Genomic DNA, 112,543 nt, shown 5'->3' on the forward strand with positions numbered 1-112,543 from the left:
CAAAAGCCCAACTTCAAGGGCATTTCTGCGAAGCCCAACCCAGCGCAAAATTAAATACGGTGGTAAATGCTATGCCGTCAGTAGGGGTGTAAATGGATATTCGGAAATTTGATTACCGTTCGCATCCGAATCCGTTTAAAGCGAATATTATCCGAATCCGTTTCAAGCGGATATTATCCGAATCCGTTTATGAGATATCCGGATTTAGGAAAAAGTGAATATTCTTTTTAGAAAAAATAAAATAAAAACAAAAATAGCCCAAACCCATTCTATCAAAATAACCAAAACCCATTCCATCATATACAAAAAAAAGAAGAAAAAACCCAAAGACCACTATCAACACTATCATCCATCCCCATCGCCTCCCCTCTCTCTCTCTTTGCCTTTGTTTTAAAAGGAAGAAGACGATCTCATATATTTTAGGGTTTGAGAGTTAATTTTGTGAAGAGAATGTAGAGTCCTAGTTTTAGGGTTTGAAAAATTCATTCGAGTAAGTAGGAGAAAAAAGATAAAGTGCTGCAATAAAATGTTCGAATTTACCGAATAAACAGATACGGATAATATCCGAATTCGAACAATATCCGACGGATACGAATTCGGTAATAGATATTAAATATCCGTCGAATCCGAATCCGAATCCGAATTCGGATAGTTTATACTGTAATCGAATTCAGATATAGCCATATCCGCTCCGAATTCGATCCGTTTACACCCCTAGCCGTCAGTGACATAGACCCAATGAGGCATCCTTGCAGCTAGTTTTTGGAAGAGACACCTTCACTTTAGCATTCAACTTAATCTTCAATTTGATGCGTACGGACAAATGGTGAGCCCAAAAATATACAAAGTGATTCTATCTTGTGTGACTGAGATGATCTACCCTCTATGAGGGTGATTGATATTAAATAGACCCGATGGATGGTTAAGCAAAGATCCACAGCGGCCTAGCTAAAAAATCAATGGCCCCGATCATCCAACGCCTCACCAAAAGCCTAAGTGGTTTTCTTTCGAGAAAGATCTGGAAAAATTATATGGTAACTAGAAGATTGTCCTAATTGAGTGGCCCGTGGCCTTCACAAATGTCGACCGCCAGCACGGCACCCGCGGCTTTATCGCTCCCTTCGTCTCTCTTGGCTTTCTCCACCAAACGCATAGTTCGGACCCCCTATTTCTTCCAAAATTCGCCCCCTTTCCGTCGCCTAAGCCATTTTGGACGCTCGAAAAATCGCCTTGTGACAATGGCGGCAATCTCCGACCCCCTCGAGTTATGCGTTAAAGAGTCCGTCACAACTCCCAATAGGCTTGGCGACTGTAAGCTTTATTTTTCCTGAACCCTAAACCCTAACTCTCTCTCTCTCTCTCTCTCTCTCTCTCTCTCTGAACTCTCTACTACCAAATTGAATGGTGAGGAAAATTGATTTTACAGCTTTAATTTATTTGAGTTTTCCCTTTTAGGGTTTTCTATATTTGTGGTATTTGTGATATGTGTTCATTTGAGGCGGTTTTCTTGCAAACCAACACCACAATTCACTTCTCTCTCTCTCTCTCTCTCTCTCTCTCTCAAGATATGATATGTTATTTTTTCCCCTGTTTTATTTTCATTTCTATGAGGATTGGATTTGGTTTCTTCAGGAGTGTCTTTGTGAAGATTAATACAGGGCTACTGATATTGGCACGGCTATTTTTTATTAATTGCAATAACTCTCCTTGTCTTTTACTATTTAACCATCTGCAAAAGGTCATCACAATTCCCAAAAAATAAGACTCACAGAAAAGACAAGGTGAGTTAGTGCAATTAATAAAACATGGTAGTGCCAGTATCAGTAGCCTATATTTAATGGGTAGATGCATAATTTAGTGTTGGATGAAGAATTAGATGTATTGAGAACCAGATTGGGTGTTTGGATGAATGGCAGAGAGAAGGACACCAGGGTTGTGTTTCAGGGTCTGTATTAACCTGCCTTACACTCTCACAATCAATAAAAGAAACAATGGCTCTGCATAGAAGAGCAACCTCAACACAATTGTGGTGCTTCTCGGAAAAATGGGGACTAAACTTTGTAATTAAGAGAAACCTGTTTGGTTAACATATTGGTTGTGTTTGGTCCTTTGATACGCTCATTCGTATATGACATCAGTTGCAGTCTTCAAATTTTTGTATTCAGGATAGAATGGAACAACAATTGCTAGTCATAATTATTCTAGATGAGCCATGACAAAACATGTGAAGGATGAGCTGGATGACGTGTGTAATGCTATGATATTATTTCCTGATTGCTGGTTATGGCGCTTTTGTCCTCCAGTCATGAAACTTAAATTCATGAGACCTAGAGTAGGGTGAATGAGATGAAGGGGCAAAAGGGATGAAAAACATTGACACGTATTGAACTCTGAAGAGGCTACTTAATTGTATTTAGTTGTCTTTAGCATCGTACTATGGTGTAACTGACCTACTACTTCCGTGCGGCTCTTGTTCTGAGATCCCCAAGTGCTTGATGTTTTGGGTCATAAATTGGCATTTTCTGCCTTCTATTGATGCTCCCAGTCTTGCTTTTGTGCTACTTCTATTAACTAATCTATTGAATATCATATGCTACCTTTGAGTTACCCAAAACTGAACGGAACTAACTCCCAAGGCTAGCTGAAACATGCCATCGTATAACCTATACAAGAAGCAATACAGTTTTCTTTAACATACCAAAAAACTTTTTCAACTTATTACAACTCTAGGGCAGTGATAAATAAGTAGCGGCGAGCATCTCCTTCCCGTCACCCATACAAGAAGCTGTAAAATCTAATATTTGATTAACCAATTCAAACCCGCGAATGACACTCTTTCCAAATTCATTCGCGCACTGCCTTGGAAAGATGAATCTTAATTCTCAATTTTGACTTGAGCAAGAAAACCATCACAAAAGACCACTCCATCATTGGCAAATGGTAGATGAGAGCTTATATTCCATCATTAGCAAATGGTAGATGAGAGCTTAGATTCCCTGAATCAGGGCTCCTAAATCCCACCAAATGTTATAATTATAATATTTCTAAAGTAAATGGCTTATATTTTCAAATACTGTTTGTGTGTGCATGCATGTCTCTTCCTGTTATAGTGCAAATCTTTTCAGCCTAAATGCTCATTTACAGCTTATTAATGGCCATAAAATCTAAGATAGTGTTTTTGCATCCGTGTAAAAGAAAATGATGTTAGACTCTGCATTCTCTCTATTTTCAGGCCCCTTCACACAAAGGGTTTTGCTAACTCTAGAGGAAAAACACCTCCCTTATGACGTTAAGTTGGTGAATCTGGCAAATAAACCAGAATGGTAAACATTTGGACCTAATCATTCTGACTTGAAATGTTATTTTTATTAGCAAACTTGTCCTTACAGTCATTTTCTGATTGCTGTGGTTAGGTTCCTAAAAATCAATCCAGAAGGTAAAGTTCCTATAATCAAACTAGATGAGAAGTGGATTGCAGATTCAGATGTTATCACCCAAACATTGGAAGAAAAGTTCCCTGATCCACAGTTGTCTGTTCCACCTGAAAAGGCCTCGGTGTAAGCATATTAAACACATTTTGTATCTTAGTGCCCATTAGATTACTGCCCTTTCCAGGGAAATAAGGATGAGAGACAACAGTGGTCGGCATTTTTTATGTTTGATCCATGATTATTAGGAGTGCAACTCGGGTCGGTTCAACCCGAAAAAAAGTCGGGTCGGGTTTGGGTTGAGTTTTCCTAACCTGGTTTGAGGTCGGGTTCAGGTTGAGGGCTCGGGCAACCACCCCAGTGAAACCCGAGATTTTTTATCATTTTTTTTTTAGTTTTTTAGTTTGTACATTTAAAGCTTAAAAACTCGGGTTGGGTTGGGTTTGGGTTGGAAAAAAGGGTTTCTCAAGTTGGGTTCGGGTTGAGTAAATGGTTCCTCGGGTCTGGTTCGAGTTGGCCTCAACCCAACCCGAGTTGCACCCCTACTGATTATAGCATTTCTTCTAAATGAGTATTGCAATTCAATGCTTTCCATAATTGTTCCCACTTGCTGCTTCATATTGCCTCTTTTTCCTATTCGAACTCGTGAAAATTATCACACTATTGTACCATTATTATGGTCATGGGAAAAAATTTCAGTGAAAGCATATCTTGCATTGTTTCTTAAGGCATTTTATTCATATCATCTTCTATACATAGCATGCAATTCAAGTATAATTTTGGCTATATAGTGTGGATGCTTTGAATATAAATTTGGCGTTCTGAAGAGTATTTTTTTATTTTTATATCATTTATAGGATGTTTTCCTTTTTATTCTCTGTCTGTACTACGACTATTAAATGTGTTGGAAAGGGAAATTCTATTACAGATCTTACCTCGATTGGATTTTTTTAATTGAGATCTCAAATTGCTATGCCGAATTTTGCTATGTAGGATATATTGGATTCATTTTTCAGTACTAATTTTTTTGTTGTTTCCAATTGCAGTGGGTCAAAGATATTTCCCACTTTTATCGGTTTCCTCAAAAGCAAAGATCCTAATGATGGAACAGAGCAGGCGTTGCTGAATGAGCTGTCTTCCTTTAATGATTATATCAAAGAAAATGTGAGTCTTGATCCATTCTGCTGTTTCTGCCATCTCTGTGGTGTGGGAAAATATCTTTATATATGCATATAATTATCTTTTTTCCTTCTTCAGTAAGAATTCATTTGATGCATATAAAACATTTAGAAAAAGCATATCTGCACAATCAGGGACTGTTAACCTTATGCTTTTGTTTATCTGTTACCAATTTTGCTACTTATCCATCTGTGTAAATTATATCTTGGACACACCATCATAAACACTCTTCCTTATCATTATCAATAATATTTCCTTGGAAAGAATAGCACTCTTTCTGTTCTCCTTGCAGACCTTATCCTTGACAGCTTTCACTCTGTCAGCAAGATGATCAATTCCTTGCAAAGGATCAAAGTTTCTGAAGTCCCAGCATTGTTCCCTTGCTTCAGATATCAATCTTCACAAACCTTTAGTTCCTTAACTAGTATCCTTGCATTTAGATGTATGTTCATCTTGTAAATATCTTTTATAAAATGGGACCATAGTTTCCAAACTCCCCCGTGTCATCGTGGACTCCCCCGAGTCGACTCCCTTTTACTTTGGCCTCGTTCTGCGTTCCGCATTATGTCCTACAAAGTCAATAAAAACTACTCTCGAGTTATGACCGCATCAACTGAGTACTCAGCCACGTCAACCGAGTACTTGACCGCGTCATGCCGAGTCGGCTAGGATTTTCTTCTGCCACGTTTTGACCCGCATCCACATTTTGAGGACAATCAAAGTATCCTCTTCCACCATATTATTGTTTTTCATTATTGCATCATTTGAGTAAGAAATATCAACCACGACAATGCCAGTTTCCACGACTTCACTGCTAATAGGCAAAACCACATTATCCAAGACTGCAGCAGCCTTGGGCTGGGAAGGTTTTCTCCACCTACTTTCTAGTGGTATCATGGCTATCACAGTCATTTTCAATCACCACAACACTTTCTTCCTCTTGCTGAATCAAACTACCACCATTAGTATTCATTCCTTCTATAGCAATCAACCCAGTTATGGTGTTACTACCATTATTCTTCACCCTGGCAGACTTGATTGCCTATGTTTGTAACGGCATCTTGAATTACAAGATTATCATTCAATCAAGAAATAGAATTAATATTGACAGTTCCAACAATCTTATCATTAATGATATTTTTTCCTTTAAATTTTTTTGGGAAAGATGCTATAGTAAAAATTGGACTCAACTTTTTTTTTTGAATGGTAACTAACAACTTAATTTAGAAAACAAATTCTCCAGTTTTGTTTCTAATATGATTATGACACCAAGCTTTCTTCTTTTGACAAGTTCTTCCACGGCTCTTCTCTTGTCCTTTGTTCTCAGCATCCAAACATTCCATTCTATGACTTTCATGCCTAAACATCTTTATACCCCCAATGCAATTCTCAGTGCCACATTCCCTGCTATTATAATTGATATCACTATCTCTTCACCGCATCAGCCAAGTTCCTTACATCCTCCACCCCATGCTGAATACTCTCAACTTCCTCTTTGCTAGTTTGGATCTTCCATTTGCCTACCCATTGTTCATTTGGTGCAGATCTAATCTGTAATATGTCCAGGTGGAAGGGGATTGGGTTGATTTGACGATCTCTCCATCCAGGTTGCTCACATCCTTCACTCTCTGCTTTAAATTATTGGCTTCTTCTTTAATATGTTGAATCTTTATATGCCTATCCAACTCTCCATTGGCAGGAAGTGAAGAATTGCAGAATGAATTCAAAAAAAAAGAGCCAGTATTAGGGGTACATTGTGTACTCATGATCTGCACTTCTGTATCTCGTCCCGCCCCAACAACCCGATAATACTTCCCAACTCATCACCTTATTGTGCTTCTGGATGCTTCAACTGCCCCATCATCCCTATCTGGAGTTCTGAACGCTGTTCTTTTCCATGGCCTTCCTCTTAAAAATGTTGTATCTGGATCTTAAGAGTTGACTTGTTCAATCATTGCCTCTTCATCGCTCCTAGGGATTTCTTCATCCATCTGATTCAGTCCAATTGATTCACCTGATGTCCTGCTGTTGCACCCACTACATTCACGGGTTTTCCCTCTGCTGAACTGCCTGTTCATTTGGACAGAGCCATCGATTCAGACCAATTTTCCATGCCTTTTTAAGTTTTAACCAGATTTTTTCATTACATTTACTGGTTTATCCCTGCCAACTCTTGTAATCCTTCTTTTATCCATTCTGCTGTTTCATTTCCTTGTTTTGTCCCTGAGGAACTCAAGAACCCCTGACTTTTTCCAAAATTAAAGGCATGTCCATACTCCATACTCCACTCCATACACTTCTTACTACTCGAAAGCTTCTGCTCTTCTTCGCCTCACCAGACTTTACTCTTTGTCACCAACTTATTCTCGGGTTGCCCTGAGCCCAGGCCATTTAATTTTATCTGCTTTCTGCCCCATAGATGTTCCAAATTGCCATTTAACTCTTCATTAGACACCTTGTATGCACTCAGTTACTCACCCATAGACATAATTACAATTGTACCCACTGTCTTATCCTTTGTAGTGTAGGGACAATATGTGGTTGGTATGGATTGACCTTGCGCCAATTCTTATCTCTCCCCTATGGATTGACCTTCACCCTCAACTTTCTTCCAATCTTGACAACATGGTTTCAAAGGCTATTGTTTTTGGTCTCCTCCCATTTTCGTTGCTGCAATCTGCCCTATCTGGTCCCAGGTACCTTCACTTCAAACCACCGATACATTACATCTCTCCACAACTATCAACCTCAGTGATGCATGGAGACAGGTCATTAGTGAGCACCCTTGCTCAGGTGTGCTCCATATCCATAGTCTCCTTGTCTTCACAAACATCTCTACATCTCTAATTTCACCAAAATAGAATCGCAAGCCTTCACAGTTGATATATCTCAAGCATGTGGAGGATCCTAATAAACTGAATCCTTGTCTCTCTACATCCATTTAATGACCCCAGAGACAGCGGGGATAATAAAGACAACTATTATCCTAAAGATGCAAGTCCTACAGTTTGGATCTCATAGAACTCTTCTTCATTCTTAGCTAGAACAAAGCCTCGTTGTTTAGATTTTGACATGAATAGGGGATGATAGATTCCACATCCTGGTCACCCATCTCTGTCTCTCGATGACTTTCCAATTATAAATTCCAGCCTTCCCAATCAAGCAGCTCCTGAGCCTTTTAGTTCTTTAGTCAGCCTCTCTCCATGCCAGCTCCATAGGCAAACTATATCTTTAGAGGACTGCTCCATCTTTTCCCTTCCCACAGACCACAGTTTTCATTTCCCTGGGCTCTTCATCCCTACAGCTATCTCAACTCAACTCAACAAAGCCTTTGTCCCAAACTATTTGGGGTCGGCTAAATGAATCCTTTAGTAAAATTCATGAAAGAAAAAAATTCATGAAAGAAAAAATCCCTGGGCTCTTCATCCCTACAGGTATGCATACCAGTATATCACTCTTGAGAATTTATATGATGGGTGGCCGTGAAAACACATGAAGTCTAAAAAAGTAGGTACGACCCACTCGATATGATGATCCAAACCGTTCATCTGTTTGGGCACAACGTAAATAGGTTGTGCCCCAAAAATCATTTCCATAGGATGATCCTAACCCTCTGACCTGAACTGATCTGAATATGGAGTGCCCCAACAATCATTTATGGAATGTTCTACAGATCGGAGGGTTAGGATCATCCTATGGAAATGATTTTTGGGGCACAACCTATTTACGTTGTGCCCAAACAGATGAACGGTTTGGATCATCATATGGAGTGGGCCGTACATACTTTTTTAGACTTCATGTGTTTTCACGGCCACCCATCATATAAATTCTCATCACTCTTTCCCATATTCCTTCCTCTTCTAACTTCCTTGATATTGCCTCAGTATTTTGAGGTTTTTCCTGAGTTTGGTCCCCGGCACCTCCTATAGTCTGCCCAAAAGCCATATTTAGGGTGTCCACACACAACAGGTCGAACCTCCTTCCCTGTGGTTGATAAAATCAATATGTGGGCTTAAAGTCCATCCTCCGTACTTCACCACCTTCCAAAACATTCTGCTTATTGATACTGTTTTCCAGGTGTCCATCATATCTCTGATCTCCAACCCAGTGAGTGAACAGATCACTCCTCGCTATCAGACAAAGTGAGCCAAGAGTTCTCTCCAGGATGTTTCTGTAGTGGTAGAAGTGGTGGGAATGTGGGACTAATGCTCGTATCCCAAAAATGCATACTCAGTGTTTGTGCTTAACCAAGGAAGTGATTGGACTCAATGTCACGACATCCTATTATTAAACCCTGAATAGTGAGAGTAAACTGATCTTAGAGCACCACTTCCGACACGGCAGGTCTACCTAGATAAACCCATAAACTAGTTCTAAAGCTTGAATGCCTCCATGAAAAATAAAATCTGCAAAGCTTCAAATAGTAGTTCGTATAATCATTGAACTTATAAAACTTGTGGTAACTTTCAAATCTTTCTATCCTTAAAATTTTAGATTTTAGTGAACTATAATTGGCCTTTTACTAGTAAGATTTGATGTTAATAAATAATGGGTGAGGGTCACTCAGTTTCCAACTTATTCATCACCATAATACTCTAGAGTTGTGTGCATAGTATTGGTGGAATGTCAATATGATTTAAAAGCCGTTGGGTTCCTCCAGAAGGTTTTCTCAATAGGAAATCTTTATATGTGTATTTCCTATTTCGCTATGTTTGTCCGGAAGTACAGGCTATTGCATATGCAATGGTGAAGAAATTATACTGTACAAAGGTCTGATATCTGGTATTTTTGAACATTTATATATGCCTAAGTATCTTTTGTTTCTTCCTTAAGGGTCCTTTTGTCAATGGGAAAGAGATTTCTGCTGTGGATCTGTCTCTTGGACCTAAGCTTTACCATATGGAGATTGCTTTAGGTCACTATAAGAAGTGGGCAGTTCCAGATTCTCTTCCTTATGTATGGTCTTACATGAAGGTATGCCCAAATGTCTGGTATATTGTAAACTTTCATCACATCAATGCATGCACTAGAACTCATTTCGTGCCATTTTTTGTGGATTGAGTTTTTTCATCACCAAATTCTCACACAAAAGAATATGATTTAAGCTTCAGTTGTTTCTTCCCGATTATTACTGTGAAAGTTCAAAAGCTTGAAAATACTCTTGAAAGAGGCCTGAGCTTGAGTCAACTCAAAACTCAATTGATACTTGGCCAAGTCAATGAATTTTCAGGCTTTTAGTCTAAAATTGTAATACATCCAGAGAACTAATAATTGGATAAGAGTAGACGATCCAACCATATGAAAACCCAATTTACATTATGAAAACCTAATTTATGATGTGTTTCTTCCCGATTATTAGGAAAAGGTTTCTGAGCTCGAGCTCAGCCTGAACTAGAGCTCAAAAACACCATCTCCCATAGTTGTTTCACTCATCCAACCCATTCATTCTATAGGTTATGATTAGGATTATGATTTCTGGTTATGGTTAGGATTATAGATTATGGTTAGGGTTGTGATTTATGGAGGTTTAAAATGGATGGCTAGAAGATATGCTTCTATAGATCGAATGGTTAGGATTATGGTATGAAGATGGTATGTTAGGAACAACCTATCTATGTGAGCTGCTATAGAATGAATGGATTGGATGAGTCAAACAACATGGAGATGGTGTATTTATAGTGCTCTAGCTCAGGCTGAGCTAGAGCTCAGAAACCTCGCCCTCTCTCTCTCTCTCTCTATATATATATATATATATATATATATATATATATATATATATATATATATATGAGAAAACGGTTCCTACACATATGTGTAGAGAGTTCTCTACACACTAGCTTAAAATACAGTGGGGGCCCACATTGTTTGGGTGATCCAAGCCATCCATTTTAAAGGCCCTCACATAGATAGGGTGTCTACAAAAAATCAGATCCATAGGATCATCCCAACCCTACGATTTGTGGAGGTAAAATGGATGTCTTTAGACCTTCACAAATTAGTCCATTTTTTGCCTCCACAGTTCGATTGGTTAGGATGATCCTATGGATCTGATTTTTTGTGGACACCCTATCTGTGTGAGGGCCTTAAAAATGAATGGTTTGGATCACCCGAATAATGTGGCCCCCACTGTATTTTAAGCTAGTGTGTAGATAACTTATCTACACGTGTGTAGGAACCGTTCTCTCTCTCTCTCTCTCTCTCTCTCTCTCTATATATATATATATATATATATATATATATATATATATATAAAACAGTTCCTGCGCTCGAGCGCAGATAAGCTTATCTACGCTCGAGTGCAGAAAACATGGTCGGCCCACATTTTTTGTGTGATCCTAAGCAGTCATTTGAAAGGCCCCATCATGGATGGGGTGTGTACCAAAAATCAGCTCCATTTGATCATCCTAACCCTTCCATTTGTGGGGTGAAAAAATGGGCAGATTTGTAGGCAACAGTAAGATGATCCAATGGAGCTGATTTTTGGTACACACCCCATGATGGGGCTTTTCAAATGAATGCTTAGGATAACCCAAAAAATGTGGGCCCACCCTTGTTTTCTGCACTCTAGCATAGACAAGCTATCTGCGCTCGAGCACAGGAACTGTTTTCTTATATATATATATATATATATATATATATATATATATAGAGAGAGAGAGAGAGAGAGAGAGAGAGAGAGTGATTGCGCTCGAGCGCATATAAGCTTATATGCGCTCGAGGGCCAAAGACATGGGTCCCACATTTTTTGTGGTGATCCAAACCATTCATTTGCAAGGCCCCATCATAGAGAGGGTGTGTACTAAAAATCAGCTCCATTGGATCATCCTAACCCCTCCAAAAGTGGAGGGGAAAAATGTGCAGATTTGTGGCAAATGGTGTCTGACCATTTTGCCCTCCACTTTTGGATGGGTTTGGATGATCCTATGGAGTTGATTTTTTGTACACACCATATCTTTGTAAGGGCCTTTCAAATGAATGCTTTGGATCATCCTAACAATCTGGGCCCACATGAGTTTTGCGCCCTCGAGCGCATATAAGCTATATGCGCTCAAGCACACAATCATTTTCCTCATATATATATATATATATATATATATATATATATAAATATCTATATATATATATATATATATATATATAGAGAGAGAGAGAGAGAGAGAGAGAGAGAGAGAGAGAGAGCGTTCATCTGAGCTATAGCTCAGATAAGCTTATCTGAGCTATAGCTCACAAACACATGTGGCCCCACATTTTTGGGGGATCCAAAGCATTCATTTGGAAGGCCCTTCCACGGATACGGTGTGTACCAAAAATCAGCCCTGTATGATCATCCTATTCCTAACCCAATCAAAAGTGATCAACAGTGGAGGGGAAAATGGACAGACAATGTGTGTCCATGTTTTTGCCCATTTTTTCCCTCCACAAATGGCAGGGTTAGGATGATCATAGAGGGCTGATTTTTGGTACACACCCTATCCGTGGAAGGGCCTTCCAAATGAATGCTTTGGATCCCCCAAAAAATATGGGGCCACGTGTTTTTGAGCTATAGCTCAGACAAGCTTATCTGAGCTATAATAGCTCAGGAACACTTTCCTCATATATATATATATATGGAAATGATAAATTCGCCTCCTTTTTTCACACGGGACAGCCAACTCCAGTCTACGTGGCAATTAGGGCTGTTGAATCCGTCCCATGTGAAGTAAATCAGCCCCTCTGCAGCCATAGATATACCAGATGTGGCTGTCCTGAGTAAAAAAAGAGGCGGATATATCGCTTCCCTATATATAATAGTATGAAATTGTAGTGCCACATTTTATTATTTTTAAATTTGTTACCTTTAGTTTGACAAAAGTCTCATAAACCATGGTATAGATACCCGAACGCCCACATTTTTGTAATTCCCAAATAATGTGGGGGCCAACAAGGAAAAATGACTTTTGAGGCAACAATTGTACAGTTTATTAGCTGTGACTTGTGAGTATTCTACACGCTTGTAATTCACAATTGCACGAGTTTGGGAATTACAAACATGTCCACAATTCTACAGTATATATTTTATTTCCCCCTTTTGTGTAGGCTTGTTTATGGTGCTGAATGTTCTTTAATCTTTACTATCAATTTCTTCATGTTTCAGTCAATTTTCTCCAAGGATTCGTTCATTAAAACACAGGCTCACCCTGAAGATGTCGTAGCGGGTTGGCGTCCGAAAGTTGAAGGTTAAACTTCACTCAACAGCCGAACTTATTTCCAAAGCATGGAGCGATATGTTTTGTGGCCAGAATGGTGTATTGATGCGAATGACTAGTGCTTACAGATTGTCTGTTTGGTATGTGCCATTATATTGTTTACCATATAATATAAATTGTTTACTTCATTAGCAGTCATTCTTTTTCTTTAGGCTCTGTTTTTTCAACGTAAAATAGGTGTAAAACAAATTTTATGCACATTTTAAGTGGAAAAAATGGACATAAAATTAAAATGGACATAAAATTTGTTTTATGCCCATTTTTTATGTCGAAAGAAACGGAGCCTTAGTGAAGATTTGGGTCTTGTCATGCAATTCTATTGCTAATTCCGCTTTTACCGTTGGTCTATATTTTTTATTTGATTGGCGTTAGTTTTTTTCTTTAATCCAAAATCCTACTTTTTAACCTCATTCTTTGATCTTAACTTTAAAAGATAGTTGTTACCCAAAATCGATCTAGACCATCATTTTCAACCTTGGAGCAAGTTGTAGCATGAATCCAACCTCTTAAAATTTTAGTCCCACATTAGAAAAACTTATCTTCATCCTAAGAATCTTAAATTTATATAAAGAAGACCATCTCTAGGCGCTAAGGATATACCCGGATGAGCAATAAGTTTGGAAGTCAATTGAAAACATGAATTTGAAGGGCTTGGGCCTGTAGCTCAATGGTTGAGGCTTTGTATGTCAACCTTGAGGTTGCAGGTTCGATCCTAGCTTACCTACGAAAAAAACATGAATTTGAAGAATACAAAAATTTTCCTTCTAAAAGCCTCCTGAGAACAGATTTGATCAGTCAAGCTTACCCAAGAATGCACGTTCAATATTTTGATGATATCAAAAGAAAAGGCCAAAGGAACCTCCACTTCAACTTAACATTGAGAAGTGTGTCTTTTAGATTTCTTTTAGTGCTTTGTAGAAGTACTTTTTGTCCGATTTTAATTATGCATGCTTTTTTGTTAAATGGAAATGCTTTATTAATGAGAAAAAAAGGCTCACAACTGAGGGGGATGAGAGAGAGAGGAGAACATAAAGGAAGCAAAAAAAAAAAAAAAAAAAAAAACCAAAGTCAAGGAGGCAAGAAGTCGAATTTCTCCGATGCCGGGCGATCGACTCCTGCCTGGGCGATCGATTCCTGCCTGAGCGAGCCTATCCGCTTCCCTATTGTCTCCGACCTCTAGTTGTGCTGAAACCTAACCAAGTGACCCTCCATAGTATCCAATCTCTCGTCTGGTATCTCTAGGGACCTTCAAGGGGATGTGTGACTTCTATCTAGCCACCTAATTATGTTAAGAGTCTCCCTCCACAATAGTCTTATCAAAGTCTCGTATGGCCAATATTTTGATGGCTTGGAGAGCAACCCTCACTTCCGCATCTCCACCCTCCAAACCAACAGGCCCAGAGAAGGCCCACTGGGTATTCCCATTCTTGTCTCTAAGAAGGCCCGTAATAATGGCTGGGCCCGGTTTGCCGAGACCCATCAGCATTTAGCTTCACCCAGCCATGTTCAGGAAGACTCCATCTGGGATCTATCACTACCTCTTGATCCCTAGCATATCTCTTCCAACATCGCTTGATATCCGTAGTTGAGTATAATCTTGAGTATAATCTGAAGCAAGGGAGAATTCTAGCCCAAGAAATAGCTAGTGCTATAATCTTCTCTAAGGAATAAGAGGCGCTTCTGACTCTATTTTTGAACGTGCGAGCATTCCGTTCTTTCCATAAGACCCGAGTTGTTGCCAATAGGGCAAGCTTCCATAATATTAAGCCTTTTCTAGGCCGGGGCGCAAAAAACCAAGAGTCCAAGAGATCGACATTATGCGTTGGGGACACCCAAGAGATTCTAAACGTGTCAAATATTTTAGCCCAAACAGATCTAGAATACTTACAGTAGAGAAACACGTAGTTTCACCCGCCTCCACGCCGAGGGCATAGTGATCTATAATAAAGCATTTGTCTGCAACGAAGATGGTCGATAGTCTAGATCTTTTCTTGGAAGTCTGTCCATCCCCAAAGCACGGATTGGCACTTCTTTTCTTGATGCCACTCTAAAGAGATCCGGAAACTTTTCCACAATTTTGTTCTTTGCATCAATTGGAGGAACCTCCTCTCTCCTTTCTTTTCACCAATCTAGGTGAAGCTCTGGTTGTCCAATTGGGGCAGTATTAGACTAATCAGTCACTTCAACTGACCAATTGAGTAATCCTCTGATCGGTTGGGCAGAGAAAGAAAACTTTAATTTGCCTGTAATTTGTCTTTATTTTCATGCAAACTCTTTTTTATTTTCTTTGTATAAGAAGAAACTATGGTCTAGGCGAGGGTGCTCCTCTTTGGATCATGGTACTTCTTTCCCATTGTATGGCTTTCAATTCGTTCAATTTAAGACATGTTAGAATGGTAAAAATAAATTCTTTTAATATAGTGCATCATCAGTCAATGTTTTGATTTGGAGTGCATTTTCTCTCTGATCATCTTCAATCAATGAGAGTTTCAGATAACGTGGCAGGATATCCAAAGAACATTCATAGTTGATTTATGTTAGAATATTGTTTGCATATTAAGATTATTGTGATGGGATTTTTTATGCTAATAGAGATTGACCTTTGAACGGGCGGGCGGAATTGGTGTCTAATCCCTTCCAATCTCGTGACCTAAGAAAGAACCTCTATGGGAGCTATGCCCTGTGTCCTACAGAGTTAAGCACGGGTTCTAGACCCTAATTTAGGTGTTAACTCTTCTTTAAATGGATTGGGTCTTTAGCTACATTTGGGTAGCCCCCTTGAGGGAAGATTTTTTGATCGTGATGCCTACTTCTGATAATCTTATTCAGATTTGGCCATTTGGGCTATGAACTTTTCGCCCATTTACAACCCTAATGTTAAGCAAGATCCAAAATTTACTTCTAATCAAATGGTTAAAGAGACATCAGTCGGTGATTTTTTAAAAATTTAAAAATATATATTTACTTTTTTTTACAATTTGTTAATTCTTATTTATACAAGCACTATCGAACAATAAACTTGTAGATTTACTTGTTGACTTGTAGGATAAGCTAACATCGGTGTAAAATATAGTGCTAGTAATTGGAAAATGAAATCTTTCGTAGTTTTCTTTATGCTCCCTCTTTTACAAACAAAACATTAGTCTTTCTTGACCAACCTCGAACACAGACTAAAGTTTTTGACTAATAGGGATGGGAGATCTTTTATTAATTTTTTTTTTTACCATGTGTTTCATCCTTTCATGAGTTTGTTCATTATGAGTTGAAAAACTCCTTCAAATAAACATGATTCGAAACCATGTGATGCTATAAATAGGGTGTTGAATGTGAGCGGTGTGGACAAATGCCGGTCGTAGATTCGCAATCTAAAGCCGGTTTGTTTTGGATTTTGGGAATCGACTTGCATCCCGAACTGATTATTGGACTCAATTGAACAAAATAATCAGTTTGGGTAAACAGACAATGATTGAGTATAGGGCTGCAACAGGGTCGGGTTTTTCAAAACCCTAGCCCAACCCTGGACCCCATTATCTCGGCCTTGACCCGCCTTGATCCTAAGTCAGGGCCGAAAAACCTCAACCCATTGCCCGCCCTACAGGCTCAGTGCTGGCCCTGGCCCGCCCTGATTGGAATTGACCCTAGTGCAAATACCTGTTAAGAGTGCCAAAAATAAAGCAACCACTTATCATATAGAACAAAATGATCAATAAACAGAGAAAGAGAACAAAATAAGACAATATGAATTCAACAACAGGACGGGCAACAGAGACAATTAATAATAATAATCTAAAGAAACATCAATCCAAGATAATAGAAAACATTAGCAAAAGAAACATGCACAGATGGTTCAATTCTATAATAGAAAACTTAGGGTCGGGCCGGGTCCGGATACCCGAAGCATTAACCCAGAACCCGACCTGACTCACCCGACCCAACTTGAGTCAGGGTCTAAAAAAATGAACCCTGACCCGCCCTCAGGGTTGGAAAATCCAGCCCTGAGCTCGGGTCAAGGCTGACAAGGACAAACTTGCACCCCTAATTGAGTAGATGGCATGGAAAAGCAAAAGTGTATAAACTTGCACCCCTAATTGAGTAGATGGCATGGAAAAGCAAAAGTGTATTTCTGATTATGCATTTCATTTTAGATTGGAAAATTTTCTTCAGTGCATCTAAGCCACTCAACTCAACTCAACAAAGCCTTTGTCCCAAACTAGTTGGGGTCGGCTAAATGTATTCTTTAGAAAAAAATCATGAAGAAGATAAAAGGAATCTAGCCAACTCTAATCCTGGTTTTAGTTGGGTTCTTCTACGTGGATCATTTTCTTCAATTCTATCATATCCAAGGTCATGTTCTCTGTTATGTTCTTAGCTATCAAGTCTTTCCTCAATGTTTCTTCCCAAGTTGTTTTCGGTCTGGCCCTACCTCTTTTTACTTCATCAATTTGGCATGAGTCGCCTCTTCTCACCGGAGCATCCAAAGGCCTACGTTGGATATGTCCAAACCATCTTAAGCGGTGCTCTCTCATCTTCTCCTCAATTGGAGCCACCCCACCTTTTTACGAATGTCTTCATTTTTAATTCTATCTAGCCTTGTGTGGCCGCACATCCATCTAAGCATTCGCATTTCCGCTACACTCATCTTATGCACATGCTGCTTCTTGGTGGCCCAACATTCAGAGCCGTACAGCATGGCTGCCCTCACAGCTGTCTTATAAAACTTTCCCTTCACATGGTTTTAAATTTCGTCGATCAACACCAAAACTGAAACTGCCAATACCTGAAACCGTACCTGATTTCGTCTGAAATTTCGAGAAATTCAACCCAAAAATCTCAATTTTTTAAAATTATATAGCCATTTTACCAAAATTTCTGAAATTTTAACTGAAATTTGGTATTAAATAAAATATTATTTTTTTAATTGTGTACTCGATTTCGGCTGAAATTTCGGTTTCGGTGAGGGCCAAAATGCATACCTAAACTGAAATTTAAAACCATGCTAAGACGCCAGATGATTGCACTTTCACTAGCTTAGCTGGTCGATGAATGATGCAGTATTATAATAAGAAGCAGCAGCAGATGATTGGGCTTTTAATAACTTAGCAAATTGATGACCTTCTCGGTCCGGAGCTTTCTTTCTTTAACAAAATTCCATCATTTAAAAAAATTGAGGGAGATCAAGATCATGGTCAAGTTTTGTCTCAAAGAATTAAGTCCGGATGTCTTGATAGAGCCACAGAAAGATGAAACATTTATGGAGTTTGAAAAGATGATGTGCAAGATAAGTTTAAATAACTTTGTTTAAGGGTGATAAATAGAACATAGAAACTACTTTTAAACCAAGCCTTCTTTGTTTGTGAGATTCTTTTCCTTTATTTATTTTAAATTTAGAATGTTGTTTTTTTTTTTTTTTTAAATCATCAAAACCATTGATCTGTTTGCTCGTGGTTCACCCATCCTAGATCCTAGGCGACTATTTGAAGCAATCTCGACAGTTCAAATGCCTGTTGTGAGATCAGCTTTTTGTTAATCATTTCTTAATTACAACCTTTGGGTTAGTTGGCCTATGACCCTTCCTCATAATGCCCACTAACTCAATGGTTCAGAACATGCTACGTGCCACATGTAAAGTGTTGATTAAAGGGAATAGTAACCTAGTATTCTCCGGTAAAATGCTAGCCAAATCCCGTTCTCTTCTACTATTCATCTCTGTTGGGACCTCAATGTTAAAAAAAAAAAAGAGAGGATGGTCCCATCTTGCAACATATATTTAGGAATTCAGAAAATGCCCCAGCATATCGGCATAGAACAGGTCATGCTGTTTTTATTTTTTTTTATTTTTTTTTTCATTTGTTTTGTAGTGAGAAAGCTACATCCAACTCTCACTGTCATAAGATAGCGTTCATGCTTGTGACATTAGATGATATTAAATAGAATTAATGGCAAAGACAAAGAGGATCTAATCTACCGATTAGAAAAGTAAAATAGAGTTATCATATCATATTTCTAGTCCGGAAATCGTACTAAAAAAGCAAAGCAAATAAATCGAATCAAGGGTATAATGGTTTAGAATAGTGGAGACTCAAGCACGCGTGCACTTATTATATTATATGAGAGAGAGAGAGGTGGATGTCTGTGAGCGTGTGAGATTAGGTGTGCAATTTGGGTCGGGCTCAACCCGAACCCGATAGGTTTAACTCGATTTTGGCTCAGGTTGGGTTGGCCATCCCTTGCATTTGGTCTAGTTAGGGTTGGAAAAAGCCAACTGTCTTTATTTCCAGGTTGGGCTAGGGTTGAGGCGGGCAACCCGAACCGGACCCAACTTGACCTGAAGGTCCCAAACCCAATATGTATATTTTTGTTTTGTTTTTAATCTCTTTTTGCCCAGGACCAATCTTAATTCACATCTTTTTGTTGAAAAAATTTCTTTTGTAATTCTTTACATAAGGACTCAGAAAATACCGGATCCACCAGATTTGATAAATCATGTTGGACGGGTTCGGTTATGATTTAGAAATTCAAAGGTGGGTTGGGTTAGGGTTGGCCTTCTATGAAGGGAAGTCTCCCTCATTCTTGGCGGTTTGCACATTGATTGGATGGGATTTCGGATTGAGTAGAGGGATCTCCATCTCTTTCCAACACAATAAGAAGGCCGGCTCGACCAGCTTACGAGTGATGGAGCTTCTAGGACGACCATGGAAATGTTTAATTTCATCCCCCTTGAGAGGTGTATAATCTTCTATTCCTTGTTTTTCTTTTCCATTTATTTATTGGGTGTAGCTTGATCATCTTAATTGCCAGGTGTCTGCTTAAAGTTAAGCTGTTGCTACCTTGGTTGGGTTAGGGTTGGCCCACCCCAACCTAACCCAGCCCCAGAGAGAGAGAGAGAGAGAGGGGGGTCACGGTTGTGTTTGTTTTGATGCATAGAAAGTCGAGTTATGTACAGTGGGTAATGTCTGCCACTAGGAAATGTTGGGTCGGCCGCTGCACAGACAAACCTTTGTGGCTTTGTCTCGTCGTCTTCTCATTCTCTCTTCCTCCTAAGGGAGGCATGCGTGTGTGTTTGTATCATTCCTCGTCTCCATTCAAATTACAATTGCACCGATGTGGTAAAATCCAGACCGACTATCAAGGTGGAGACTTGGCATCCACTGGGCTCCATCTAAGTTGTTAGCATACGAATTTTCCAATTAGACATGCCTAAGCATCTTACAATTAGTGTCTTACGAAATATTTAGGAAAGTGACTGATATATTCACCCCTTTTTCTTCCCCGGGCTAGCCAACTTTAGTGTATTTATGACTACTTTTCTACACAAGTAGGGGTGGCCTAGGTAAGAAAAGGGGCCGAATATATCATTTCCCAATAATTATAGAGAAAAAGCCCATTTACTAATTGGATTCTTTGACATGAGTAATCAACAAATATTAGTGCTTCTAAATGCATTCCATAATTTTTGTATGTAACAAATGATGAATTTCTACGTAAAGTTCTCCTAAATGCTGAGTTGTGAATTTCGTTTCATTTGCCTTTTCGTTTTGGTAAATTTCGTTGTAGTATTTCGGTAATTTCGTTCGAAACTTTTTCTTCAGCTATGACGACCGAATTTTTTTAATAACTAAAAATATGAAAAAAAATCAAAAAAATAAAAAGTTGTTAAAAAAAATATAAGAGACGAAATGCTTGTGTTAACTAGTGCCTAACAAGATAAAAAGAATTTAGAGACGAAATAATGAGATTTTTTTATCGGCCTTGGGATTTAATAATGTTTGGACATAATAGAATTTATAAATTTTTAAAATTTGAAAAATACCCATCGTTTGGAAGTTAAGATACCCGATCCGATTTTTTCAAAATTTTTATTAGAATTGGAAAGTTAACTTTTTATCCTTTTAAAATTGGGTCTTGAAACTATTTTTAATAAATCCAAATGGGAGGTATTCCCTTATTTACTCGTAAATCTTAACTAAATGGACACTTATAATAGTAAAGACATTTACTTAAATGACTAAAATTCAGGACAAAATAGAATATACGGCATTCCGTTCTAGATTGCGGTCCGGAACGAAATTTTTCGTCCATTTCAGACGAAACAAAACAAAAATGATAACTTAGCCTAAGAGTGAATTTAACTATGCCATGGTGACTATTAAGCAACGCAATAAGGGCACAAAAATGGATTTAGGATATTTTAAAGAAATAATTGGGGCATAACAACTTAACCGCGAATATATCTGAGTAATTTAATGCTATCTTAATGGATACAAGATTATTGCCTATAATTACTTTATTGATTGAACACACTTGGCTGAGACATTTGACTACGCATCTAGAAAAATACTTGGTGTGTTATTGTTGGGGTTTTCTCATTACATTTGATGTGTTTTAGTTGACAAAAATAAAGTAATATAAATCCCTTAAAGGTGATTTAAGGCTTCAACCTTTTATGTTTTTTCTATTTATATTATTTATATATCATTATTTACTAATATTCTTATGTCATGCAAAAGCTCTGAGTGGAGAAGGCTGCCATTCAAAGTCAATTGAGAATGTGAAGAAAGCATCTTCGTTGCAGCTAAAATATTTATTTTAGTTAATCCATTGCCTCTGTCATTCTGTTGCATTGAGATCCAATCCAATTTATTGGGAAACTTGCATTGTTTCCCACAACTTAATTTCCTAGTTCTTGTAGGTAGTCAAAATAGAAATGGGACGGTTTAGGTTTTTGGAAAACCTAAGTATAAAAGGGAAAACACATGTGCAAGCATGGTGGCTAAAGAAGAGCTTGTGTGTGTGTGTGTGTGTGTGTGTGTGTGTGTGTGAGAGAGAGAGAGAGAGAGAGAGAGAGAGAGATTCTTCTCAGGATTTCCCCTTGGTTTTTCTAGGGTTTTCTCGGGTTTCTCTTGTGTATGATCTTGGTTGAAGAAGCAAGAAAAGGGTTTTAGGTTTGTGGGTTCTGGGTTAAATCCATTGTAATCCTTATAGTGGAAGATCGTGTTCTCACCCATGGACATAGGCGTCTTAGCCAAACCACGTAAAATCACATTGTTTATCTTGTTGTTTGCTTTTATTTCTACTTTTCTGCTTATTTGTGCACGATTGAATTTGCTGGGTGGATTTTCTCAACACAATTTATGATAGTTTAGCAAATAACATTCACCTCAGATAAAATAAAAGAAAAGACACATAACGAAAATTTTTTACTTGAATAATTCGTAAAGATAACTAATTAAAAACAATATCTAATTTCAAAACCTCACTAAACCAATTCTAATTTCCAAGTAAATAAAATCCATGTTTTCCTAATCACATTGTGCTCAAACGAGTACTAGCTAGTTAATATGTAAAATAAACATGGAATCAAATAAAGAAAGAGATAAAAACGGAGACTTAAATCATCTTTACCTTAGATATCTTTTAAGAGGCTTCTCCTCCTATTATGAGGCTTTCCTCTAAAAGAAAAGACATTGTAGGTAAACGAGGGCCAATAGTCGACCTCCACCCATCCCCCCTCTTAGCTGACATCAGTGTGAACAATTGCAAAACGTACATGGGCACATCCTATTATTTCAATGGTGGGTCCGACTGTTTTCCTCCAATAGAGAAAAGGAGAAGCACTAGGAGAGCAGTGGTTCGTGGATTACCTTCCTTTTCCCCATTTAAAATCGAATCTTCTAGTGTTATTTGTAGGGACACTCTTTTGGTTCTCTCTTTTGGCTTTGTAGGAACTCTTGTCTGTCTACTAATGTTTCTGGGAACTCTTGTTTGTCTACTAATGTTTCCCAACTGAATCTCATAGTGCTTGGGCTCTCTCTCTCTCTCTCTCTCAATAATGTCATCCGAATTCAAGATATCAATCAAGTGGAGTGGGAAAGTGAGGTGTTTTTTTTCTCTCTCTCTCTCCCTGTTAGGAATGTTTGGGAGAGCTCGCTCGAACTACAGTTGTGATGACCCCTTGGGTTCCACATGCTTGTCCCCATGTCCTTGTTTTGGTTCCTAAAGATAAGAACATGTCCACTTCTCGTGAAGTCTACAACAAGTAGAGGTCACCATAAGTAGCTGAGTTGGCATATGGATGCTACCACAGTCATGCTCTGTGACGACTACATGATAGGACATAACATTCTATCTTTTCATCTATTATTCCTCCTCTCATTTAGTGGATCCAACGAACTCACTCTCTCTCTCTCTCTCTCTCTCTCTCTCTCTCCTAGGAATTGTATCCCTTTCGTCCTTAATCTTATTCTTGTCACCCATAAAAAAAAAAAATCTTATTCTTTTGTCGATATTTAATTGAAAGGGGAGAGTGTTATAAGACTAGGAGAGATTATAACTTTATTAAACCGTTCCATGTCCATGTCCATCGTGACTAAGTGCATCGCCCAGAACTCAGCCTTTCACTTTCTTGTGAAGGGATGAGGTTAATCTGACTTTCAGCCCTCCACAATAAAGCCAAACAAAATAATGTATTTGTTTCTGTATTATCGTTTCATTCTCTTCACAGAGAAGAATAAGTATACAAAGCTTTACAAAAATTGGGGGCATAAAATCCCTTGATACAGGAATGATATCTCTAGACTTTAGGCAAGTGTAAATTACACTTTCCTAATATACAAGACATTGATTAATATGGCAACAGTGCAACATGTACCCAACTCAAACTTTCCAATCTAAAATTGTGCAATGTGTAATTCCTTATATTTTGGGATACCCAACACAAAGTTTCTATTACTCCCCCTCAAGTTGGCGCATGGAGATCCGAAATGCCCAACTTGCTCAATAGGGATTGAAAATGGTTACCACCTAGAGCCTTTGTAAAGATATCTGCAAGTTGATTTGATACTTTAACACTCCCCTGCACGTGTGACCCACTTGGCAAACACGTGGCACATGTGGTCCCACTTTGGGCCAACCATCGCACGTGGATTTTTGCTATCCGGGAGGTTTGAACTTGAGACCTTTGACTCTGATACCATATTAGCTTACCAACTTCTCCAACAACAACATAAGCTGTTGGAGAAAGGCGTTATTTATCTTTTACACTTTAATACTCCCCCGCACGTGTGGCCCACTTGGCAAACACGTAACACATGTGGTCCCACTTTGGCCAACCATCGCATGTGGATTTTTGCTATCCGGGAGGTTTGAACTTGAGACCTTTGGCTCTGATACCATGTTTAACTTACCAACTTCTCCAAAAGCTTAAGCTGTTGGAGAAAGGCGTTATTTATCTTTTATACTTCTAATAGAGGGCAACCCACCTGGTCGCGACAGAGGTGAAACAATCAGATAGCCTCTAACTTAATTATGTTCATACCCTCTTTATTTTTGCAAACGATCTTTCCTTAATATTACTTTCCAAAATAATAAGCTAATTAGGAGGCCAGTTATTTTAAATCCCTCATGAAATGTCCTGATTGGATTCAACTAGCAACTCTTGAGCGACTTACCTCCTATTGAAATGAATCATTCTCTTTGCCGCTATCTACCTCTTTTGGCAGGCCTCCTAGTTCTTTCTTCTTGTTATGATCAACCGTCTTGTCTTTTTGTTTGCTAAATTGGAATATCACTTTTAAACTTTCTAACTGATTGCTAGCTGCTTCATTAGATGCCTTTATTGTCAACTCTTTTTCGTCTAATTTTGGGCTGGTGCCCTGATGCCCTTCCCATCAACCTTCAATACTCACTATATTTCATCCCTTTCGTATAGTTCTCTGTGGATTTTCCCTTGGTCTAGAGTGGGGTCCAACACAATGAGGGACCCATTGATACTGTTCGGATAGACTAAACACAATCCTTTGGGTTGTGGAGGAAAAACAAGAAGTAGACTTCTTGCTCACTGACAAGTTTAGGGACTCAAACACATTGACTAGTCAAAGAGCTAACAGACATGGTCTACTAAATTGACTATAACTCACTAACTACTTGGCCAAATTGAGTGTGTAAATACAAGTTGGAAACATCTTTCAAAGAGCTACAACTTTTTAGTTTATGACTTTTCCATATTCTTCTATCTAATAGTCTAAAAAAGAGCTTGAAAATCGGGCATAAACATTTTGGCGGGAATGCACCTGCATCACCCATTGTTATGATTGATCTATGTGGAATATGTACATACATGACTATTGATCTTAACCGTCCAATTGATGGGCCATAGCTTAAAAATTACAATGATCCTGACCTATACAATCACCGAAAGTGAGTATAGAGTTGAAATGATTTCATGTGATCACACAAAAGGTGGGTTTCGATTGCCATAATCAGGTGATGGAATTAGTATCTGATTCCGATTCGCCTGATTTCGTAGGGGTGCAACTTGGGTCGGGCTCAACCCGAACCCAACGGGTTCAACCCGATTTTGGCTCGGGTTGGGTTGGCATTTTCTCTAGTTGGGTTGGGAAAAGCCAACCCGATTTAAATTCGGGTTGGGTTAGGGTTGAGGCCTTGGCAACCCGACCCGACCCGAACCCGACCTCAATCTTCTAATTTCATAATGATTTTCTCAGGATTATGTTTTTCTTCCTTTTATTTTGTTTTTCTTCCTTGTATTTTCCTATTTGGCTGTAGATGAACCCGATTCCAACCTGACTCAACCCGACCTGATTTGGAGGCGGGTTGGGTTAGGGTTGACCATCCTCAACCCGAGGCTAGGGTTGGGTCAGGTTAGGGTTGAGGGGATGCTATCTTGGATTGGGTTAGGGTTGGAACTGACACTCTGACGGAATTAAAGGGGGGAAAGATTATGGAATCTGTTTTCCGCCCCAAGTAGTGGTATTATAATTCCACCATAGATGGCATGGAATTTTATTAGATTTTTTAAATCAAAATTTTATTTTTATTTTTTTCTCATTCTATTTAAAGGAGATTTAGAATAGGAATCAGAATATGATGTCGATTTCGATTCCTGATTCCGGCAATCCAATTGCAGGTCGAATTCAAAAACCAAGAGAGTAGTAACGTTAAGTAACAAACGGATATATTAGCAGTTAATCAGACTTCTTATCACTTATAAAATGGCCAACAATGAGGAGAAAAAGGAAGATAGCCCTTTGGGCCAATCTAACCCACATCTGCTCTAAGGCTGGAAGTATCTTAGCTTGGGTCTTGGTGGAAATAACACTAGAAACCATCTAAGACACATGCCGTGTGACTAGACTTGTTAGCGTACCCACTTCTCATCCGATCCACCAATATCTTGGCCACGAGATACTTTCGGATCTGATCCTTAATCACTCGGATCCTTTTCATAGTGCTTTTAGGATCCTACTTTGGGCCACTGTCGATTTCGAATTAAACTGTCAATCAGATTGTCCTAGGTCTTACTCAGGGCTTAGTATTAGGGGAGGGAAGAGAGAAGAAACTCTTGAGAGAATGTCATTTTGAGTAATGAGTAAGGTTGGTAAGAAAATATTCCTCATGAATATATACATAAATGAACGAAAATGTAGGATATTTTCGTACATTGGTGCCCTCCATTTGGATCTAGGATGATCCTTCGGATTTTGTTGCTACGTATGGGTCATGATCCAAAATAAATTCAGACCTTAGGATACGGATCCAAATGGCACGGTTTGAATCTCGCTGTCATGTCCAAATCGGCAAATCCTACCCATTTACATTCTCGTCGGACCGTCTGGACCCATGACACCCCTATATGTAATTGATGCCCCCGCCGTTGGTCCCACCTGACTGCTACCAATGCCATATCCAAATGTGGGTGGGCCCGTTTTATGAGGCGAATCAGATGGGTATTAGGACCACTCCTAACACCCTCATGGTTCCCTTCACCTGGGGTAATCACAATCAAGCTGGCACAGTTCAATCGATGAAAGCCATGTGTGGCCCTAGCATTTACTATGAAAATGACTTCATTCTTAGGAAATGACAAACAAAAGATGGTGAAAGCAGATAATTTTTTTGGGAAAGACAAATACAAAGGGTAAAAAATGCTGAAGAGGGAGGGGGGGGTGGAAATATCACTTCCCATTGAGATATTCTATAAAAGCTTTAAACGGAAGTTGTAGCTATTGTTGTACTGGCAAGGAAAGTTGACAATTTGACATTCCAAGTTTTACAAAATTGCAGGATTCCCATTGCACCCAAAAGGCAATAATGTCACGTGAATATGCACTTTTTGTTATTAAAAAAAAAAAAAGGGGGTCTTAAAGAAAACAAAGAATTTTATGAATTATGAAACACATATAAATTGATTATATATTAAATTCGAAAATTGTTCTTGAGAAAAAAAATTCCTCATGAAAATGATGACCAATGTAGAAAAAGTAGCACGTGGATCACCTTCCCTATAAAAAGGGATCTACACACTCAAGCAAAAGCATTCAGTCACATCTCCTTCTCCCCTTTAGGTCTGGTAACTTGATTTGGCCTTTCTCCATTCATCATTCATTGTCTGTAATTGCCTATTTCTGACTTGAGTGTCGAAGTGGCCGTCCGGAGCCACAATTCCGTGCTCACTGACGCTTTTTCTCTTAGCGCACGACTCTAGATTCTGCCAAGCCAGTTCGTGCAGTCAGATTTCGGGCGTCATCAATATTAAATTCGAAAATTGTTCTTGAGAAAAAAAAAAATTCCTCATGAAAATGATGACCGGTGTAGAAAAAGTAAGCACGTGTAGCTTCTAATAGTGATGTAAAATTTGTCGGGGAAATGAAAATGACCCCTTGATATTTATATGCAAGGATATGGGGATTCTTCCTTTCTGGAATAATATCTGCAGCTTCTATTCTTCTTTATGGCACCCAACTTGCATTTGGGTGTGTACAGAACAAAAGGCAAGTGGGTTGAAAATTAAAGCCGAGGCTGTGGAAAATTTCAGACATCCTTTGTAAAACCATCGCATACTGAATGGATATCACAAAGCATTTGGATTAAATTGAGGTAAAAATAGAGCCCATCTTCGACGTGTAATCGTTGAGAAACCTATCATAAAATAATGTGTCAATTCAGTTGGGTTTTTTTTCTTCAAAATCTTATGCCCTGCTAGGATTGCAGGAATTTTCTTGAAAAGTTCGGAATATTTTTTCCAGAATTTCCCGCTTTTCCATTGTTTGGTTACTCATGAAAAAAAGGAAATGAAACCGCAGCATTTCGCATTTTTGTTAGGGATCTTCAATTCATAATAAGACCCCTCTAAGTATGCCATAACCATGTCATTTTCTTCTAAACAACCCTCTAATATGCCCTAACCAAGTCATTTTCTTCTGAATTGTGGAAGCAGAAAGAAATCCTAAGAAAAAAAATTTCCACTAAAAATATTATTTCAATCCAATATATCCTTCGTGAGAAATTGAAATTGATTCTCCTACTTATCATTGGACACTTTTTTGGGGTAAATGTGTAATAAAATCCACGACTTCACATTGTTCATTTTCCACAGTTGGGTCATAACTAATAATTAAAAAAGGAGCAAGATTCAGTAGGGGTGCAATTTGGGAAAAATGAATTGAAATCAGCCGAACCCGACCCAATTTTATGGTAAAAAGGCGAAAAGCTCAATCAAACTTGCCAAAAATCGACCCAAGTTGGACCCCTAAGATTCGGGGAGGGATGCTTTATTGCTATGAGGTCATGCCACCATGGCCTTGGAGGCCTTAGCTTTTTTTTTTGGTGGGTAAGCTGGGGTTAGGCAGGACCGCTACCAGATATCATTAAAAGAGAAAAAATACAATCAGAGGGGCTCAAAGGCTTTGGATTCCCATTAAAAAATATATCTAAGTCGAACATCTGACTATAACATCTAATAATGTTTATTATTGTTCTTAAACATGAATATTCAAAAACTGTCTTTAGCCAACGGTTCACATTCAACAGAAAATAATATTCACGTGATTTTTAGGGCCTAGAATATCAGATGGACGGTTCGGATCATTCAAAGGTGGGACTCGGTGGATGGTTACCTTAGTTTCAAGTGTAATTTTCAAGTCCCTTTTGCCAACAATGACCATGAAATCAGCAGCAGAATCTCTTAACCATGTAGGTGTACATTCCTACTTGTTAATTCTTTCAAATTCTATTTATTTTGATACCTAAGATTTAGCCTAGCACGCATTGCCTAATCTCTTGTTACTTTGTCATGCAAGAGAGGACCGGCCGGTTGGCAGAGGTGCTTTAAGCCAAATGGTGATGCATCATGAGAGCCAAATCAGATCAGATCGATTATGGGTCCCTTATCGGCTGGATCTTTTTCAGAATGTTCTTTGGATCCTTTTTTTGGAGTCAGGTCAGGGTCATGATTCATTTTGGATCCTCCATCCGGTGAAACTGAACTAGTGTTGAGTAGCATTTACATATATCTGTGCCCTGTATTCGTGTATTCTTTTAGAGGACGCTAGCTCCATTGACAGCCCCACACAGTTCAAATGCTACAATTAAAGATAATCACACTTTATTGACAGCTAAAACACTCACAAAAAGGTAGTGGGAAAGCACTAAAGTAAGAATGTAACAGTTATCTTTGCCTCCCTCCCTTTTAATTGAGACCAAAGTTTCTGCAGATTCCCATTATTACTATGGCATAAGTTTGACTGCCTCGGGCAAGCCTAACATAATCCTTCTCCAATAAATGTTGGTTGGCCCCTCTATTTATCCCTATCAGACACGACAAGATCAAGGGAGATTATAAATTAAAACCCTTTTATTCCTTATACTTATTTTTTTTACTAGGGACACACCTCAATCAATGCAAAATGGTTGATAGTCGTAAAAACACCAGAGGGGGGCACATTTATTGTTATAGCCCTAAACTAGCCCGAAAGAAAATAAAAGCCTTGCAAAATTTTTGTAGATCAACTAGGAAGACACTTCTTGATAAATAAAAACGACCTTAGTCTTAAGGGCAGTGATAAATCGACCCCCCAAAATGATAAATCAACTCCACATGTGTCTATCTCTCCTAAGGGCAGTGATAAACGACCTCAATCTTAGAGAGAGAAAGACACGTGGGGAGTCGATTTATTATATTTGGAAGTCGATTTATCACTCTCCTAATCTTAATGCACACGTCGCATGTGTCACACAAGTTTTTTTTTTTTCTAAGTGCCAACTGCCAAGCCGAAAGAAGTTTTGATTGGGTGGCATGTGCCACGTGTTAAAGCACCGTGCATATCACATGCGAAGCTATACCATTTTCAAGTTTTCATGGGGTGATGGAATGTTTTTTGAGAAGATAAAAATCCAGCCGTCCATCTCCATCCAAGGTTAAAAAAAAAATTAAAAAGTTACAATAGTATAGAAATGAGGGCATTTAACTTTAAGAAAAGCATAGAAAAAAGGAGCGATAAGGGGATGAAATATGCATGTAAAATATGACTGCGAGGAAAGAAGAATAGCTGTCGTTTAATATGCGAAAGGAGTCCACATCAAAATCAAACACTGTCTAATGGAGGGACCCTTTCTTCACTCATCAGCAAAGTTTCCCTTTTTACCTTTGGCAGAGACGACAAAAACTCATTACATAAAAAACTCTCTTCCAAACAAACACTAGCCATTAAATCAAACAAATGCCATTCCATTCCTCACTCTACTGTAAAAGCTATGCTCCAAGTAAACAGATATTGTAAACAAACTATCAAAGAGCTTAATTCACTGCTAACACATAATTTTACAATTTTCTAAGACAGCCCAATTCGGAGGCCAACATCCAAAGATCCGAATCGAATTCATCCCTCTATGATCTCCTCCTTCAGGGTTTCATAGCCCAAGTAAAATGTAGTAAACGAGAGTTATGGGCAATGCAATCAACATTCCGAAAATAACCCTGCAATTCAGAAAACAAAAGAAAAGGCTTCAGGCCTTTAGATAGCTTGGGATTTAATGCTAAAAGGATGAGAAAAAAGAGGTGTAGGAGATTTACTCACGCCGTGCTGAGAATATCTGGATGTACGTTGTATTCCTTTGCAAAAACAAAGGGGACAATGCCTTGAGGTAGTGCAGCCTGTTTTTCATCCAAACCAAACCAAACCAAACATCAGAAAGGAAAAAAAAAAAAAAGTTAAAACAAAGGTCAACTTTTATATTGCCTTTAAACCCATTCTTTTGTTTTTGAATAAAAAAAGGGTTTGCTTCTTGGATTCTTTCTGTCAGAAAAGAAGAGAGGGAGTAGTGATGGTGGTGACCTGTACAATAGCTATGTGTAAGAGATCTCCTCGCAATCCAACAGCAATGGAAGCTGCTGCCATTACAGCTGGTCCTGTAAGGAATCTCACGGCCATTGCAAAAGTGGCTATCGAATTCCCACATGCTATGATCCTCGGCTGCAATGCCATGAACAGTCCTGAAAACACATAAAAAAGAATGACCATTTCATAAGAACTAGAATGTTAAAAAGTATAACTCATTAGATAACACCAACTCTAACATCTTAAGCTTTTGGAGCAATTGGTTGTTTGACATGGTATAGAGCTATCAGAGTGGCTAATAACCCAAAAGGAGAGGAGTGTTGAAGTATAAATGATTAAATAACACCAACTCTAACAAGGAAGGAGATGAAATGACGCAAACAACCAAATCAAGATATATTCATATGCTTCTTTACATCTGGGTTTCTTACAACTCACCCAAGCTGAACATTGCCATTCCAAGTCCGGCATCCGACAGTATGGCGATAGACTTGGCTACAATTGCAGGCATATTAACATGCCACCTGTAACAAACCCAAGATATGTAAGTCCAAAGTTTTATGGATACTAAACACTCAATTAAAGAAAGATGTTTATATTTTAGCATAATAACAATACCTAAAAGAGACTAAAGACCAGGTGAGACCGATTAGGCTGGAATAAGTGTTAGGATTTCGAATAAGTTTCCTCCAAACCATGATCAGAATAAGCCTCGTCATGACACTAGCCGGGGGCATGGCTTTACCCTTTCCATCACTCATCTTACTTCCGTTCATTTCAGCTTCTTGCAACTCTCTATTCCCAAAGCTGAATTCCTCTCTCTCTAGATACTCTTTTGGGGTCTCTCGTTGAGCCTCTCCTGTCAAATCCCAGGCAGAATATCAATTCTATCAAGCAGTTACTAGAAAGAATGTGTGAAAAAAAAAAAAAACTAGATTCGGACATGAAAGGACAAATCGTATATTAGTACTTAACCGATCGACCTGAAATTTTAAACCCATAAAAAATACTTATAGATCGAAAACATGTCAAAATTTTAGCTCATTCTAAGGGTTAGATCTTGATATCTAACTGGTTTAACAAACGTACCATTTCCTGGAGAAACTGCCATACGAACTTCTTTAACAGAAGGATCACCACCTCCATATTCCTGACTACCAAACACATCAGAAACAGGAGAAGCACTCGAACTCCACACGAACATATGAAGATCTTTCCCCCCTTCTTCCTTTTTCCCCAGAACTTGACCATTAGGCTTCTTAGTACCCATTACAGTATTCGGACCAGAAACGGACTTAGACCCAGTAGGAGAAAACATGCCCGGATTCGGCCCAGGATAATGAGCATTATTATGACTATGAAATCTTGACTTAGGGTTACCACTCTCTTCTTCAAAATTCGAATGCCTTGGTGTCGGGCCTCGGGCCTCCGATGGGCCGAAATTGGAGTTCCTACCTCCGGCCACCATGGAATAAAAATCAGTATGATTAAAGCTCGAACCCCTCGGAGTTGGATTCCTTGAAGACTGCAATGAATATATCTCGGCGTTGGTCAGATTAGACGGCCGAGGAGTAGTCCCCGACAGTCCCTGAGACCGCCGAGAAAAGATCTCCGACCGCGAAGCGTTGGATTTTCGAACAGTTATATGAAGCTTCCCATCTTCTTTAATCTCAGCTTCAGTTTCAAGAGGTTCCCGGCCGTCGAGCGACATAACGTCAGAGTCCACGGCAATTGAGACTATGCTCCCAGCGGTGGCCGGAAACTGCTCGGTGATTAGAATTCTTGCACCTCTATACTCAAACAAGAAGAGCATAAGGGTGTACCAAATGATGCACTGTAAAACAACTATTTGTACCATGAGACTACCTGAATATTCTCCATACATTCCTTTTAAAAGAGGAATGCCCATAACTAGAGTGTTAGGGAGAGTGGAAAGAGAGAAGAGAGTTATAGTCCATTCCAAACACCCTTTTTTGCTAACTTTATTCCAGATAGCTAGAACAGCTAAGACTACGAGTTTTTGAAGGGTATCAGCAGATATGAAACGGAGATTCATGGTGTAAGGGTTGTTGGTAGATATGAAGTGGAAAGAGAGGAGAGGGACTGCGAAAAGAGCGACGAATCGGTTTATGCCTGAGCACTGATCGGGGGTAAAAATTTTCCACCATTTTACGGAGCCATAAGCTAAGATCATGGCCACGTAGAGGGGGACTACGGCGGTCATAACATGGTAGAAATCTGATATGTTTATCATCTTTTGTTAGGAAAGATGAAGGAGAGAAAGGAGAAGAGAGAAAGGAAGATGAAGAGGTAAAAGGAGGAGGAAAAAGAGATGGGTTTAGGGCATCTAGGAGCATGTGTTTTGGTTTTGTTTTGTGTAGTGGATTGTAGTAAGCAGAATACAAAGTATTAGTATTAGACTAGTGAGAGAGAGAGAGAGAGAGAGAGAGAGAGAGAGAGAGAGAGAGAGAGAGAGAGAGAGCTCAGTCTCCAAAGCTAGATGGGTTATTTTATTTTTGGGTTTTTTTCTTGTCTTTTGGGGGAGATGGTTAATGGTTTTGCTTTGTGTTGATTCTTTGTGGGTTCAATGAAAGGAAGGAGAGGAAGAGATGAATATAAGAAGGGATAAAAGGATCTGATTCTTGTAGTACTAGTTTTTTTGTTTTTTTGTTTTGTTGGAAACTGACTGAAAAGAATGGGGAGAGTGCAGAGGGAGAGATGATTAAAGATGGAGGAGAGTGTTGGGTTTTGTTATATAGAGGGAGTATATGATGCGTCAGTCACTAACGCCCATTTCGAAGCACAGGGTTTTCTGTATTGTATTCTGTTTGTTCTTTTCGATGAAAAAGAAACCGGTAAAATCCACCGTTTTTTGTGATTTTTATACAGACTAGAGGTTGGGAAGAAAAGGATTGAACATAGGAAAATACAAACATGTTACAGTGTTTTTTTTTTTTTTTCAGATCATCATTTCATTTGCTCATATTCGCTTTTGCGGGAATAAACGATATTCCTTGCGCGTGCATAAACACCATCGATTGTAGCAAATCGTGTACGGCTTGTAAAACAAAGTCGTGTCGTCCGATTATACAGACAGGTTCGTGCGGATATCAGTCCCTATAAATTTTTATTTTATTACATCATCTTTGGCCGTAAAAAAATTAGAAGGGGGTGTTCTTTGTAAATAAGGGGGGGTATTTAAGATCTCCCAATTAAACGGGAGATGGACTAGCAGGAGGACCATCTTATCTTGTTGAACGAAAACGAGCATGATCTAATATGCACTCATTGAAGTGCTTGGTGATCACGGCTGTTGATCTGACGGGCCATGATCTTACTTTCAACACGTCGTGTGGCAGCCAAATCCCCAGTTTCAAGGGTAGAACCCTGACCTGTTGGACCCCCCCCTATTGGCAAAAAAAAACACGCATTTAATAAGTGTTAAACGTGTTTTGAACATTTTCCTATTTGTCTTAAAAACTTGTAAACGAAGTAATAAACGGGGAGCCGAAGAAGTTTTGCTACGTATGATCTCAACAGCAAGGTCCACGGTGTCGGGACCATGGTTCAGTAAACATATGGACTGCAAAATCCTAGTTATCTTATCCCCTGCTGCAATGCAAATAATTCTTTCGGCTGTACACCCAGCGCCCGAAATTTGTTCCTCTGATTTTATGGGTTAGTTGCCATGAATATGGACGTCAGAGTTACTGTCCAGCTGTTGTAACTTGCGAAGCTATTGGTTTCCAGACCTACATGGCATAATGTCATTCTCTGGATCAATGGTAGACCTTTTGGCAAACTTTTTGGCTTCATGTATGTTAAATCAAGACCGTCGATCTTGTAGAACATCAGGATGCCACTTGATCTTGGTCCCATCTCGAACATGCTGCGTATATGATAAAGGACAACAAAAATCAATGGTTTAGCTTTGTCTTAGGCGTTTTTTCTTTTTCTTTTTTTTTTTGGATTTTGAGAATTGACTGTGAATCCAAAGCTGATTATTGGACGCAAATTTACGTTTTGCATTTTCAAAATTGATTGTGAGTCCAAAGCTCATGATTGGACCCAAATTTACGTTAATTTGGAGTCCAATAATCAGTTTTGGACTCTGGATCAGTTCTCAAAATTCAAAAGAAATAGGACCTTGTGACGCAGGGATGGCGTACGATCGATAACAGCGATTACGATCAGATCAAAAGTTACATAGGATAATCGTGGTGCTTAAAAAACTAACCGTGGGGGAGGGGGGCTCCAAAAAAGAAATGCAAAAGCACCTTTCTCCAAAACAACACTTTTACTCAATCTTTTAATAGTCCAAAAAGTTGCTCCTTACCATTCGTTCTCCTCAATATTGTTGAAAAAACAAGGTGGAGATTTGTAGAATAGAGATACTTCAAGGCGCACAATCGCTTTCCTTAAGACGATAATTCAACCCCACCAATAGTGTGCAAAGAGGACCTCAAACTCATTTCCAATATACAATGAAGCCTGGATCCTAACCAATTGCTTGATGACGTTTCGCACTAAAAGGCACCAAACACGAATCACCCTTAAATTTTACAAGCATGTGAGACTCAAGTGTCTGCTTCTGCAAGGTTTTAAATTTTGACCGAAATCCGAAATTTCAGGTTTCGGTCAACCCCGAAACCGAAATTGTAGATACCCGAAACGTTATAATATTTTGATCGAAATTTCATTTTCCCTGAAATTTCGGCCGAAATTTCAGGAATTTCACTCAAAAATCTAGATTTTTGTAATTATTTAATACTTTCCCAAAATTTCAACCGAAATTATGAAATAAAGTATTATTTTATTTGGTTTTGTGTATTTTGCTCAAAATTTTGAAATTTCGGACTAAAATTTTGGTTTCGGTGAGGTCCGAAACGCTTTTCGAAACTGAAATTTGAAACCATTGTTTCTGCAGAATAACAATACGCTTCAAAAAAAACTTTAAAAAGACAGTAAACAACAAAGTTATAGCGATTTAAGGGAGTGAGAAATGTCTTTAGGATGACTAAATTCGAATTCTTGTGGTAATGGACATTTTTCTGTTGTATTTATAGAGTCTCGGGTGACTTTTCTGTTTGAATTACACCCATATAGGACACCTTTTCATAGCGGGTTGAATCCTGACCGTTAGATCGTGCCCATCCGTGATGCTATGGTCGAGATCAATCCTAGAGTGGTTATTGGTTTGTGTAAAACCTCCACCCTTCCCCTATAGCCTCTAGATCACGACCGATCATCAACCCAAGGCTTAGATCGCACCCGATTGGCTTCTGAATGTTGGGACATGAATGGAAACGATCAAATGGTCAAGATTGTACCCGATCAGACACTAGCCATTGGACATGATTCAACGCACCAGATCGAGGCCGATCCAGCACTAGTCGTTAGACTTATCCAACGCGATACTACGATCCGGATCTCACTTTTGATCCAACGACTAAGATCAAATCTAAAAAATTTAAGCGCTCCAATTGCGACGATGTGTGTGTGCAAAGTGCACCAAAAAGTGCCCTACAGCGAATGCCATGCGCGCGTGCGGGGTTCCGCGGCTCTAACCATAGGCTAAAACCCAATTTGCAATAAAGAAAAGAAGAGGTGTGTGAAGCTTTATATACCCATCGCTTTCTTCCGACGTGGGACTATTTTTCCCACCACACTTCTAGTCTCTTATAAAAAGTAACTTTTACCAAACTCTCCCAGATTTGTAACTTGAGCGTCGGAGTGGTCTCCCAGATTCCAAACTCTAAGACCCCTAACGCCGTAACATGTGTTCTTTAAGCGCAGGACGAGCAAGTATCAAGCCTCTACCCAAGCCATGTTGGAAATGTAAGCTTGCCCACGAAGAGGATTTCGGCACCATTTTGCTAATTATGGTGTCATCAACTCAAAGAGGACTTTGGAAGCTCAGAGGATGAATGCTTTAGAAGAGCCCCTTCAATATAAATTTGTGATTACATACAATGAGGAACACCCAAGGGGTAATGGATCCTACCTTTGAATGACCTGAACAATCAAAACCCACATCTAGGCAATGTTTCACGTTTTGAAAAAAAAGGATTACATTGAAGAGTACGGCTAGGGAAACCGAGAGTACCACCGAAAAGGGGACCTAACTGTTGGTTTCATTCCAACTAAGGGTGTCAATTTTGGCTCGGCTCGAAAAAAGCTCGGCTCGAATCCTTAACGAGCCGAGCCCGGGTTAGGCCAGGCTCGGCTCGTTAAGGCTCGTTAAGAATTTAATATATTTAAATATATATATATTATATATTAATATATACATTAAAAGGGTTGTCCATGAAGTGAAAAGGGGGGGCAAAATAAGTCACTTCATTTTTGGAACCCCATTTGTTACTAGGACCACCCCCCATAGTGTAAAAAAAGTAGTCAAATTACACTAGTAGGGCTGTCCAGGGAAGATGAGGGGTGTGAACATAATATAACCCGAGCTCGGTAAGGCTCGCGAGCCTGAGCGAGCCCGAGCCGAGCCGAGCTTGTGAGCTTAACGAGCCGAGCCGAGCCTGGCCAAGCTCGGCTCGGCTCGGCTCGTTTACACCCCTAATTCCAACACTAACAAATTGATTATGGCCACGTACTCAGAAGTGACCTGAGCAATCTCTAAATAAAAGAACGGAATTTTTTTTTTTGGCACACGTGGCGCATTCTAATTCCAGGTCATATGCTTGGTGGTACTCTCGGTCTCCACATCATTTTCCAATTTTGAATTGCATAGGATCCAAAACAAGACATAAAATCAGCCATCCTATAGGGCTGGCTGATTTTTGGTACACACCCTATCTATAGAAGAGCCTTCCAAATAAATGCTTTGGATCCCCCAAAACATGTGGGGCCACATGTGTTTTTAAGCCTAGAGGATCATCCTAACCCTGCCATCTGTTGAGGGAGAAAATGGGAAGAAACATGGACACACAGTGTCTGTTCATTTTCCACTCCATCTTTGAATGGGTTAGGATGATCCTATAGGGCTGATTTTTGGTACACACCCTATCCATGGAAGGGCCTTCCAAATGAATGCTTTGGATCTCCGAAAAATGTGGGGCCACATGTGTTTTTGAGCTAAAGCTTAAATAAGCTATAGCTTAGGAACGGTTTTTTTTTAGAGGAAAGTGTTCCTAAACTATAGCTTAGATAAGGGGGCTATTTAACATCTCCCAAATAAATGGGAAATGGACTAGCAGGACCATCTCATCTTGTTGAATGAAAACGACCATGATCTAATATGCACTCATTGAAGTGCTTGGTGATCACAGCTGTTGATCTGACGGGCCATGATCGGGTGACCCAATGGACCTAGATCTGATGCAGAATGGAGATCTCATTAACAAGATTGAGGCTTAAATAATTAAACGGCTTAAAATCATATTTCGGACATCTTTTTCTTCACCTTGATCAGTGATGTAGAATCATCTGCAACAAGCGGGATGCGCAATAGGGCTCAATTTTGATGGCCAACAATATCGACAGACCCAATCTCTAAAATGTTGATTTTTGTATGACTCAATCGTGCAAATGAAATCTCAATTCGGCATTGGACGTAGACCCATGTGGGTTATGTTCTTTAACCTAGCTCCCACAGCAATCCAATCAACCCCAGCAACCGTACTTTCAACACGTCCTGTGGCAGCCAAATCCCCAGTTCGGAGGGTAGAACCCTGACCTGTTGGAGCCCCTATTGGCTCAAGAGAACGTAGTGATTAAAAAGTGTTAGATAAACGAAAAACACGAAAATACATGCTTAATAGGTTTAAAATTTTAGTAAGTGTTAAACGTGTTTTGAACATTTTCCTATTTGTCTTAGAAACTTGTAAACGAAGTAATAAACGGGGAGCCTACGAAATGCGTTTTTTTTCCAAAGAAGTTTTGCTACCTATGATCTCAACAGCAAGGTCCACGGTGTCTGGACCATGGTGCAGTAAACTTATGGACTGCAAAATCCTAGTTATCTTATCCCCTGCTGCAATGCAAATAATGCACTGCAGCAGGGGACACGATTCAACGCACCAGATCGAGGCCGATCCAGTACTAGCCGTTAGACTTATCCGGCGCGATACACCGATAGAGATAGTCCGCTCTAGGTAATCCAAGTCCAAGTTTCTGTGCAAGCTCTTCTTGTCAACATCATCCAGGCCAAAGCCCAACTTACAGTATGATCTTTATAATAAAAAGTAAGATTTCTATCAATCCTGGATGTGTTCATATAGAGAACCTTTGTGATAACGGCTATAGATAATAGATAAGATTTAATTAAGAAGATAATAACAATCTAATCTAGTTGCCTAAGCAAGCATTCCTACTTAATCTACCACCTAATCAAATCTATAAGATCTTATTATATCTCATATATTTTTACACTTGAAGCCTTTTCATAGTAAGAGAGTTCAATATATAACTATAGAACAAATCAAATATATGATCACAACTATTTCTTAAGCTTCCACAATCAATTCATTGCAATTTGGGGTGAAGAAATGGCCAAACATACTACGGTAAATACAGAAATGGTATGTAGCCAAGACTAGATATCGTATTGCGACATGGAGAGATTGTCCAATCTCTCAAGATTTTCTATTTTTAATGAATTGTCATTTAGAGAGATTTCTCAAGATTTTACATTTTTAATGAATTGTCATTTAGAGAGATTTGGATAACTAACGAGCACTCATCTATACTGTATTCCCATTGAAGTTGGCCCTTTGCTCGTGCTCGAAAAAGCACTATAAAAGGAACCCTCCTTGTTAGAGCTTTCTCATAGCTTGCCACCCTATGAGTCTTGTTCCTGTTTTCTTTCTTCTATTGTGTTAATTTGGTATCATAACATGGCTCAGGGAAGAGGAAGTGCACACCCAGCCACGGCAGTCCTCGCTGCCTTGCTACTTTTCGTCATGGTTCATTCTGAGATGGCTCAAGCTGCCACTTACACTGTTGGAGATGCCAGTGGGTGGACATTTAACACCGTCAATTGGCCCAATGGCAAGAGATTCGTAGGAGGAGATGTACTTGGTATTTCCCAAATCTCCATCTTTCGTTATAGCTAATGCACTGGCTCTCATCGAACTAAAAATAATCAATTATGCACAATAACTTAGCACTAAGATATCATTATCCTTATGTGTTCCCAAGACATTGTATGATGAAAGGCCGTACAAACACGTACCCATCATCCCAACCTTGATATTTGATCCAACAGTGACTCACATTTTGAGGAACCGGTGTTGGATCAAATATCAAGGGTGGTACTTCTGCCGCACCACGTTACGGTGTTTATACGAGGCCTTTCATCGTATAATTTCTCAAGTTTTCCCTTCTATCCTTGAAGAATTTTAGAGAATTTATATTATTCTTGAATAAATTACAAAGAGTAGGTTAGTGCTTATATAGAGCACTTACATGATAAGGATGGAAGGGAAATCAAGATAACTATGGAAGAAAGAATCCTAATCAAATCTACCTAATTAAATCTACTTTCCTAATATTTCTCGCTTGCCTCTTCATATCCACTTGCCTAATTTATCTAGTCTCCTCATTTAGCCAACATACCCAATCTACCTCCAAGATGATCCAACGGTGAGATCTTAACATAATCCAACTGTTGGATCCCACAAATTCTAACATGCCCCCTCAAACGCATATGGATTGAAAATCGATATACCATGAAGAATTTTGGAGATATTCACTAATCTTGGATGATTTACAATAGAGCTCAAGGTGTGCTTATATTGAGCACATACATGATAAACATAGAAAGAGATCAAGCAGACTATGGACAGAGATAATGATGGAATATTCTAATCTAATCTACTTACTAATTAAATTTAGCTGCCTATTCTAGTGGGTTGCCTCATTAACCAACTTGCCTAATCTCTCGCAAGAAGATCTAACGGTGAGATCTTAACACAATCCAACTGTTGGATCCCACATATTCTAACAATCCTTTACTTTTTGACCAAGATAAACTAGTGTTAAAAGAGGGAAATTATATGATGAGAAGCCGTTGGATCAAATATCCGGGGTGGTACATCCATTGTACAAAATGTTCATTTATTGGGCCACAAATGAGTCACTAAACACATGCCAGATTGATGTATACCCCGAAGATCATCTCCATAAGATGAACCTAACACTCCGACGTGTAGAGGGACTGCACAAAATTTATTATTATTATTTTTTTTTGAATGGCAAATATTTATATTAATGAAATGAAAAGTACATGACAATACCAAAAACAAGAATACACCACCCCGAAAATCCACTCAAGGGGGAAGGAAATCACACAGTTCCAACTTTGGCCTAGAGCACCCTTCCCTTGCTAACCTATCTTGACGGACTGCACATTATAAAAGCAATGAACCCAATTACTGTACTTTCTAAAAAATACATAACTACTTCAAGCGCATCAACCATACATACAAGGGATCCCGAAAGGCCCCTGATTTTCACTTCTATGCTTTACAAAAAAAATAAAAAATACTAGTGATGCTTCTTTTGATAATCTTGTGCTTTCTATGGTCCAGTTTTCAAGTACAACCCAGCAGCACACAATTTGGTTGTGGTGGACAGCAATGGCTACGATAGTTGCACCGCTCCCGCTGGATCTAAAGTCTTTACGAGCGGAAATGATCAGATCACGCTTGAAAAGGGAATGAACTACTTCATCTGCAGCTTCCCGGGTCACTGTGAGGCCGCGATGAAGATCAAGATCGCAGTTCAGGCACATTAATTAGAGCTTTAATCTGGGTTTTCATCTAGGATAAACAAAAAGACATTTGCTAATAGATGATTACTCTGAGAGCAGTTCCAAATGTTTGGGCTTTATGTAATTTGATTTAGTACTAAATAAAGGATAATGGTTGTTCTTGAGCCTTTGTTCTATTTTACTCTATTTGTTTGTCGCGATATCAGCATTTCTGTTCTTCTCTATTTGTTGATAAAGGCATTTAATTAGTTAGCGTAGTGATATATTTGCTCCCTTTTCTTCCTGGGCCCACCCCCTTGTAGTGTTAAAAGAATAGTCATAAATACAATAGTGGGAAAATATATCCATCATTTCCCATGGGAAATGTTATAAGCACTAGTGTATTTTGATGAGGTCACTCCTCACTTTATCAAAAGTACAGTATGGCCTGCACCATAAGATGATCCAAACCGTCCATGAGATGGGCCACGGCCTAAATAGGTTGTGCCCCAAAAAATATTTCCATAAGTTGATCCTAACCCTCCAATCTATATAGGGTTAGGATCGACCATCTAACATTCAGATCAGAGGGTTAGGATCAACCTATGGAAATGATTTTTAGGGCACAACCTATTGAGGCTGTGGCCTGTCAAATGGATGGTTTGGATCATCCTATGGTGCGGGCCATACCGTACTTTTAATAAAGTGAGGAGTGCCCTCATCAAAATACAGCACTGCCGATAACATTTCCCTTTCCCATAGAGGTAGAGTTGGAAGGAGATTTTATATTATATGTGGCAGTGAAGTCTAGTATTTTTCAAAAAAGTATAGTGGGGCCCACTTCATAGGTTGATCCAAACTGTTCATTTGTCAGACCACAATGTAAATAAGTTGTACCCTGAAATCCATTTCCAAAGGATGATCCTAACCCTCGAATCTATAGAGGTTTCTATAATGTGCAGTCCCTCTACAGATGAGAGGGTCAAGATCATCCTATGGAAATGATATACTGATGATACGAAAGCATGACTATGTACATACATGTACTCGTTTTAATAAATCCATTTTTTCAAAAAACCCAAACATATTAAACACGCTCTATTCATTGCTTTTTAACTAATTAGTTTGCTAATTATTGTGTCATCAACTCAAACAGGACTTTGGAAGCTCCAGAGGATGAATGCTTTAGAAGAGCCCCTTCAATATAAATTTGTGATTACATACAATGAGGAACACCCAAGGAGTAATGGATCCTACCTTTGAATGACCTGAACAATCAAAACCCACATCTAGGCAATGTTTCACGTTCAGAAATTTTTTTTAAAAATGGATTACATTGAAGAGTAATGCTAGGGAAACCGAGAGCACCACCGAAAAGGGGACCTAACAAATTGATTATGGCCACGTACTCACAAATGACCTGAGCAAATCCTTAAGTTTAGGAAAATTAAAAAAAAAAACGGAATTTCTTTTGCGCACATGGCGCATTCTAATTGCAGGTCCCGTGCTCGGTGGTACTCTCGGTCTCCATATCATTTTCCAATTTTGAATTGCACAGGATCCAAAACAAGACATAAAATGAATGGTTCAGATCATCCAAAAGTGGGATACAATCTCATTGTGATACGTACAGTGAGGCATAGCAATATTGCATATATGGGCCTCTGCTTTAGTTGATCTGAGCCGTGCATAAGATAAAATTTATCTTGGATCACCAATATATGGCGGCCCCATCCCTGTGGTTTAGGATGAAGGGCTAGGCTTAATCAGCACAGAGATTAGGTTATTAGTATGCTAAGCATGGGTCAAATTTTTTTTAAATTTTTTATATATGTTTGAAGAGTTATGGGCATATTTGGCGAATGAAAAGAATGGATGTACCCTTGAGTCCTTGACTGTGAGGGTGGGGATATTTATAAGTGTCAGGATATTTCTCATATTAAAATTGAAGATATGGGGTAGGCACTACTTGATTAGACAAGAAGATGGGTGTCGGTTATTTTATCAGGTAACCTTGATCTAGGTTTAGCTTGGGTTCAGCATGGGGTGTACTAAAGCCATGGGTTGCCTTGACTCAATCATGCTTGTCACGGTTGCCTATTTTGGACTCGCAATCGCTTCTTAAAATCCAAGAGACATTAGGGATTTTATTTTATTAGTTGTCTTTTATCATTTTTGAAGAAGGATAAAAAGAGGAATGGGCTCTTAGATTGTAAGAGTGGTAGTGACAAAATTGTCATTTCTTAGTTCCTCTCTCGATTAGCTTTGTGTTTATATATGCTTGATTGGTAGCTTGATCGGCTCCGATTGCTCTTGATATACAATTATGCATGATGTAGGCATTTTGATCCTTTATGGCGCTCTAATTATGTGTTGGGGGATGAAATCGGTTTATACGGTACCGACCCTAATACCAACTCCAAATACAAGCAAAGGAACTATCAATACCGACCCAACTCTCCCGCCAGATTCGTGCCACACACCACACCGAAGCTACTTCCCTCAGCATCGGTACCGACTCTCAAGAAAATGAGGCACGACCACGGAAATCCCACCACCAAGCAAGAAATCCGGGTGACCATTACACAAAACCCGCCTCACACGTCAGAGAAAAGATTCAAAGGTTCCTACCAAGACCGACATCCCCCATCTCCACCTAGGAATTCAGGGAACCACGCCCCCACGATTGTAACCGCCGCCCATTACGCCCTATGTGGGAAAAATTAAGGGCATGACCGGCGCCATGGACATCGTGGATCTCCTCCCCTATAAAAGGGCATCCACACACCCAACCTGAGGTAGCATTACCTCAACCCTAACCCAATCAATCTAACCCGACCTAGGGTGGATTAGAGTTGGCCGAGGGCAAGAATGCCTAAAAAAATCACAATCCTAAGATTTTGAATATCGCGAAAATTAGGGAGACAAGGATGGGGTTAGGTCGAGTCAGGTTGCCCTAGGCGTCAACCCTAATGCAAAATGAAATCAAATTGGGTTGGCTTTTCCCAAACCTAATCAAACCCAACCTGAGCCAAAATTGGGTTGAACAGGTCTGGTTCGGTTTCAGTCCTTGCACCCCTAACATACATGCGCTCATTGCAACTTGGGTCGATTTTTGGGAATTAGGCTTCAGATTTCACCATAAAATCAGGTCAGGTTCGGGTTGATTCCAATTCATTTTTTCCCAAAAGCTCAACCCGACCCGACCCAAGTTTCACCCCTTCATGTCCAAGGACACAAGCATTGTGGCGTGACTGCACCTTGGGTGTGGTGAGAGAGAGAGAGACCTAGTTATTGAGAAAATCAGCCGGGCCAATCCAATCCGATCCGATGATGAACACAGAGATTTTATACGTGCCAAGATGCCTACAACCTTTTTTTTATGACATAAGTTATCCCCACCCCATTTTAGGGCGGGACTAATCCCCATAAATGCACGCAATCACCCTTAAACCCACACCCAACGGGTTTACGACTGGGGATTTGAACTCTCGTCGCTGGGAGCATACCCATGACTTTAAGCCAAAGAGCCACACCCGTCCAGGTTAAGATGCTTACAAACAAGGCAACTTGTCCAACACTAGTCATCCTCTCAAGACTCTTCACCACCATAGGCTTGATACTGTGACTAAGCGGCGTCACGGTTACGTTGTATGTGGCGTACCTACCCGGAAGAAGATAAATAAACGTGGGTGGGTGGAACAAGGAATCCCAACCCCACTACCCTGTTAGAGCTCTGTGCGTGTGAAATGGATGAGGGCCAGCCTCATCTCACGGGCTGAACATGCGCTTCATCTCTCGGTGGGTAGTTAGCTTTCCAATATATCCTTCTTTTTAATTCCCACCATAGTCTCAAATCTCCTCAATTTTCTCCTTTCCTTTCTTTGCATAGAGAAACTGAAGTCCAGATAAGAAATCTGTCAATATCCCACCAATTCAAAAATGGGTAACCCAGATGAGAAGATTAGAGAATCGTCAGATATTGCAGATTTGACCCAATGAAAATATCATATTTTAGCCAAACCAGGAGCTTCTAGCAGATCACTTTATATGGGCCAATCCTGACCCCTGAAGTGCACTTGTAAATTCTAATCCAAAGTTATTTTATAAAAAAACAATGGAAATAATAAAATCAACCGACCAAGATTCCATCAAATATGCTAATTCATGGTGGGTCCACCTTAATGGAGAGGATCACACCATCCATCGCATCGTGTGGATTGGATTGTTACTCTATAAATGATATTTAAACTAGGCTTACTGATATTTGCACTACCATGTTTTGATATTAAGACAAACTCACCTTTTCCTTTTTAATTGGCTGTTGAGAGCTTTTTGGGAATTGCAAGAGCTTTTGACAGCTCATTAAATAATAAAAGACCAGGTGAGTTCGTCTCACTATCAAAATATGGTAGTGGGAATATCAGGACCCTTAAAATTGTGATTGGTGCAACATGATAAGAAGTCTAGAAACCCCTTTTCCACAGTAACATATCACTGTGGAACGAGAAATGCACCGGAAATGACTGTTTTATCATTCACCTTGTGTGTGGGCGTATGGAAGTAATGACATAGACAACTCTTTCCTACTTTCATTTAAAGTTACTTTGATTAAAGGGGACCTGAGTAGAAAATTCTGCCATCCACAGTGAATCTGGCCAGAAAAAAGGTCTGTAAAGTCCATCTTAACGGCCTTTGTTGGGTGGTTAGCTATTTTCAATGACCTTTAACTAGCGGAAGACCTGCAAGAAGTCCTTCCTTGGACTCCCAATGGCGTAGAGGCTCAAATTCCAAGTTTTCATCATTATTTTACCATAGTCTTCTTTTTTTATTTTCATTGAATGGGACCCTTCATACATGCCCAAAAAGCCCTATAAAAGGAGCACTCCTAATTAGAGATTTCTCACAGCTTGCCACCCTTGAGTCTTCTTCCTTTCTTCCTTCTCTTTTTTGGGGTTAATTTGTTTGCATAAAATGGCTCAGGGAAGGGGCAGTGCACACGTAGCCATGGCTGTCGTGCTACTTTGCCTTCTGGTTCATTGTGAAATTGCTCAGGCCGCCACTTACACAGTCGGTGATAGCGGTGGGTGGACATTTAACGTCGTCAATTGGCCCAACGGCAAGCGTTTTAGCGCCGGTGATGTACTTGGTAAGTCCCAATTTCTCATAATTTCAAGTCCCAATGTACTTGGTAACTCCCAATTTCCCATAATTTCAAGTCCCAAATGCCCATTTCGCTACATCAAATGCATTGGACCTCATTAGAACTCAAATAACTAGCACTAATTCACAAGATCTTATAGTACTAGGTTCCCAATTAATTGCCCATAATTTCGTTACAACAAATGCACCGGATCTCATCAAAACTCAAAGAATTGGTACTAATTCACAAGATCTTAGTACTAAGATAGGTGATCCTTCTCTTGTTCCTTTCATGCTTTACAAAGAAAATTATAAGTGATGCTTCTTTAATCTTGTTTTATTCAAACTCAGTTGACAATCTTGTGCCTCCTATGGTTCAGTTTTCAAGTACAGCCCAGCAATCCACAACGTGGTCGCGGTGACCAGGAATGGCTACAGTGGGTGCACCACTCCGAGAGGATCGAAAGTCTTCAAGAGCGGAAATGATCGAATCACGCTAGCAAGGGGGCAGAACTTCTTCATCTGCAACTTCGTGGGTCATTGTCAAGGCGGGATGAAGATCGCAGTTAATGCAGCATAATCGGAGCTTTAATATGGGTTTTCTTCTAGGATAAGAAGACATATATTTACTAATAGATGACTAGTACGAGTGGTCCTAAATGCTTGAGCTTTTTGTGACTAATTTAGCACTAAATAAAGGACAGTGGTTGTTTCTTGAACCTTATTCATTTTTTCTCAATTTGTTTGCCATGCTATCATCAAATTAATTAATTAGGTAGTGTTGAAGGATAATGCCAAAGAAAACACTGTGTTTTTTTACCAAACTTTTGTAACACTGCCATCTTGGTTTTCTTCCCTCTTTCTCATTCCGACAATAGGGAAAGAGGGGTAGGTGAGAAAGAGATGGTTAGGTAGCAGTACAAAGAAGGAGTCAACCATGGTAACTGTTGCGGTCACAAGTTTTCTCTTGGGAGATGATACAACGTGACCCACATGTGAAATGGCGGGACCAACTATGTGAGAGTATATTCAAGACCCAGGTGGGTCCCATCATTTTGACCAATGAGATGGGGAGATTTTATACGGTGGCCGACCTTTATATGTAGAGGTCGGTGAGAGAAAACTCTCTTACCCTTGATTTTGATCCAACAAAGGCTCCTTTTTTTTACTTATTGTCGGATAAAAATCAAGCGTGGGGAGTTCTCTCTCCACCCTTGTTTCCACATTGTCGGCCACCATATAGTTTATCTGAGATAAGTAGCCTAAGTGACTGTTACCCTTGTGAACAACCAAAACAGGAATTCTTCAAAGGAAGAAGAGAAGATCCATACAATACTACAGAAATGTGCTTCACAAAGAAAGCTCATTGTTGCTGAAACCTGCCTCTCAACAAGATTAGGTGGTGTTGGGACGTGGTCCCCACTTTATCTTACCACTTGTTGCAATGTCAATCAAAGTAAATGTGACCCACTTCCCACCACTAGGTGGGTTTTACAACAATATCAAACTTTCCGTGTGGGATCTCAAACTCAAACCATTCCCAATATGGCAGGAAGTGCTGTTGGTATATGCTGCGATCAGTCCTATTGCTGCATTTCCTCCCACCAACTGAAATGAAGGCACCATAGTTTGTGCGTAATAGACTTTTATTTTGAAAGTTAATGAGTATACAACTGCCCATAAAGCTCATGTTGGATATTTCAAGACATAAAATAAAAGGGAGTCTTGATTATTCAAAAGGCATTTGTTTTGGAGTTTGGTTTGGGTAAAGAGGAAGTAATTTCCAAAGTACATGATCACATGTTGTGAAGGGTAAATATATAAATTAATTTACTCAACCATCCATATGTCACCAAACATATTAGAGGGCCGGGTTATCATCCCGAGAAGATTTTTTTTCTATCACAACCTATTATAAGGTAAAGACCACTAATTAATTGAATGGTTTAGATCATCGAAATAAGTGAGCCCCAGTAATTGAATAGTTTGGATCATCGAAATAAATGGGCTCCACAGTTCCACTAGTCCATTTCAATATTTCATAGTAGTATTTATGACAAAAAAATGAATGGTTTTTTTTTTTTTTATCAAAATAAAAAAATTAGAACATCAAAAAAAAAATCTTAAGAATAAAAAAAAACATGGGAAATGGTAATTTTGCCTGAAAATACCCAGACTGCCCATATTTCATAGAAATGGTCAAATGCCTTTTTCATAAAATAAGAAAAATACGCCAACCTTATATAAAATGACTAAAATATCTACTTGATAAAATAACAAAAATACTCATTTCTCATAAAAACTAGGGAAAATGACAAAAAATTAACTTTTTTTTCCCGAGATATCTCGTGTTAGATGGGGTATTGTCTAAATCTTCAACGGATATTTCACTTTTGCTTTACATTTTACACAGGAAGTGATATACCCTCACCCTTTTTAACTTGGGACGGCCCCCCTCTAGTCTATTTATGTTTTCTCTTTTACACTATAGAGGGTTGTCCCAAGTAAAATATAGGGAGCGAATATATCATTTCACTTTTTCTTTATGTTTACACTGGAACCTTAAGTCCATAAAACCCTTACCATAAACCCTAAATCCCTAACCTAGCCCAACCCTAAACCCTAAATCGGTGAAACCCTTACCCTGCCCTATTTTTTTTATCCAAAAACCTAACCCTTGATTCTCCCCATGTGATTTTCGCATAACCCTACCCTAGACAAATTATTCCCAAACACTACAACCTCTATTTGTGTTACCATCCTATTTCCAATCCAAATTTATTTCAAATCAGTCCCTAATCAACCTTTATTTATGATCTAAACAAGTTTCTTCTTCCCTGTTTCTCTTGTTGTTGGTTTTGGGATATATTCGCCCCTTTTTTGCTTGGACAACTTCATCTAGTGTATTTGTGAATTCTTTTTTTACATTACGGGGGATTGTTCCAAGTAAAAAATAAGGAGAATATATCATTTCACTTTTATTTTATGTTTTACACTGGGAAATGATATATTCGCTCCCTCTTTTATTTATGAATTCTCTTTTACATTGATGGTGGTTGTCCCTCTGACTGAACCACTATTCGGTAAGTTTCAACAACTATTTAGACAGTTGAACCATTATTTTGACACTCTAAACCACTATTAGACCTATCAGACAGTTTGATCCACTATTTTTTACAGTTGAAACAATATTTAGATAGTTGAACCACTATTTTTAACCTCTGAACCACTATTAGACCTATTCAAACAATATGAATCACTATTTAGACAGTTGAACCACTATTTGAAGCCTCTGAACCACTATTAGATCTATTCAAATAGTTTGAACCACTATTTAGACAGTTTGAACCAACATTTAGACAGTTGAACCACTTTCTTGGGCCTCTTAACCACTATTAGACCTATTCAGATAGTTGAACCACTATAGTTAGTTTGAACCAAGGTTTTAAATTTAGGTTTCGGGGTTAATTTCGATCCCCACCGAAATCGAAATTTCGTAAAGGGACACGAAATTAATACTTTTTGAGAAATTTCGGCTAAATTGGAGAAATTTTCAATTTTGGCCGAAATTTAAAACCTTAGTTTGAACCACTAATTGGAGCCTCTGAACCACTATTTAGTTAGTTTGAACCATTGTCTAAATAGGTCTAATAGTGGTTCGGAGGCTCCAAATTAAATATTAGTTCGAACTAATTAAATAGTGGTTCAAATTGGCTGAATATGTCTAATAGTGGTTCAAAGGGTGTAAATATTTGTTCAATTGTCTTAATAGTAGCTCAAACTGTTTGAATAGGTCCAATAGTAGTTCAGAGGCTCCAAGCAGTGGTTCAACCGTCTAAATATTGGTTCAAACTGTCTAAAATAGTGGTTCAAATTGTCTAAATAGGTCTAATAGTAGTTCAGAGGCTTCAAATAGTGGTTCAACTCTCTAAGTATTGGTTCAACTATCTAAATAGTGGTTCAAATTGTTTGATGCAAGAGAATAATAGTTCAGAGGGTCCAATAGTGTTTCAAACTGGCACAAAACGATAAATTAGTGATTCTAAGGGTCCAATAGTGGTTCGAAGTGGCACAAAACGAAAAATATACTAGGGGGGTGTTCCAAGCAAGGTTTCAAATTTTGGTTTCGTAATGCGTTTCGGTCCTCACCGAAATTTCGATCAAAATCCAACGAAATCTATTCCACAGCTATTTTTTCTCCAACTTTATTTCGATCAAAATTTCCAAATTTTGGGTAATTTTGGGATAATGCTAAATAATTGTAAAAAAATCAGATTTTTGGGTGAAATCCCTAAAATTTCGGACGACATTTCGGCCGAAAAAATCTCCTATTTCGGGTTTAGTCGATTTCGATTTCGTTATTGACCAAAACCCTAAATTTAAAACATTGGTTCCAAGTAAGAAAGGGGGCGAAGATATCACTTCCACTGTAAAAACAGAAAATGATATATTTGTCCCTTGTTTTTACTTGGAACAACACCCTATAGTGTAAAAGGGTTGTCCCGAGTAAAAAAAGGGGTCAAATATATCACTGCACAGTGCGAAACACAAATTAAAGTGAAATGATATATTCACCCTGCCAATTTTTACTTGGGACAGGCCCTATAGTGTGAAAGAGAATTCATAATATACTAGAGGGGTTGTCCCGAGCAAAAAAAGGGTGAATATATCACTTCCCAGTGTAAAGCGTAAAGAAAAAGTGAAATGATATATTTGCACCCTATTTTTACTTGGGACAGCCACATATAGTGTAAAAGAGAAATCATAAATACACAAGAGGGGGCTATCCCAAGTAAAAACAGGGGAAAACATATCACTTCATTTTGTAAAATGTAAAGAAAAAGTGAAATGATGGTTGAAGATGACTTAATAAGCCATAAGGGTATTTAGGTCCTCAGGTGGCAAATGTCGGTACGATTTACCTTTCCTTGGTCATTTCGAAAACACCCTGTCTGACACGATATTTCAGGAAGAATATCCAATTTTTGGTCATTTTTCCTAAAAGCTATTAACATATACCTATCACAAAAAATGACCAAAATATTGTACCCATATAATGCGGATATTTAGGTTACTTTCTATGAGATGTCATTTTGGTTGTTTTTTATGAGATAAGGGTGTTTGTCATTTTCTATTAGACAGAGGTACTTTCTATGAGACAGGGTGTTTGTCAAATCTTTAAGTATACTACCATATTTAGAACTCTCCATACGCTGCATGGTGAAGGTGAAATGAATAATAGAAACATTCTTCTCCCAACTTGGAAAAAAATTTAAGACGACCTTCCATTTTCATGCAGAACAGCTCACCCTTGTAAATCATCTCTGTTACTCTGTAGGACGAGCTATACGTGAGGCCCCCCCTCCTCCTTTTCCCAGGCCACCCCAACCACTTTATAGTGTAAAAGAAGCAGTAATAAATACACCAGAGGTGGTGGCCCGAAGAAGAAAAGGGGACGAATATATATCACTTGCCTTGTATAAATCTGTAAGTATATTACCATATTTAGAACTCTCCATACGCTGCATGTTGAATTAATGAATAATAGAAACATTCTTCTCCCAACTTGGAAAAAAACTTAACACAACATTCTATCTTCACCAAGAACAGCTCACCCTTCACCCTCCCTATGTTATTTCCTTCTTTCTTCTCTCTCTATTTATAGACCCAAAGACCATTGCCATTTGTACCAAATGGCTCCATCTAAAATGACCTGGTTATTTCTCCTCTGCCTTCTTTTCCATTCCAAGCTTGCTCTCTCCGCCACCTACGTAGTGGGAGAAGGAGACAAAGGTTGGGACATCGATGTCTCGCCGTGGCCTCTTGGCAAGACCTTCAGAGCAGGAGATATCCTTGGTACGTAATTTTTTTTCTCCGGGCACCCCCCTTTCTTGGAGTTTTCTTCCATGTTTGCATATCATTGTCTTGATTTTCCATAGACCCTCTTCTATATATTTCTCTGCATTAACTTTTTTTTTTTCATGTGGGTCAGTTTTTAACTACAAACCAGAATTTCACAACGTTGTGGTGGTGAACGAAGCTAGTTACTACAACTGTGTTGCTCCAAAAGGTTCCAAGACTTACATAACGGGGCATGATTCGATCCCACTGGCCAAGGGTTACAACTTTTTTATTAGCACTTTTCCAAATGATTGTTCTTGGGGCACGCAGATGCTTGTTTATGCCGATTAATATTGGAAAGCGTTTTCTTATCCCATCATGTTTGTGTTAAAAGGCCCATCAGGTTTATGCTAAATAGAAAAGGCCCATCAGTTTTATATTAAATAAAAGAGGATTTTTCTTTCTTACGTGGTTGTTTTGGGCCTTTTTGCTTTGTCAATACTTTCTGTTGTTCAATGGGAGACAGGAAGAAATTCCACATTGTTATTCATTTTCAATCTGAAACTAGATGGATGGTATGGATCAACTGCACTTAATCTAAAATCTTACATGTTGTACACATATGCTTTCTACAATCAAGACCGTTCATCTAGAAGACTGATAGAACACAGTTCTATTAAAACAAAAAAAAGAGAAGAACTGTGAGTTAATTCGAGGAAACTCTGGCCTCGGATTAGTTAATTCAAGAAAACTCGGCCTCAAATGCACTATTTGCCCTAATAGTGCTTATTGCTTGCCCCAAAAGCTATTAAGGTATCTACATCTTATAGAAAATAGGGAGAGCAAAATAGGAAATATGAATCGGCAAAATAGGAAAAGGAAATTAAGGACACTGGTAGAATCTGGACATAACATAAATAAGAAGAAAACAATCTGAATAAGGAAAACTGCTTCTAATAAACATGGACCCTACCATCTGCATTCCCTTTTTCTTTTGTTGGTAATTTAGGGTTAGGCAGACCCCGGCCAGACTTCATTAAAAAAAAAAAAAAAAGGCCCTGATATCTCCCCCCCCCCCCCCGCGCGACGGCTGGCAAACTATAAACGTTAGGATTTAACGTATATGTCACTTTCCCACCATTTGACCGGTCTCTCTCTCTCTCTCTCTTTCCACACACACAACAGGAACAGTTGGTGGGCCCAACAGAAACCGTTGGTGGAATGGTGGGCCCATCTTTGAACAATGTAGGCCCCTCCCATACCACACCATAGGATAATCCAAACCGTCCATTTGATGGGCCATAAACGTAAATAGGTTGCGTCCCAAAATATCATTTCCATAGGCTGATCCTAGCCCTCCGATCTAAATAGAAACTACATCTTATGCAACTTCTATAGATTGTAGGGTTGTGATCATCCTATGGAAATGATTTTTGGGGCACAACCTATTTACATTGTGGCCCATCAAATGAATGGTTTCGATCATTCTATGGAGTTGGTTGTAAAGTAACATTAAGGCCCGTCCACAAGATAGGACGATCCAAGCCGTCCATGGTTTGGATAATCCTATGGAGTTGGTCGTACAGTAACGTTAAGGCCCAATCGTAGGCCCCACCAATATTTTTTCAAATTGAAGCGTACCATCCACAACATAGGATGATCCAAGCCGTCCATGGTTTGGATCATCCTATGGTGTGGTTCGTACAGTAACATTAAGGCCCAATTTAGGCCCCACCCATTTTTGAAAATGAAGTGTACTGTCCAGACCATAGGATGATCCGAGCCGTCCATTTGATGGGCCATAACGTAAATGTGTTGTGCCCCCAAAAGAGTTGACCCATCAAATGAATGGTTTGGATCATCCTGTGGTCGTACAGTAACATTAAGGCCCGTCCACAACATAGGATGATCCAAGCCATCCATAGTTTGGATAATCCTATGGAGTTGGTCGTACACTAACATTAAGGCCCAATCGTAGGCCCCATCGATATTTTTCAAATTGAAGCGTACCGTCCACAACATAGGATGATCCAAGCCGTCCATGGTTTGGATCATCATTCGTACCAATTTAGGCCCCACCCATATTTTTGAAAATGAAGTGTACCGTCCAGACCATAGGATGATCCGAGCCGTCCATTTGATGGGCCACAATGTAAATAGGTTGTGCCCCAAAAATCATTTCCGTAGGATGATCACAACCCTACAATCTATAGAGGTTGCATAAGATATAGTTTCTATTTAGATCGGAGGGCTAGATTCAGCCTATGGAAATAATATTTTGAGACGCAACCTATTTACGTTTATGGCCCATCAAATGGACGGATTGGATTATCCTATGGTGTGATATGGGCGGGGCCTACGTTGTTCAAAGATGGGCCCACCATTCACCAACGGTTTCTGTTGGGCGCACCAACTATTCCTGTTGTGTGTGTGTGTGTGGAGAGAGAGAGAGAGAGAGAGAGAGAGAGAGGTCAAATGGTGGGAAAACGTTAGCCAGCCGTCAAGGGGAGGGGGGAGAAGCGCCCTTAAAAAAAGAAAGAAAAGAACTACAAAAGAAAGGGCTACTCAGAAGCATCTTCAGATACAATGGAGAGGAGTTGGGTGGGGATAGAAAATAAAGATATGCTTCTTCTTTACACGGGCAATTGGGTTTAGATAGGATCAGATTAATGTTGTGAATAAGCATCAAAGATTTCCAGGGGCAATGGGTATCGCCATTTATGATTTTCACCACCAATTGGGAATCTGACTCAATCCACAAAAAGTTCACACATGAAGAAATAGCAAGAGTAGCACCATGGAGAATAGCTTTTAGCTCTGGCTCAAGGATAGTTGCAGGTTCTGCATCAACAGAGAACAAAGCAACGATGTTTCCATCAGAATTCATTTTGAACCAGTTAGTGGATGGGCGGATCCAATAGCAGAATTTTTCACTCTTTGGTTGATGAAGGACAGTGAAGAGGATTTGGCTGAAAGGATCAGATTTGTACCTAGGATTTTCGCCATGAAGACGGTTATTTCTCTCAATCCAAATATAATATATTGAAGCCCCAAACGCGAGCCTAATAGCTGTCGAGGCTTGTCCAGGTCCCTTGAAATGTTCAAGAAGCCATGCTTCCTACCATCCATATTCAATACCCCTAAAAATTGCTCGATAAATCAATCATTATTGTTTAATCAAACAAAAGGCTCTTTTGAGTGTTTTGCATTTCTATTGTCCACGAGCCCACCTTAGTAGTCTTAGAACTACCAAAGTTGGTAGCACCACACAATCTCCACCGATTCAATCCTAGTCATTCTGTCAAAGCCAATGGTTCACTTTCATGGGGCAAAAGGTTAATGATTGAATGCTTTATGTGTTGGTCGGTTCGAGTAGGTGACCCAGTGGGGTCAAACGGTGAGTAAAGTAAATAAGTTTTAATTATTTTTTTATTACACAAAATTAAAGTATAAAGATTTAATAAAAAAACTAGAAAGAGAAAATTCCAAAAGCTAAAAAGAAAGTCACTTTTACGTTCCTTCCTAAATGATAGTTATTGGGACCCACTTCTCCCTCTTTATGGGATCAGAACCATTGATCCAGACAACAACCATAAGTTTGGCTAAATGCCGTTGAGGACAACTTGATCAGATGAAACCTTGTGGGTTGATTTATGATGGATTGACGTCCTTGATTTTACATACATACACCCCTATGTCTCATTGTAGGACCCAAATATTGTCTTATATGGGGGGCGGATATCTCACTTTAAAAATTCTTTTGAACAACTTTGTTCATCTCGGACCTTTAGATTTAAGAGCATTAGGGATTAGCCCTGTATTTATCTATGAGGGATCCAAGCCGTTCATAAAAATTGCAATGATCAGACAATCCTAACCATCATTGGAGGAATTTTTGCCAGTTGAATGCAATATTAAAGCATTTTGCTTTTAACTTTAACAATAAATTCTGGAAAGTTTTCATCCTGTGAACTAAATAGGAATCTTTGTCACTGGCATTTTTACAAGAGAAAGAAGGGGTGCAGATAATAAAAGATATTCAAACCAGCTGTGACTACAGTTGTCCTACGTTTTCCATTCAATGCTCTTTTATTTTCCTTCAACCCAAAACTATCCTTTCCTTTTCAATCGTCTTTTGCACGCTCCTTGTTTGATATTGGCAGCTGCCAAGAAAAGCTAAATATTGATTTTTGTTTGGGGGGTGATAAATTCACCCCCTTTTAGGATGGATTTTTCAAAATGGACTGTACCTAGCACTCCCATCTGTAGAGAAATTCCATAATCAAACCTCTATAGATCAAACGGTTGGGATCATATTATGGAAATATTTTTTGGGACACTGATACATACCTAGATAGATAGGTCCCACTTAGGATTTAGCAATATCTAAATTAACTTTTGATATTAATGTGGTTGTTGACAATATTTTTAGTAGTTATCGTAATCTTTTATTTTATCAATGAAGAAATTATTCTAGAAATTGTGTCTTTTGCACAAAGGATGACTGATCCTTCCCTCGAAGTGGATCAAGAGGCTGATCTTCCCTCTAAGAAGATCAATCACGTTACGAACCGATCCGGGTTCGTAACAGACACAGCCTATTTACGTTGTGGCCCATCGACTGGACGGTTTGGGTCATCCTATGGTGTGGAGGGATTTGCTGGAGTCCATCACAAAAGGCATTTCGCTGATGAGTTGTTGCATGTGAGAGCACCCACACAGACTCGCTTTCAGATTTTGTCTTCATTCACGAGGTGACTGCTCACATGTTACAGGTTATCCGCAAAATGCCTTTTGCGATGGACGCTAGCAAATCCCAAACAAAAATGCTTTCATTAGGTTTACTATTTTTTATATGCAATTTCCTTTGAATAGCCGAATAATTTTTTATTTCTCGTAGAATTAAAGTGATTTAAAATATCTATTAAATTATCTGCTTGATTATTCTATTCATGGTTTTCATAGATTTTTAAAATAAAGGTGCAAAGAAAATTAATGTTCAGGGTTTACGTACCAGTGGCTCAAGTATTTTGCCTCCTCTTGATTCATACCCTGTCTTTTGAGCTCTTCATCTTATAAATGCGCTTACAAAAATTTTAAGAGATGGTGACATTCCTTGTAAGAGTTCATGAGCTCCAAAGTTTCTCGTGCACTTAATTGTTGAAATCAGGCAGTGGAATCGGTATCCTATTCCAATTCCAGTTTTTGGTTCAAAAAATGAAGGGAATCAAGGGGAAGAAGTGACACCAGGTCAAAACTATAGGGGAAAAATGGCCAGAATTTTTTTCTTGCCCAAGAGTTGGTATTCTAATTTGCCTCAATCAGAATGAAATTTTTACTGAATTGAATTAAGTTTTTTTATTTTAATTTCCATTCTGTTTCCAAGGTAATCGAAATTGGATACCGATTTTGATTCCTGATTCCGACAATCAAAAACACAACCTTATTTGATATCCACACTCCCTGACTTGATAATGCTTACTTTATTAAGACTTTTGATTGGTTTTTTATTACCTTTTTAAGTGATTATTAGCCTAAATAACAAATTAGAAAAGTGTAAATAAGGAATGGAGTACCTATAGTTATGAAAGGGATACCATTTTTATAAATATATACCCTAACAGTACTCCTCCTGCATATACTCTATTTCTCTAAAGCAAAAGTGATACATACAACCCTTGTTTACCTTTAAACTAAACTGTCATTAGCCTGTTGGGTTCTTATAGCAAGGATGTGATAGCTTTATTCAAACTTAATGCTGAAATCGAATCATACCCGCTATGATGATCAGAGAGTTGCAATGCGTGCAATCCGACCGCTGAAGACGCTCTCAATGAACACCATATGTCGATCACTGAAGATGTCTTCCAATCTATCCAAGTCCTGATTGTCAGATCACTGGAATCTAGGGCCTTGCCTGGGTAGATCAGGGGCCACCGAGAGAAGAACCCTATAAACTACTCCTTGTTTCTTGATGTGGGTTGCTCTTATTAGGCAACCATTTAATATATATTTAAGGATTAGGGTCGGTTTCCATTCACACATGCACCATAATCTTTTTAATCTAGGACTCAGAGATTAGCCTTAGTTGCCCTAACTTTATAGCTAGAAATCCCTAAATCTAATTAGGCTAAGTTGTAAAATGTAGGCCATCCTAATTGAAAGTGTCTCCAACGTGATGCACATATTTTTCAAATAAAAAATATGATCAGGGAAAAGTACAAGGGAAGGCCACTTGCTTTCCTGATCCAAACCATTTATTTCCTAGGCCTTTGTCATGGATGTGCCATGGTACAAAATCTATTCCCCTTGGACAATTCTAGCCCTCAATTTTAATCGAGATGATCAGGCTGCATTTGGTTGCCCCTACATAGGTGGATCATGATACCACAGCAACAAAGCAATCCTAACCATCTGATCAATGCTAACAAATGAACCAACCACCATCTCAGATAGATAGAAAGAGACAAAACAAGACAAAGATTACTTTGGTCATTCACTCATTCCCCAAAGATTACAAGGCTGATGGCAATATCTGTGGCCAGAGATTACAATTGAGTAAAAAAATGTAAGATAAAATAACCACTGCCACAAGCAAAGGTACGATTCCAAGCACCCCTTCCAACTCATATTTCATGAAAATTTGAATATTCCGGAGACAACGGCTATAAATACTGAGTCCCATCTACTTAAGCAACAAGAGAAGGGAAAAAAAGAAAACAAAGCACCAGAAAAGGTCCGAAGTTCAAAACCAACAAAAAATAAAAACATAAGAAGGTTCCTGGAATCAAGGGTTGGGTCATGTGAGCAGCGCCATGGGATTCGGGCATCGAAGCTTCTTGCATTTTTTGGAGTCCGAAAATCAATAGAAGGGCTGAAATGGGCACTACCCATTTGTTGTAAATTAAGAGAAGTGACCTATGTTGGTAAGGTGAGATAAGAAAAGACAACCCCAAAACAGATTTCTTTTCTCTCTTCCTCCTCCTTGCCATTCCTTCTTGTCTATAATCTTGTTATTATTTTGCAATTGTCCTATAGTCACCATGATTGGGCTTATTAGAAGAAGAAGAATAAGAAATGATATCCCACATAAAAATGCACTTTTGTGCTTGTGGGTCTTCTTAGTTCTTATGCAGCCATGCTTATTTTCGGCCGAGATTCGAACTTCTTCGCGTAGAACTGGGTTTCACAACATGGCTCCACTTCGTGTCATTCCATCGAGCAGTGAATTAGGCGGCCGTGGCGGTAAAGACAACACCGATAAGTTGGTCGGAGATGAGAAGAGACAGGTCCATACGGGTCCGAATCCTCTTCACAACAGGTAAGTAGCAAATTATCTTTCAACTCAAAGGGTTTCTTCTATAAGTTATAGGTGGCTACCATTTGAGTTGAATGGGAAAAATCATGTAAGTTTTTTGTGTTGTTAAACTATAATTTACTTCTTGAATGTAGTGAATATCAGTTTGTTTGCTAAATCGAATTCTTCCATTTTCAAGTTGCAAAAAGGTGGTTGGAATTGAATGCCTGTGATGTAGCCAAGAGAGAGAGAGAAAGAGAGAGGAATAATCATGGCACCGAGACACGGTTAAAGAACTGTGTTAATGCTCTGGTCATCTGTACAGGCCATCAGTTTCTACACTTAAAATTCATAAATGGATCGTTAAATGCTACTAGTGGGCTTCCTTTCTTTCTCTTTTTTACCTCCACGCATTTCATCACCAATTCAGGCTACTCTCATGCATTTTGATGCTGTGGCTAGTGTTAATGGCAAAAAAGGAGTAATCAACTATGGTTTTGAGATGTTTTGGGTGTTGGGTTTCACAAGATATCTTTTCTTCTTTAATTTCCCTCACTTATGTGGAAACATGGAGGAGGTTGTGAAATTAAAATATAGGTGGTTCTTATTATGTTATAGATTCTTATAGTTAATGAGGGGAGATCCATCTGTTTGACTTAAATGCTCCATGTTTCTCAAAGAGTATGCTTGTCTTAGGGGCCAACACGCTTTCTCATGGCTAGACACTAACCTAAAATATTGCTGCCTACTTATAATATGTACATGAATTTATAAGTCATGGTCCAACTGAATTGAAAATTAATATTAGCACAAATTTCTGGCTCTTTGACTAATAGAGCTCTCGACTAAGTAGAAGTTTCCAAGAAAGACAGAATTCATGTTCTCAAGGTTAAACCTTCAAAAGGTTTGAGGGTATATTTTATAAAGAGAGGGCTCTTCTTGCTTGGGACCTCGGAAATTGTGGCATTGATTGCTCTTATCAATTGGCACTACAACTAAAATTAATGAGATGCAAAGATATTTCTTTGAGTCGTAAAGATTCTAAAGCTAGTATCGACCTTTGAAAGGTGGAAAGCAGTTTTTAAGTGAAGTGAATATGTGCATTTTTGCTTGGTAGCATTGAAGTTTGTGTAAATGTTAGACTGTGTTGTTTGTAAACCAGGATAGCGTATGTGATTCAATGAATTTTATTGCTCCCACCCACCCAAGTGACTGCTTCCTATTATTCTCATCATTATCATCTTTAATATCATCGGTGTATCATCATTTCCATCATTCAAAGGGCAGCTAAGATGCTTGGCCTCATGTACGTATGTCGTTGACCCGTAAGAAAAAATACTAAAAATAAGTATTATTTAAGCCCTGGAGGAAAAGGTTAGCTTTTGGGTCAGTATACATCCCTTCCCTAAGCATTAACACAAGTGAGGGGCTATCTGGATGTAGGGAAAAAAATTCCGGATTTCATTTTTCATTGAAAGTAACTTTTCCAACGTTTGGTAAACTCATTTTCTAAAGGAATTTGTTTTCTTCCAAAATCAAAAATTTTCCTTGGAATCAAGGAAATCTGAAAAGGTACGTACTAGACCTTGGAATATTTTGCCATGGAAAATATTAGGGTGGCCAGTGCACGAGGCACCTGCCATTGCATGGTCTGGGAGGGCTAGATCCAAACGCCCCCAAGTCCCATGCATACCGAATAGAGCCTATCTATGACAAAATTCTAACGATGATCAACAGTGAAAGGACATCTATGTATCATATGGCTAAAATTATCTGATCAAGGTGAGATCGGTAAAAATGAGCAAGAACATTATTCCAGACCCCGTTGCCTACGAACAAAACTTCACTCTTCAACTTTGAGAAGGAAACTGCTACACAATTCTACGTGAGCGAGTAAGATTCTTCCATGTTGAGGGCTCTTTAATGCAAAAAATACTCAACTTTCATGAGGACCATAGTACCCTAAACCTTTTAACGTAGCCACACTTTTAGGCAAATTTTTTTTACCAATACCCCTAAACCCTTTTAACGCAGCCTCCACTCTTTAGACGAAAAAGTTTTAACTTTTTTTTAAGACAATCGTACGCTTTGCCCTATTATACTTTCTTTTTATGCCTTCTCTTCTCCTTCCTTCTCGTTTCCTCTTCGGCCTTCAATCTTTCTCCTCTCCGATTTTCCTTGTAAAAGCTTTCTAGGAAAAAGAAAAAATGCTTACAAAAATTTCCTAGTGGCCAAACATGCCCATTGTAATTTACAAAAGAAAAACAAGAATTCATTCCTTCAAAATAATTTCCTGATGGCCAAAGGCGCACATTGTGATTTACAGAAGAAAAAAGAGAATTCATAAATTTGCCCCTTTTTCTCTCTTGGGCCACCCCCTTGTAGTGTAAAAGGGTAGTCATAGATACATTGTAGTGGGCTGGCCCAAGGAAGAAAAGGGGGCGAATATATCATTACCTTTTTCAAAACTCACTTGCGCAAACTGTGTAAAAGTCTATTTTAGATGAAAAAACAATATGGCAAGGGGTATTATCATACTCATGTAAGTTAAAAAAAATTTCACCTAAAAGTGTGGCTGTGTTAAAGGGTTTAGGGGTACTATGGTCCTCATGAAAGTTGAGTATTTTTTGCGTTAAAGAGCCCTCAACGTGGAAGAATCTTACTCGAGCCCTCAAGACTAGCCCACGTAGAATCGCAGAGCAGTTTCCTACTCAACGTTGAGGAGCGAAGTTTTGTTCATCGCCTACGATATCCAAAAGTCTAGGATATATAGAAATAAAGCCATTAGTTGAAGCTTAGAAGAATATGTATTTTACTTTATATCAAAATTTTCTGCCCTGCCCAATGTGTATTTCTATAGACCTTAATCAACTCCCACACACTATATAAATGAAGATGATATCGGTGCTACCTTGTTTTGATATTGGCACTCCTTATATATTAATGGAGAATTTATATGATGTGTGGCCGTGAAAACACATGAAGTCTCAAAAAGTAGGTACGACCCGCATTTTTTGATGATCCAAACCGTTCATCTGTTTGGGCACAATGTAAATAAGTAGTGCCCCAAAAATCATTTCCATTGGAAAATCCTAACCCTCCGATCTGAACTGATCTGAATATGGAGATTTCCAAAAACCATTTATGGAATCTTCTACAGATCGGAGGGTTAGGATCATCCTATGGAAATGATATTTGGGGCACAACCTATCTACGTTGTGCCCAAACAAATGAACGGTTTGGATCATCAAAAAAAAGTGGGCCGTACCTGTTTTCCAAGACTTCACGTGTTTTCACGGCCACCCATCATATAAATTCTCATATTAATGTTCTCTGGGTAATTTATGAATGGCACTGGAGAATTACAGCATCCGTTAATAGCCCGCTAGAAAGTGAAAATAAAGGGAAAAGTGCGTGTATTGAACAAAGGTAGGGGTGTCAATGAACCCAAACGGTCTAATGGACCATCTGAATCTGAACTTAAACGGACGGGATCTAGGCAGATTAACTAGATCCATGGACACATTTTAGATCCCTATCATATATAGAATCTGAAATTATTTTCAGTCAGATCCCGACAAAAACCCATGGGACAGTCCTAAATCTAATCTGATTTTATTATACTATTTTACAAAGGGAAGTGATATACCCTCCCCTTTTGATTACTTGGGGCATCCCGCATCAGTGTACGTGGCAAGCAGCCCCATTGAATCCTTCTGACGTGAATTACATCACCCCTCGGCAGTCAACGTGGTAGTCAGCCCCATCGAATCCTTCTTACGTGAAGTACATCAACCCCTCCGCAGTCATTGATACACTGGGTTCCCCAAGTAATCAAAAGGGGTGGATATATCACTCCCTTTAAAACAGAGAATTTATATGGTGGACGGGCCTCCATGCACGTGCAACCCCAAAAAAGCAGTGAGGCCCACATTATAGTGAGGCGTGCATTATTTTGGTGATCCAAACCATTAAATTTGTTGGGGCCTGACATAGATAGGGTGTGCTCAGAAAATTCTCTCCGCATGATGATTCTAACCCTTCGATCTATAGATGTTTCCATACAGCGCCGTCCATCTCAAACCTCCACAAATCGGAGGGTTAAGAACATCCAATGAAGAAGTTTTTTTGGGCATCTACGTCAGGGTCCAACGAAGCTGAACAGTTCCTTTCAATATGTGATAATCTTTCAGATGGGATATCCATTGGGTATGGGAGATCAACGGTCCATATCATACGCACACCTGCCATGTAGGACCCAAGGTCAACTGTTAGGACTAAATCCTAAATAAATACCTCTCTGTCTCCTTCAATTAACCAGTTGATCGGTGAAAGATGTGAAGAATCTGAAATCTCAGTCCCGAGCAACTTCAATTCTTCCACTCTCAAGGTAAAACAAATAAAAAAGGCAAAAAAATAAAGAAGAAAAAAGCCCTCTCCATCATCCCTTCAATTTTTCACTGTTGCAGGATTTCTGGTAATTGAGTCCTTCTCGTGCCCTGAAGAGCTCCACGCCAAGATGAAGAGGATGGACGAATTGCTGGACCAGTTCGACTGCTCCACCACTTCTGACTGCTCTACCACAAATCAGGTATTTTACTAGCTCCCTTTTTTCAACTCAACTAAGCCTTTGTTCCAAACTAGTTGGGGTCGGCTAATGAATGCTTTAAAAGTTTTCATGAAGAACGTGAAAGGATCTATCCGGCTCAAATTGGCTAAGTCTAATCTTGACGCTAGTTTGGTTCGTATACCTGGATCATTTTCTGCTAGTAGGGGTGCAACTCGGATCGGGTTGGGTCGGGTTGAGGCCAACCCTAACCCAACCCGAGATTGCATTCTTTCAACCCTATCCCAACCCAACCCGATCCTCGGGTTGAGAATGGTCAACCCTAACCCAACCAGCCTCCAAATCGGGTCGGTTTGGGTTTGTGTTCGGGTTCGGGTTGAGTTGGGTTCATCTCGGGACAAATAGAAAAATACAAGGAAGAAAAGCATAATACATGAAAAACATGAGAAAACTAAAGGACAGAGGTCGGGGTCGGGTCAGGTCGGGTCTTGTTGCCTAGGCCTCAACCCTAACCTAACCCAACCCAAGAAAATGCCAACCTAACCCAAGCCAAAATCGGGTTGAACCCGTAGGGTTGAGGTTGAGCCCGACCCAAGTAGCACCCCTAGCTACTAGTACTAGCCCCCTTTCATATGAAATAAATAGGTGTTGTGCCCCCAAAATAGATTTAAATGTCGGGCCCTACCAGCACAAAGATTTAAACAAATTAATTCTTAGTCCACCAACCGTTCATGTTAGAGAGACGAGTTGGGGCGCAACCTATTTATGTTGTGGTCCATCAAATGGACGGTTTGGATCATCCTATGATAGTGGCTGTACGATTCATTTTGAAAAACATATGTGCGGGCTCAAAGATTTAAACAAATTATTTGTTGGGCCCACCAACTGTTCATGTTAGAGAGCCCTTTGATTATGTAAATAATATTTTTCCTGCAATCCAAACAGCGGTATGCTTAGCAACCGTGAAAAAGAAATTTCCTGGTTGAGAGCTATGGCCAAACGCCTGATTCCTAGCCATCGATCTCTATTCCACGCGCCCAAGCCATGATCTTATTCCCCATTGCACGCGCCCAAGCCATCAATCTCTGCAAACTCTGCTTTAAATTTCAAGCTGCATCCGCTCATACCCGCGCGTTCTCGGACGCTCTACGAAAACCACCCTTACGCAAAGAAGACTTTGCCTCCCTTTTGCATTATTGCTCAGACCCCAACCAACTCAAACAAACTCATTCCCTTCTTCTCACCACTGGATTCTCCCATAAAAACAGTCTCCTAACTGACCTTCTCACGGCTCTTATCCTTTTAGGAGACATGAACTATGCCCGCCACCTGTTCGATGAAATGCATAAGCCACGGACTTTCCTATGGAACACCCTCATAAGAGGCTACGTGAAAAACAACCTCTCTACACATGCTATAACATTATACCAACATATGCACCAAATGGGAATTCGTCCTGATAAATTCTCATTTCCTTTCGTGATCAAAGCGTGTGCCCAGCTGATTAGTGTTTGGGTAGGGGCTGAAATTCACGCCCTTATTGTCAAATTTGGGCTGGCATTTGATACTATAGTGAGGACTGAATTGATGGTCATGTATGCAAAGTTTGGGGACTTGGGTTCTACAGATTATTTGTTTGAGACAATGAGGGATAGAGATTTAGTCTCTTGGAATGCATTGATTGCAGTGTATTTGCAAAATGGGCACGCAGGCAAGGCTGTGAACTTGTTTCGTCGAATGGATTGTGCTGGGCTAAAGCCAGACCCAGTGACTCTTGTCAGTGTCCTATCTTCGTGTGCTTATTTGGGATCGTTGGAAATTGGGATGCAGATTGATAATCGTATTGTTGAACAAGGGCTTGAAAGGAATGTGTTCGTTGACAATGCATTAGTGGATATGTACGCAAAATGTGGGAGCATGGAAATGGCCTATCAGGTGTTTGAAAAAATGCCTCAAAGAAATGTTATTTCATGGAGCACAATGATAGGAGGTTATGCAATCAATGGAGAGAGTGAAAAAGCGTTGGCTATGTTCTCTGAGATGCAGAATGAAGGGGTGCAACCAAATCATGTCACTCTTCTTTGTGTGCTTTCGGCCTGTTGTCATGCTGGGTTAGTAAGCCAAGGGTGGAATTATTTCAATTCCATGTCTAAGTCTGATAGCAAAATCCAGCCGAGAATAGAACATTATGCGTGCATGGCTGATCTCCTCGGCCGGTCAGGATATCTTAATGAAGCCTATGATTTCATAAAAAGTATGCCTATTGAGCCGGACTCTGGCGTTTGGGGAGCCTTATTGGGTGCCTGCACAATTCATCAGAATATCGAATTAGGCCAGCAAGTTGCAGATATGCTCTTTAGTTTAGCCCCCGAAGCTGCGTCTTATCATGTGCTTTTGTCAAACATCTATGCAGCCGCTGGGAGGTGGGACAATGTTGAGAAGGTAAGGCAGAGAATGATAGATAATGGAGTTAAGAAAGTAGCTGCTTACAGCTCTGTGGAATTGAATGGAGAAATTCATGTATTTCATGGAGGAGATAGATTGCACCCACAGTCTGAAAGTATATATAATGTGTTGGAGGAGTTGATGAAGAAGCTGAAGAGTATGGGCTATGTGCCACGGACGAGTGTAGTGCTGCATGATGTGGAGATGGAGGAGAAAGAGACTGTGGTTGGAACTCATAGTGAGAAACTTGCCATCGCATTTGGGCTCATAAGTTTAAGCCCTGAATCTCCCATGAGGGTGATGAAGAACCTAAGGATCTGTGGTGACTGTCATACTTTTTCTAAATTTGTGTCCAAAGCTGTTAGGAGAGAAATCATCATAAGAGATAAAAATCGTTTCCACCATTTTAAAGCTGGTGTTTGTTCGTGCAAGGACTTCTGGTGATTATAACTGAAAATTTTCACTTGATGAACATGACGCGATACAGACCAGATGGTAAGAATTACATAACTGCAAATTCTATAACTAGGAGAGGTGGGAGAGGGTAGTAAAGAAAGTCAGGAAATAAGGAATGAAGCTTCATTAACCAAGATTCTCAAGTTAAACATTGTAGCCTGTATGATTTATTCTCAGCTTTCCAAATTCTAATTAATTCATTTGTTCATTCCCCTGTATGATTTATTCTCAGATTTCCAAATTCTAATCAATTTATCTGTTCATTGCTCTGGGTTATTAAGACTTATCAATCTTAACTTTAAATTTATTTGTAACATGAATCAAACTTCTTTACACCTGATCTATGGATGTTGAACTACTCTTTTCACCTATGACTATGATATCCGGTTAAGTTAGCAAAATAATTACTTATGACTACAAGTTCAGATGGCAAATGAAGCACATATAGCTATTGTATCAGGTTCTATAAAAAGAAATGGTCTCAGGAATAGTGAAGGGTATACTATTCCTTGGATACGCTCGCTATCCTCCGATTCACATCAAGAACAGCCCCAATGAGTAGGGTATACTATACAAGCAGATGAGCCAATCCTGGGGATGTGTGCAAGATAAGATTAACCAAGAAGGGTGGACAATCCCTAGAACAGCTTATCCAAGGATTTCTATCCCCGTGGAGAACAGACCCATTAGATGTTGTTTTATTTTATATTTTGTTATCTGTTGCTAAACTTAATACAAGTATGCGAAACACCCAAGGCAGTGTCTTCAAACACATGGAAAGATACAGTACAATGCCTCATCAATATTCTAATTTAGATACTTCAATACGAAATTTATATTACAAAATCTCAAGAATGATTCATCAAAAGTTTTAAAAGTAATTATGGAAAGCTCATACCCAAACTGGATTGTGGTCCATGTCACAAGAAATTCAATCCCAGGTAGTTCTGACCTAGTTGAGAAATGGTCACATGCATCCTGTGACCCACAACTACAAAATTGTCTATGTAAGCAAATTGCCTGAAGTTGATTTTCTCTAGCATAACCACATTTCTTACACCTGTGATTGAGTCCAACTAAAGTGCTGTCCTCCACAACATCAAGGGGTTTGGAGCCTCTGGTTGGTCAGTGTGTGGAGTCAAAAGAAGTCTGTAGAGCTGTGAAAGGTAGAAACAGATTCATAGTGTAGCAAATATAAATGAATAGGCTTAAATATGTGGAAGAATATGGATATGCATGAGATTCACATAGATGAACTTGCACAGGACTGGTTTTGACAGGATGCCAGAAACACATCAGCTAATTATGCTGTCTGTGCAAGAGGGTTGTCCAAACTGAGAAATTAAAAGCCCTCTATATGAAAGTCAACTTGAATTACAATGACCTAAGTTGATATTGTGAAATGCTAGCTGGCCATGAAACTCAGCTTTTAGAACAAACCAATGACCCTTCAATATCATATCAACCCTCAGCCAACAACTCTATGTTGAGAAGTGTTCAGTCACAAAAATTTAGCCTTTAAATGCAACCACACAAGGAAGCCATTAAACACAACACGGATGATGAATGAGTGTTGTTGGTCAAATCTGCTGGATGGTACACAACATGGCCTCATTTCCAATAAATTGTTAGAGATAGGCAATGTGAAGGGTGAGAGTTGTAGCTCATGCTATAAAATGCCTTTATTAGAAAGATAAGCCAAATTACCCAAAGCTGATAGAGGAGATTTTAATATAAAAAAATCCTCACATTATCGGTGGAAATCACTCAAGGGTCAATCCCATTTATGTACTTCTGGCACTAAGGTTAAACCTTCTTACTCTTCATTTTCAAATTTATGTGGATCGGCTCTCTTTTGAGTCTGATTTCAATGGTGCAGTGGTCGCATATTGACTGGTGTCTTAGATCGTTTTTTTGTGAACCATCAATGCCATCATTCTCTATACTAAACCTACTTTTTAATTCCAAACCCACATCTTTTGTCCTTATGTAGTATTGCTTCATTTGTTAACCTTCACTTGTCATTTTACTCTGAACATCCCTGTTGTCATTTTGGAGCAGCCTATCCTTACTACATTCTTCTCTTTGCATTCTGCAACTCATCATCCATGGTTATTCAGCAGTTTCACATGAAACTCGAAATGAATTTCTTCCATGAACTACGGTTGTTTTATTATAGACCCCCTTTCTTGATCCATTCTCTGAGTGGAGAATCAAAATAGTTGATCCCTGCCTAATGTTCTAGAAACTCTTTAATGAAACAAGCTTGAAGATCCTACTTTTGTAATGCACTTCGAGCTTATCAATAGAAATGGATTAAATTAAATGTAAGTAGATACTGAGTTAAACAATTCAAAAATATTTCTTTTCTAATCCAAAGTGTTAGAATATGTCAGACCAGGCAATATCTGTCAGTTAGATTGGGCAATTAGGTTAGATTAGGCAACTTATTTAGATGAGAATAATCTCTTGAATTACCCATAAAAAATCTCTTGAATAATAGGGCAGTGATAAATATACCCCCATATATTTTAAATCGACCCCCATGTCTCTCTCTCTCTCTCCTCTCTCTCTCTCTCTCTCTCTCTCTCTGTCTGTCTCTCTAAACACTGCCCTGTATGGGGGTCGATTTATCAGTGCCCGAATAATAATATGGAAACCTAATAGGCATAAGTACTCCTTCGTATTCTATGTGGCGTGTAGGAATTTGCTTGGTTCGGATCTTGGTTAGGCAGTCGGTTTCCTTGGTAGCAGTCTATCTCTTTTTTATAGTTTTCTTTATCTTTCTTATCTTTCCTTGTTTATCACTTAAGTGATCTATAGAAGCACTAATTAGATTGATCGTAACCATTGAAGATTAGTATCTAAGATTAGTGAAAATCCATTGATTTACATGGTATCAGCGAGGGTCAATAGGACCTCGCATTGACCATAACACCAGCAATGCCCTACTACGGTGAATGATCATCGATCTAGCGGTCCACTCCCTGTTAGATCTACCAACTCATCCACTCTACAAACTCCAAACAGTCATCATTGGAATCTCCACAACATGCTTCCAATTAGAAGTATTTTCTCATAGGGAATTCTATTATAAGATTCTTTTTTCTTATTGTAGAATTCTATTGTAATCAAATGTATGTAGATTTCTAATCCGCATACGTTTGAATGGCCCATTAGAATATATTAGGAGTTAAGTTAGGTTAGATTAGGCAACTTAATTAGATTAAAATAATCTATATATAGTTATCATTATCTTTGTTTATCTTTTAACTGTACAGTATAAACACTATTAAGATTGACTTTAATCATCTAATATTAGCATCTTAGATTAGTTAAAATTTATCTCTTTAAACAAAGTTACCTCTGAGCTCAACTCACCTGAAATTTCACGGATGACCTCAGGGTGAGCATTAAAAGCCCTTGCTTCAGTGGATGTTAGTACCATTCACGAGGTGGCGAGGTGGCTGGTCTGAATTGCGACAGACCAGCCGTGAAAAGCCTTCTGCGATGGAGCTTAGCAAATCCCTATAAACTTGACCAACAAAAAAAGCTCTGGGCACGTGATATACGAGTGCACAACCATGCTTTTCTTAGAGCATACGTTTCAGATCACGTGCTAAAGGAAAGAAGAAGGATCAACCCCTTCTTGTCCCGTTTTGTCAACGCTCAAAACATCAAAATAACAAAAGGAGTCTAATGAGTACAAAACCTTTTTGCTCACTCCCCCTCTCTTGTCTTATTTCAAAGAGAAACGACCCCTCCTTTCTCTTTCAATTCGAAGCTAATCTTTTTTAGTCCATGGGTATCATGCATATTTAGAGGCTAAATTACGATTTTAGCTACTTAAAGCAGCATTGCCCGAACAGTGGGTGGTCTAACATGCGAGAGACCAGCCGTGAAATGCCTTTTGCAATGGACACTAGCAAGTCCCATATAATAATATATCTTTGTCAATTCAAAAACTTAAGCTCAAAAACTAGATTTTTAGAGAAAACCAAATGCAACATTATTGTCTTAATGTCTATATCCAACATGCCAAAATTACATGGATTGGAGAGGAATGCTTAGTTAGGGCGCGACCTCAATGTAGTACAATAAGCGCACACACTCTTTGATTGATCTGGACCGTTCACTTGCTACAAGGATTAGATGACTGATGTGATTTTATGGCCATACAAGATCCAAAACAAGGACTGTCAAATGGATGGTTGAGATTAATCAGAGGTGGGACCAACTATGCTATAGTGGGCAAGCCCTAGGAATGTCTGAGTCTAACTATCAAAATTTTAATATGACTAGGATTAAGGAATGGCACTATAGTAATATGAGGCAGGTATGTTAGGTCATTTCAGTCGCCTACAACGAAGTTTCTAAATTCGTTGAAACCGAGTCGAGTCAAAAGGGCGTGCGAGCACGATATAAATCACCTGTTTTTCCCTCCTACAAATACACTGCTCTCTTCTCCATCTGAAATTGAAAGAATACAGAAAAACCATGGTTGTCATACAGAGAAGAAAATAAAAAAATCATAAGTTATGAACGCTTTCAATCGGGTATCGAGCGGTGGACTCGCTTCCCCGTCCCCGCCCCGTTCGCCTAGGTTTCGGCCAGGTAGAGCTCGGAGCGGGCGGCTCCAGCCAGCTCCGCAGCCTCGGACTCTGGCCCAACGGATCACGTGGGCTCTCCTTTCGGTGGTCCTCCGTCGCCAAGGTCTTTTTCTCTTCGCCCCTCTCATCTACATCGCTGGAATGCTCTTTTACATGGGCACCGTCTCCTTCGACATCGTACCCGAGGTCCGGTCCCGCCTCTCCCCTGGGTCCGTTTATCGTAGCCCCGAACTCTACCAAAACCTTCGCCCTTATATGGACTCCGATAACTCATCTGATGGGGTCAGTAATCCCTAACTTGTTTGCAATCTAGGTTTCAGTGATTGGTGGATTCTATTCTTTTCTTGCTTATGAATTTTGATTAAATCTCCAAGAAGAAATTTCATTTTTTAAAATTATTATTGTTATTGTTGGAATTAGATGTTTTTGAGCTCTCCTCGAATAACAAGACACATGATCAGATTTTGTAGGGAAATAAAACTCCATTGACTGTATAGAACCTCTGTAGTCTAAGCTCGAAGACATTTTTAGGTGATGGGATGTAATCAAACTTGCACTTTGATTTAGCAATCCTGTTATAAACTTCCAATCTCAAGCCATTGACTATAAAATCTTGAAAACAGATTGATTGCCTGAGGCTCTGACTCTTCTTATTTTGAATAATTGTGATGGATAAATGGAAGGACCTGAAGTGAAGCTAAAAGTAACAATGGTGGCCACTAATAAGCTGAAATAACATAACTAGAGTAAAAAGAAATGGGAATAGAATGGATCTTCTCCTAAGCAAAACATCAGCATATTCTTTAGAAGGTAATATCAGAATCTCAAGTGTAAACGTACATCCTTATTTTTGGGTAAATAGATGTAGAAGGTAATATCAGAATATCGGATGCCACTCCTTTTAAGACGATTCTTTGGAGATCTAGTATTTGCTGCTGGTTAATTGGGCTTTGGCAAAGGAAGAATTTTGATATGTCACTACGTAGGATTTTTCAGAATGTGGGAAGAGTTTCTTAATGGGAGATTTCCGAAGAAGAGAAAGGCTACCAGCCCCCCACGCCACCCACCCACCACACGCGCACACACACACACACAAATTGATTTTGCTGAATTGAGTGAATCAGTTGTTAGGATGCTGCTTTTGTATCAAGATTCAGGGGAAATTTGGAAGTGCAGGAGGGGGAGGGGTTACGAGAATATCATTAGCTGGGCCACCTTAAAGCGTAGAGGCCGTTAGAGGCTGGGGAAATTCCCTAATGAGATTATTGATATTTGTAAAGGAAAGGATTGGTTTTTCAATCATTTATTCAGGGAAGCTAATGATATGAGCGATTCATTATCTAAGGAAGGGCTAGTAGAGATGTTCTAATTGTGGGCAACCTCTACGCCTTATCAAGTTTGCATTTTCTGCTACTTTTTCTTTAGGGTCTTTTTGGTTGAACAAAAAATAGGAAAATCAATGTAAAAGGGCATATTTTCCTTTTCCAAGCAGTGTTTGGTTTCCATTTACTACACATGACAGTCCTTGTTGGCTGTAAATTTGGAAAGCCATCTTTTACTGTTTGACTTTTCCCTCAAACAAAGAGGAAATGGAAAGCAAAGAAATGGGAATATATTTTCCTTCTAGTTTTATATTACGTACATTGATATGGACCATTAAGAATGTTTTCTATTAACTTCTCAAAAATAGGGAAAAAAGTATTTACAATGGAGAGTCTTAGGGAAAACATCCATATTTGGGGTGACCAAGGATGTAAAAGAAGGGTGGCACCCACATCACATCTTCTATAGAATTTACAGAATTCACACTTGTGGTAACTTTTGGAAGTTGTTCTCTGTATTTTTGGGCAATATTTCTGGAATTTCATCCAGTCAAAAGACTGGGAATTTATTCTTTTTATTTTTTTTATTTTTTTTATCTTATTGCATCAAGGGTTTGACTTCTAATTATTCATGTATGCTGAGATAATTTTTTTTTTTTGAGGTAGCCATACGCTGAGATATTTATTATTTTTATGTATTGCTCACTTTGATGTTTGTGGTACATGTTGGTATTTGATGATTGGAAATTACTTAATTCATGACATGTTTCTCATGCCTTTTTCCCCAATATATTTTTTTCTTGTCCCTGCTACTCCTCTTGATGCTTTGTGTCGCCAACAGTTAGTTGCTTTTCTGCTATTAACACGGGCTATTGAATTTTAATGTAGTTAGAAACTGTATGGAGACACCCTTATAAAGGTGGTGAGTGGAGACCTTGTGTGAACAAGAGTTTACAAGGTATAAATTATCCCTGAATTTTGACACTTGTAAATTTGGAATGATATTTCTTCAGAGCATTTCTTCTTGGGAACTTTGATATTACAGTTGCAAAAAATGTGGACATAGAAGCATGTCATCTTTTTTTTTTTAAATAAATTATGCTGAATGCTGCCTTTTGTCATTTGCAAGCAACTTTAGATTAGTATATATTGATTTATGGATCCATTCTTTCGTCATTCTTTAAGATATTAGTGCTTTGTTTTTTAAATTTTATTTGACATCATGTCTGCAAACTGCACACGCACACACACACATATATGTATATATACATGTATATACATATATGCATATATTAACACATACATTCTAATGTAGGCTTTTATTTACTTTTACTTGACATGGTGTGTGGAAGACATGTTTATGACCAGGTTTAGTTGGGTTTGAGCTTTGAAGTTTCTTACATGGCCTGTGTAGTTGTCTCGGACTCAAACTGCTCAAGTCTGTCACCTCCAATTATTTACTTTTACTGTCGGGATGCCAATTTCTTTACTCCTCATCATTACCAGGAACCAAAGGTCCCTGACCAACATACGCACCCCATAATTGATGACTTGCCACTCTCTTGTCATAATCTTCATCCATTCTCTTTCCTTCCATTGATTCGAGATCTAGGTCTATCAGCTTACCGAAGATGGATCTGATGCCACTTAAAGTTGATGCACTCCAAGCGTGCAGTGGAACACCCAAAATGAAAAGCCAAATCGTTTTTGCTATTGAGCGGCAAGACAGGCACCAAGGATAAAGTCGATCCAGAAGTCCTCCCTTGGCCTCACTTCCTAACCGCTAAATGTGTGTCGCTTCTTTTTCTTTCGAAAACTCGAACAAGAAGGATCCTAACCCCTTCAACTTTCGGGTCCGTTTTGTTAACTTACCAACTTCTCCAAAAGCTTAAGCTATTGGAGAAAGGCGTTATTTATCTTTTATACTTAAACACTCCCCCGAACGTGTGGCCTACTTGGCAAACACGTGGCACATGTGGTCCCACTTTGGGCCGACCATCGCATGTGGATTTTTGCTATCCGGGAGGTTTGAACTCGAGACCTTTGGCTTTGATACCACGTTAACTTACCAACTTCTCCAAAAGATTAAGCTATTGGAGCAATGCGTTATTTATCTTTTATATTTTAACACTTTTGAATCTTCCATCTTCGTTTTGCCCTCTCTATCAAGATAGATTGATGGGAGACGATCCAAGATACTATGGAGAATCAAGGAGCATAAAGATGCGGTCTATCATTAATGTTTTGTATTTAGTTTTTAGGCTGTTATTTAAGCCTTTTTAAGTCATATGGCAGTAGTAGAATCCTTTCCCATCAATACCACGTAAGTTATTTGAGTGTTTCAAATAGATCCCACACATGTATTATGAAAATTTCGAGTTGGAAGAGTCTTTAAATCATTGGAAGGCATTTTAATCCAAAAGTGTTAGGATTTTGTTTAGGGTTTTAGAAACTTCTAGTTCTCTTTTTTTTCATGTATATATGTAGCCTCATGGCGCTTTTCTTTGATGCTATGCAAGGACTGAATGAATAAAAATTTGACGTTTTTTTCTCCCTTGTGTGGATGTGATGCATTTTCTAAAGTGTAATACTTCATATTAGGTCAGTTTTTGCCCCTAAACTCTCATCTTTCTTTCTTTCTGTTATCTCTTTCTTCTCCTCTCTTCTCCCCCTCATCCACTCTCGGTTGGGATTATAAGCCAACACCACCTTATTCTTCTTGCTTCTTACATCATTTTTTTCCATCTCTCCACTTCCTTCTCATATCTTTCTTTCTATTCCAATTTCTCTTTTTCCTTCCTTTTCCCATTTCTTTCTTCCCCCCTCTCCACCAGGTCCATAAACCACTCTTGTTTTCTAGTCCTACCTTGGGATAGAGCTAGGAATTTGATCATTATACAATAAGCAATAAAATTTTATAAAGTAAAACAAAACTAAAAGATCTCGCAAATTGTAACTCCAATTGAGATGCATAAATCTAGAATGAATTTAACGTGAAAAATATATATCCAGGTGTAGTGGATTTAGGCTTAAATCTACTCAAAAAAGCTAAACTAGATAAAGTTATGGCCGGTTTAGGCCTAGTTAAGATTTCCATTAAAGTTTAAGAATCTGAAATTTCCGTTTTCTCATAATACAATGTAATTCTAATTGAACTGTAAACGTGAAACCTACAATCACACATTTACATATAAAGCTTCACAATAAAATTCAACATGAAAAAAAAAACACTACAAATATAATATCCATCAAAATTCACATTAGAATCATCCATTAATGTTAATGTTAACGTAAATAGTTAATATTTTTAAAGAGAACTTGCTCTTTATGTCAATGTAACATTGGTAGTAATTATACTCAACTAAGCCTTTGTCCCAAACTAGTCGGGGTCGGCTATAGAAAAGTGGCAAAGTTTACGGCCGGCTGCCAGCCTGACGCCAACCCTTCTCCTTTATCCTGGCTTGGGACAGGCTGTGAAAAACACTGGTGGAGTTAACATTGGTAGTAATTATATGGTAACAATTTGTGATTAGCCATATTATATCTCTTATGTCTCTTATAATTAGATATTTAATTGTCAATGCCAATAATTATGAATATCAAGCTCTCTCTCTCTCTAAAGCAACTTAGTTTCTTTATTATAATTTTTATATTACTAAAGAAAAGTTGTCACCTACCAAAACACCAAGAAAGGTCCCCAACCACTAAAAAAGCAAAAGAAAGCTGTTATCGAGCAGCATTCTCCCACAGATACATAAAAATGGCAACTGATCTTATCGAGGGGAGGCGATAAGGACGACCAAGATTTTTATGCCCTTAGCACCTCTTTGTCTATCACTCTATCTTACCGTGCAAAACAAAGTATGTGGCTGTCCTACAAGCCTGTAATAGCCTATGGTGTCTGTCATAACCAAATGGAAGTACTTTGCATTTAGAGAAATGAGGCTTGTTGGGGAAGAAATGAAAGAGAGGGCATTGAGGTTTATTGAGGTTTATTGAGAGAGAGAGAGAGAGAGAGAGAGAGAGAGAGAGAGAGTGAGAGATCATCAGTAAACAAAATAAGCTAATATCGCCTCAACAACTTGAATTCAATACTAAATAATAGGGAAAACAGAAAATACCCCATAATTCTTGTCCTTTTCAGAAATTTTTAAAAAAAGAAAGAAAATTAACAAGGAAGATCATGAACCTGTAACGAGAACGCCGATCTGATCCTCCAACCAGATTACACCGAATCTGATACGAAGTTGTGATGCAAGCGCAGACTTTTCTAGCTCATCAACCATGCAAGAACAGGAAATCAATATCGCCTCGAAAACCCTAGGCTCGATAGAAAAATATGACATTGTGAGGAAACTCGAAAAACAGAAAAGCGTGCCGGGCATGAAGCCGCTGTTGGGGCATGAGAGGGATTATTGGCAAAACGATGTGTGATTTTGAGAGAGAGTTTCGCAGGTTGTGAGCTTCACAACCACTATGGGGTTGGGTGACGGGGTAAAGGGAGCGAATTTATCATTCCTCCTAAAAAATCGTAACTACTATACTTTCTGAAAAAAACACCAAAAATATCTGCTAACTAAAAGAGCTTATAGGAAAATATCCATATTTTCAGGAGGCAATCCACCCCCCACCCCGCCCACCTCCGCCTTGGCTCCTATCTAGGGGTGTAAACGGATCGAATTCGGAGCGGATATGGCTATATCCGAATTCGATTACAGTATACACTATCCGAATTCGGATTCGGATTCGGATTCAACGGATATTTAATATCTATTACCGAATTCGTATCCGTCGGATATTGTTCGAATTCGGATATTATCCGTATCCGTTTATCCGGTAAATTCGAACATTTTATTGCAGCACTTTATCTTTTTTCTCCTACTTACTAGAATGAATTTTCCAAACCCTAAAACTAGACTTCTACATTCTCTTCACAAAATTAACTCTCAAACCCTAAAATATATGAGATCCTCTTCTTCCTTTTAAAACAAAGGCAGAGAGAGAGAGGGAGGCGATGGGGATGGGGATGATAGTGTTGGTAGTGGTCTTTGGGTTTTTCCTTTTTTTTTGTATATGATGGAATGGGTTTGGGTTATTTTGATGGAATGGGTTTGGGCTATTTTTGTTTTTAAGTATTCACTTTTCTTATAGAAAGAAAAGATAGTGTGTCATTACTAAAAATAAATATTAATGATATTATTAATAATAAATAAAAAGAATTTACTTCTCGGATTCGGATGTTAAACGGATCGGATATACCATTTACCAGATTCGCATCCGCTAAGAGCCGGATATCTCATAAACGGATTCGGATAATATCCGCTTGAAACGGATTCGGATAATATTCGCTTTAAACGGATTCGGATGCGGACGGTAATCGAATTTCCGAATATCCATTTACACCCCTACTCCTATCACTACTGTATGATCTGTGATCATCACAAATTCCTTGTTCCATGTCATCTCCTTTGCATAGATCTTGCATCTACACTTTGCTCCCCTTCCCCATTCCTAATAGAGGATCTATCCCTATCGTTCATTTCAAGAACAAGTACTGCCTTCTCGGAAAAGCATATTCCTCCAGTCTGCTGCTCATCCGCTTGGTCTTTCTCATTCTGGCTGGATGTCCTTGTCTCCAATGATGTCTACTTATCGTACATGGGACCAGATCTTTAAACAGATCTTACATATGCCATGAAAGTCGAAAAATGGCCTTGTCTCCAATGATGTCTTTCCAGCCTTTTCTGATTCATCGACAACACTTTTTCCCACGTCTCAGGTTGTGGTGGTTAAGAGGATACAAATATCCACTGTTCAAAGAATCCTTGCACTACCACTAAATATGGCAAATCATAATCTATATCTTAGTTCCATCCGATCACAAGACTCCAAATTAACATCCCCTATAGATTATGACCAGCATAATTCTTTCATTTAGTTCAACATGAACCATCATGAAAATACTGAAATCAAAGCTGACCATTTCCTCATCATGCTGGGCCTTGTCAATTGTTCTCTCCATCCTCTCTTTTTTCACCTTTTCAATCTCTTGTTTTTCTTTGTATAGCTCTAGCTATTCTAGAATCTTCCCAGCAATAATGAAGATTTTATGTATTATTTTTGTTGCTACTCAGATTAGTCTTTACATTGCAAGGAATAACCTCTAACAACTACCTGCCATTATAACAGAGTCATTTCTCTTGGATACCAAATGAATCATAATTTAACCAAAATTTTCTTGGATACTAACCAACTTTTGACTTTGCTATTCATCATACACTGATTAATCATGTTGTGTGTTGTTTTTTATTGTTTAAGCTTTAAAGCCTTCTCCTTCCTAAAAAATTATGCTGAAACATGTCAAGTGTACATCTATATATAACTATATACACCTATCTATATCTTGAGATTTGCTAGGGACCATCACAAAAGACATTTCTCGAACCGGCTGTTGCATGAGAGAGCAGCCACCTCAGCCGAAGGGCAGCACTTCTGTGCGTGATCGTAGTATGTAACGTTGTCTCGTCCCCTCGAGTTACTCTGAGGGGCTTCTAGTCCTTCCTTCTTGACTCGTCTCGCAACGATGAAGTCAAGTCCATGGATTCCAAGAATTGCCTTTTGCGATGGTCCCTAGCAAATCCCATATATCTCTATTAATTATATTTTATACACTTTTTAAGTACATCTTCTCTCTCTAGTCTTCTCTTGTTATTTATCTCAATAATGAACTTGTAGGTTTTTTCTCGTACTAATGATTTAGTTATTATAATGTTAATATCAGTGTATGTCTAAAATTATAGGTTTGCCCGATTCAAACGGTTACATATATGTTGAGGCAAATGGTGGCTTGAATCAGCAACGAACATCGGTTGTTTTTATTCCTTGTTTCTGCTTGATGTAGTATTCATAAATTCATGTATTTTTTTCATGTTTTTGTATATTTCTCATCTAGTGAGACTCACTTGTTAAAACATATTTTGAAGCTTATATTTTCTGTGTTTTGTAGATAGGCAATGCGGTTGCCGTGGCAGGCTATCTAAATGCAACCCTTGTAATCCCCAATTTCCATTACCACAGCATTTGGAGAGATCCGAGGTGTTGTATACTTTCTCTCTCTCTTCTTTGATACCTAGTATGCTGTAGGAATTAAAGAGTCTATCAGGTTTAAGTACTAACTATTTTGTACATGTCAGCTTTTAGAGAAACTCTGGGTCTGAGTTCTTCTGATTCCATGTATTTCTTTGTTAGAAAGTTTGATTAGCATATTGTTAAACTGGCTTTTTCGGCTAAAGACATTCGAAGCTTGGGCAACTTTTGTGTTTAAGATAAACACTAACATTCATCCCTATTGGTTAACTTCTGCAATTATGTATTGATATATTCTGTGTATATTTATTTATCTTTATCTATATTTTTGTCAGAAACCTCATCGTGTTTGGCATAGCATGTTGGATTAAATCAAGTAATCAACTATCGTCCTAGTTGACTTGAATGAGAACTCAATTAAGCCACCTTCCGACCTTAGTCAAACATAGAACTCGCTCTAGATAACTTAAGAACACAGTTGGGGCTGTTCCATATTTTCCATTCTTGAGTGTTCTTTAGTTTCAGGTCATTCAGTATTTGACTTTGTTTGTAGTTTAGGATTTGTTCTACATGGCTGTTTGGAAGCACGCTCATGGATAAGTTTTTTTTCCCCTTTTGAAAATCATAGCCATTTTATTGATAAAAGACCGAGATGGATAGCCAAGCGCATGTTTGGAAGCACACTCATGGATAAATTTCTTGAGTTGCATGCTCATGGAAAGTTTCTTGAGTGTTCATACCACCTTTATCCAATCAAGTAATTATGTAAACACTAGGTAGCCAAATGCGGAGCTGATAAGTGCTAAAAGCATCTTCATAAGCCTACTCCAATGTGTTTGTTGAATAATGTATTAGGTTAGTTTAGACATTACTTGTATTAGTTAGGGGTATTGTAGTCATTGTATGTTGTTGCCCTAGTTTGGGCCTATATATACATCATATTCATGAGGAGCTCCCTAGTGGAGTCTTTCCAACCTTCACTCCTCTTCTTCTTCCTCTCTTCTCTAACCCTAGATTACTTCTAACATGGTATCAAAGCCAATGGGCTGATCCTTCAAGAAGGAAAGAAGAAGAGTATCTCCCTCCATGCCGTCATCCCTTTCTCTCGTATCTCGTATCTCTCTCGTATCTCGTTTTCCTCTCTTTATCTCTCTATAGTTTCTCCCTCAAATCTCAAATCCCTCAAATATCTCTCTCGTAGTGTCTCTCTAAACTTGTCTTTAAAACCCCTTTTTTTTTTTTGAAGAAAATCTCTCTCGCGCTCGTGTCCTTCCCTTCTCCTCCTCCTCCCACTGCCCCTCTTCCCTTTCTCCTAACCCCTCCATTCCCTGCTACAGTGACTGCTACAGTGACTGCTACAGTAACCCGCTACAATACCCAAATAAAAAAATAAAAAAACCATTTCTATACCCTAGAAATCTCACTCTTTCTCTTTCATTTCGTCAAACCCATTTCGTTTTTAACCCATTTTCCCTCGTATATCTCAAAACAAAATAAAAATCATGTTTGTATTACTTGTGTAAACCCATTTTGGGTTCTCCTCCACTCCAAAGCTCTCTTTATTTTCTCTTCTCTATAGCTTTTTTGGCCTATGGCCTTTGTCTTTCTCATCTCATCTTCAAGGTGCACTCCAAGTGTTTGATGAAATGTCTCAAAGGGGTTTTGTGTCTTGAAAGAGTTGAAGGCCTTTGGCCTCAACTAGAGGAGGAGTGTTGTCTTGTATTGTTTCTTGTTGTTCTCTTGTGCTTGTCTTGTTGTCGTTTTCTTATCATTTCTTTCTTTCTATTACCTTCTATGTCTTTTATGTAGTTCTTCAAGGCGCGCACCAAGTATTTGATAAAATGTCTGAGAGAGGTTTGGTGCCTTGTTTGTCATCTTTCTTTTTTCTTCTTCTCTACGGCGCACAAATGTCCGAAAGCAGTGTAGTGCCTTGTTTGTCTTCTTTTCGTTGCAAGTTGAAGGTATTTGAGGGGGAGTGTTTTCATGTAGTTCTTTGTGTCTTTTCTTAGGAGTGTTGTCCACTTTGTTGACTTTTCTTGAGGGGGAGTGTTGTTAGTGTTGTCTTTGTCTTCTTGAGGAAGTGTTGTCTTGTTTTCATGTCTTGTTTTTCATGTCTCATCGTGTTATTCGGCCTTATGCCTTATCCCTTCATGTTATCTTCTTCTTCCTTTTCCGGGCGATGGCTTTCATATCCATCGTTGGTCGGCCCTCTTACAGGTGACTGTCTTTTCCCGTCAACCTCTCCTTTCTGGGCTATGGTTTCCCCATCGTTGGTCGGCTCTTTTCAGGCAACGATGTTCATGCCGTCGACCTTGTCTCCAGGCGATGATGTCCCCATCGTTGGTTGGTTATCTTCCTCTTCTTATCTTCAGGCGTCGATGTTCATGCCGTCGACGTTGTCACCAGACGATGGTTTTCCCATTGCTGGTTGGTTATTCTCTTCCTATCTTATTATCTTTTCAGGTGACGATGTTCATGCTGTCGACGTAGTCTCCAGATGATGGTTTCCCCATCGTTGCTCTCCAGGCAACGGTTTCTCCGTCGACCTTGTCTTCGATGGTTTCCCCATCAGTTGCTATCCTCTTCACTTGGCGTTGCGCTGCTTCTCCAATGTTCATTGTGCGCACCTTTGGTGTGCCCCTTTTGCTTGCTGGATTGTAGTTGTTCTTGCCATGGCGCCTCCATTGCCCTCGATATGCGGATATGTTCACTGTGCTCTCATTCAGGGAGAGGCCCTATTTGATCGCTCTCGTTGTTGTGCTACTTCAGGGGAGCTACTCTTTTGATGAACATTGATCTCGATGCTGTTCATGGTGGCTTTTGTTTTTTTGTTTATGTTTTTCATTATGTATGTACCACACCAGCTTGAGGATGAGTGTTATACCAAGCTGGATGTGCATGAGCTTCTTGAACTTTTTTAGTTGTTGACGTAGTTCTTTGTAGCAAGCTGGAGCTTCATAGTATATACACTCCAGCTTGAGGGGGAGTGTTGAATAATGTATTAGGTTAGTTTAGACATTACTTGTATTAGTTAGGGGTATTGTAGTTATTGTATGTTGTTGCCCTAGTTTGGGCCTATATATACATCATATTCATGAGGCTCTCCCTAGTGGAGTCTTTCCAACCTTCACTCCTCTTCTTCTTCCTCTCTTCTCTAACCCTAGATTACTTCTAACAGTGTTTTGTTGGGGTTGGGTCGGGGGTGGGAGTGGGGGTGGGGTAATTCACTCGTTTTAGACAAAACGCTAGGGAAGTCATTCCTCAAGGACCAAAAAATCACATAAAATTTAACAAGTAAAAAAATTGAAAATACTAGATAACTTGAGAAGTAAATATAGTAGTTTGCCTCCACGATGTCATTGTGTGGTGTTTGTTTTAAGTTTCGAATTTATCGAGGAGTTAACGCCGAGAGGAGTTAATGCTTCTGGGGAACTAACCGGGTCTCGTTTGAGCCATTGCCAGAGATCCTCCAGCTCCAATGGGACCCCTCCACTCACGACACTTTACAAGATTGATTACCTAAGTCACTCAGGACAGATTTTCCATATGTACTTATTACTAAGCCGCAAGTTCACACATGGAAGGCTCACCTCTGGCTCTGGGTACACCCACTTTGAATAACCAATCAAGGTCGGTTTTCTCCTGATTGCTAGCCGCTACCATACTCTAGGTACTCGCCTAGCTATGATGCCGATATTTTAGATATGCCAATAGTGTACCCAAACACATGACACTGGGCAAGGACGTTGTGAGCGTTCACTTTAGATTAAGACAGGTAATGTGGCCACACTAGATTTCGATCCCTCCGAAGCCAAATGCAACACATATTTGTCATCATCAGATGTGCCAATTGGGTCACCAGTCAGTTGTAAGGCAGTCGACTGGGAGTCAAGGTCATGATCACCAGCCGGAAGACAGCAACAAACAAATCTCTAAGCCCATCATTCCTTTTAGGAAACATGTAACATATACAGGAGTCTTCCCTATGGTTGTGAGGCTTCGCCGACTGAGAACATAGGCCCCTTCGACTGAGTCCTGGTCATGAGACAACCAAGAATAAATCCCTCTTATAAACCTCTTAACAATGTTCTTACAAAATCAGCCGTATTACATTTGTTCTTTGCAATCTATTTCAATTTCAACTTTTTTTCTTGGGCTTCACAGCAGGAATTCAAAATCGGATGTGCTTTGAGGCTTGTTTCATCTTTTGATACAGTTTACAGATTATTTTTTATTTCTCTACAAGTTTCTGTAGTGTGATTTTTACTAATTTGCATGAATAGTCATAGCAGGCTTGCTGTGTTTATTTGGTCGGTAGTTGGTGCATAGCATTTTATTTACGACATTTTACCTGAAGCTAGTTAACTTTGAGCTTTACTGTTGCAGCAAGTTCAAAGACATTTATGATGAGGATTACTTTGTTAATACCTTGAAAAATGAAGTACGAGTGGTCAGTAAGCTGCCTCAATTCATGATGGAAAGATTTGGCCACAATATGAGTAATGTCTTTAACTTCAAAATAAAGGCGTGGTCTCCTATTAAGTATTACAAGGATATGGTTCTTCCAAAGCTACAAGAAGATCGGTTAGACTCTTTTACTTATTATTTTTCACTTGTGGGGTTCTTTGCATGATTCACTGTAAACATGCACTAAAAGTTGATACACAATTAAGTTACCCTTCAAGCCATCGTTCAAAAAAGAAAAGATTTAATCCATTGGTTTTTGCTGTTGAAACTTGAAAGTACACTGCTGGTATTATTAGTTTTGATATGTGATTAAGTTGGCACCCTTCATCACCCTGAGGCCATGTTAGACATCTATTTCAAGCAGTTTGTTTTGTATCATTCAGTGAAGACTTAAAGGGTGTTGCTATCCCTGGCATAGTTTTCCTCGTTGTTGGCATTTTCATGGCAGGATAGGTCTTCAGAAACTTCTTGCTTTATCAGTTATTTTGAAAGTATTCTGTTACATTTGTGTAAATTAGTGCTTAATATTTATACGAACGATGATGAAAGATATTATTTATTTAAATAAGTTATACATTTTTGTAAAATGACCAATAAGTTTTAAGCACTTTCACTTTAAAACATTTGAAAATAATTAGAAGGTATTGATGTAGCTCTTAAGGTTATGTCTCTTTTATTATTTTTTTATTTTTTTGAAATGCTATTGCATTTTTTCTATTTTGTATGTTAATTGTGATGGCTATTTTATAAGGACAAGCTCCCATTCAAAAAATATTTCAAGGACAAGCTGCAATGGAGTTCCTGAAGATTGGCTATGAATTATTTTCTTCTACTACAGATATATAAAGAATTTGTATTTATCAATGTTCAAAATCTCACCAATTCAACATAGTATTCGGTCGACTTGGAAGGGAAAGACTTCTTTATTCTTCTCATTCCCTTTTTTTCCCAATGCCCTGATTTTAATAAAAGCTGGAAGAGTGAATGCTTTGAGAGATTTTGTATTTGAGAGGGGGATACTCAACTCAACTCAGCTAAGCCTTTGTCCCAAACTAGTTGGGGATAGAGGGAGGGAAATCTTCACTGCTTATTTTAGTTATGGATCTCAGCCTTTCACTATTAATCTTCCGAATGTAAATAGGAGCAATATTTTGGCATATCCAAAAGATAACCCTGACACTTATTGTTTATTACTATTTTCAGGCTTCCTCTTCTTAATCTCTATTATTTTATGATTTTGCATCTAAAATTGTTTGGTAAGTATCTTTTTAAAACTCAATTTTCTCTTTTTATGAATTGAAAACCAGGCTTATAAGGATTTCCCCTTTTGCAAATCGACTGTCATTTGATGCTCCTCCAGCTGTTCAACATCTCAGATGCTTGGCAAATTATGAAGCACTAAGATTTTCAGAACCTATAGAAACTTTTGCTGAAACTTTGGTTTCACGGATGAAAGAACACAGTGTAATCAATAATGGGAAATATATTGCAGTGCATCTTCGCTTTGAGGAGGTTAGATTTCCACCCCATATATACCTTGTAAACTTATGTTAGATTTCCACCCCATATATACCTTGTAAACTTACCACTCTATACTTGAAATACCCATTGAGAGAATTTCATGAGAAGTGTGATTGTAATGTTGATACATTTTCCTCATATACAGGATATGGTTGCTTTCTCCTGCTGTATATTTGATGGCGGGGATGAAGAGAAGAGTGACATGGATGAGGCAAGGGAAAGAGGTTGGAGAGGAAAATTTACTAAACCTGGTCGTATTATACGGCCTGGAGCAATCAGGATGAATGGGAAGTGTCCTCTCACTCCTTTGGAGGTAAATGCTCATTGCTTCTCTACAATTTGAGTATTTTTTATAACCATTGAATTTCTCAAAGTTTATATTTGCACTAGGTTTCTGAGTTATATTGATTCTTTTTGTCATTTATACCATCAGGTCACCATTTTATTTTAAGTGTTGCTTAGCTTGTCCTATATGTTGAGTCGTTCCATTTCGAGTGTTCGAACTGCAAAATGGGTCTACTTATATGTATATGTGGTGATACACCATCTTCTGAGTGGCCCAGCTCGCTACCCTCCAAGGAACTGTCCAATTATTTTGTGGAATAGCCGACTCATCATTGAAAGGTCAAGGGAATAATGCCAAACTGGTTGAGACAGACTGAGGAATGAAAAGACAGTTCATATTCTCATCCAATCTTTTACAAATGATGCATATGAACTCAAATTTAATTTACCATTTCAAAAAAAAAAAAAAATTGATCGCCAATCTAATCTTTCTATGTTGAAGGTTATTTCTGTCCTTGACCTGATACTTTAATATCCCAAAGTTAGTTGTTTGAAGGGGCTGTGAATTACTGTTCTATATAAATTAGCATGCTGACCTTTTCTTTATTAAATTTTATGATCCTACAATGACCTTTATGGTCCATGCTCTGATTCCCACCTTACTTTTGGGGCTTCAGGTTGGATTGATGCTTAGGGGCATGGGATTTGGTAATAATACATCTATTTATTTGGCATCTGGAAAGATTTACAAGTCAGAGAAAAATATGGTTCCACTTCTTGAAATGTTTCCCCTTCTACAAACTAAAGAGACACTGGCATCAGCTGAAGAACTTGCTCCTTTCAAGGTATGCTTGTTTATACTATTGCTATTAAATTGTTGATTCTGTTTTGTCGGATATCAAAACTTTGGAGGTCTTTTGTGAAGTCATAACTTTAACTCAAAGTTACTGCTTCTAGAACTATTCTTCCAGGATGGCTGCTATAGACTACACTGTTTGTCTTCATAGTGAAGTGTTTGTGACAACACAAGGTGGAAACTTCCCTCATTTTTTGATGGGCCACAGGAGATACTTGTATGGAGGACATTCCAAGACAATAAGGCCTGACAAGCGAAAATTAGCGATACTATTTGGTAATCCAAAGATGGGGTAGGTATTCATACGATCCTGAGAAATCCAAGTTTGCTTTTATTATTATATCTGCAGAGCCATTGTGAATATCCTGTTTGTATTTGGTTCCCTTAAATTTTTATTTTGTCATTGTTTGTGCTTTCCAGTTAGCTGTCCAAGATCTTATCGATCACTATACAGAGATGAATTGAAATTCATCTCATTCAAATTACTACATTTTTCTATACAATTTTAATTCTGGATTTTCTGACCCTTTTTTATTTTCTTACTTTGAACTGTTCACAACTTACTCTGGCAATTGCGATTGAATGTAATACTTAGGGAAGTACATACATTGACTTTGAGTACTGGATATGTGCGCTTCCTGGATTTACAGGTTCTTCTGGAACTATAAAGAAATATGGGTCATATGGGTTGGAAACCAGACACCCTTGGAGTAAAAACCCCTTTTGGAATACAGTTAGGGGTCGTTTGGATACGCGGATTTTAGAATCTTGGATTTCCTCAAAATTGTAGATGGGAGACGAGAGAAGAAAGAGACCAGCCATCATTTTCTGATTTCTTGCCCTTCTTTCCGACAGCAAGAGAGCAGGAGATCATCCCATGTTTCCAGGTTTTAGAAATCTCAGGATGGGGGAGAGATTTCTAAAACCTGAATTTCTTACTTAAAATCCAAGAAACGGTGTCAGGACAGCATGCAGCAGCTTGATCATGAACCATCTTTTACACTGTTTTCAAACTAAAACCTGGATTCTAAAATCCGTGTATCCAAACAGCCCTACTCTTTTAAATCTATACCTAATATGAGTCTCCTCTTTACTGTATAGTGTTGTTCTTTTCACCCATTTTCTTTGAGAGAATGAAGAAAGTTATTAAAAAAAGAGGAAGAGACGAGAAAGAAGGCTTGGTGCTTTAAGTTTGTTCTGTTTTAAAATGAAAAGAGAATTTAGAGGAAATAATACTTTCTGAGTTCAAATTAAAAAAAAAAAAAAAAAAAACTTTCTGAGTAGAATCTGCATATAAACAGAGCAACCTCTTTTGTTTGTTTTTTATAAACTGTGGGCACTTTTCAGTTGTGGCAAATCTTTTTTGTTTTGACCACCTATCCACCATTGATAATGCACAGATCATTTGTTACAAGGATTTAGCCTCTCAGATATCTTGATTATGCTGTTTTTGTGTTGCAGATGGAAAACCTTCAAGCGTCATATGTTAGGTATGCGATCTCATAGTGATGCCAAAGGGATTGAAATCAAAAGACCAAACGATTCCATATATATGTTTCCCTGCCCTGACTGTATGTGCCGATTAAACAAGTCAGAAGATGTCAGATCCTCATCAGCTCCATGATTTGCTTCAAAGGAGATTGTGGGTTTATTTATTTTTCATTCCATTACTTGTTGGTGTGCCCTTCGCCATCAGCCTATTTTTTCCATTGGAATCTAATTTTTGCATGTTCATTTGGCTGGGGCACCCTCCAATTTTTGAGCTCCATAGATTTTGGTGGAGCACATTGCTCCAATTCTTTGGGCCCGCGAGAAATTTATCCCATTGTACATATTGGAAGAAGAAGGAAAGGAAGCTTCTATGGCAGGAGTAGCCAGGCATTAACATCATATGCAGCTCACATCTGCAGCCATTGTTCTAATGCTGCAGCAACATATTGGATTCTTCTGTTTTGCACCAAAAGTTTTGTATATGATTCAATTTAATCATCTTTTAGGCACCACTGTAAAAAAACAGGAAAAAAAAGTAACTAATTGATCACAAATATTGATTTTATCTGCTATCAGTTGTTGAGTGCCATTTTATTCTTACCTGTCCAGTCATATTCACTTAGTCTTTTATGGTTTCCCACACTCAAAAACTGCCTGAGGCCCTTCATGCTTCTGATCCTTGTAAATTTTCCTCTGTAGTGAATCTCCAATGAGAGAGAGAGAGAGAGAGAGAGAGAGAGAGAGAGAGAGAGATGCTGTATGTCAGTGTATGTATTCTAGTTTGTAGATAGTTATAGAAACACAAGGGGAACATAATCGACTGTTTGCTGTGATGCTGTTTATATATTCTTTAGCTTGTAGGTAGTTATTTTACCTTTTCTGGGTCTTTTTACATTCCTCAAAGCACAAACAAATATTGTACTTACCCAGATATTTTTTCCATAACAAGATGGCTCTGGTTACTGCATCATCATGCCAGTGTCACCCTTTCTATCTACCCAGCAATGGAGGAGAGCACTGGAATTCTCATTCAGCCTTTAAAAGAGCAGTGTTCTCTCTTTCAACCCAAATGGTGGCGCACCATGCGTCACCAACCCAGAAACCGAAGCTTGCATATTTTTGTTTCGAAAGATATACAGGTTGGGTGATGATGGGAGAATTTAGTGATGCACTACTGCTTCTGGAGAACGGTTCTTATAATTTCGATTCAGGGACACTGGCGGATGCCATTGGTACAGTTTTATTAGCTTTTAAGATCTAACTTATAATACCCAGTTTTACGCTGGTGGATTGTAAAATCCTAGATCTTAAAAGCTAATTCTAATACCTAGGGCGCTGTTTGTTTGGGATTTTGAGAACAGATTGTGAGTCCAAAACTGATTATTGGACTAAAAAATCAAACGTACATTTGAGTCCAATAATTAATTTTACACTCACAATCGGTTCTCAATATCCAAAACAAGCAGTGCCTAAGCTAAAACCTGGATTTTACAATCCTAGGTTATAAAATTCATATAGCCAGCCCCAGTTTTGTGTATTCTGAAAATGGTGTCCAAAAGAAAGTTCTAATAAATATGGCAGTGCCAATATCAGTTGCTTATAATATTTTGCAAATATACTTGTGATATTGTGTAGATTCCCTCAAACATCCACATTCCTTCGTAAGACTAAAGCATTTGATTTTGAGGTAGACAAGTAGACATGGGTCAGACTAGAAAATCTTTTTTAATACGTGCATGTTGCGCAAGTTTGCAGTTTGTCTAAACTACAGAGGATAAGTAGGTGATGCCATAAATTCGCCCATTAATAAAAGAAATGGGCCTGGTTTTCTTTTGGGAAATGATAATTCCACCCCCTTTTGCTTTTGTTTTCGCACTTGTTTAATGATCCAAACCAATCAGCTAAGCAAATATATAATTTCAAATAGATACGAAAGGATAAGCTCTAGGACAATTTTTTTTTAATTTTAAATACCTGATTAGAAGTTCATGAAATCCAAATTTGTGGCTTTCCTTGATTGTAATTACTGTACGAAAGAATTTGTATCTTATGATTACTGCTTTTAGCATATCTTCAGTAAAAGAAAATAGACTTGTTTATGTATGTCATTGTCACCACCCCACAACAGTGAGAGGGTTCTTAAGAGATGCATATCCAAACTGTCCCCATGATTTTTCCCCATTTTCTCCTCTCCATGTAGAACATGGCATATGCTTTAGATGATGACTGTGATTATCTCTTTAAGGCTGTGTTGATTGGAGATTCTGCCGTCGGTAAGTCAAATCTTCTCTCGAGGTTCGCCGGAGGTGAATTTCGCTTGGACTCCAAACCGACCATCGGAGTTGAATTCGCTTGCCGGAAAATTCGTGTCAACAATAAGCTCATCAAAGCCCAGATATGGGACACTGCCGGCCAAGAAAGGTATGTGGTTAGCTCTTGCTTTTTCTTTAAATTCATTTCACTTCTGTTGGTGGGCAAAGCTATAGGAGTGATAGTTACCAAAACAAATACGAAAATACAACAAAGTATGAGGAATTGGTAGTTCCACCCCTCATTCACTTTAAGAAGAGAAATAGCAGCTCCCTAAGATACAACAATTTTATTTATTTATTATTTTATTTTATTTTTGGAATGGTAGCAAATTTCATTTCAAAAGGAGATGACCAAGAAAGTCATCCCCAAAAATACAAGGAAGCAGAAAATACAGAGGACACAAAAAACAAGAGAAGACATCAAGGAGGCAAAAATCAAACAACTCTAAGCTTTGCTTAATGACTCCTTCCCTAGCCAACCGATCGGCTACACTATTCGCTGATAACATACAACAAATTATAAACTAAAACAAAAGGAAGACCAATACAGCTAAGATAGCATAATTAAGAAATGAAGAATCGAATATCTCCAAGCAATCCCGGTTGACCCATTCCTAGCTAGGCGATCCACTCACTATTAGCTACCTCCTGGTCTCCTAAAGAGCCCGGCCATGGGGTTCATAGGGCGTCTTTGAATTCCACTAAAACTAGTCCTTATTTGCAGTTGAAATTATTTGCAAATTAGACGTTAACGCCACTTTGGAAACATTAAATAAAAATGATAGATATAAAAATATTACAGCCATGCTTTGCATATAGAATTATCCACAAGTAATTTTATATGCATATAAAATTGAGGAATGCTAACTCAGGGCCCTTGAGTTTAGCATTCCTCTATAAAATTATAATAATTTTTTGAGTTATCCAATGAGGCCCTTAAGTGGTTTGTTGCTTTTTTAAACCATGTAAATGGGTGAAAGCGATAAACAACTTCTAATACATGTAAAGATTATTACAATCAAGACTTGGAGAGTATTGAGAGAGAAGAATGTTTATAATCCTAATATTATCGGAGATAGTAAAAATCTTTTCCAAATACACTGTCAAACCACGTAAATCTTGTTGTGACCTATGTTTTCACTAAATTTCATTGCTTATGTGATATGATCTGGATTTGTGTTAACAAGTCACCACTCATGGCCGCCATATGTGGGTGTTCCAATCACTACCACATATGGGACTAGACAAATATAAGCACAATTAAAGATACTTAAGAGAAATCTTTTCATGAATGTAAATTCATCTTTTGTATAGATTTAGAGCAATCACAAGTTCTTATTACCGAGGGGCTCTTGGTGCGTTGCTAGTGTACGACATAACACAACGGTCAACGTTTCACAATCTGAAGAAATGGCTCGAAGAGTTAAGAGCAATGGGTGATTCCGACATGGTGATCGTGCTGGTCGGGAATAAATTAGACTTACAGGATAAAAGGGAGGTCTCGGAAGAAGAAGGGCGATACCTTGCCGAGCGAGAAGGGCTATCTTTCATGGAGACATCGACTTTGGAGAACATAAATGTGGATGTAGCATTTGTGCACATGATCAACCAAATTCACAAAATTATTAGCCAAAAAAACCTCGAGGCGAAGATTACCGAAGCAACAACACCTCGTGCTGGGAAAACATTACTCGACATCGATGAAGTATCGGCAATCAAACGAGTGAATTGCTGCTTTCAATGAGCTTAAGGAGTTGAGGGAGATGTTAAGATATGGAGAATGGGGTGTTAGCTTTATGGTTGATCAAGCAAGATCAATTAAAAGACCATCCCTAGCATCTCATACATTTAAAGAGTGAGTGACAGACATCCACATTCCCTTTCATCACAAGAAGAGATCGGCAAATAGTGAAGCAGATAGATTGGCTCGGACAGGTATGAGTAGAGAGGCTTTGGAAATCTTTGATTTCCTCCCTCCTCCTGATCATCTTGGCCATGGTTGTATTTTCTCACCCTCTTTTGATGATTTTTTTTATCATAAAGAAGGCATCTCATATATTTACAGAGTATATAATCCTCTCATCTAATTTTAAAATGGAAAGTTTTGTGTTAACAGAAGTTTTTTTTTTTTTGTTATTTTCTGTGATGCATTTAAATCTTTCAGAGAGACTCAATTTCAGGGATCTATTTGTATAATAATAAGAATATTTCATTTGGAGTACTACTGCTAAGCCCATTTCTGCATGTGAGTGGGGTCTGATCGTGCTTATTAGCATGGTGGGCCATCATGATAATGTGCATCACTAAGTGGTCTGTTGGTAATCGGATGATCCTAATGGTTGGATATGGCTTGTGAATGGCAATGATCAAATGGTTCCCAAAAAATCCAAATAAAGGGTTAAGATCATTCATTTGTGTCTACCCATCCTATATGCTGATTTGGGTGAACACAGGCCATTCAAAGTGCTGACTAGAAAGAAACAAAAGTGGGACCCACAATTCTATAGAGCCTTGCAGAATGAAGCCAGTAACAGTTTCAATTCCGTTGAAGATCCACTTTAAACGCAAAAGTCCGAGTCCAAAGGACGATCCGGCCTTTCTTCGGACTCACTCTCACACTCTACCTCTTTTTTAAGAGCCCAAAGACAAAAGGACAAGAAATATATCAGCATCAAACATCAACATTAGAAAAAAAAAAAATGGGCAACACAAGTGACATGGCTGAGGTAGAGAGGATTTTTAAGCGCTTTGATACCAATGGTGATGGAAAGATCTCTTCTACTGAGCTCGGAGACGCCTTACGCACCCTTGGATCGGCCTCACCGGCCGAGATTCAACGAATGATGGCTGAGATCGACACCGACGGTGATGGGTACATTGATTTCAAGGAGTTCACGGCATTTCACCGCGCCAACACTGGAATTATGAAGGATATTTCAAAAAATTTCTAAATTTTGATGCTATGTTGATCTTACTGCTATAATTTGGGAAAGAACCATGTCTTGATTAACTTCTAAGAATCAAGGGTATTTTTGTCAGTTCATAAATGGTTATTATAAATTAAGGGTAGTTTTGTGATTTCCGAAATAGAATACAGAGACAGAGGTTCAAACTTCATGCTTAAGTAGCCAAACCTCTTCACTATGTGGTTTATCTACAACAGACCTTAACATTTAAATAATTACCAATAGCACCTATCGTTTGTCTAAAATGGTTTTTAAAAAATATTATGCTTACTTTCGCTGATGTGAAATTGTTCTAGGTATCACGGTCTACTCCCAATGCCTTTGGCCCCAAAATATTTGGGTGATTATAAGCCATTGATCAAGAACTGATCAAATCATCTAATCAAGGTGGGCCAAACTAGTGGTGGCTTATTAGATCAAAAGAGATGGTCACCACAAAGTGCCACATATGAGGTGCCCGAGAAGGTGGAAGAAAGAAAAATGATAACATGATTTTGTCTTCATAGCAACAATATATTTTAAACTTTATGAGATTGTCTAATATTGTGCCCACCCACTAGACCTCATTCTAGTACAATGAGGCACACCCATTCCAGCATAATTTATCACACCTTAGGATGATCTGAACCGTCCATTTTAAAGGGCTTGGTTTGGATCCCCTATGACCCAAAAATTGCACCAATCATTTTTGTCGTTGAACATGTACAGACCAATATTGAAATATGGGTTTTGATAATCAATGTCGAAAGTTGAAATAAGTAGATTTTGTTACCCAGGTAGAAATTAACTCAACTCAGGGTTTCCTTCCAGGGGGCGCCCTTTCATCCCTTTTTTGCATGGGCACCATACATTTTAGAACTCCTCTTACAAATAATACACTACTTATATTGTTATCTTATTTAATGGCTTTTAAAAGTTGCATTAATGTCGCATTTGCAAATAAGGACCGAATTTTGTAGTATCCATAGATGCTCTTGGCCATTATAAAAAAAAAAAAAAAAAAAAAAAAGTGGAATTTTGGTGTGCCAAGAAAGGAAAATCAATGATGATAAAACTGAAGATCATTGATTTTCAATTGAAACTCTATGTTCTCTCAAGAGGGTGTAGATTTTTAGCCTCTCTCCACATTTTTTGCACTAGCTGACATTTCCTTATTTCAGGGATGTATACACCTTTGAGATGGTTGTTGTTAATTTCCAGCAACTCCTTGGAAAGACTTTTCCATCTCCTTTAAGGAGAGACTTTTTCATCTTCATAATGGCCTATCATTTATCTTCATTCATCATCTCATCAAAGGCCAAAATTAACACCCTGAAGAAACTTTTCCTCGCCAAACCTGAAGAGACTTATCATTCCCTTGATAGCTCATCACCACTAATCAAACACACCTACGATAAATACCCTCTCACTGGGCGAGATATTATCAACACCTGATGAGTCATCCATACCAAGCTGATTCATGAACTGATGTGGCAGACTCATCCTCTCCCAAAGTCCCCAATGCACATGCCATAAAATTAATAAAGAGACTCATTTGGAAATTCATTTTTATACACACTAATATGTGTGCGCAATAAGAATCTGAGGATTGTCATCGTCACATATCTCTGATTGAATGCTAATGGCCACACGATGCAACAAGAACTAGTGTTTTTCTTTTCCTTGTTTTCTATCCTCTCCCTCATACTCGGGCAAAGCAAAATTCCATTCCAAGAAAAACATGATTAGATAAGTGAACACAACATTTTCCCATCCTGTATGTCACTTCAAGATACGATCTTAGCTTTACATGAAAAAACAAAAAAGTAATATGCAACCTAAAAGTCAAAAAAGTGGGTGTCATTATCAAAATAGTGTGTTAGAAGGGGGTGTCATTATCACATAATGTTTCAAACTGGGTGTTATTATCAAAGCAGTTCAGAAGGAGGCGACATTATCAAAACAGGGGTTTTTTTGAACATTTCTCTTGGATTGTTTTATTTTCTGCTCTGCTGGGGTAAACATTGCAATAGTTTTTTGTTTTGGAGGCACTGACGATACAATGGATGGCCTACCAAGTGGATGGTTCAGATAATTCAAAAGTGGGCCCCATCTCCTCCTTTCATAGAGTGGGACCCATCCAGTCCATGGACTCTGTGGACCCCCCCAACAGTTGAAAAGTCCTAACAACAGAATATAAATAGAAAGACCCCGCGATTGCAAAAACAGAAGCTAACAATCCTCACAAGTAATAAAAGCAAGTAAACTAAAATCTCATTAATTAGTAATCCCTCTTCTTCTCCCGTGTATCTACAAGTAAGTAATGAAGAAGTACGCCATGAAAATGACTAAATTACCCACGTAAGCCACAAAACTACACAACAAAAACCCCAGGGTAATTTCGTCTATGTGGCAACCCAATGCCCATCTATCCTAGAGATCTTGAACTTACTCAACTTACGCCCTTCCCTTTCCCCAACAACAGGATCCGGTGAGCCCACCGGATCTTTGGGCTTGGGAGGCCGCCCACGACTCCTAGGCATCAAATCACTGCTACCGGGCTTCGGCGGGCCCGGGGAGACACCGTTCTGGACCGGTCCGGGTCCGAAACGCATATTCGCAGGTTCGCATAGCAATGGGACTGGTATGGCTGGCTCGCAGACCAGTGGCTCGGGCTCGAGAGTCCGCTTGGGTGGGCGACCTCGACCACGTGGCTGTGGCGGTGGAATGATAGGGTTAGGGTTAGGGAGGATATAAGAGTTGTGTTGGGATTTAGAAATCTCGCCCAATCTGGTAAGTTTAGCGAGGTGGTGGGTCAGGAGGCCTGGGTGGCCCAACGGGAGATCGAGATAAGTGGACTCTATGTATTTGGAGATGGCTGCCTCGCTCGAACCGTTTTCCTCGTCTAGGGCAGTGATTGCGGCTCGAACCATCTGCTCACGTAGAAAAAAAAATGAAAGGAAGAAACAATAGGGAGAGAAAAATAGAGAGAGAGAGAGAGAGAGGGGGGGGTTAGGTACCTCTGCATAAGGAGGATGATCAGGGGTGCGATTTTGAGGGACCAAAGAATGGGATTCTTTGTTGTTTGTTGGAGCCATTGATGGATTTTGGCGAATGAGGGCTTGTTTTCTCGTAGCCACCATTGGGAGAGAGTTGGAATAGGGTTAAAAGTGAGGGAAGGGTTTTAAGAATGGGGAAAAAAATCAATGGATTGTGAATCGGTTGGGTTTCATCTTTTATTGGGTTGAATAATTATGGTGGGGTAAATGATATTTCCACCCACTATGTTTGTCTTTTCTTGAAAAATTAAAGTCATTTGCAATTGCAAAGCAAAGAGAAGCGTAGAAGTCTGCAAAAAAATCATACCCGAACCCAAAGCGTTTGGTAGTGTTTGGATTCGGGTATGAACCCACATTATTTGGATGATCCAAAGCGTTCATTTGATGGGTCCTGACATAGATAGGGTGTGCTCAAAAAATCAGCTCCATCGGATCATCCTAACCCTTCAATCTATGGACAAACCTTCAGCTGAGGGGGCAAACCTTAAACAAATTGAAACTACAGGGGTGTATTTGTCACTTTTTAAACTATAGGGGTGGAAGTGGATGTGTCAGAAACTAGAGGGGGGTATAAATGTAATTATCCCTAATATTTAAGCCTAAAAAGGTAAAACTAAATACCTAAACACTTACCAAGTTAGTTACCGTATTTAGTTTTCATCACAACCATCTTTGGTAATCAATGGTCTACTTAACCATAGTTGCATATGGAAACAAAAATCTACACATTTTGCTCAATTCAATACAGAAAATTAACAAATATCTTCCAACTCAAAATGCATTTATTACTGTTAAACCATCTATATGTCGAGTTTGCTCATCAAACCATTTACAGAAAACACTAGAAATCACAATAGCCCAGATAACAGAAATCAAGCCAGTTAGAGCTGTGAACTTCTGGTTACTGTGCACATCAAGCTGTTGATCTATATTTTGATGGATGTCATTTTGCTGTTCAAGTAAGGCCTGAAGGTTTTTATAACTTCCTCGTATGCGGGTCTCTTGTAATCCACTGCCTGGATCAAATAACTCACTCATATTAAAGCCTATTGGAATTTGGACACGCCAAATGATCGAATTTAGAAATATTTATGAACGATATTTCGAAACATACCTGCTCAATAACTTCTTCAGGGCTAGTCCATTTCCACTCAGAGAATTCGGAATCTACCTCACCATTTGCTAAGTTGACCTCACTGTCATCTCTAGTGAATCTCATCAGAAACCTGTTAACTAATGTATGTAAGACTAAAGTTCAGTAGAAAGTGCTACAAATAAATGAAATGCCTGTATTTTGTCTTCAAGGCTCATAATGTAGGACTCCAGTGACAATGGAGTACAGGAGAAACTTCAATGGTAATTCAACTAAAAAAACAGAAAGAAACATATTATTCTGTGAATATTTATAAATTGAGGTGGAGTTAAACTCCATTTCGGTGGGTTTTTCCTACAAAGCCCTCTGATTCCATACTCGTTTTTAGTTTATGTATGGGGGAACGATTTTGTTACAATTGTTCAGTATTTAAACAGCTAATGAGTGAGCAGAGCTCACATATAATTTAATCCTTTTTCATCCATGAGTGCTTAATATTGAGATTTTTGCAAATGAAATCTGGAACCTTAGTTGCGAAGTAGAACACATATTGTAATACTGCTAAAGAGTAATGAGTGGACATGTGGGAATAACAGAAAGCATGGAATTTTGGGTGGTTAGGGAAAGCCTGAATGTACGCTAACCAACTAAAAAGAGACAATAAAATATTTACCGCATGTTTCATTAAATTGTTAGAATGGTTCACACTGCCATAAGTTTTCGTCTTAGTGATAGCAAGATATGTAAAGCACAGTGACCATTCATGTAAAATCGTCAGCTTATATAGAGTGAAAAGTCTGAAGTATAACTTCAACTGATACAGACAGAGATAAAAATCTGTAAGAGCTGCATAGAGATGAAGATGTTAGGTTGGCACCCATTTTCACAATGACATGAAAAAATGTGTTTCTAATTTTGTTAGCTTTGGTTTTGTTGTGAGAGTTCAAATGCTTGACTAAATATGAAGAATATGTACAGTAAAAGAACTATAAGGATCAATAGTAGAAACACTCCTAACATGAAATAAAATTACTAGATATAATGCACTAATGCACCCTTGGCAATCCTATCTATGTCTGCAAATAACATAAAAAAATGTGTTTCTAATTTTGTTAGCTATGATTTTGTTGTGAGAGTTCACTTGTTTGACTAAGTATGAAGCATAGTTGTAAATTCCGTTTCGGTCGCCATTTCGTTTTGGCCACCGAAACGAAATTTCGGTGGGATTTCGGTCATTTCGGTGCATTTCGGTCGAAACTTTTCGTTCACACAAAAAATATATTAAAAAATATGAGAAAAATTCAAAAAAATAAAAAATCAATAGAAAAAGATGAAAAACTAATAAATAGTCCAAAATATGTGTCAGGGTGCGGGTACGACACGACATGGGTACGTGGGTACGTGATTAAGTTCCATATTTCATAACATGAGGTATCAATACATCATTCATTAGAAAAAAAAAGTCTGTTACCAATGTGTTGACCAGTGCCTGACAAGATGAATAATTTTTAGAGACCAAATAATGAGATTTTTTTTACCGGACTTTTGGGATTTAATAATGTTTGGACAAAATAGATTTTATGAATTTTTAAAATTTGAAAAATACCCCACCGTTTGGAAGTTAAGAAAGTTAAAATTTTGACCCGACCATTTTTCTTTGAATTTTGTACTAGAACTGGAGAGTTGACTTTTTTTCCTTTTAGATTTGGGTGTTGAAACTATTTTTAATAAATCCAAAAGGGGGGTATTCCGTTATTTACATGTAAATCTTAAGTAAATGGACAATAAAATAGTAAAGACATTTACTTCTGCAAATAACATAAAAAAAAAAAAAAACAATGACAACATATTTTTCTCCAACAGAAACATAAGGATCAATGGTAGAAATGATAACAAAAATATAGTCAATAATATATACGGTGAAGCAAGCTCTAATAGAAAGCTTAAAATCTGGAATTCTAAATTCCCAATGGCAAGAGTTTCAACACATCATGAATTTAGCTGAACTTCAATCCCAAATTTCAATACTAACTTTCTACATTTTAGTAGATTCATCATGTTCAAAACTTCAAAAGTCAGACATGGAAATTGAACAAGTAAATAGTTTTGACTGTGATCCGTGTACCAAATACCATAATATCATTGAGTTTTGACTGTGATCCATGTACCATGTATCATTTGTGTAATATTTTCAACTTCAATCCCTAATTTCAGTACTAAATTTCCACATTTTAATAGATTCATCATGTTCAAAACTTCAAAAGTCAGACATGGAAACCGTCCGAGTAAATAGTTTTGACTGTGATCCGTTTACTAAGTACCATGATATCATTGAGTTTAATAAATTTGTGTAGTATTTTTTCGGATCAACTATCAACTCAATGATAGTTGACCCGAAAAAATAACAGGACATTAAAATCCAATCTTCACTTCACCTTATATTTCTCTCAATTTTCATCTCCCTAAAACTGTAAATCTGTCAACCCTGCCTAGGTCTATTACTTTCCAAAATATATTTGTCTATGTAAAATCCCTTGTATTCTTTTCTTCTCCTGAACTTTCCATATTATTTAGTCCATCATTTTTAATAGTTTTCCATTAACCAGTTCCACTAGGTTCATTTCACCACAGGCTTGGCCTGGAAGACTTGACCAGGCTCTGGATGGTCTCCAAGTTGATTGCAAGTTGAGCATTATCTGTCACCTAATTGGTGGAAGATACCGCATAATAATTTTCACTCAAATGACTTAAAAACCACAACTATGGGAGAACCCACAAATAAAATAAAGCCGATTTACAAACTAATAAGCTCAATGGAGTAAACATAAATGTATATGAGCACCTTTCCTCCTGTCTGAATTAGACATTATGCTAAAATTGTCCTACTTCATAAGTGCCACTACACAATATGCAGTGAAAATAATATTAAAAGAAAAATTCCCGTGTTGTCTAGAAATTGCAAAAAAGAGAGAAAGAGAATATAGCAATAAAGAAAAGAAATAAAAAGAGGGACCAATAAATAAAAGAAGCACAAGAAATATGAAACAAACAACAATATTATCAACACGGATGGTGCTCTCAAATATTGCAAGTACTCACTGAAAAAAAAAATACTAAGAAGAATATAATCTAAGATGGATGTTTATAATGAGTGAATAAGCAATTCTTTCAAACATGGCATGTTCACAGTCTTAAGATCAAATTTGTCCAGTTTGGTACATCAAATCAGCTGATCACCTTTTAGATTAATTGGATTAGACTAATGACAGTTCTAATGAATAGAGAGGAAAGTCAGAAAATCAGATTGATCCATGAAACAAGTGGGATGAACAATAAACAGCAGGGCTTAAGTGATGCAGACAGTATAGTAGGCCAAATTAAAAATATGTAAATAAATACTAAGGCTCTGTTTCTTTCGACGTAAAAATGGACGTAAAATTTGTTTTATGTTCATTTTTACAACATAAAACAAATTTTACGTCCATTTTTACGTCGAAAGAAACGGAGCCTAATGGGCAAATATGCCACTTATTTAACCTACTATCTGCATTATTAAGGTTATAAAACCCACCAGTAATCAAGTTTTGAGTAAATAACACAAGTTCCTCAACAAATATTTTGGAGCCATTCTTTCGTCATAACCAATGTGTGGCTGTGCCTCAAATCCTTAGCATTTATGAATATCTAATATAATATATGAGTGTCGATACCTCGCCTAGTTCTATTAAAATAGTATTGCTCACCATTTTTGTGCCTGGCCATGCCATTCTCCTCCCCACAAGCGGTTAACTTTAGCTTTCACAGCAGGAGGGAAGTCATAGGTCAACCAGTGTGGAACCTGCAGAGATGTAACATTAGTCTCTAATACAAAAAGAGAAGTGCCCGCTAATTTCATCCGAGCTAGTGATTTGTATAGAATGACTTTCCCAAAGTTCTAAATACTCCATACAATATATTCAGAAATCCGCTAGTTCTGTAATTATCACCCATTTTATGATATCAGAATTTTAAAATGAAGCTTGAAAATAAAATGGAAATGGCCTCATTTGTATTCATCGATCAATTGATTAAACAATGGTATTAGACAGAAGTTGGTTATTAATACCATTGACTTTAACTTTTCTGTTTTTATAACGCAACAAAATCTATAAATAGTGAAAAAGCAAAGCTACAAAAACAGGCCGAGATTGCCCAAGAATTAAGTCATTCTTTTAATCACTCTTTTTTGCAAGAGCATCCACCCCCGGGCATTCCACTTTGTATCACTATTTTCTCCCAATAAATTCTTAGGCCTTGTTCGTTTTGGAATTTGAGCTGAAAACTGATTTTGGTTATTAATATTGGACTCAAAAATTAATTTTGGTTCCATTTCTTTCTCTTTAAAAGGCTAAGGCAGTGTTCGTTTGGGAACCAAAGGTTGACAATCCAATTCTTTAAAGTTTAAAATGAATGTGTGGATATTTTTCAACTCAACATCATATGAGCTAGAAACAGGACAACTGTAAAAAATTTGGAATTTACCTCTGCCATAATCTCAGCTGACACTATTCCAGTTTCTTCTCGTAGTTCCCTAAGGGCTGCATATCTTGGTTCTTCACCATCATCAATACTCCCCTGCATGAACAATGCTAAACTTGATTCGGATTATGAAGACCAGAAATTCTAGATAGTCAGAAGAGAGTAAAAGGTTATGTTTTGGTCACCAAACCAATGTTCAAAAACCTGATTGAATACTCAAAAAGTTAGGTGAGTAGACTGGATTGTATTGAAACCTGAGTCAAGTTACACATCTAACTTGAAGAAAAAACTGTGTGTGTGTGTGCGTGTGTGTGTGTGTGCGCGCGCGCGCGTTTGCTAGTATCACCTGAGGCATCTGCCATGCTCCAGGAACGTTCAATCTTGAAGCAACAAAAACCTGCATGAGGAACCATAGAGGAATTACCAATTCGCCCAGTGAAATCATGCAACTACATCTGTAAAAAAAACTAAGATATAGGAGAAGACACTTCTCTTCAGATGCAAAAAGGTGCAGTTTGAAATTTTGAATTACCACAACAAAAAGAAAAGCAATCACCCTATTGCAATTTGAATTACCCCAACAAAAAAGAGCTAGTTTGAGTTACACCAGCAAACTTCCAATGATATTCTTCTTCCTCATTATCATTTATCCTTTCTAAAAGTCAACGGGCATTTCTGCCAGAATTACAACTAATGAAATAAATCCCTTATATCCTCCAAGAGAATTATAAGATGACGGGGAACCAAAATACTGATTGCCAGTGTTTGTGTGGTATCACAACAGCCACCCACCACTCATAGTCGGTACTTTCAAAAAGGGCAAAAGGGTGAGGAAAGGGTATCTGAGTGTTTCTAAAGGGTGGGGGAGGGTGGTTTGAAGAGTAGAACTGTCTACAATTCTTACTGATATAGAAATTTTGCTATACTAACCTTCTTTGCAGATTGGAGGAGATATACATCCTATTGAATCAGCTTAATCTAAGTTTATGGGCAGCACAATCAAGTGGCATTTTTTCAGTAAAATCGCTTTTTCGATTTTTGGGCGACCCTGCAGATTCATCTTTTACTGGACATAAAGTTTGGAGGCCCATTGTTCCGCCAAGTGATCATGCCTTTTGTTGGACAGTGATTCTTTTTTTTTAATGACATAGGGTATTCCCACCCCAATTTTTAGGTCGGGACTATTCCCTACAGATGCGCACAATCACAATGATTCTCAACGAAATCAATATGCATGGCAGGTTGAAAGATGATAAGTTTCACTTGGCGAACAAATGTTATATGTGCAATTCAGATAAGGAATCCTCTTCGCACCTTTTCATGCATTGCAAAATGGCTTCATTCATTTGGGGTCAAGTTCTCAAATGGTATGGGGTTGATGGGTTTTCTCTAATTCGATTTGAGAGTTAATGTGGAGTTGGAGAACAATAGGCTTCGGTTTGCTCAGTCTAACATGATCTCACCTCACGCCTCTTGTGGTCGTGTGGATATTTGGAATGAGAGGAGTTCTCATATTTTGGAAGGCAAAGGCTCATCTCTCAAGCTGGTGGTTTGGAAGAGCAGATTCACAGTTGTTTCTTGGGCACTGCAGATATCATTCCTTTCCAGGCTACTCGACAGACATCGTCTTGAGAAATTTGGGCACAAGTTTGAAAGGTAGTGCTACCAAAGCATGAGTGTTAAGAAAATAGAAACCTCCTCCTGCAAACGTCATCAAACTTGACAGCTGGTCACTTGGTAACTCATGTATGGCATATATTGGTGGTGTGCTTAAGAATTCTTTGGGTATCAACATCTACTCTTTTGCTGGACCTATCAAAATCACAGATTCCACAGGAAGCTGAGGTCTGTGCCCTCCACCAAGGATTGTCTATCTTTATTAACGGGGCGGGGGGGGGGAGGGGAGGGGCCTGGAAGTGGAAAGGAACTCTTCCAAACACGTAATGGGTCAAATGGAAGAACGTCGATGGACGCTAGTTGTCTTTCTCTTATTCCTATAAGTGGAAACGATTTGGATGATCGCCTTACCATATCAGGAGCTTCTAGAGCTTACTTGTTTATGGGCGTAGAGAAGCCCACTTTTAATTTTTTTTCTTAGTTAACTAATGGTAACGTTTTCAACAAAATCAAAAGAAGAAAAGAAAAGAGAAGCCTCAACATGAACAACAGCATGACAAATTTTCACTTGGTAATACAGCAATTCAAGAAGAAATAAAAACATTAAGCTAAAAATATATAAGAACATAATGAAAAGAAGTAAAGATAACTGATTCTCAAAATGCACCCACTAGCGTGTACTTTAGTTGCCTTAATCTTATCAGACCAAACAAAAGCAGTAAGAAAAACCAAGAAAACAGAACAGAGTACATGCGAATATGACAGTGAACACAATATCCATTCCAATTATCAAAACTATGTTTGGAGGAAATCAATACCTCATCTTGAGATACTCAGGAAACTAAAATTTCAGGCAACAATCACAACACTCTTCACATTTTTTTTCCAAAATCCACAATCGAATTCCAATCATTTCATGACAATTAACGCATTAAAAAATTTCCATCAAACCCACTCACCCAACAAATACACTCAATCCTCCAGCATAAAATGCAAAAATAAAATAGAAAATCCACAAACAGTAACAAGCCCTGATCACCACAGATCACAAAATCCCTGTTCTAAAAATAAACAGCCTTGCAGTACATCTTTCTGTTTCCCAAGAAAAATCAAAAGAGCAGATAAAAGTTGAATAACATAAAATTCAACTTTAGTAAAAAAGCAGACACCCCCACAGATTAAGAAACCCAATTTCTAATATGAAAAACCTGGTAAAACATTTTTCAGCTTCTCATGAACAATCAACAAGAACAGCTGAAAATTCAATCAAACTAAAAGAAAATTAACAATTTTCTGAATTTCAAGACTGTAACTCAAAACATCCTATTCATTCTCCAACATTAAACAATAAACAGAAACAAAGTCAAAGTGTTTTTGAGGGATTCCAATTCCCATTAACACTGAAAAGAAAAACCTACAAACTCAAGACTATTAAACCAAATAAGATGAGAGGCTCAGTAAATATCAATCTGCAAAAACTTAACACTGGTTTTTAATAAAAACAAGGTTAGTGAACAGTAACTAGATTCAGACCCACCTTATTTTCAGAATTTATGAGACAGACTCCAACGTTGGGCCTGTAACCCTGTGGAAGACCCTCCATTTTCTTAAACTTCTCAAAAATCTGAGTCTCTCTTATTCTTCTTGATAACTTCCCTTAACCGAAGGTGAGTGAAAATATTGTGAAAATAGTTGAAAGAATAAATAGATAAAGAAGCATCTAATCTCATGGAAAGGTGGGCATGTACATGACGTAAAGGCCAGAGAGTCAAACCCAGTTTACACGCGGATTGAAAACGACGAGAAAGTGCAGAAAAAAAAGTTAAGGGCAGAGGACGGGGGTTGACTTTGAGCCTCAAAATGAGTGGGGACCACTCTTTCAATGATAGTTTTGGAAATGATATATCCTCCTCCTTTCCATCGCTCGCCTTTGAGCAGCCACATAGGCTCACTTTCAACAGATTTTTGTCTTACTCATTTAATTCATTGAGCTCGAAATAAAATTCCTTTAGGCTCTGTTCACTTGTTTCCCTGGGAAAGGAAAAAAAAAAATTTCCAAAAATCTGACGTGGCATTAGGAAAAGAAGTCCAGGGAATCTGTGCAGGAAAAGGTTTCCCTAGACTGTTTCTGGACTGTTCACTTGCGCAGGAAAAAGTGTCAAGGGAAACTGCTTGCCCTTCTTTCTGCACTAGTTTTCCAGGGAAATGAAATCCGTGTGTTTTTTGTCGGAAATGAAATCCCTGAAGGGTGGGAAAATGAGCTTTTCACTGTCATTTTTTGCTTTTTGCAAATATTCCATATGTGTAATTCTATTTTCCCTGGAAAGCAAGTGAACACCAGAATTCTGTCCTGTCAAGGAAAAAAAGGCTGTTTTCCAGGAATTTGCTTTTTCAGTGAACACAAGTGAACAGAGCCTTAGTAGTCGTGTTAGATATAATTAGGTTTATGGTGTCTGCACTACTATTGTTTGATAATTTGGCGAGCTCACCTCGTCTTTTATGGCTTAACCAGCTTTCAATGGCTATTACAATTTGCAAAAAGCTCTCGAACGTCATTTAAAAGTATAAGACAAGATGAGTTTGCGCGTCATTAAAAAAAGGCTGTGTGGATATCAGTGGCCTTTTACTTATTTTCATTAGATTGGTCAGTGTGTACAGAGAAAGTATTTGGCTCATCTTTCTTGACTTTTCTGATTATGTATTTTGACCGACTTTATAGAACATTATGTTATGAGATTGTGTTCAAGATGGATAGATTAAGTTGTCAAACAAATTTGAACAACCGGATATAGTCAAAGTATCTGAACCTAACTGGGTAGGACATTTACACAACTTGTAACAGTTAGTGGTTACAAGCTTACAGCTCAAGATCAGATATATTGCAAAATATTTTATTTAGCAAAACAGAACTCCATTTTGCAAAACAAATAGAAAAGGGATCCGCTATCCCGACACGTGCACAAGAAAACAAAGGAGAGAGCTTGAATCCTCATCAAAAGCCATAAACCCTATGAAAATAGCTAAATTTTCAGTCATTTTCCCTTTTTGTATATTTTTTTTTTCTCATAACGGGGTTCCGTTTTGAAAGTGCTTTCCTTTAGGCCTTGTTTGGATTGGAAGAAATTTTGGTGGGAAAATTTTGGAAAGAAATTTTTTTCCAAAATTTCCTGCATTTCTATTAAAAAAAAAAATGATTACTTGAGCCGACACTATTGAAGTTTTGCAAGGGACCTTCAATTTGTGATGATATCACTCTAAAGTAATCATAATCATTTCATTTCCTTAAGTTCTCAGAGGAAAAAGATTAACAATAAAATTTTCTCTTAGAAATATTTTTATTTATGGGGACCTTGAAACCTTGTTGGTGAAAATGCCGACCCTGACTAGTTTGGGACAAAGGCTTTGTTGAATTGAGTTGAGCAATATGGGATTTGCTTGCGGATGGTCTGTTGCATTTCAGAGCAGCACCTCATGAATGACGACAAAATCTGCTGAAAAGTGTGCCTGTGGCTGCTCTGACATGCACCATCTGCAAAATGCCTTCCCTAGCAAATCCCTAGCAATATTCTTTGAGCGCCTGCTTTTGTAAAGCGGGTTAAGAAGCTAAATTCTTGCTGACGTTTAGATTAGAAAATGATGAGCGCGGCCTTAGCTGGATGCAACTTTTAAATCATACGACATCTACCTGATAAAGACACCACACCTCATTCCTTTTCTCTATATGCGATGCTGTGGCCCCACACTTGTAAGACAAGTGGCAGACTAAGAAAACTAAAGTATGACACGTACCATTCTAATAAGTAATAACACATCAGAAAATGTAAAACGGGGGTTGGGGTCAAGTGCTTACAATGTTTCCTCAAGTCAAAACGTATTAAAGGGCTAAAGGCACCGAGATTGATTCGAGTCGCTTAATTCAATGCCATCCAACGGTAGACCAAGCATACCTAAGAATAAAAATTGATAATCGCACGATCAGACGGACAGTTGCCACTTAGAGATGTGACCCACAAGGAACATGGTGCTAGTTACAACTTACAATTAGTAACATTGGATCTGGACTCACAGTGTTGGTTCTCAAGATCCAAAATTAAAACGGAGTATAAAAATCATGGGAATAGCCTTTCAAGGCAGAATCGGATCCCGATTTGGATCCTGGTGATGTAGAAGTAGGAGGACAAGATATTCTCATTTCTTTAATTTCTTTTTGTATTTCTGTGAATTGAGAGGAAAGTCAAACAAAAAAAGGGCCTGCATTTGGAAAATTTATGCAAGACCAGGAACATCTGAATAGCATATGACAACCAAAAACTTTGATTTTCTTAAGTGTTTGTACAACCAAACAGATCCTAAAGGGTGCTATCAGTTGCATCCTGTGGTAAAAAAAACTCTCAGAAATGAAAGCAATGATAAGTTCAACTTCAAAATCCCAAGAGTTTAGAGAATCCAATCCAGGACAATGGCACTCTTTGCTTGATCTGCTGAATCACATCCCAGGAGGCCAGGACTAATGAAATAGAAAACACTGAAACACCTCTGAAAAGGGAAAGGTTCATTATCCACACAAAAACCAAAGAAAAGATTTGCCTTATGCTACATGCATTTCTAGACACCCTTGTAAATTTTCCCATATTCATTTACTTCCAAACCAACTAAAGAAAGGCAACAACAAGAAGTCTCCAAAGAACCATCTGCCTCAAGAAAGCTACCGAGAGTACTTTCATGACTGGTCAACAATGTCACGGTGAAGAACCAACTCACTCTAAAAATAGAAAAAACAAATTACCCAATCTCATGTACGAATCGATAATGCACAATAAAAAAAAGGGCAATGATATTTTCACCCCTGCAGTACGCATTCGCCCCCCTTAAAACGGGAACATAGGGCAACTTTAACGCTTTTCGACGTCAAATCACGTTGGAAGGGGGCGGATGCGTACTGCATGGGGGGTGAAAATATCGTCGCCCTAAAAAATGTACACATCTGACACTTATCCTCGATGATAACAACCACTGATTTGATGGGCCATCGGGGCAATCCAATGGTCAAGTGCCGATGCTAAGTAGGGATTCAATTCTCAAGATTGAGGCATGCAAAAAAAAAATCATAAGCAACAGTTCCGACTTCAGATGGACAACAATATTGCTAGATCTGATCACCGTACACTTGGCAATACACAATTTTTTATTTTTTTTTAATTGGTCGGGCAATACACAGTTGGCAATGCCTCCATGCCTTACCATAAATGTTTCCCTAAATCAATGTTGACTTTTCATTTAGTCCCACATTGGAAAGTACAGGAAAGGGTGATGGGTATATATTGGTTTTCACATTTCTTGCTTTGTGAACGAGAAGAAGAAATAGTGGGCTTACACGCATGAGTGGGCGAGTGGACCCGGTAAGCTTTTGGCTTTATCGTACATTTGTGCCGCCGCGTTATTGGCTAATAACTCCGCCGTTCTTGGTGAATAACTTCGCGCGTTGCTGGTCAAAAAATTCATCGTTCTTGGTGAATAATTTCCTTAACGTGTCCTTTAATTAAGGGATTAAGGATGCAACTTTTGGGAGTCTTTTGAAGCCATCATTATGTGTTGAGAGAAAAGAATACATGAACAAAAAGTTTCTCTTTGCATTTTCTCGTCTTCTTTTACTTTTTGGTTCTTGCCCTTGAGAAGTTTTTGGGTCGTTTTCTCTTATCAAGGTTGCATAAGCGCGTTCGCTATGCATCTGGTAGCGTCAGTGCACACCCCCTGGAGCGGTGCTATTGAATCTCGGAGAATCTTGAGACATACGCCATAAGACCCAATATGCACCACGATTCGTCATGTGTGGAGGCGACACTTGTCTCAAGGACGACAAATTAAGATTCGTGCCTCAACGCCTCGATAAGTTTCTCTTACCATCATCTGATTATTGTTTTATTTTTAGATTTTAAACCATTATCAGATTTAGAATCAGTTACTGCATTGATATCAGATTCAAGGTACAATCCGAATTTTCCCTAATATCCAAACAACAACGAAAACAATGGCCGTTCAAAAAGATTTCCTTATTCTGGTTTAGGGTGAACTATTATTCTATGCATACTTGTTTGATGATTTACCAACTTCATTCTCTACTTAAAATTTGATTTAGGGAGAAGTGAGTAAAATTGTGTGATGGATATTTTTGGTTTTTTGTGTCAATCATGATAGAAACTTAGAAAGTAAGTTGCACAAATTTTATTAATTGCCTTTTTAAGTATACAGTAAGAAAAGAGTAATTGTATGTGGGCTGATTAGATTTTGGATCAAGTGTAGGGATCCTTCGTTTCATTTTAACATGTAAGAAGATCAGCTGATTGTGAGGCTGATCGGCTAACTAGGGTTGGCATAGCAAGGGTGTCTTTGGAAACTTTTGACATTCTCCTCCTTGATGGTTGTTGTTTGGGCTTGGTTTTTTCATGCTTGTCTACTTTCTTGATGATCTCGTTTGCCCAGGTGTCCCCGGGTCCTTTACTAATATACTTCCTTACCATTCAAGAAAAAAGGGTGATGGTATATGCACTCCTTGATTTATTTTGATAATGACACCCATCTCTTTATGCACCCATCTCTTTATGCTGCACTAGTACTCTTCTAAGTAGATCTATTCAAGGCCAATACCATTTCTAAGTGTTTATTATCGAAAAAGGGAGTGGGAATATCATGTCCCTAGAAAAAATATACAAGTACAGGGAACCAGGGAAGTAGAAGTTACGGATTGAAGTTTTCACTCTAGTCCCGATCTTCGTCCTTGTGTCACAGCATAAGTACCACTATTTTGGTACTGGTAATTAAGTGTTTGGTACAACCCCACGTCGAGTGGTTCTTGGTTTTATTATTCCGTCCATAAAGTTTATAGAAAGAAGTATTGCTCGTTTCTTTAGTCTTCTCTAAACAGCTATCTTTTTAACTTTAAGTCTCTGATGCTATGAAACATTCATCTAAGATCGATTAAAGTGAAGACCCGCACGCAACAAATGGCCAATTAAAACAATCTAAACCAAATTGAGCCTTAATTCACGTTCAGTCACTAAGTGTTTTGTAGCTCTAATGGCCCGAAAAATAGGTGGCTATGGATTTTTTTGGGGCACTGAAAAGCATTCCTGCAACAAGCTGCTTCTTGCATGCCTTTTACTGCTGCTCTAACTACTAAAAAATCCAAATTCAAAAGTAACCTTTTGGATATAATCCATTAAAGTGAAAACCCACACTAAAAAAATGGCCAATTAAAACAGTATAAACCTTTTAGCTAAAAAGATAACAAATTTGAGAGTGCAACTCCCATAGCGATGCTGATAATAGCAACAAAGGACCAAATTTGAAGCCAAGGCGGTGGGCCCTCCGCCACATGTATGCGTGCTGTGGGCGGTCTGGTTTTACCCCAACAAGATGGCTCAGCTAAGGTGACCCCAAGTCATTTACTAATTAAGATGGCTCTAACAGCTTCGAAAGGTCCAACCCATGGTGTTAGATCCACTTAAAGCGGAGTAGTATGGGGATGAGCCTAATGAATTGATGACCATGGTAGAACCTAAGTCCGATCCTACGTTTGTGGAAGAAATAAAGATATTAAAGACCATCATTAAGGCAGTAATAAGCTTTTTTAAATATATGGAGGCGTTATGTTATGTCTTTGCCTAGAGACTATACTTCTACCCAGTTTAAAATTTTCTTAATTACCAACAAATTTCAATCGCATGGGGTGCCTTATGTCTCACTTGCATGGCTATGTTGGTTTACTCAAGTCTTGTTCCTTTCGGATCGTGACAACAGATTATTGTTAGACCCAAACAGATTATTGGACTCAAATAATCAGTTTTGGACTCAAAATCAATCCTCAAATCCAAAGGGAGCAGGGCCGTATGCTAGGGTGCTAACATGTTTTTAAGAGAGGGGGTTC

General features: G+C 38.5%; 8 protein-coding genes and 2 pseudogenes across 12 annotated transcripts; 8 read left to right on the forward strand and 2 right to left on the reverse strand.

Moving 5' to 3' along the window:
* Positions 1-1,035: 1,035 nt before the first annotated feature.
* On the forward strand, positions 1,036-12,981 carry LOC143881722 (glutathione S-transferase DHAR3, chloroplastic-like). 2 transcript variants are annotated; one of them, XM_077384973.1, is made up of 6 exons: positions 1,036-1,311; positions 3,233-3,323; positions 3,414-3,557; positions 4,475-4,592; positions 9,441-9,581; positions 12,742-12,981. In XM_077384973.1, exons 1-6 carry the CDS (start codon positions 1,080-1,082, stop codon positions 12,826-12,828), a joined length of 813 nt encoding a protein of 270 aa, XP_077241088.1. In that variant the 5' UTR covers positions 1,036-1,079; the 3' UTR covers positions 12,829-12,981. The 2 variants fall into 2 exon arrangements, with proteins under 2 accessions (XP_077241088.1, XP_077241089.1); XM_077384974.1 differs by lacking the exon at positions 9,441-9,581.
* Positions 12,982-30,356: 17,375 nt separating this feature from the next.
* Positions 30,357-33,731, reverse strand: LOC143881723 (putative auxin efflux carrier component 1c). Its single transcript, XM_077384975.1, has 6 exons — positions 32,077-33,731; positions 31,606-31,846; positions 31,426-31,511; positions 30,985-31,142; positions 30,727-30,803; positions 30,357-30,626 (listed from the first exon to the last, which is right to left on the reverse strand). Exons 1-6 carry the CDS (start codon positions 33,239-33,241, stop codon positions 30,560-30,562), a joined length of 1,794 nt encoding a protein of 597 aa, XP_077241090.1. The 5' UTR covers positions 33,242-33,731; the 3' UTR covers positions 30,357-30,559.
* A 6,102-nt stretch (positions 33,732-39,833) lies between these two features.
* LOC143881296 (basic blue protein pseudogene) lies at positions 39,834-41,734 on the forward strand (annotated as a pseudogene).
* Positions 41,735-46,463: 4,729 nt separating this feature from the next.
* Positions 46,464-47,550, forward strand: LOC143880917 (basic blue protein-like). Its single transcript, XM_077383896.1, has 2 exons — positions 46,464-46,838; positions 47,212-47,550. Exons 1-2 carry the CDS (start codon positions 46,664-46,666, stop codon positions 47,409-47,411), a joined length of 375 nt encoding a protein of 124 aa, XP_077240011.1. The 5' UTR covers positions 46,464-46,663; the 3' UTR covers positions 47,412-47,550.
* Positions 47,551-52,524: 4,974 nt separating this feature from the next.
* On the forward strand, positions 52,525-53,104 carry LOC143881297 (basic blue protein pseudogene; annotated as a pseudogene). Its single transcript, XR_013251917.1, has 2 exons — positions 52,525-52,687; positions 52,824-53,104. The product of XR_013251917.1 is annotated as a basic blue protein pseudogene (transcript).
* An 11,193-nt stretch (positions 53,105-64,297) lies between these two features.
* Positions 64,298-67,730, forward strand: LOC143880918 (Tetratricopeptide repeat (TPR)-like superfamily protein). Of its 2 annotated transcripts, XM_077383898.1 has the most exons (3): positions 64,298-64,359; positions 64,439-64,560; positions 65,843-67,730. In XM_077383898.1, exon 3 carries the CDS (start codon positions 65,848-65,850, stop codon positions 67,423-67,425), a length of 1,578 nt encoding a protein of 525 aa, XP_077240013.1. In that variant the 5' UTR covers positions 64,298-64,359; positions 64,439-64,560; positions 65,843-65,847; the 3' UTR covers positions 67,426-67,730. The 2 variants fall into 2 exon arrangements, with proteins under 2 accessions (XP_077240013.1, XP_077240012.1); XM_077383897.1 differs by lacking the exons at positions 64,298-64,359; positions 64,439-64,560 and having other exon boundaries at positions 64,578-67,730.
* Positions 67,731-71,835: 4,105 nt separating this feature from the next.
* Positions 71,836-89,671, forward strand: LOC143881724 (protein ESMERALDA 1-like). Of its 2 annotated transcripts, XM_077384976.1 has the most exons (10): positions 71,836-72,329; positions 74,258-74,327; positions 80,170-80,237; positions 80,376-80,464; positions 84,842-85,039; positions 86,230-86,434; positions 86,589-86,756; positions 87,406-87,573; positions 87,686-87,876; positions 89,046-89,671. In XM_077384976.1, the coding sequence occupies exons 1-10, from the start codon at positions 71,976-71,978 to the stop codon at positions 89,206-89,208; spliced, it is 1,674 nt and encodes a 557-aa protein (XP_077241091.1). In that variant the 5' UTR covers positions 71,836-71,975; the 3' UTR covers positions 89,209-89,671. The 2 variants fall into 2 exon arrangements, with proteins under 2 accessions (XP_077241091.1, XP_077241092.1); XM_077384977.1 differs by lacking the exon at positions 80,170-80,237 and having other exon boundaries at positions 80,380-80,464.
* Positions 89,672-91,177: 1,506 nt separating this feature from the next.
* Positions 91,178-93,611, forward strand: LOC143881725 (ras-related protein RABA6a-like). The gene is made up of 2 exons (XM_077384978.1): positions 91,178-91,496; positions 92,702-93,611. The coding sequence occupies exons 1-2, from the start codon at positions 91,279-91,281 to the stop codon at positions 93,129-93,131; spliced, it is 648 nt and encodes a 215-aa protein (XP_077241093.1). The 5' UTR covers positions 91,178-91,278; the 3' UTR covers positions 93,132-93,611.
* Positions 93,612-93,735: 124 nt separating this feature from the next.
* On the forward strand, positions 93,736-94,467 carry LOC143881726 (Calcium-binding EF-hand family protein). The gene has a single exon (XM_077384979.1). It carries the CDS (start codon positions 94,087-94,089, stop codon positions 94,336-94,338), a length of 252 nt encoding a protein of 83 aa, XP_077241094.1. The 5' UTR covers positions 93,736-94,086; the 3' UTR covers positions 94,339-94,467.
* Positions 94,468-98,153: 3,686 nt separating this feature from the next.
* On the reverse strand, positions 98,154-106,324 carry NUDX25 (nudix hydrolase homolog 25). Its single transcript, XM_077384980.1, has 6 exons — positions 106,157-106,324; positions 103,349-103,399; positions 103,006-103,098; positions 102,228-102,322; positions 98,506-98,617; positions 98,154-98,407 (listed from the first exon to the last, which is right to left on the reverse strand). Exons 1-6 carry the CDS (start codon positions 106,220-106,222, stop codon positions 98,318-98,320), a joined length of 507 nt encoding a protein of 168 aa, XP_077241095.1. The 5' UTR covers positions 106,223-106,324; the 3' UTR covers positions 98,154-98,317.
* Between the last annotated feature and the right edge of the window lie 6,219 nt (positions 106,325-112,543).

This window comes from Tasmannia lanceolata, unplaced genomic scaffold (assembly GCF_043159265.1).
Source record: "Tasmannia lanceolata isolate RefF3 unplaced genomic scaffold, GAP_Taslan_0.1 ptg000007l, whole genome shotgun sequence".
Taxonomy (NCBI): domain Eukaryota; kingdom Viridiplantae; phylum Streptophyta; class Magnoliopsida; order Canellales; family Winteraceae; genus Tasmannia; species Tasmannia lanceolata.

Bases quoted from the DNA above. Each gene is read 5' to 3' on its own strand.
- LOC143881726 (XM_077384979.1), top strand. From the start codon at position 94,087: ATGGGCAACACAAGTGACATGGCTGAGGTAGAGAGGATTTTTAAGCGC.
- LOC143880918 (XM_077383897.1), top strand. From the start codon at position 65,581: ATGATCTTATTCCCCATTGCACGCGCCCAAGCCATCAATCTCTGCAAA.
- NUDX25 (XM_077384980.1), bottom strand. From the start codon at position 106,222: ATGGAGGGTCTTCCACAGGGTTACAGGCCCAACGTTGGAGTCTGTCTC. The intron at 102,323-103,005 runs GTAAATTCCAAA...ACATCTCTGCAG, and splicing joins CAGCTGAGATTATGGCAGAG to GTTCCACACTGGTTGACCTA. The intron at 98,408-98,505 runs GTATGTTTCGAA...TATTTGATCCAG, and splicing joins CTGAAGAAGTTATTGAGCAG to GCAGTGGATTACAAGAGACC.
- LOC143881725 (XM_077384978.1), top strand. From the start codon at position 91,279: ATGGCATATGCTTTAGATGATGACTGTGATTATCTCTTTAAGGCTGTG. The intron at 91,497-92,701 runs GTATGTGGTTAG...TCTTTTGTATAG, and splicing joins GACACTGCCGGCCAAGAAAG to ATTTAGAGCAATCACAAGTT.
- LOC143881723 (XM_077384975.1), bottom strand. From the start codon at position 33,241: ATGATAAACATATCAGATTTCTACCATGTTATGACCGCCGTAGTCCCC. The intron at 31,847-32,076 runs GTACGTTTGTTA...GGGATTTGACAG, and splicing joins GGCAGTTTCTCCAGGAAATG to GAGAGGCTCAACGAGAGACC. The intron at 31,143-31,425 runs GTGAGTTGTAAG...ATGTGTTTTCAG, and splicing joins AATGGCAATGTTCAGCTTGG to GACTGTTCATGGCATTGCAG.
- LOC143880917 (XM_077383896.1), top strand. From the start codon at position 46,664: ATGGCTCAGGGAAGGGGCAGTGCACACGTAGCCATGGCTGTCGTGCTA. The intron at 46,839-47,211 runs GTAAGTCCCAAT...CCTATGGTTCAG, and splicing joins TAGCGCCGGTGATGTACTTG to TTTTCAAGTACAGCCCAGCA.
- LOC143881724 (XM_077384976.1), top strand. From the start codon at position 71,976: ATGAACGCTTTCAATCGGGTATCGAGCGGTGGACTCGCTTCCCCGTCC. The intron at 80,465-84,841 runs GTGTTGTATACT...TTACTGTTGCAG, and splicing joins AGCATTTGGAGAGATCCGAG to CAAGTTCAAAGACATTTATG. The intron at 86,435-86,588 runs GTTAGATTTCCA...CCTCATATACAG, and splicing joins TGCATCTTCGCTTTGAGGAG to GATATGGTTGCTTTCTCCTG.
- LOC143881722 (XM_077384973.1), top strand. From the start codon at position 1,080: ATGTCGACCGCCAGCACGGCACCCGCGGCTTTATCGCTCCCTTCGTCT. The intron at 3,558-4,474 runs GTAAGCATATTA...TTCCAATTGCAG, and splicing joins CCACCTGAAAAGGCCTCGGT to TGGGTCAAAGATATTTCCCA. The intron at 4,593-9,440 runs GTGAGTCTTGAT...TTCTTCCTTAAG, and splicing joins ATGATTATATCAAAGAAAAT to GGTCCTTTTGTCAATGGGAA.